The sequence below is a fragment of the Heptranchias perlo genome, chromosome 41 (assembly GCF_035084215.1).
Source record: "Heptranchias perlo isolate sHepPer1 chromosome 41, sHepPer1.hap1, whole genome shotgun sequence".
Classification (NCBI taxonomy): domain Eukaryota; kingdom Metazoa; phylum Chordata; class Chondrichthyes; order Hexanchiformes; family Hexanchidae; genus Heptranchias; species Heptranchias perlo.
Genome location: NC_090365.1, coordinates 8,082,738 through 8,226,916, shown reverse-complemented (window position 1 = coordinate 8,226,916; position 144,179 = coordinate 8,082,738). Strand labels below are relative to the sequence as shown.

General features: G+C 45.4%; 2 protein-coding genes across 2 annotated transcripts in view; one reads left to right on the top strand and one right to left on the bottom strand.

Annotated features, from left to right (window-relative positions):
- rsph4a (radial spoke head component 4A) overlaps positions 1 to 16,542 on the top strand; it is a 19,862-nt gene extending 3,320 nt beyond the window's left edge. Inside the window, exons 2-6 of the mRNA XM_067974762.1 lie at positions 4,309 to 4,543; positions 6,083 to 6,841; positions 12,740 to 12,881; positions 14,605 to 14,722; positions 16,115 to 16,542. Coding sequence (XP_067830863.1) covers positions 4,309 to 4,543; positions 6,083 to 6,841; positions 12,740 to 12,881; positions 14,605 to 14,722; positions 16,115 to 16,355 — 1,495 coding nt within the window. The 3' untranslated portion in view covers positions 16,356 to 16,542. The remainder of the gene's footprint in view (positions 1 to 4,308; positions 4,544 to 6,082; positions 6,842 to 12,739; positions 12,882 to 14,604; positions 14,723 to 16,114) is intronic.
- Positions 16,543 to 63,796: 47,254 nt separating this feature from the next.
- On the bottom strand, positions 63,797 to 137,903 carry LOC137306010 (hepatocyte nuclear factor 3-beta-like). Its single transcript, XM_067975021.1, has 2 exons — positions 137,398 to 137,903; positions 63,797 to 68,707 (listed from the first exon to the last, which is right to left on the bottom strand). The coding sequence occupies exons 1-2, from the start codon at positions 137,467 to 137,469 to the stop codon at positions 67,529 to 67,531; spliced, it is 1,251 nt and encodes a 416-aa protein (XP_067831122.1). The 5' UTR covers positions 137,470 to 137,903; the 3' UTR covers positions 63,797 to 67,528.
- Between the last annotated feature and the right edge of the window lie 6,276 nt (positions 137,904 to 144,179).

Below are 144,179 nucleotides of genomic sequence, written 5' to 3'. Positions count from 1 at the left end.
CCCTTTCCACCCTCTCTGTCCCACCGGTACAGTTGTTAACTCACTGAAAGGTTAAGCTGAGCTTTCTGGCTCACATGCCTCCTCCAACTTGTTGACTTTGGTCAAGAACCTCCACTCGTTTGCTGAAATTCCAGTCTCCGTTTCATCAGCTTCCTTCAGGCCACTCTCTGTGCTCCCAACCCCCAGTCCTCTCACAGTGCATCAGATAAATCACCACGCCCGTATCCTCCCTTGCCCCTTGGTGCAGCGAGAATCCTTCAGAACCACAGTTTTTTTAATGTCCGTCACAAGTCTAACCAGCAGCTACCACCTTTTACTCTCTGATGGGTCTAGTTTTAGTTCTTTGTCTATTGACATTCTTGACCTCTCTAATGGAAATCCTATCTTCATTGTTAAAGCTGCTCCTAAGAAGCTTCATTTTCTTTTTTTTATGCTCTGCACTTCTTTTCCCTTCAACAGCTCTTAACTATAAATTCCAAGTCCATCCAAGACTTGAATCCTGCTCCCATATTTGGGGAGGCTTTGTTAACATCTATCTTGCGTTCCTGGAGAAGATATAAGAAAAAGCTTCCCACGTGATGGTTACAGAGAGTCTACTGTGCAGAAACAGGCCATTCTGCCCAACTGGTCTATCGCGGCGTTTATGCTCCACACGAGCCTCCTCCCACTCCTCTTCTTCTCACCCTATCAGCATATCCTTCTATTCCTTTCTCCCTCATGAAGCTTACCTAGCTTTCCCTGAAATGCAACTACTCCTTGTGGTAGCAAGTACCACATCCTCACCACTCTTTGGGTAAAGAGTTTCTCCTGAATTCCCTATTGGATTTATTAGTGACTATCTTATATTTATGACTTCTCGTTTTGGACCTAGATAGGTGGTCCCTCTTTAGCCTCCAACCTTTCTCACATAACCTTTCTCACATAACCTTTCCTGTCTTTGTTAGTTTTTTTGATATTACTATGGTCAGTGTTCCCCTGGACTTTCATCTTTTGTTCCTCCTATAATCCATGTATGCCATCCTACATGGACTTCCTACTAAGACTCATTGCACTGTTTCCTACCAAAGTCATTCTTTCCTTGGATCTCAAAAACTGGAAATCTTAACCTGCCTCAGTCTCCCTACAACATTGTTAAGCCCAGGATTGGTGTCGCCTAGTCACCACTTGATTTAACTCATCTCTTTTACTCTTTTCAACTTTGGTGTCGTGCACTGATTCCTGCCTTATGGACCTTAACCTTTCACCTCAGATAGAAAGTCCCAAGTTGATGTGCACTGAGTTAGTTCCACTTGGTCTTAAGATTCCTAATGGAGGTGCTAAATGGGCAGTGTTCCTTCTCCCATCAGCTCTTTAATGTCGCCTGATGGAAACTACATACGTGTTGACGCATTACGTGCGCACTGACTCATAGAAATACATAGAAGTTACAACGTGGAGATAGGCCATTTGGCCCAACTAGTCCGTGTGGGTGTTTACCCTCCATGCGAGCAGATAGTTCCAATCCCCTTGTTCCCATATCCCTTCAGCCCCGTTTCCTTCATCCCACCCATCAAATCTAATCTTGAATGTTGACACAGTTTCTGCCTCAACCCGGAAGTGAGTCTCACAGCCTCACAACTGTGTGTGAAGTGGTGTCTCCTGTCCTCGGTTCTAAATCTCTTGCACTTAATCTTGTGTCTGTGGCCCCTTATTCGTGATCAGGATGGACTGTGATTCCCTCTGCGGTCAAACGCCCTGCTGACCCACTCACTGTGAAGGCTCAAGTAAGGAATGGCCGCTTGGGTGAAGGACTGAAGGGCAGCCAGTGCCTGTGGAATTGTACCTCGGCAAGAGGCAGCGCCTTCATGAGAAGAAGGAATTAAGCTGGTGAGACAAAAGGGTGCAAGAAAATGGGAGGAAGACAAATCTGTAAAAGGTTGAAGTTGAGCAGGAGGTATCCTGTAGGAGGTTTGACTAATTGATTAGAGTTCTTTGAGGAAGTAACAAGCAATGTGAATAAAAGGGATCCTGTGGATGTGGTGTACTTAGATTTCCAGAAGGCATTTGACAAAGTGCCACATCAAAGGCTACTACACAAAATAAGCTCATGGTGTAGGGGGTAACATATCAGCATGGATAAAGGATTGGAGTCATGCCTAGCACAAAGGAAGATGGTAGTGGTTGTTGGAGGCCAATCCCTCATGGCAGTGTCCTCGGCCCAACCATCTTCAGCTGCTTCATCAATGACCTTCCATCCATCATAAGGTCAGAAATGGGGATGTTCGCTGATGATTGCACAGTGTTCAGTTCCATTCGCAACCCCTCAGATAATGAAGCAGTCCATGCCCGCATGCAGCAAGATCTGGACAATATCCAGGCTTGGGCTGATAAGTGGCAAGTAACATTTGCGCCAGACTAGTGCCAGGCAATAACCATCTCCAACAAGAGAGAAACTAACCACCTCCCCTTGACATTCAGTGGCATTACTAACATCGAATCCCCCACCATCAACGTCCTGGGGGTCACCATTGACCAGACACTTAACTGGACCAGCCACATAAATACCGTGGCTACAAGAGCAGGTCAGAGGCTGGGTATTCTGCGGCGAGTGACTCACCTCCTGACTCCCCAAAGCCTTTCCACCATCTACAAGGCACAAGTCAGGAGTGTGATGGAATACTCTCCACTTGCCTGGATGAGTGCAGCTCCAACAACACACAAGAAGCTCGACACCATTCAGGACAAAGCAGCCCGCTTGATTGGCACCCCATCCACCACCCTAAACATTCACTCCCTTCACCACTAGCGCACAGTTGCTGCAGTGTGTACCATCCACAGGATGCACTGCAGCAACTCGCCAAGGCTTCTTTGACAACACCTTCCAAACCCACAACCTCTACCACCTAGAAGGACAAGGGCAGCATGCACATGGGAACAACAACACCTGCACGTTCCCCTCCAAGTCACACACCATCCCGACTTGGAAATATATCGTCGTTCCTTCATCGTCGCTGGGTCAAAATCCTGGAACTCCCTACCTAACAGCACTGTGGGAGAACCTTCACCACACGGACTACAACGGTTCAAGAAGGCGGCTCACCACCACCTTCTCGAGGGCAATTTTGGATGGGCAATAAATGCTGGCCTTGCCAGCGTCACCCACTTCCCATGAATGAATAAAAAAAAAGGATTGGTTAGTTAACTGGAAGCAGAGAGTAGGCATAAATGGGTCATTTTCAGGTTGGCAAGATGTAACGCGTAGAGTGCCACAGGGATCAGTGCTGGGGCCTCAACTATTTACAATCTATATCAATGACTTGGAAGGGACCGAATGTATGGTTGCTAATTTTGCTGATGACACAAAGGTAGGTAGGAAAGTAAGTTGTGAAGAGGACGTAAGGAGTCTGCAAAGGGATATAGATAGGTTAAGTAAGTGGGCCAAAATTTGGCAGATGGAGTATAATGTGGGAAAGTGTGAACTTGTCCACTTTGGCAGGAGGAATAAAAAAGCAGTATATTATTTAAATGAGAGAGATTGCAGAACTCTGAGGTACAGAGGGATCTGGGTGTCCTAGTACATGAATCACAAAAAGTTAGTATGCAGGTACAGCAAGTAAGTAATTAGGAAGGCAAATGGAATGTTATCATTTATTGCAAGGGGAATGGAATATAAAAGTAGAGATGTTTTGCTACAGTTGTACAGGGCATTGGTGAGACCACATCTAGAATATTGTGTGTAGTTTTGGTCTCCTTATTTAAGAAAGGACATAATTGCTTTGGAGGCGGTTCAGGGAAGGTTCACTCGACTGATTCCTGGGATGAGGGGGTTATCTTATCTTATGAGGAAAGGTTGGGTCTGTATACATTGGAGTTTAGAAGAATGAGAGGTGATCTTATTGAAACATATAAGATCCTGAGGGGACTTGAAGGGGTAGATGCTGAGAGGGTGTTTCCCCTTGTGGGAGAGACTAGAACTAGGGGACACAGTTTAAAAATAAGACGGAGATGAGGAGAATTTTTTTCTCTGAGGATCGTGAGTCTGTTGAACTCCCTTCCCCAGAGAGCGGTGGAGGCAGGGTCATTGAATATTTTTAAGGCTGAGTTAGATAGATTCCTGATTAACAAGGGAGTCAAAGGTTATAGTAGGTAGACGGGAAAGTAGGGTTGAGGTCGCAATCAGATCAGCCACGATCTTATCAAATGGCAGAGCAAGCTCGAGGGGCCAAATAGCCTACTCCTGCTCTTAATTCGCATGTTCGTATGTTTGTAGGTGACACTAAAACAGATCAACGTAATGTCTTTTCAGCCTCTTCGTTATTTCCCCTTTAGCTACGATCATCTGTCACAGGTGATGACCAAACTGCTGGACGAGCGGCCCAACAATGCTGTGGACATCATTGAAGATATCAGCAAAGAGGTGAAGAGGTCACTGTTCTCCAAGAAGATGGACACGCTGCGTGATGACTATGAGAGTTCAATGGCATTCAGTCTGGCTGAGATCCAGAAAGCTCTCTTTACAAAGGCAATCGAGGAAGAAGAGGGGGTGGAACATGAGGAGGAAGCGGTAAATACTGTTTTCATGAGGTTTAGTGGCCCGCTGATATACAGTCCTCAGTGACATTGAGGTTGGAGATTAGCAAATGATATTTTGGACTTTATTGCAAGGGAGTTGGAGTACAAGAGTAAGGAAATCTTGCTACAATTGTACAGGGCTTTGGTGAGACCTCACATGGAATACTGCGTATAGTTTTGGTCTCCTTATCTAAGGAAGGATATACTTGCCTTAGAGGCACTGCAGCGAAGGTTCACTAGATTGATTCCTGGGATGAGAGGGTTGTCCTACGAGGAGAGATTGAGTAGAATGGACCTATATTCTCTGGAGTTTAGATGAATGAGAGGTGATCTTATTGACACATACAAAATTCTGAGAGGACTGGACTGGGTAGATGCAGAGAGGTTGTTTCCCCTGTCTAGAGAGTTTAGAGCTAGAGGGCATAGTCTCAGGATAAGGGGTCGGCCATTTAAGACAGAGATGAGGAGGAATTTCTTCACTCAGATGTTTGTGAATCTTTGGAATTCTCTACCCCAGAGGGCTGTGGATGCTGAGTCGTTGAGTATATTCAAGGCTGAGATTGATAGATTTTTGGAATCTAAGAGAATTAATGGATATGGGGATCGGGTGGGAAAGTGGAGTTGAGGTCGAAGATCAGCCATGATCTTATGGTAGAGCAGGTTCGAGGGGCCGTATGGCCTACTCCTGCTCCTATTTCTCATGGTCTTATGTTCTTATTCCTGGCAACATTCTGCCCACAAACTAATTTCATTCACTTAACATCAGGAAACCTCATTCCCTGGCCTGTCCTCGCCTATAGGGCTGTGTTGGATGCTTGCATTGTGGTATTGCATCGAATTGGGTAGATATCAGATGTAGAGTATTGTAGGACGGAGAAGTACAGAGGGCTGGATGGGTGGCGTGGTGTCTTGGAGGCTTAGAGTCGGGCACTAACTCCCGTGCTGTCTCATCTGTTTGAGGCACTGAGTAGATTAATTATTGGTCCGTACTGAATCAACTGATCACAGTCGGGTGACCGTGTGAGGACTGAAATGGCCCTCAGCAACCCTGACCACTGTTGATTGCTATCCCAGTGACCTCTGCTGGGAAATGCATGCGTAGGTAGAATCGGACTTGGCCACTGAAGTAATTTGCGTCAACAGTGGATTGCTTTGCCATCTTAGCAGCAACTGCCCTATGTAATTCATCCTGAAATGTAGTTCTTTTGATGGGCGGTATGGAAGTACCTTCCCCCATACTCAAATAGGCTGCCAACATCTGCTGACTAGGCTCGTACATTAAAAGCAGATTATCTGGTCCGTTTATCAGATTGATGTTTGTGGGAGCTTGCTGTGCACAATTTGGCTGCCGTGTTTCCTACATTACAATAGTGATTACATTTCAAAAGTACTTCATTGGCTGTAAAGCGCTTGGGGCGTCCTGAGGTGGTGAAAGGGCTATGTAAATGTAAGTTCTTTCTTTTGGTACATGCTTCCAGTATCATTCCCATTTACTCCCTTCGTCCTCTCACTACTCTGTTTTCTCTGGCAGGTGGAGACGCCTCTCCCGAACGTGATGGAGCTGGCCTTTTACTTTGAGCAGGCGGGAGTTGGCCTGAGCCACGAGGAGATGTACCGCATCTTTCTGGCACTGAAGCAACTGGTGGATTCCCAGCCGCTGCAGAAATGCCGGTTCTGGGGGAAGGTCTTAGGAACCGGTGAGAATTACATCGTAGCTGAGGTGGATTATCGGGAAGGAGAGGAGGATATAGAGGAATTAGGGGAAGAGGAGGAGGTAGAGGCAAAGGAAGAGGATAAAGAGGAGGCCAGACAAGGTGAAGAGGAAGAAGGCGAGGAGTTAGAAGACAAGCCTCCAGCATCAACATACAAACCCCCGCCAGTCATCCCAAAAGAGACAAATCGCTCTGGCACCAACAGATATACCTATTTTGTTTGCAATGAACCAGCCAAGGCGTGGACAAAACTGCCCCCAGTTACACCAGCACAGATCACAGTAGCCAGGAAGATCAAGAAATTCTTTACCGGCAACTTGGAAGCCCCCGTCATCAGTTACCCACCATTTCCTGGTAATGAGATGAATTATCTGAGGGCACAGATTGCCCGGATATCTGCTGGCACACAGATCAGCCCGCTCGGATTCTATCAGTTTGGAGATGAGGAAGAGGAGGAGGAGGAAGGGTCAGTGAGGGACAATTACGAGGAGAATGTAGAATTTGAAGGGATTCCCGTACCGGAGATGGTGGAAACTCTGGCCAATTGGGTCCATCACACACAACACATCCTCCCACAGGTATGACATTCACACTTGGCTCTTCATTTAACATTTTTCATTCTATTTTCTTCCAGTCTTCATCCCTCACCTACGTGACTCTCACAGGAGTCCCCTGGGGCCATCTCCCTCTCAAACAGATATTCCGCTTTGGATATTGTTGGGGAAGATGGTTTATCAGGGGAATGCAGCAAGACCTAAGACCGTGGCACCACAAGTGACTCAGCTGCACAGGAGGGGAGGAAAAAGAATGGGAGAGCAATAATGATAGGGGATTCCATCGTAAGGGGAACAGATAGGCGTTTCTGTGGCCGCAGATGTGACTCCAGGATGGGATGTTGCCTCCCTGGTGCTAGGGTCAAGGACGTCACGGAGCGGCTGCAGGACATTCTGAAGGGGGAGGGTGAACAGCCAGAGGTCGTGGTCCATATCGGTGCCAACGACATCGGTAAAAAAAGGGACGAGGTCCTGCAAGCAGAATATAGGGAGTTAGGAAATAAATTAAAAAGCAGGACCTCTAAGGTAGTAATCTCAGGATTACTCCCAGTGCCACGTGCTAGCGAGAGCAGAAATAGGAGAATAGACCAGATGAATGCATGGCTTGAGAGAGATGGTGTAGGAGGGAGGAGTTTAAATTCCTGAGGCATTGGGACCGATTCTGGGAAAGGCGGGACCTGTACAAGCTGGACGGGTTGCACCCAAGCAGAACTGGGACCAATATCCTCGCGGGGGCATTTGCTAGTTCTGTTGGGGAGGGTTTAAACTAGTATGGCAGGGGGATGGGAACCAAAGGGCAGGTACAGATAGGACAAATTCAGACCAGGAAACGGGAAGTAGAAAAGCAGTTAGTGACGTAGTTAGCGACTCAGAAAGGCAAAAGAAGCAAAGGTTAAATAGTGATCAGCACAGGGATTTGACGGGGTTAAAGGGAATATACTTCAATGCAAGGAGTATTACAAACAAAGCAGATAAGCTAAGGGCACAGATAGACACATGGCAGCATGATATCATTGATATAACGGAAACCTGGCTTAAAGAGGGGGATAATTGGCAGCTCAATATCCCTGGATATAGAGTTTTTAGGCAGGATAGAGCGGGTGATAAAAAAGAAGGGATGATATGCTAAATGGATCATCAATCGAGGCCATATGGGTTGAACTAAGAAATAAAAAAGGGGCAGTCACACTACTAGGAGTGTACTATAGACCCCCGAATAGCAAAAGGGAGATAGAAGAACAAATATGTAGGCAAATTTCTGAATGCAAAAATAAGAGGGCAATAATGTTAGGGCAGTTGAAGTCCCCTACTATCAACTGGGATTCAAACAGTGTGAGGGGCACAGAGGGTGCAAAATTCTTGATCGGTGTCCAGGAGAACTTTTTTAGCCAGTATGTGACAAGCCCAACAAGAGGGGATGCAATTCTAGATTTAGTCCTGGGAAATGAAGATGGGCAAGTGGGTGAAGTGACTGTGGGTGACCATATTGGGGATAGTGACCACAATTCAGTTAGTTTTAGCACTATTATGGAAAAGGACAGAATTAAATCAGGAGTAAACTTTTTAAATTGGGGGAAGGCAAATTTTACAGAACTAATAGGTGATTTGGCAGAAGTGGACTGGACACAATTACTTGAGGACAAATCAGTGGCAAGCCAGTAGGAGGCACTAACAAGTGAAATGCTATGGGTACAATGCAGACACGTCCCCTCAAAGAAAAAGGGTGGCACTGCCAAATTTAGAGCCCCCTGGTTGTCCAGAAGTATACGGGGCAAGATAAAGCAGAAAAAGAAAGCTTATGACTGTCACAGAAAACTAAATACAGTAGAAAGCCTAGAGGAGTATAGAAAGTACAGGGATGACGTAAAAAAGGAAATAAGGAAAGCAAAGTGAGGACATGAAAGAAATATTAGCTAGTAAGATTAAAGAAAACCCAAAGATGTTTTATCAGTACATTAAGAACAAGAGGATTGATAAGGAAAAGGTGGGACCTATCAGGGACGATAAGGGTATCTTGAGTGTAGAAGCAGAGGATGTGGGTAGGGTTTTAAATGAATATTTTGCCTTCGTATTCACAAAGGAAAGGGATGATCCGGACGTAGTAGTTAAAGAGGAGAGGTGTGAAATATTGGATAAGGTAAACATAACGAGAGAGGAAGTACTAGAGGGTCTGGAATCCTTGAAAGTTGATAAGTCACCAGGGCCGGATGGATTGTTTCCTAGGCTATTGAAGGAAGTCAGGGAGGAAATAGCGGATGCTCTGAGGATCATTTTCCAATCCTCACTAGATACAGGGGGAGGTACCATTGTTTAAAAAGGGTACGAGGGAAAGGCTGAACAATTCTAGGCCGGTCAGTCTTACCTCGGTGGTGGGCAAACTATTAGAATCAATACTGAGAGATAGGATAAACTGTCACTTGGAAAGGCATGGTTTAATCAGGGATAGTCAGCATGGATTTGTTCAGAGAAGGTCATGCCTTACAAATCTGATTAAATTCTTTGAGGAAGTGACAAGGAGGATTGATGAGGGTGGTGCAGTGGATGTTGTCTACATGGATTTTAGTAAGGCATTTGACAAGGTCCCACATGGCAGACTGGTCAGAAAGGTAAAAGCCCATGGGATTCAGGGAAATGTGGCGAATTGGATCCAAAATTGGCTCAGTGACAGGAAACAAAGGGTAAAAGTCGATGGATGTCTTTGCGAATGGAAATCTGTTTCCAGTGATGTGCGACAGGGCTCATTGTTGGGTCCCTTGCTGTTTGTGGTAGATATTAATGAATGGGACTTGAATGTAGGGGGTATGATTGGCAAATTTGCAGACAACACAAAAATTGGCCGCGTAGTTGATAGTGAAGAGGATAGCTGTCAATGAAGAAGATATCAATGGGTTGGTCGAGTGGGCAGAAAAGTGGCAAGTGGAGTTCAACCCAGAGAAGTGTGAGGTAATGCACTTAGGGAGGGCAAACAGTAAAAGGGAATACACAGTAAACTGAATATATTGAGAGGGGTCGAGGAAGTGAGAGACCTTGGAGTGCATGTGCACAGGTCCCTGAAGGTGGCAGTACAGCTAGATAAGGTTGTGAAGAAGGCATACGGAATGCTGTCCGTTATTAGCCGAGGTATAGAATACAAAAGCAGGGATGTAATGATGGAACTGTATAAAATGCTGGTAAGGCCACAGCTGGAGTATTGTGCGCAGTTCTGGTCACCACATTACAGGAAGGATGTAATTGCTCAGGAGAGAGTGCAGAGAAGATTTACAAGAATGTTGCCAGGGTTTGAAAATTGCAGCTACGAGGAGAGATTGGATAGGCTGGGGTTGTTTTCTTTGGAGCAGAGGAGGCTGAGGGGTGACTTGATTCAGGTGTACAAAGTTATGAGGGGCCCAGATAGAGTAGACAGGAAGTACCTGTTTCCCCTAGCGTAGAGTTCAAGAACTAGAGGACATAGATTTAAGCTGATTGGCAGAAGGATTAGAGGGGACACGAGGAAAATCTTTTTTACCCAGAGGGCGGTGGGTGTGTGGAACTCGCTGGCCGAATTGGTGGTAGAGGCAGGGACCCTCAACTCTTTTAAAAAGTACCTGGACCTGCACCTAAAGTGCTGTAAGCTGCAGAGCTACGGACCGGGTGCTGGAAGGTGGGATTAGAATGGGCACCTGGTTGTTCTTCGAGCCGGTGCGGACATGATGGGCCGAATGGCCCCCTTCTGTGCTGTTTCCTTTCTATGGTTCTGTGGTTCCAGTATCCCTGGATGAGAGGGCGGGCAGTGACTGGGCTGTTAGGACAGAGTGTTCCGAGTTAATGATACATGCCCAAAAATTGGGAGCCTGCTGTGAATTGGGCATAATGGGCAGCCTGGCACTTTCGGTGATTGCCAGAGAGCTGCGGTTTGGCACTTTCGGTGATTGAGAGAAAGATTGTGGGCCTGAAATTGCTGGGAACTTGCATTTAATGGCGTGCGCCATTATTAATACCTAAAAGTCCCAGTAAATAATGGGGTAAACAAGTCACGCCACGAGTTGCGTTGTGCAGTTTTAGCTGGAACATTTGCGCCAATAGCCTCGCCTGAGCCAATTAAAGTTTGTCCTCGTCACTCAGCCTACCGTTGCAGTCAATGACGATCGCCAATATGCTGGAGTTACACGGCAGCCACTTAAGACTGGAATATAATGGAGTGGGTGACGGGGAAAGAGCGGGGGAGTGGGACTAACTGGATTGCTCTTACAAAGAGCCGGCACAGGCTTGATGGACTGAATGGCCTCTTTTTGTGCTGTAATGATTCTATGATTCTATTGATTGTGACCTATGACCCTCACCTGACTCTCAGCCCCGGAGGCCAACAAAAGGAGCAATTAAAGCTGCAGAGCCTCACCCCTGCAGTCTGGAAATTGTTCTCTGGAAATTTTTTTAAAATTTCGCTCAGTTTTGGTGGTCTTCTTGTGCCAGTTGCCTGCGATGCCCAAACCGAGGACCCTGCATGTGAACGCAGAGCATGGGGGTAGAGCTTTCATCAGGGACGCCTTCGTTCTTGGCCAACGTCCCGGACTTACTCAGCAGGGCGGGACACGGAGCTGGATGGATCCCGGGGGACTAGGCGGGCCCTCCAAAGCCGTGGCCGCTGACACTATTCGGCAACGGCAATTGCGTGACCTCCCCGGAGAGCAGCCAGTGGCTCAGGTGTCTGGACAATGCTAACCGTCCGAGGTGGATCACAGAAAGTTAACGTGCAGGTGCAGCAAGCAATTAGGAAGGCAAATGGTATGTTAGTCTTTATTGCAAGGGGGTTGGAGTATAAGAGTAAGGAGGTTTTGTTGCAATTATATACGGCTCTGGTGAGACCACATCTGGAGTACTGTGTACAGTTTTGGTCTCCTTATCTAAGGAAGAACCTACTTGCCTTTAGAGGGGGTGCAACAAAGGTTCAATAGATTGATTCCTGGGATGAGAGGGTTGTCCTATGAGGAGAGGTTGAGTAGAATGGGCCTATAGGCTCTGGAGCTTAGAAGAATGAGAGGTGATCTCATTGAAAAGTATAAAATTCTTAGAGGGCTTGACAGGGTAGATGCTGAGAGGCTGATCCCCTGGCTGGAGAGTCTAGAACTAGGGGGCATAGTCTCAGGATAAGGGATCGGCCATTTAGGACTGAGATGAGGAAAAATTCCTTCATTCAGAGGGTCGTGAATCTTTGGAATTCTCTACCCCAGAGGGCTGTGGATGCTCAGTCGTTGAGTATATTCAAGACTGAGATCGATAGATGTTTGGACACTAAGGGGAATCAAGGGATATGGGGAAAGTGGAGTTGAGGTAGAAGATCAGCCATGATCTTATTGAATGGAGGAGCAGGCTAGAGGGGCCGTATGGCCTATTCCTGCTCCTATTTCTTATGTTCTTAAGTCGTGAACAATTTCTCTGTGGGGATGATCCCCGAGGTGGCGCGAATACAAAGAAGTGGCCTACTCCTGATCCTGTGTTCCTAATAAACAATTGAACTTCTATTTAGTGCAGTAACCAACAACAACTTGCATTTATACAGGGCCTTTAATATAGTAAAAGGGTCTCAAGGCGTTTCACAAAATTTGACACCGAGCCACATAAGGAGATATTAGGACATGTGACCAAAAGCTTGGTCAAAAAGGTAGGTTTGAAGGAGCGTCTTAAAGGAGGATAGAGAGGCGGAGAGGTCTAAGGAGGGAACTCCAGAGCTTAGGGCCTTCTAAGGCTGAAGGCACGGCCGCCAGTGGTGGGGGCGAAGGAAATCGGGGACGCGCAGGAGTCCAAGTTGTTGTTGTTGTGACCTAGTAAAAGCATCGCTGCACGCGTTGCAGTGTGACTTCACACCCGGCCCCTTCCCCGCTACGCAAATTGATTCCTATTCTAGCGGTTTAGCCTCTTAATTGAAATTGCTTTCTCTGACTGCAGGGCCGCTCTGTTTGGTTCAATGTCGTTCAGAAAAAGGAGGAGGATTTTGAGGAGGAGGAAGAGGAAGAGGAGAAAGAGGCACCAGACGAGCCTGAGCCAGAGGTCGGGCCACCTCTCCTAACTCCCTTGTCTGAGGATGTAGGTAATAGAGACATTATCAGAATAAGTCCCAAACTGAATGCAGCAGGACAGTATTTCAGTTTATTTTTCATGTAATTTTCCTTTTTTTTTGCTGAATTTCTTCCCTTCTCTCCTGAAGGCTCTGACTAATGAGAACAGAAGATTTTTTAGGAGCAGGAAAAGACCATTAGGCCTATCAAATCTGTCCCATTTGCACAGAACCAGTCCCTATGAACCTTCTCACCATATCCCCCAGCCCCACCTACCCAACTTCTCACCATATCCCCCAGCCCCACCTACCCAACTTCTCACCATATCCCCCAGCCCCACCTACCCAACTTCTCACCATATTCCCCAGCCCCACCTACCCAACTTCTCACCATATCCCCCAGCCCCACCTACCCAACTTCTCACCATATTCCCCAGCCCCACCTACCCAACTTCTCACCATATTCCCCAGCCCAACCTACCCAACTTCTCACCATATCCCCCAACCCCACCTACCGAACTTCTCACCATATTCCCCAGCCCCACCTACCCAAGTTCTCACCATATTCCCCAGCCCCACCTACCCAACTTCTCACCATATTCCCCAGCCCAACCTACCGAACTTCTCACCATATTCCCCAGCCTCACCTACCCAACTTCTCACCATATTCCCCCAGCCCCACCTACCCAACTTCTCACCATATTCCCCCAACCACACCTACCCAACTTCTCACCATATTCCCCAGCCCCACCTACCCAACTTCTCACCATATTCCCCAGCCCAACCTACCCAACTTCTCACCATATCCCCCAACCCCACCTACCGAACTTCTCACCATATTCCCCAGCCCCACCTACCGAACTTCTCACCATATTCCCCAGCCCCACCTACCCAACTTCTCACCATATTCCCCCAACCCCACCTACCCAACTTCTCACCATATTCCCCAGCCCCACCTACCGAACTTCTCACCATATTCCCCCAGCCCCACCTACCCAACTTCTCACCATATTCCCCAGCCCCACCTACCGAACTTCTCACCATATTCCCCCAGCCCCACCTACCCAACTTCTCACCATATCCCTCAGCCCCACCTACCCAACTTCTCACCATATCCCCCAGCCCCACCTACCGAACTTCTCACCATATCCCTCAGCCCCACCTACCCAACTTCTCACCATATTCCCCAGCCCCACCTACCGAACTTCTCACCATATTCCCCCAGCCCCACCTACCCAACTTCTCACCATATCCCCCAGCCGAACCTACCGAACTTCTCACCATATTCCCCAGCCACACCTACCCAACTTCTCACCATATTCCCCCAGCCCCACCTACCCAACTTCTCACCATATTCCCCCAACCACACCTACCCAACTTCTCACCATATTCCCCAGCCCCACCTACCCAACTTCTCACCATATTCCCCCAGCCCCACCTACCCAACTTCTCACCATATTCCCCCAACCCCACCTACCCAACTTCTCACCATATTCCCCCAGCCCCACCTACCGAACTTCTCACCATATTCCCCCAGCCCCACCTACCCAACTTCTCACCAACTCCCCAATCCCACCTACCCAACTCCTTGCACATCTACTGGTCCCATCCTCTAAGTCCCATGAAGCGAACCCCAAGAGAAACAGGGATGGGGAGAAACATGGAAGAAAGAACTCTGCAGTGTTCCTTCCTGTGATGATGTTGTATGTAAATGAAATGCTTATGATGCATCACTACTTGTCTTTAATTGTTTCAGAGGTCAGTAATGTCCCTCCCTGGGCGGTGAAGCCTTCATCCCATCTGATCCCGCAGTACGCCATTGCTGTGATGCGGTCCAACCTCTGGCCAGGAGCTTGCACCTTTGTAATCGGAAAGTGAGTATCCATTGCCTTGGGCGGTTTCCACTGGCTTTGGACATGTTGGACAGGCCGCTCAGCATTTACCTTCCTCCTTCAGCCAGTGTTGGCACTGGCCAGTGACAGCTCTCCTGTGTTGGGCGAAGCAACTGGTATTCCCGTGGTGCCTCCCCACGGTGGCATGGCTGAGATAGGGAACTCAGAGTGCTGACGAATGCCCTTAAATCTCAGCGAGGCCACAGGATGACACCTGTGGTAAACAGAAACGCAGGGACAACCTTCAAAGCTTGAAGTCAAGGTACCTTGCTGTAGATTAACAAATTGAAGTTAACTTACTTGAACAAGTGAAATACTCATTAGGAAAAGGGAACGCGATAATTATATGAGATTTAATTACCCCGAATAAAAAAGAATGTCACAATACACCAGGTGCTAGAAAAGATCTGGACCAGCCGATCACAGGACTAACCACACCCCCACCCACTCAATCACAGGACTAACCACACCCCCACCTGATTACAGAGCTATGTCCCCCCACTTGATCACAGGACTAACCACACCCCCACCCACTCGATCACAAGGCTAACCACACCCCCACCCACTCGATCACAGGGCTAACCACACCCCCACCCACTCGATCACAGGGCTAACCACACCCCCACCCACTCGATCACAGGACTAACCACACCCCCACCCACTCGATCACAAGGCTAACCACACCCCCCCCCCCCCCCCAACTCAATCACAGGGCTAACCACACCCCCACCCACTCGATCACAGGGCTAACCACACCCCCACCCACTCGATCACAGGGCTAACCACACCCCCACCCACTCGATCACAGGGCTAACTATACCCCCCCACTCAATCACAGGGCTAACTACACCCCCCCCCAACTCAATCACAGGGCTAACCACACCCCCACCTGATCACAGGGCTGCCCCACTCATTCACAGGGCTAATTACACTCCCCCCCCCACCCCCCGATCACTGGGCTGCTCCCCCCACCCCCCGATCACTAGGCTGTTCCCCCCACCCCCCGATCACTGGGCTGCTCCCCCCACCCCCCGATCACTGGGCTGCTCCCCCCACCCCCCGATCACTGGGCTGCTCCCCCCACCCCCCGATCACTGGGCTGCTCCCCCCACCCCCCGATCACTGGGCTGCTCCCCCCACCCCCCCGATCACTGGGCTGCTCCCCCCACCCCCCGATCACTGGGCTGCTCCCCCCACCCCCCGATCACTGGGCTGCTCCCCCCACCCCCCGATCACTGGGCTGTCCCCCACCCCACCCCCGATCACTGGGCTGTCCCCCGCCCCCCTGATCACTGGGCTCCCCCCACACCCCCCCAGGCATGGTTCCGTCGCAGGTGTACATTTTTTTGCAGAAAATGTCTTTCTGTTCAACAGGAAATTTGAGAACATTTATTTGGGCTGGGGTCACAAATACAGCCCCGAAAACTACAGCCCTCCCTCAGCCCCGATGGTGCAGGCGGAGTTTGCCAGCGGTCCAGAGACCACCGAGGTCGATGATCCGACTGTGGAAGAGGAGCAGGCGCTGCGGGCAGCGATGGAGGAGCGGCTGGCGGCAGCAGAGGAGGCCGAGGAAGAGGAGGAAGAAGAAGAGGAGGAGGATGAAGAAGACAACTGAACTAGGCCACAATCTTCAGAGATAAATATTTGAAATCTTTTCTTTCTGTTTTTTAAAAATTAAGATGAAATCTATTGGTGTGGAATATTTGCAGTTTACAGACAGACACTGCAGCTGCAACCCCTACCCACACTTCAAAGAATATTAAATCTGTAAATGCTTTGATTTCTAGATTATAGATGCATAGTGGATAATAAAGATTCTTACTGCATCAGGAAAATCCAAGCATTTACTTTGACTGGGATAAAATGCCATCACCCAGACCGATAAACGGACAAACACTGGAGAAGCCGGGCGATGGACAGAGAAGATGGGATGGAAAGCACATGGTGTGAGGAAGCAGTTTGTGAGGGACAGAAGGCGCAAAGTGTGAGGGAGAGGGGGAGCGGAGAGTGAGGGAGAGGGGGGAGCGGAGAGTGAGGGAGAGGGGGGAGCGGAGAGAGAGGGAGAGCGGAGAGTGAGGGAGAGGGGGAGCGGAGAGTGAGGGAGAGGGGGAGCGGAGAGTGAGGGAGAGGGGGGAGCGGAGAGAGAGGGAGAGCGGAGAGTGAGGGAGAGGGGGAGCGGAGAGTGAGGGAGAGGGGGGGAGCGGAGAGTGAGGGAGAGGGGGGAGCGGAGAGTGAGGGAGAGGGGGGAGCGGAGAGTGAGGGAGAGGGGGAGCGGAGAGTGAAGGAGAGGGAGAGCGGAGAGGGGGAGCGGAGAGTGAGGGAGAGGGGGAGCGGAGAGTGAGGGAGAGGGGGAGCGGAGAGTGAGGGAGAGGGGGTGCGGAGTATGAGGGAGAGGGGGAGCGGAGAGTGAGGGAGAGGGGGAGCAGAGAGGGAGCGGAGAGTGAGGGAGAGGGGGGGATGTGTTGTGTTGCAAGGGAGAGAGGGAGTGGAGTATGAGGGGAAGAGGGAGCGGAGAGTGAGGGAGAGAGTGGAAGTCTTGTAAAGGAGAGTACAAAGAGTAGAGAGTGGGAGAAAGCCTGGACTGCGATGGAAAGGGTTAGAGACCATGGAGTAAGAGGAAGAGAGCACAGAGTGCGATGGAGAAATGCGAGTTGCATGGGGAGCATTAGGCCAGCAGTGCAGGTTGCTGCTTTTTTGCTAATTTTCTCTCTTCCCCTCCTTTCCTGAAAGCGCTGTTGCTTGCTATGCGGTTTGGGTGCAACAGATGCTGGTCAGCTTCCAGTACCTCATCCATGTGGTCTTCTTCACATGTGAGCCTAGACAGTGAGTGGTGGGCTGTTCTACCATGAGAGGCATAACAGCCACACCTCACATGCGCATTTTCCAGTCGGATAGTGGTTGATTGGGACTTGGGGGTTCAGAGAGGAAAACCTCCTGATTGCACTGCGCAGAGTGGCCACAGCAACAGTCTAGTTAGGAACTCTTCATGTAATATGGGGAGTCAGGAGCCATGATCTGGGATACCTCCTAATGCATCAGGACACTGCAAGATATTCTAAGGGGTCTTTGAGTAGGAAGGTCCCTGCAGCAAACAAAGTATGCTCTTTCAATTCTTCGAATCAATTAAAATCCTGGGACTGGAGCGTGAATAAATGACGTTGGGGGTAATTTTGTCTTTGTGTAAAACAGTGATAGTGAATCGTCAGTCCGTTAACCGACTTGTTCTGCACTGTCGCACAAAATTACCCCCATGAGCTGCAGCACTTTAATCAGTCAGGTTGGCAGCTTAAGATAGTGACACCAGGGGGCGCCCAATCACCGTGTAACAGCACAGATTGGTTACCGGCAGGTGTCACTGTGTCACTACAAAGTGCAAAGACACCAGGACTCGTGCTGAAGGGTCCTGTACATTCTGTGAAAGAAGCTACAGTGTAAACTTGTGCACAGAAACTAATTGGAAATGTTCCCATGGATATTGATACGGTGTCTGTTGCCATAGGAATCATTCCAGGGACACCTTCTCCCCAAACACAAGTACTGCTTTTTAACATTGGTCTTCAGTCAGAATAAGAAACACTCTCTTCATAAAACCGCATCCCGCCCAGCTCTTCTGAGCATGAGATTGGCCTCAGCTCTCTTGCTATCAGATATTCTGCTCACACTCATTATCCGGGCTCCCACATAAAAAATGGGCGCTTGGTCAAGGCACTGGAGAATGAGTGACTTCAGGACAGGAGAGGGAAAGTCTAAAGGGAAGAGGCAGTCGCCTGTATTACCGCCTGTGACCAACACTCCCTGTATTACCGCCTGTGTCCAACACTCCCTGTATTACCGCCCAGTGTCCAACACTCCCTGTATTACCACCCAGTGTCCAACACTCCCTGTATTACCGCCTGTGTCCAACATTCCCAGTATTACCGCCTGTGTCCAACATTCCCAGTATTACCGCCTGTGACCAACACTCCCTGTATTACCGCCTGTGTCCAACACTCCCTGTATTACCGCCTGTGACCAACACTCCCTGTATTACCGCCCAGTGTCCAACACTCCCTGTATTACCACCCAGTGTCCAACACTCCCTGTATTACCGCCCAGTGTCCAACACTCCCTGTATTACCGCCCAGTGTCCAACACTCCCTGTATTACCACCCAGTGTCCAACACTCCCTGTATTACCGCCCAGTGTCCAACACTCCCTGTATTACTGCCCAGTGACCAACACTCCCTGTATTACCGCCCAGTGTCCAACACTCCCTGTATTACCACCCAGTGTCCAACACTCCCTGTATTACTACCCAGTGTCCAACATTCCCAGTATTACCACCCAGTGTCCAACACTCCCTGTATTACTACCCAGTGTCCAACATTCCCAGTATTACCGCCCAGTGTCCAACACTCCCTGTATTACCACCCAGTGTCCAACACTCCCTGTATTACTGCCCAGTGTCCAATACTCCCTGTATTACCACCCAGTGTCCAACACTCCCTGTATTACCGCCCAGTGTCCAACACTCCCTGTATTACCGCCCAGTGTCCAACACTCCCTGTATTACCACCCAGTGTCCAACATTCCCAGTATTACCACCCAGTGTCCAACACTCCCTGTATTACTACCCAGTGTCCAACATTCCCAGTATTACCGCCCAGTGTCCAACACTCCCTGTATTACCACCCAGTGTCCAACACTCCCTGTATTACTGCCCAGTGTCCAATACTCCCTGTATTACCACCCAGTGTCCAACACTCCCTGTATTACCGCCCAGTGTCCAACACTCCCTGTATTACCGCCCAGTGTCCAACACTCCCTGTATTACCACCCAGTGTCCAACACTCCCTGTATTACCACCCAGTGTCCAACACTCCCTGTATTACCACCCAGTGTCCAACATTCCCAGTATTACCACCCAGTGTCCAATACTCCCTGTATTACCACCCAGTGTCCAACACTCCCTGTATTACCACCCAGTGTCCAACACTCCCTGCATTACCACCCAGTGTCCAACACTCCCTGCATTACCACCCAGTGTCCAACACTCCCTGTATTACCACCCAGTGTCCAACACTCCCAGTATTACCGCCCAGTGTCCAACACTCCCTGTATTACTGCCCAGTGTCCAACACTCCCTGTATTACCACCCAGTGTCCAACACTCCCTGTATTACCGCCCAGTGTCCAACACTCCCTGTATTACTGCCCAGTGTCCAACACTCCCTGTATTACCGCCCAGTGTCCAACACTCCCAGTACTACCGCCCAGTGTCCAACACTCCCTGTATTACTGCCCAGTGTCCAACACTCCCTGTATTACCGCCTGTGTCCAACATTCCCAGTATTACCACCCAGTGTCCAACACTCCCTGTATTACCGCCCAGTGTCCAACACTCCCTGTATTACCGCCTGTGTCCAACATTCCCAGTATTACCACCCAGTGTCCAACACTCCCTGTATTACTGCCCAGTGTCCAATACTCCCTGCATTACCACCCAGTGTCCAACACTCCCTGTATTACCACCCAGTGTCCAACACTCCCTGTATTACTGCCCAGTGTCCAATACTCCCTGCATTACCACCCAGTGTCCAACACTCCCTGTATTACCACCCAATGTCCAACACTCCCTGTATTACTGCCCAGTGTCCAATACTCCCTGCATTACCACCCAGTGTCCAACACTCCCTGTATTACCACCCAATGTCCAATACTCCCTGTATTACCACCCAGTATCCAATACTCCCTGTATTACCACCCAGTGTCCAACACTCCCTGTATTACTACCCAGTGTCCAACATTCCCAGTATTACTGCCCAGTGTCCAACACTCCCTGTATTACTGCCCAGTGTCCAACACTCCCCGTATTACCACCCAGTGTCCAACACTCCCTGTATTACTACCCAGTGTCCAACATTCCCAGTATTACCGCCCAGTGTCCAACATTCCCAGTATTACCACCCAGTGTCCAACACTCCCTGTATTACCGCCCAGTGTCCAACACTCCCTGTATTACCGCCCAGTGTCCAACACTCCCTGTATTACCGCCCAGTGTCCAACACTCCCTGTATTACCGCCCAGTGTCCAACACTCCCTGTATTACCACCCAGTGTCCAACATTCCCAGTATTACCGCCCAGTGTCCAACACTCCCTGTATTACTACCCAGTGTCCAACATTCCCAGTATTACCGCCCAGTGTCCAACACTCCCTGTATTACTACCCAGTGTCCAACACTCCCTGCATTACTGCCCAGTGTCCAACACTCCCTGTATTACCGCCCAGTGTCCAACATTCCCAGTATTACCGCCCAGTGTCCAACACTCCCTGTATTACCGCCCAGTGTCCAACATTCCCAGTATTACCGCCCAGTGTCCAACATTCCCAGTATTACCACCCAGTGTCCAACACTCCCTGTATTACCACCCAGCGTCCAACACTCCCTGCATTACTGCCCAGTGTCCAACACTCCCTGCATTACTGCCCAGTGTCCAACACTCCCTGTATTACCGCCCAGTGTCCAACATTCCCAGTATTACCGCCCAGTGTCCAACACTCCCTGTATTACCGCCCAGTGTCCAACATTCCCAGTATTACCGCCCAGTGTCCAACATTCCCAGTATTACCACCCAGTGTCCAACACTCCCTGTATTACCGCCCAGTGTCCAACATTCCCAGTATTACCACCCAGTGTCCAACACTCCCTGTATTACCACCCAGTGTCCAACACTCCCTGCATTACTGCCCAGTGTCCAACACTCCCTGTATTACCGCCCAGTGTCCAACACTCCCTGTATTACCGCCCAGTGTCCAACACTCCCTGCATTACTGCCCAGTGTCCAACACTCCCTGTATTACCGCCCAGTGTCCAACACTCCCTGCATTACTGCCCAGTGTCCAACACTCCCTGTATTACCGCCCAGTGTCCAACACTCCCTGCATTACTGCCCAGTGTCCAACACTCCCTGTATTACCGCCCAGTGTCCAACACTCACTGCATTACCGACCACCGTCCAACACTTCCTGTATTACTGTCCGGTGTCCAAGATTCCCAGTATTACCACCCAGTGTCCAACATTCCCTGTATTACCACCCAGTGTCCAACATACCCAGTATTACCGCCCATTGTCCAACACTTCCTGCGATGGACGTCAGTGTATAACGCTCCTTGCCCTGCTGGTCAGTGTGCGACACTCCCTGTGTAACAGTCACTGCCCTGCTGGTCAGTGTGTGATACTCCCTGTACAACATTCCTTGCCCTGCTGGTCAGTGTGTGATGCTTCCTGTGCGACACACCCCGAATAACACTGCTTGCCCTGCTGGTCAGTGTCCAACACTCCCTGCGATGGAGGTCAGTGTATAACACTCCTTGCCCTGCTGGTCAGTGCGTGACACTCCCTGTGTTGTTGGCCAATGTGTGACACTCCAGACGGGGGAAATACTGATAATTCACATTAGATACATTGCTGTAAACGCTATGAATTTGAACACCAGGCTCAGAGAGAACTCAGCAAGTTCACGGGACCTCGTGTTACCTGAGGGTAAAAGCAAAAACCAGACACGCTGCAAATAGACAGGAGATCCGTCAGCCCGGGTCAGACCAGTGCTGACGAAGAGTCTGCAGCTGAACTGTTAACCTGTCTTTTCCCTTTCTGATGCTGAAGGGGGCTGCTGTGTACTTGCACCATTTCCCGCTTGTCCTGTAATTATAATCGTCGCTCAATCTGGGGGCTTGTCCGCGTATTTTTTTTTAAAGTTCCATAAAATAAATAAGAGTGTTTCTGTAGATAATTCTGTGCTGAGTGTACTCGCTGGGGCCGGGAGGCTGGGAGTCCTGCAGGAAGTCTTATGAATGGGCACATTGAGTATGGCCTGTGGCCTCAGTTGAGGTGCACAGTGCTGTGTGTTGATTATTTAAACCGTGGAGGAAGTCTGACTGGCCCGAGATGAATTTAGTCACTGAAATGTAACATTTTCTCTTGTTTTTTTTAATCCTTCCCCATTCCACACACACACACACACAGACAGACTATTTTGTGAACATCTTTATTTGTTAACTGTAGCGATCTGTCTCGGACTCCCAGAGAAAGACACAGAGACGGTGAGCTGGAGCAATTCCGTAACACAGGCTCTATCTGTTCCCCATCAGGATGCACACAACATGTGCGGGATTTTAGTCAGCCAGAAAGTTGTTTAAACTTGAATCTTCCCTTGGCCACTGTACTCACACAGTTGGTTTAACCCGTATATACAGTCCCTGTGTTCATGGATCTTTTTAACCCGTATATGCAAGCCAGTGCCCCTGTGTGTGGTAGTGTGTAAGCTCAGTGCCCGTGTGTGTGGAAGTGTGGAAGCTCAGTGCTCTTGGGTGCGGTAGTTTATAAGCACAGTGCGTTGTGTGCAGTAGTGTATAAGCACAAGGCCCCTGTGTGCGGTTGTGTGTAAGCACAGTGCTGTTGTGTGCAGTAGTGTGTAAGCACAGTGCCCTTGTGTGTGGTTGTGCGTAAGCACGGTGCCCTTGTGTGCAGTAGTATGTAAACACAGTGCCGTTGTATGCAGTAGTGTGTAAGCACCGTGTCCTTGTGTTTGGTAATGTATAAGCACAGTGCCCTTGTGTGTGGTAGTGTGTAAGCACAGTGCCCTTGTGTGCAGTAGTATGTAAGCAAAGTGCTGTTGTGTGCAGTAATGTGTAAGCACAGTGCCGTTGTGTGCAGTAGTGTGTAAGCACAGTGTCCTTGTGTGTGGTTGTGTGTAAGCACAGTGCCCTTGTGTGTGGTTGTGTGTAAGCACAGTGCCCTTGTGTGTGGTAGTGTGTAAACACAGTGCCCTTGTGTGCAGTAGTGTGTAAGCACAGTGCCCTTGTGTGTGGTTGTGTGTAAGCACAGTGCCCTTGTGTGTGGTAGTGTGTAAGCACAGTGCCCTTGTGTGTGGTTGTGTGTAAGCACAGTGCCCTTGTGTGTGGTAGTGTGTAAGCACAGTGCCCTTGTGTGTGGTAGTGTGTAAGCACAGTGCCCTTGTGTGTGGTAGTGTGTGCAGGCTGATCTTGCCTGTACAGTCTGTAACTACTTTGTACTATGCATGTACAGTCTGTGCTTGCCCTGTACTGTGCCTGGACAGCCTGTACCTACTCCGTACTGCCCCTGTAGGGTCTGTGCCTGCCTGTACTGTGCCTGTACCGTCTGTACCTACGCTGTACTGTGCCTATAGGGTCTGCCCCTGTAGGGTCTGTGCCTGCCTGTACTGTGCCTGTACCGTCTGTACCTACACTGTACTGTGCCTATAGGGTCTGCCCCTGTAGGGTCTGTGCCTGCCTGTACTGTGCCTGTACCGTCTGTACCTACGCTGTACTGTGCCTATAGGGTCTGCCCCTGTAGGGTCTGTGCCTGCCTGTACTGTGCCTGTACCGTCTGTACCTACACTGTACTGTGCCTATAGGGTCTGCCCCTGTAGGGTCTGTGCCTGCCTGTACTGTGCCTGTACAGTCTGTACCTGCTCTGTACTGCACCAGTAGGGTCTGTGCCTGCCCCGTACTGTGCCTGTAGGGTCTGTATCCACACTGATGTTTGTGGTCCTGGTCTGCACTGGTTTCAGGATGTGCCTGAACCCCAGTGCTGAGCTTAATCCTTTCCTTTGTTGCGCGCTGTTTGATGATTCATCCCTTTCTGACAGTTCTGGACACTCCCTCCTGTTGGCGAGCCCTCATTTTCATGTTGGAATCTGAAGCCTTTATTTCTGTTTGTTTAATTGTGACAGTTCCAGGATTTAGAACCGGACATTTTTACACAATGAGAAGTTTCTGAAGTTCTCAAGTCATTAAACAGTAAGAAGATTGCACTTAAGTGCCCTTTGATACTGTTCCATTGTGTTACTGTGTGAGATGGTTTACAGAAAGGAACCTAATCTCCTCTCTCGTTCCCTCTACTTACTCCCAGTTCATTTGACTCTGGCTGTTCCTTTGCTTTCACTCATTTTCTGCAGTCCTTCTTTGCCCTTCCTGCTGTGGGGGTGGTGAGACGGGCTGTTGGGTAGTGACCGGGGTTCCTGACTCCCTGGTAGCAATGAGTACAGACTGGCGCCAGGGTGGATGGCACAGAGCCAACTGGTAGCAGGACGCTGACTGTCTCGTGGGCATTGGTTATCAGGGAATGAATTCTTGTGTAAATGCTGCACTGGGCCTTATCTCAATATCACTGCATGTCCTTGGCCCACACCTGTTACTGCACCTCACCCTCCATCAATCATTAACTAAAACTTCCTGCTGGGAAAGTGAGAGCAAATGAGAATATCTCCAACACACCAAACCATTCACTAAAACACACAGACCCATTCGCTAATACACAGACCCATTCACTAAAACACACACAGACCCATTCGCTAATACACAGACCCATTCGCTAAAACACACACAGACCCATTCACTAATACACACACAGACCCATTCACTAATACACACACAGACCCATTCGCTAATACACAGACCCATTCACCAATACACGGAACCATTCACCAATACACAGACCCATTCGCTAAAACACACCGACCCATTCACTAAAACACACACAGACACATTCGCTAATACACAGACCCATTCACCAATACACGGACCTATTCACCAATACATAGATCCATTCACTAAAATATATAGACCTTAGCACTGGTTCAGCCACAACTGGAGTGTTGTGTCCAGTTCTGGGCACCGCACTTTAGGAAGGATGTGAAGGCCTTAGAGATTGACTAGAATGATTCCAGGGATGAGGGACTTAAATTATGTGGATAGACTGGAGAAGCTGGGATTGTTCTCCTTGGAGCAGAGAAGATTGAGAGGAGATTTGATAGAGGTGTTCAAAATCATGAAGGGTCTAGACAGAGTAGATAGAGAGAAACTGTTCCCATTGGCGGAAGGGTCAAGAACCAGAGGGCATAGATTTAAGGTGATTGGCAAAAGAACCAAAGGTGACATGAGGAAAAACTTTTACACAGCGAGTGGTTATGATCTGGAATGCACTGCCTGAGGGGGTGGTGGAGGCAGATTCAATCATGGTCTTCAAAAGGGAACTGGATAAGTACTTGAAAGGAAAAAATATGCAGGGCTACAGGGCCAGGGCGGGGGGAGTGGGACTAGCTGGATTGCTCGTGCATAGAGCCAGCGAGGACCCGATGGGCCGAATGGCTTCCTTCCGTGCTGTAATCTTTCTATGATTCTAGTCAATAATACACAGACCCATTCATTAAAATACGCAGTCGCATTCACTAATACACAGACCCATTCACAGGGCTTGACTCAGTCAGTTGACTGTCAGCTAACGTGACTGGATGTCTCATGACTGTTTCTGTGACACTTTACAAGAATGTCTGCTGCAGGAGAACCTTGCAGAGGCAGCCAAAGAAGGCACCAGCGCATGGCACAGAGTCAGAGATGGATGTGCCACAATATTACCTGCGTACCTTGCTGGACGAAATGGAAATTAGGAGGGACATTGTTGGGAAACCTACCAAAGATGCCACTGAGTGCCAACTCTCTCACCCCAGGACTGTCGCCAAGTGCCAACTCTCTCACCCCAGGACTGCAGACCAGTGATAGAAAAAATTCAATGACCTGACCAGGGCAGGCAAGGTTACACACGCTTGCTTTCCTTCTCTTGGCATCAGCGCACTCTTCACCCTTTAAAAGTAACCGCTTTATAGCTAACCCTTCACTATAAATTCTGGTTAAGGGGGCATTAGCTTGGGTTCTTACAGTATGGCAATCCATCTCCCTCAACAGCACTTACTTACATGCATCACTCTAAACCCCCTTCCTCCACTTTAACAGGGTGATACCACCTCATCTTTTGCTTGGCACATACTCCTCAATTGCCCTCATGCTCCCCTCATTTACTCTACTTGCAGGAGGGAATGACGCACAATGTCCGTGAGTGGCAGGCCACTGGGGGGCATCCCCAGCCTGAAACACGTCATGCCCAACGAGGGAGAGGTAATATTGCTCATGGGAAGGGACTCTGCTCTAGCCGTGGGAGATGACAAGGTCAGGGGGAGAATTGGCAGCATCAGGTTAGTTGACTGTACACCTCCTGCACCATTGCCCTGGTATCTCTGTCAGAAAAACCAGACAGCCCCAAGCTTCAACTCACTTCTCCATCCCGTAATCCCAAGTGGGTGTTGCTCACCCATTCTTAGCTTTGGCCCTCCTTTCCTGCAGATCCACCATAGCAACAGGGGGGGTACAGGAAGAGGAAGATGATGAGGAGGAGGCGGAGCAGAGATACAACTACCTGTCAGGAGCCAGCCTTGGCTCAGTGATAGCATTGGGCAGTAAGTACGGTATCCAGAAGGCATGACTTTAAGAGCATCACCAACAAACGAAGGGAGATGTAGGTGAAATATTTTTCTTGCACGGAGGGTTGTCAGAACATGGATTACCTGACCAGAAACTGCGGGGGAAACAGAGTCCGTAATAGCCTTTAAAAGGGAAGTGGATAAATATTTTTAAAAGAAAAATGCAAAAGGGTTTTGGGGAAAGAGCAGTGGAATGGGACAGAGTGGAGAGCTCTTGCAGAGAGAGAGTACAGGCCCGATGGGCCGAACGACCTTCTGTGCTGTACAGTTCTGCAAATGAGAAAACTGCAAACAGGGACAATGGACTCACTGCAGACACCGCCACGATCTAACTCTGATAGACATTTAGACAGATGCCACAAAATTAGCAAACAATGCCTGAATATTAGCAAACAAGCACAACACGTGCACTAGCATGGGACATTGCAATGGTTTCAACCTTTAAAGTTCTGGAAACCTAAACGAAGGAGAGTTAAAGATCTGAAGCCGTAAGGCAGTGTGGGTTAGGGTCTAGAACCCTATTTCAGCAGGGGTTAGGGTCTAGAACCCTATTTCAGCAGGGGTTAGGGTCTAGAACCCTATTTCAGCAGGGGTTAGGGTCTAGAACCCTATTTCAGCAGGGGTTAGGGTCTAGAACTCTATTTCAGTGGGAGTTAGGCTCTAAAACTCTTTCAGTGGGAGTTAGGGTCTAGAACTCTATTTCAGTGGGAGTTAGGGTCTAGAACTCTATTTCAGTGGGAGTTAGGGTCTAGAACTCTAATACAGCAGGGGTTAGGGTCTAGAACTCTATTTCAGCGGGAGTTAGGGTCTAGAACTCTAATACAGTGGGGGTTAGGGTCTGGAACTCTATTTCAGCGGGAGTTAGGGTCTAGAACTCTTTCAGTGGGAGATAGGGTCTAGAACTCTATTTCAGCGGGAGTTAGGGTCTAGAACTCTTTCAGGAGGAGTTAGGGTCTAGAACTCTATTTCAGTGGGAGTTAAGGTCTAGAACTCTTTCAGGAGGAGTTAGGGTCTAGAACTCTAATACAGTGGGGGTTAGGGTCTAGAACTCTATTTCAGCAGGAGTTAGGGTCTAGAACTCTAATACAGTGGGGGTTAGGGTCTAGAACTCTATTTCAGCAGGAGTTAGGGTCTAGAACTCTACTTCAGTGGGAGTTAGGGTCTAGAACTCTAATACAGCGGGGGTTAGGGTCTAGAACTCTATTTCAGCAGGAGTTAGGGTCTAGAACTCTTTCAGGAGGAGTTAGGGTCTAGAACTCTTTCAGGAGGAGTTAGGGTCGAGAACTCTAATACAGCGGGAGTTAGGGTCTAGAACTCTATTTCAGCAGGAGTTAGGGTCTAGAACTCTATTTCAGTGGGAGTTAGGGTCTAGAACTCTTTCAGGAGGAGTTAGGGTCGAGAACTCTAATACAGCGGGAGTTAGGCTCTAAAACTCTTTCAGTGGGAGTTAGGGTCTCGAACTCTATTTCAGTGGCGGTTAGCCTCTAAAATTGTTTCAGTGGGAGTTAGGGTCTAGAATCCTATGTCAGCATGGGTTACTTTAATATCCCACCCAGTCTAATCCCACTCTCCTGCTTGTTCCCTATACAATTTAATATTCCTCATTTTTAAGTAATTAATTCCCTTTTAAAAGAATTGATGGGCTCTGTATCAACAACAGTTTGTGGCTGAGAATTCGACATCCAAACCGTTCTCTGCGTAAAGAAATTTTTCTAACCTCACCTGTACTTCTTTTTGTGATTCTTTTAAATTCTTGCTGACCAGTGGGAACAATCTGCCTCCATTGGAACGAGCATTTGAGATAATTAAAACCTATCTCTTTGATCAAGCTTTTCATCACCTGTCCTATTATCTCCTTACGTGGCTCAGTGTCAAATTTTGCCTGATAACACTCCTGTGAAGCACCTTGGGACTTTTTACGATGTTAAAGGCGCTATATAAATGCAAGTTGTTGTTGTTGTTGATTCTGGGACCTGGGGGCACAGAGTTTTGAGGGAAGGCTCACAGAACTGAACTGGTCCTCGTCACAGAAGAGGAGGTTGAGATGGGGAGGCGGATCCGACTCTGTAAAATGCCAAGAGGAAAGGACGGTGGAGATGCAAGCTGGGTGTTTAACCAGGAGAAGGAGAACAGAACAGAAGGTCACAGGTCAACGCTCGAGCAAGACACTCAGATTGGTGAGTACGTGTCAGAAAAAGCCATTAATATGATGTCAACTAATTGCCTCATAAAACAAGGTGAGTGAGTGTCTGCTTAGGAATGGGGCTGGAACCTGCGGGTTAAGCCTGGGTGAACAGAATAAAAATACAACAGGCCCAACCAATTTGTTGGCATCAGGCAGTCTCGATTGCAACGATGCATTTAACGGAGACTAAATCTAAATAAATGGTGCCACTATCGGGGTTTGGACAGGGTCCCGTTGCCTCAATGCTGAATGACACCCTGCGACCGGTAGCAGAAGCACTGCGAGCAGCAGCTTGAGGGTTAAGCACGCCCGCTGTGGCAGGTAGCTGCAGGGGGCGCTTGAGAGGGCAGTTTGATTCAGCAGGTTGTTTGCTCACGGACAGCTGGGTCCCTCAATCACTGAACAACAAGGCGTGGCCGGGCACCTGCCTCTCTGCCGTCTAATTGTGTTGCCACGGATTCCACAGCTCCGCTGCTTGTCACAAGTCCCATTCTCTTTGTTCAGAGCTGTCACACTCTCTGTGTCGGTGTGGGTGCAAGGTGTACGCAGTAATGTATTTGCGTACATGTTTGTGTGTGTTCCCCATTTTGTACACTCGAAGTACACTACAACAACAAGTTGCATTTTAACGTTCCTCGCAGGAGCGTTATCAGATTTTAAAAAATTGACATCGAGCCAAAGAAGGAGACAACAGGACAGGTGACCAACCACCCAAAGTAGGTTTTAAGGAGCATCTTAAAGGAGGAGAGAGAGGTAGTGAGGCGGAGGGAATTCCGGAGCTTAGGGCCTAGACAGCTGAAGGCACGGCCGCCAATGGTGGAGTGAAGAAAATCAGTGGTGCGCAAGAGGCCAGAATTGGAGGAACGCAGAGATCTCGGAGGGTTGTAGGGCTGGAGGAGGTTACAGAGATAGGGAGGGATTTGAAAACAAGGATCAGAATTTTAAAATCAAGACATTGGTGGACCGGGAGTCAATGTAGGTCAGCGAGCACAGGGGTGATGGGTGAACGGGACTTGGTGCGAGTTAGGATACGGGCGGCAGAGTTTTGGATGAGCTCAAGTTTATGAAGGATGGAAGGTGGGAGGCCGGCCAGGAGAGCGTTGGAATAGTCGAGTCTGGAGGTATCAAAAGCATGCATGAGGGTTTCACATACCTGATGTGGATTGCGGGAGGTTCAGATTGAATCTGAATTGATTCTGGAGCAAGCTGAGGCATTAAAAGAAAGACCAAAGCAGTCCTCTCATGGACCGTACACAAGCCAGGGTCACCATGTTAAATACTCATGGTACCCAGTGTGTCCTGCTGCATGAATTCTATACCTGTGCCGACTCTATTATGGTAGTATCATAGTATCATAGAATGATAAAGCACAGAATGAGACCATTCGGCCCATCGTACCTGTGCCAGCTCTTTGGTAGAGCTATCCAATTTGTCTCACTCCCCTGCTCTTTCCCCATGGCCCTGCAAACTTTCCCCCCTCAACTATTTATCCAATTCCCTTTTGAAAGTTATTATTGAATCTGCTTCCACCGCCCTTTCAGGCAGCGCATTCCAGATCATAACAACTTGCTGCGTAAAAATGTTTCCTCATGTCGTCTCGGGTTCTTTTATTAATCACCTTAAATCTGTGTCTTCTAGTTACCGATTAATAGGGTGAATAAACTTCACGTCCCTGTGCCCCTAAAACTTGGTATGTAAGACTGCAATCCAGAGGGGTGCCCTTGGTGGGGGTAGACAGTCAGCCTGCAACATTGTTAATGATCAGTTATTAACTGCTTTCATAAGATGCTGGACCAATATCTGGATAGGAACTGGACTGGAGGCGATTCGGATTAAGTGAAGACAGACACAGTCGAATAGTCAACAGGACACAGTCCATCAGCTGTGGAAGGGAAGAGGAAAGGGATTAGGATGCCATTCCTGCATTTTTATCCTATTGCCTAGAGTGAGCAAGGAGAAACTTCTCGCTTTACGTCCACTGCCTGGGAAGACTCATGGGATCGTAGAAACGGCTGCACAGAATGAGACCATTCGGCCCATCGTCCCTGTGCTGCTGCTGGCCCTTCAACTGGAGCTGCCTACTCTAATCCCCGTCTCCCCGCCCTTTCCCCGTATCTGTTTACATTCTTCCTTTTCAAATACTTATCCAATTCCCTTTTAAATTATGTGACAGTCTCTGCCTCAATAGCATCTTGTAGTAAAGCATTCCATCTTCTAATTCTCTCCTTTGTACGAAAAAATGTCTCCGCACTTCCTTTTTTGTCCCTCTACGCCTTGATCTCGTTACCAATTCAATAAGCAGTGGAAACAATCTTTCACTATTTATCCTCCCATCTGCTTCCTATTACTAAACCCAGCACTCAAGAATGCCAATAGTTGTTACCATGTGTTATTGTATAGAGTGGTAAGAATGTGGAGGTCACATGGAGTGAGGCGAATAGCTTGAATGCATTTAAGGGGAAGCTGGATAAGTACACGAAGGAGAAAGGAATAGAGGGGTTTAGCGAAGGGTGAGATGCAGTAAATAGAGGGGGAGGGGGCTCGTGAGGAATATAAATACCAACATGAACTGGTGGGGCCGAATGGCCTGTTTCTGTAAGTTCGATGTAACCTTTCCTCTTTAAAAGCTTTAGATGCGGAACGTTAGCAAAACACCTTCTGAAAGTTCGTCTGAATGGCAGTCGCTGCTTCCGCTCTGTCCACCGGTTCAGACTCAATCCTCAGCACTTGTGCTCTTTAGAACAATGCCCGTCTGTCACCGCAGGGGCACGAGCTGAAATACGGCCCGGAGACGACCCAATAAAGCAATCGCCAATGTAGGAGAACAATGGGCACCTGTCAGCCCAGCATCAGGCTCTGAAATACGGCCAGTGGCCTCCACTGCAAACAGTCAGCAGTGCACACTCCAGTACAGGAGAACAATCGCAATCTTCACCCCCGAGAGCAGCTTCCAGTCTACAGTGCGAGAGCATCATGAATGTACTTCCAACATGCAGCCTCAGAGGGGGGCCACCAGCCCCTGGTAACGTGTTTTAAATATGGTCTATAGACTGTAAATGTTTGACCAAATTGGGTCCCATTTCCCCCCTTCTTTTGATGCTGTTCTAAAATGTGATTGGTATTCAGTGTTTTTGGGGTGGACACCGTTTTACCTTTAAAATCAAAATCGCAAGGGTCACAAAGGTAAGGCCAGGTGAGGGTGGCCATTCGGCCCATCTAGCTCATCCTTGTCCTAGCAATGCTGTGCGTAAGGGGCACCCATGCATTCCTGGTGTAATGGGACACCCGTGCATCCTTGGTGTAATGGGACACCCATGCATCCTTGGTGTAATGGGACACCCGTGCATCCCTGGTGTAATGGGACACCTGTGCATCCCTGTTGTGACGGGACACCTGTGAATCCCTGGTGTCCCGTCTTTATGAAGGGGAAGTCATGTCTGACAAATTTGCTTGAGTTCTTTGAGGATATAACGTACAGGGTGGATAAAGGGGAACCAGTGGACATAGTGTATTTAGACTTCCAGAAGGCATTCGACAAGGTGCCACATAAAAGATTATTACTTAAGATAAAAAATCACGGGATTGGGGGTAACATTCTGGCATGGGTGGAGGATTGGTTATCGAACAGGAAGCAGAGAGTTGGGATAAATGGTTCATTTTCGGACTGGCAACCAGTGACCAGTGGTGTTCCACAGGGGTCGGTGCTGGGTCCCCAACTCTTTACAATCTATATTAACGATTTGGAGGAGGGGACCGAGTGCAACATATCAAAATTTGCAGATGATACAAAGATGGGAGGGAAAGTAGAGAGTGAGGAGGACATAAAAAACCTGCAGGGGGATATAGACAAGCTGGGTGAGTGGGCGGAGATTTGGCAGATGCAATATAATATTGGAAAATGTGAGGTTATGCACTTTGGCAGGAAAAATCAGAGAGCAAGTTATTTTCTTAATGGCGAGAGACTGGAAAGTACTGCAGTACAAAGGGATCTGGGGGTCCTAGTGCAAGAAAATCAAAAAGTTGGTATGCAGGTGCAGCAGGTGATCAAGAAAGCCAACGGAATGTTGGCTTTTATTGCTAGGGGGATAGAATATAAAAACAGGGAAGTATTGCTGCAGTTATATAGGGTATTGGTGAGACCGCACCTGGAATACTGCATACAGTTTTGGTCTCCATACTTAAGAAAAGACATACTTGCTCTCGAGGCAGTACAAAGAAGGTTCACTCGGTTAATCCCGGGGATGAGGGGGCGGACATATGAGGAGAGGTTGAGTAGATTGGGACTCTACTCATTGGAGTTCAGAAGAATGAGAGGCGATCTTATTGAAACATATAAGATTGTGAAGGGGCTTGATCGGGTGGATGCAGTAAGGATGTTCCCAAAGGTGGGTGAAACTAGAACTCGGGGGCATAATCTTAGAATAAGGGGCTGCTCTTTCAAAACCGAGATGAGGAGAAACTTCTTCACTCAGAGGGTGGTAGGTCTGTGGAATTTGCTGCCCCAGGAAGCTGTGGAAGCTACATCATTAGATAAATTTAAAACAGAAATAGACAGTTTTCTCGAAGTAAAGGGAATTAGGGGTTATGGGGAGCGGGCAGGAAATTGGACATGAAGCTGAGTTCGGATCGGTCAATGCCCTGTGGGTGGCGGAGAGGGCCCAGGGGCTGTGTGGCCGGGTCCTGCTCCTACTTCTTGTGTTCTTTAGATTTGTGGTTGGGATCAGATCAGCCATGATCTTATTGAATGGCGGAGCAGGCTCGAGGGGCCGATTGGCCTACTCCTGCTCCAATTTCTTATGTTCTTATGTTCTTATGTAATGGGACACCTGTGCATCCCTGGTATAATGGGACACCTGTGCATCCCTGGTATAATGGGACACCTGTGAATCCCTGTTGTGACAGGATACCTGTGCATCCCTGGTGTAACGGGACACCCGTGAATTCCTGGTGTAATGGGACACCTGTGAATTCCTGGTGTAACGGGACACCTGTTCATCCCTGGTGTAACGGGACACCTGTGAATCCCTGGTGTAACGGGACACCTGTGAATCCCTGGTGTAACGGGACACCTGTGAATTCCTGGTGTAACGGGACACCTGTGAATCCCTGGTGTAACGGGACACCTGTGAATTCCTGGTGTAACGGGACACCTGAGCATCCCTGCTGTAACGGGACACCTGTGAATCCCTGGTGTAACGGGACACCTGTGAATTCCTGGTGTAATGGGACACCTGTGAATCCCTGGTGTAACGGGACACCTGTGAATCCCTGGTGTAATGGGACACCTGTGAATCCCTGGTGTAACGGGACACCTGTGAATTCCTGGTGTAATGGGACACCTGTGAATCCCTGGTGTAACGGGACACCTGTGAATCCCTGGTGTAACGGGACACCCGTGAATTCCTGGTGTAATGGGACACCTGTGAATCCCTGGTGTAACGGGACACCCGTGAATTCCTGGTGTAATGGGACACCTGTGAATCCCTGGTGTAATGGGACACCTGTGAATTCCTGGTGTAATGGGACACCTGTGAATCCCTGGTGTAATGGGACACCTGTGAATCCCTGGTGTAACGGGACACCTGTGAATCCCTGGTGTAACGGGACACCCGTGAATTCCTGGTGTAATGGGACACCTGTGAATTCCTGGTGTAATGGGACACCTGTGAATCCCTGGTGTAACGGGACACCTGTGCACCCCTGGTGTAATGAGATATCTGTGCACCCCTGGTGTAATGAGATATCTGTGCACCCCTGGTTTAATGGGACCCCTGGCGTAACCAAAAAAGGCTGTTTCAGCATTGCAACGATTGTAGAGTGCTCTATTACATAACTGAAACTGGCCTAACAGGAAACCGTAAATTTAAAAAGATTTTCCTGAATATTCTTGAGTGTTCGGGTCACTCCCTGCCTCCAGGCTGAGGAGGGGCATCACAGCAACTAATCCTGATGCTTGCTGGAATAATTAAATGATGCTGACCCTGGGAAGTGGGCGATGGTCAGGGGTGCCACCAAGGGGCAAATGGAAGTCGTGCCCCTCCGGGTATTTGCTTGTGTTGCAACAGACGGGAGATTAACCTTCTCGGACCTCAATCCGTGGAGACTAAGGATCAGTCACGTGACGCTTTTCTGCACTGCTTCCAGGGGTTGGGTGGAATTGAATGCAAGTTGATGGTGCGGCCTGACCAGAGGACCAGACAGCTTCAGTACGATGGCCTCAGACAGACTCTGCCGAATGACAATATGGCTTAGCATCCCGTTTCCATTGTCCATTGCTGTTGTGCAGTGACTGGACATGGTCAATCTTGAGTCCACCATCACTCCTGGATTTCTTTCAGCCTCTCCTCACCATTCAGTGAGTATGTTCCCCGTATGTTTCTCTTTCCACTACGTAAGTCCTTATATTTATATTTATTGAATTTCACCTACCACTCTTTTCCCACTGCAATTATGATAACTATAATATTTAATAATAATATAAAAAGGAAAGACTGATCAGGCTGGGGCTCTTTCCTCTAGAAAAGAGAAGACCTAATAGAGGTCTTTAAAATTATAAATGGGTTTGATAGCGTAGATGTAGAGAAGATGTTTCCATTTGTGGGGATGGAGACCAAAACCAGGAGCCATAAATATAAGATAGTCACTAATAAATCCAATAATGAATTCAGGAGAAACTTCTTTACCCAGAGAGTGGTGAGAATGTGGAACTCGCTCCCACAAGGAGTGGTTGAGGTGAATAGCATCGATGCCTTTAAGGGGAAGCTAGATAAACACATGAGGGAGAAAGGAATAGAAAGCACCAGCATTGACCAGTTGGGCCAAATGGCCTGTTCGTGTGCTGTGAATTCTATGTATGTAAATATTGTGTGGGTTCCGTCTGTAACTCCTTGGCTGCTTCATCACGCTCAACTTCACCCCCCTGACGCCCCCTCCCTCCCCTCCAGCCCGAGTTTAGTATCATCTGCAAATCTGACCAACTTACATTGTGTTCCTGAATCCAGGTCATTTATGTAGATCAGAAACTGTAGGAGCCCTAGCACTGATCTCTGGGCATGTCTCCCCACCCCACATCACTGCTCTAACTAGTAACTGATGATACCTCTCTCAGCCAATTCCTTATCCATCTCTTAGGTTTTACCCAGGCTGCCCACTGCCTTAAGCTTGTGAAGCAGCCTTTCATGTGGAACTTTGTTGAAAGCTTTCTGGAAGTGTAGGTACAATGGGATGGATTTTCCTCTTCACCGACTGGGTGGTAATCTGATGGGGCGGGGCAAGTCCCAGGCCCTTTGCAGAACCTGCCTGATAATGGATTGAAAATGGAGCGTGTCCTGTAAAGGACGGGCAACCCGCTTCTCCAGATTAGCGCCCAGCCAGTGACCCCCAACTCATAGGAATCTCCAAATCCAATTGGGATGTCACTTCCTCAAAAGTCAAGGAGATTGGTTAGGCAGATCTTGCCCAAGGAGTTGCAGAAGGACCCAGACAATATTTGCAGATGGCAATTTAATCGGTTATTTTCCCACAGGTACTTGTTTCTAATGACCACTTCCATCACTTTTCCAGTTACTGATGTAATGCTAACTAACGGTGCTGTCGTTACCCGGGCTTGTTTTATTGCCTTTCTTTAAAATAGGCACCTTGTTGGCTTAGAATTATAGAATGATACATGCCGGCATGAAGCCGACCCAGTGGGACCTCCATTGTGTTCATTGATTCTCTCATGGTGACTGCCAACATGGCATCGATGTTTCCCATAATAAGGTTTGGCATACTTGAGTAAAAGCATCCATTTCTGAGGGCTTATTGGCTTTGAACTCTGAACCCATCTAGGACATCGTGTCAAGGCCATTGTTCTTCAAGAGATGATCCTCAGTCTGTGCCCCTTGTTACCGATTCACCAACAAATGGAAACAACTTTTCATTATTTACCTCTTGAAACCTTTCTCATTTTACTAGTTCCCCCCTTAATCTTCTCTGTTCCAATGATAAAGGCATTTTTCTCATTCTTGGGATGATTCTAGTGAATCTTCACTGCCCTTTCGTTTTTGTTCATTCCATCTTCAACCATTCTGGGGCTAAAAGGGTTAAATTATGAGGACGGGTTGCATAGACTTGGCTTGTGTTCCCTTGAGTATAGGAGATTAAGGGGAGATTAAGGGGTGATCTAATTGAGGTGTTTAAGATGATTAAAGGATTTGATAGGGTAGATAGAGAGAAACTATTTCCTTTATGAAGGGGGTCCAGAACAAGGGGGCGTAACCTTAAAATTAGAGCTAGGCCGTTCAGGGGTGATATCAGGAAGTACATCATCACACAAAGGGGAGTGGAAATCTGGAACTCTCTCCCCCAAAAAGTTGTTGAGGCCGGGGGTCAATTGAAAATTTCAAAACTGAGATTTTTGTTTGGCAAGGTTATTAAGGGTTACGGAACCAAGGCGGGTAAATTAAGTTAAGATACAGATCAGACATGATCTAATTGAATGGCGGAACAGGCTCGAGGGGCTGAATGGCCTCTTCCTGTTCCTATGTTCCTATTCCCAGGTCAGGTACAACACAGCCACATGTAGAGTAAAGTTCCCTCTACTCTGTCCCAACAACAGGCCTGAACTGAAACCTCAGATGAGCTCCCGCTATTGCACTAGTGGCATTTCCTATTTCCCACACCAACCATCCTGCGGCCTTTCTGAGTGAGAACCCCAGTGAGCATTGAATTGGGGACAGTTCTGTCTTGTAGGCCCCCGCTCCACTGGGAACCCTTACTGCCAGCGGAGAGAGGAGAGGTTCATCCCATCAGTCTGGGCTGGATTCAGACCCAGGTCCCAGAAGTGAAAGGCCAATTTCTGACCCACTGCACCAACCACTTTGCCCTGGCACAGTTCAGGGAGAATAAACTGTACAGGTTTAGTGGAGCTGTCAGGACTCAGTTGAGCCCCCTCACTCAGCCTGCAGCCAAACTGCACACCGTCCAGGAAATGAATAATCAATCTGTACCGAGAAACAGTCTCACCTTCCACTTAATCATTAACCTCAGGCACCCTACTAAAAAAAAACCCGCTCATTTCAATAAGCAAAGCTGGTGTCTGTCGCTAAATAAAATATGAAAACGATATTCTTTATAGTCTGGTGATGTGGAGACGTCGGTGATGGACTGGGGTTGACAAATGTAAACAATCTTACAACACCAAGTTATAGTCCAACAATTTTATTTGAAAATCACAAGCTATTATAGTCTGGTGAGCAGGGTGTAGATGAATTTAAATCATCGTACGGACTCTGACCTTCCATTTATATCTTAAAGCACCACAAGGCTCTTATAGTCTGCTTGTTCTGCGATCCACAGTGAGAGTAGGAGCTTTTGATAATATTGGGATTCCCGCCTCCCTTATTTCTATGATTTTTGTTTGGCTTTATTTTTCACTGTGTTTTATGAGCCTCTGATAGAATGAGTTCGTATACTTAAAACATACTGCTGTCAAGCCCCGTTTTTTGCAGGTTTTCTCTCCTCCTCACTGGGGTACGGGTTCCACATGTGTTGTGTCTCACTGGGGTACAGGTTCCACATGTGTTGGGTCTCACTGAGGTACGGATTCCACATGTGTTGGGTCTCACTGAGGTACGGATTCCACATGTGTTGGGTCTCACTGAGGTACAGGTTCCACAGGAGCTGGGTCTCGCTGGGGTACAGGTTCCACAGGAGCTGGGTCTCGCTGGGGTACAGGTTCCACAGGAGCTGGGTCTCGCTGGGGTACAGGTTCCACAGGAGCTGGGTCTCGCTGGGGTACAGGTTCCACAGGAGCTGGGTCTCACTGGGGTACAGGTTCCACAGGGGCTGGGTCTCGCTGGGGTACGGGTTCCACAGGGGCTGGATCTCACTGGGGTACGGGTTCCACAGGGGCTGGTCTTGCTGGGGTACGGGTTCCACAGGGGCTGGATCTCACTGGGGTACGGGTTCCACAGGGGCTGGGTCTCACTGGGGTACGGGTTCCACAGGGGCTGGTCTTGCTGGGGTACGGGTTCCACAGGGGCTGGGTCTCGCTGGGGTACAGGTTCCACAGGGGCTGGGTCTCGCTGGGGTACGGGTTCCACAGGGGCTGGGTCTCGCTGGGGTACGGGTTCCACAGGGGCTGGGTCTCGCTGGGGTACAGGTTCCACAGGGGCTGGTCTTGCTGGGGTACGGGTTCCACATATGTTGGATCTCACTGGGGTACAGGTTCCACAGGGGCTGGGTCTCGCTGGGGTACGGGTTTCCATGGCGTACGGGTTCTGGGTACTATCATAACCCAAAGGTGCAGGAACTCGATAAAATTAAAACATATACAAAGCCTTGGGCTGCCTCCCTCCATATTGGAAGCCTGGTTCCTACCACTCCAGCAGACTCAGTGCAGAAAGACTGATGTCTAGTAAAGTGACTGCACTTCCAGAAACTTCTGATAACACCGGCCCTCCACAACTAAAGGGCAGGCGCATAAAGGAGAAGTAAAAAAATCGGTTTCAAAACCTGCAGATGTCAGCGTGTTAGTGAGAGCTTTGCAAGAGTGACAGATTGGGTAGGGTAAATCGAATTAGTCCTTTAAAGGGTTAACATCAAGAGGGTCTCTGAACTCTCACTTGCTCCTGTCATCTTGCAGTTGGATAGTGTGTGAGGGAGTCTAAATGCCACACTCCCTCAGAGAACATTCGAAGGAAACATTAGGCGCATGTGTGTGTGTGTGTGTGTGTGTGTGTGCGGAGAATTTCTACTCATTAAGGAATTCGTTTAGGATTGAGATCATGGTTGCATTTCATAGAATCGTACAGCACGAAGGGAGGCCATTCGACCCATCGAGTCTGTGCCGGCTCTTTGAAAGAGCTATCCAATTAGTCCCACTCCCCTGCTCTTTCCCCAGAGCCCTGCAAATTTTCCCCTTTCAAGTATTTATCCCACTCCCTTTTGAAAGTTACTATTGAATCTGCTTCCTCCACCCTTTCAGGCAGTGGATTCCAGATCATAACAACTCGCTGCATAAAAAAAAGTCTCCTCATCTCCCCCCGGCTCTTTTGCCAACTATCTTAAATCTGTGTCCTCTGGTTGTCAACCCTCCTGCCAATGGAAACAGTTTCTCCCCATCTACTCTATCAAAACCCCTCATAATTTTGAACACCTCTATTAAATCTCCTCTTAACCTTCTCTGCTCTAAGGAGAACAATCCCAGCTTCTCCAGTCTCTCCACACAACTGAAGTCCCTCATCCCCGGTACCATTCTAGTAAACCTCCTCTGCACCCTCTCCAAGGCCTTGACATCCTTCCTAAAGTGTGGTGCCCAGAATTGGACACAATACTCCAGCTGAGGCCTAAACAGTGATTTGTAAAGGTTTAGCATAACTTCCTTGCTTTTGTACTCTATGCCTCTATTTATAACACCAAGGATCCGGTATGCTTTTTTAACAGCTTTATCAATTTGTCCTGCCACCTTCAAATTTAAGGGAAGGCTTGACCTGTACAGGAGGAGGCTATTCAGCCTCTCGAGCATTCAATTAGATCATGGCTGATCTGTATCTTAACTCCATCGACCCGCCTTGGTTCCGTAACCCATAATACCCTTGCCTAACAAAAATTGAGGTAGAAGGAAAGAGAGGAACATGGGGGCAAAGGTAGGAAGAGGTATTTCGAAAGGGAGGAGACTCGTGTGGAGTTTAAACACCGGCATAGACCAGTTAGGAACATTGGAACATAGGAACAGGAGTAGGCCATTCAGCCCCTCGTGCCTGCTCCGCCATTTGATAAGATCATGGCTGATCTGTGATCTAACTCCATATACCGAATGGGCTGTTCCTGTGCTGTAGATTCTATGTGACGGACTTTGCTGGAAGTATTTACCAATAAATAAAACTCCAGGCCATCATTCCACTGGTGGTAACCACAAATTAAAGTAAAGAGGAGATTATGGTGGCTCTGTCATCTCCTCAACCGGGGATAATTTGCTCCTTCTCTCTTGGTAATCAATTGAAGAGGGAGAGATAAGGGGAGTGGGCCTAGAGCAATGAAAGCATTTGTGATGTTGTGTGATGTGGCAGAATCTGCTTGGCACCATTGGGTCTTAAGACGATGGGTTCGAACCCCACTTCAGGACTTGACCCCGTAATCTCGGCTGATACTCCAGGGCAATGCTGAGGGAGTGCTGCACTGTCAGAGGTGCCGTCTTTCGGATGGGGACGTTAAACTGAGGTCACGTCTTCCTGTTCCGGGTTTCCCTCCATTACGACAGTGGCTGCACTTCATTGGTTGCAAAGCGTTTTGTGACATCCTGAGGCCGTGAAAGGTGCTATATAAATGCAAGCCCTGTCTTTTCTTTTCCTTTCTTCAGGTGGATGTTAAAGTTCCAAGAACAGGGAGTTCTCCCCGGTGTCCTGGTGCCAACATTCTTCCCTCAACCAACACCGCCAAAAAACAGATCGACTGGCCACTCGTCTCATTGCTGCTTGTGGGATCTTGCTGTGTGTGCAACGTGGCTGCTGCGTTTGCCTACGGAACAACAATCACTGCGCTTGGAAGTCATTGAGTGTATGTGAAGCTCTTTTAGACATTTCTGCGAGGCAGGATAAGGTGCATTCATAAATGCCAATCTGTCTGTCTGCTGATAAAACAGTACCGGTCCTGCTGCCCAGATTAGCACTGTGACTCTCTGATTCACAGTTAAAACCTCCTGTGCGTCCACTTCTACCCACTGCTCCCCCTCCCAAAGGAAATCTATTTGCTAACTGTTTGCAAGGAAAGTGGCGAGGGGAGAGACAGAGCCATCTTTATTCAGAGAGGAAGGTTTGTTGGTCGAGTCTGAGACTCCCTGCGCCCTCTCACAATGGGAAGTGTGTTCCCATCCCAATCAGAAGCGGGCGGCTCAGGGAAAACATTTCCACTGTTTGCTTAACTGAAAACCCACACTGCATAAACTCGCTAATTCATGCAGCGGATGTTTTGAGGGAAAAGGGTGCAGGAAGCAGTAGCACTGAAACGACACGCTTGCTCACGAGCCACGGATTAACCCCTTGCAGGACTCGGGCTGCTATTTCCCCGCGCGGTCCACCATGGGATACTCGAGAGGCCGTCGCTAACGCCCGCAGGCTTTCGAAACCCGTGTTCGTACTTCTCCTGCGCTCCATTATTTGTAGATGATATCAGGAGTCTCTGCAAGTGCAGTCAGGCCTTTTGTGTTTGCACATGGATCACTCTGTGTTGACTCTGATACGCAGATAGCAGCCAATTTCCTAATGTCAAACGTGGCAGCTGGAAGGCTTCAAGCTTGTCTTCGTCTTCAGAGTCCCCCGCACCCCCCCAACAACACTCGCTCCACTTTGAAAATACATTTTTGTATTTTAGTGCATGAAAAATGAATGAATCCGCACTTTTGCCCTTTGAACCTTCACCTCTGCATTGGTTCGATACCGATGCAGGTGACGGCGGCTGTGAGATTTAAAACTCCAGAGGTCTCGCACACCCCCACCGGGTTGGGGAGGGGGGAACACTAGTCAGCGCTCCTGCTCTTAATAGCTAACCAGTGATCCTGGCAGGGGGCAGGATCAGGCTCATCCGTGAGGCCTCTCCAGAAAAAAAAATGAATATCTTGCAATATTCGCACATGACAAAATGGCCATTTGGGTGACCAAGGGCGGCCGGTCCCCTTGTCTCCCGGGGCCAGGGGGGGAGCAGGGGCAAGGGGAGAAAACTTGGGGGAGACGGGGGTCTGTCAACCGCGTTGCTCCACCTCCCCCGTGAGACATCAAACCTTGAATGGTACCAGGGATGAGGCACTTCAGTTACGTGGAGAGACTGGAGAATCTGGGATTGTTCTCCTTAGAGCAGAGAAGGTTAAGGGGAGAATCAGTAGAGGTTGTCCAAAATCATGAAGGGTTTGGTACTGTAAATAAGGAGAAACTGTTTCCACTGGCAGAAGGCTCAGTAACCGGAGGGCACAGATTTAAGATAATTGGTAAAAGAACCAGAGGCGACACGAAGAAAACATTTTTTTACGCAGCGAGTTGTTCTGATCTGGAATGCGCAGCCTGAAAGGGCGGCGGAAGTAGATTCAATAGTAACTTTCAAACGGGAATTTGATAAATACTTGAAAAGGCAAAATTAGCGGGGCAATGGGGAAAGAGCAGGGGAGTGGGACAAATTGGATAGGTCTTTCAAAGAGCCAGCACAGGCACGATGGGCCGAACGGCCTCCTTCTGTGCTGTGTCGTTTTCTGATTCTCTGGCAGGAAAAGCGTTCCAATGAGGATTTTCACCTGGAATCTCCACTGGGTTCTTCCAATCTCCCGTCGTAACTTCGGCAGAAGATTGGAGAAACCCCGGGGCATTTGAGGTTGGCGGCTGCTTACAGCGGGAGATTGGACAACCCCTTGTGGAGATTTTACCCCACCATATATAAGTGAATGAACTCTCGTCCTCAGCCTTTCAACAAACGGGTTAGACAGAACAGGGGGGAATTTCCGCACGGTGAGCTGCACCTCTTTTACGCCAATGGGGAAAGAATTGCTGCTGCCAGTGGTCTGGAGAGGTATTTGCACAAGAGTTTCCTGGTCAGCTCATTTGCATACCCGTTGGAGCAGTGAATGGCATAAATCCAGTGTAATCTGCTGGAGGGCATGGAAATTAGGGTGCGACCTTTAAAAAGACAGTTCACTTCAGCAGGAGAACTGCCAGGTAAGAACAGAGCCGGGCTGGGCTCGCTCACAACTCTCAGATAAATTCACTGGATGTCTCATCAATCGTTCCATGGTACTTTGCAGGAGCAGGTGGCACACACACAGACAAACACGGGACCAGGGCTTGATACACACAGACAAACATGGGACCAGGGCCTGATACACACAGACAAACACGGGACCAGGGCTTGATACACACAGACAAACATGGGACCAGGGCCTGATACACACAGACAAACACGGGACCAGGGCTTGATACACACAGACAAACATGGGACCAGGGCCTGATACACACAGACAAACATGGGACCAGGGCCTGATACACACAGACAAACATGGGACCAGGGCCTGATACACACAGACAAACATGGGACCAGGGCCTGATACACACAGACAAACATGGGACCAGGGCCTGATACACACAGACAAACATGGGACCAGGGCCTGATACACACAGACAAACATGGGACCAGGGCCTGATACACACAGACAAACATGGGACCAGGGCCTCACACACACAGGCAAACGCAGGACCAGGGCCTGGTACATGCAGACAAACACAGGACCGTGGCCTGACACATGCAGACAAACACAGGTAGGGCCTGATATACACAGACAAACACGGGACCAAGGCCTGACACATGCTGCCAAACATGGGACCAGGGCTTGACACAGGACCAGAGCCTGACACATGCTGCCAAACATGGGACCAGGGCTTGACACAGGACCAGAGCCTGACACAAGCAGCCAAACACGGGACCACGGTCTGGCACATGCAGAGAGGAAGATACAACATGTGCCAGCTTCATTGGAATCTACAGCAGGCACCCCCTAAGCGGCCAGGGACCAGTGAGTGTCTCCAGCTCTTTGGAAGCACAGACTGCAGCTCGGGTGGAAACAGAGTGGGGGAGAACAGACAACACCCTGTCCAGATCAGGGCGAGCACGATACGGGCTGCTGCCTCTCAGAGCTTTTTGGGATCTGAGAGCTGCCGTTGGACCCGCCATCAGTGGGGCCCAGTGGCAGTGCACCCACTGTCTCTCAGGGCAGTAGACACACGCCCCGCCTCTGGCCTCCCCCGCCCCCCCCCCCCACAACAGAGTACCAGCCAGCGGAACGTGGGCGGTGAGACCAGGCTGCGCAGGAGCAAGCTCCAGAGATGCAGCCGGCAGCGTCTCCCTGCCAGGAGCCAGCTGTCATGAGAGGAGGGGCCACCTCAACCCCATGAACCTTTGGTAGAACCTGAGCAGCTGACCAACCTCTCATGATCCTAGCCCTCGAGCTGCACCTGGGAGAAGGACCGGAATACGTGATAGAAAGGTATGTGTAGCCACCCGGGGGGAACATGATATTGGGAAAGAATAGGCTGGCTTGTGCTCACTTGCGACTTCATCGTATTAAAATAGAATGTGACCTGCTGGTGTGCTTTGTTATTCTTGGAGTTTGCAGTTATACAGGAAGAGAGAATTGGTGTTGACTCATTCAATCAGGTGATTATTATTGACAGAGTCAGAGAGGCAAAGAGAGATTTTTGTTTTGTCATGTTGTAGGATGGATACTGGTTTAAAGGCTTGCTCCTTTATTTGAAAAGGAGGGTGTCAATGCTCGACTGGGTTAAACAGAAGGGAAGACTTCAGAGATGAGATGGACTCCGATTGCCCCCTTTGCTGTAAATGCCTTTTCTCCACCCTGTTGCTGCTCCTTCTCCTCCATGATAGTGGCACACAAAGGTACACTCAAAGGGAATGGCCATACCTACTCCTGAGAGACCCTCTCTGTGGGTGGGGGCTGAAAATCTCTTGGTGGTCTTACACCGTCCGAAGCAAGTCCAGGTTTGTATAAGCAGAATGGGGAAACAAACATTGCAACAAGTTGTTAGAGGTGTCGTTCTTGGCTCGGTGGGCAGTGCCCTCGCTTCTCAATCAGAAGATCATGGGTTCAATCCGCGCATCCTCTTGATTGACACTTCATTGCAGTACCGAGGGTGATGCTGACTTTCAGTTGAGATGTTAAACTGAGGCCCTGTCTGCCTTCTCAGATGCACGTAAAAGATCCCATTGCACTATGTGAAGAAGAGCAGAGGAGTTCTCCTGGTGTTCCTCCCTCAACGAACATCATCAAAACAGATGACAGATAGGAATTGCCGAGTGGAGCACAGGATGGGATCCGACTCCCAGTGTTAGGGATAGCATACAACAACAACTTGCATTTATACAACACCTTTAACGTAGTAAAACATCCCAAGGTGCTTCATTGGAGCGATTATCAAACAAAATTTGACACCGAGCCACATATTAGGACAGGTGACCGAAAGCTCGGTCAAAGAGGTAGGTTTTAAGGAGTGTCTTAAAGGAGGAGAGCGAGGCGGAGAGGTTTAGTGAGGGAATTCCAGAGTTTAGGGCCTAGGCAGCTGAAGGCACGGCCCGCCAATGGTGGAGCGATTAAAATTGGGGGATGCGCAAGAGGCCAGAGTTGGAGGAGCGCAGAGATCTCGCAGGGTTGTAGGGCTGGAGGAGGTTACAGAGATAGGGAGGGGCGAGGCCATGGAGGGATTAGCAAACAAGGAGAATTTTAAAATCGAGGCGATGCCAGACCGGAAGCCAATTCAGGTCAGATCCATCATTCCACCATTGGTGGCCGTGCCTTCAACTGCCTAGGCCCTAAGTTCTGGAATTCCCTCCCTAAACCTCTCCGCCTCTCCTCCTTTAAGATGCTCCTTAAAACCTATCTCTTTGACCAAGTTTTTGGTCACCTGTCCTAATATCTCTTTATGTGGCTCGGTGTCAAATTTTGTTTGATAATCGCTCCTGTGAAGCGCCTTGGGGCGTTTTACTATGTTAAAGGCGCTATATAAATGCAAGTTATTGTTGTTGTACAGAGGCTGCTCCTTGTAAGGAACCCGTGTCAGGTCTCTGAACCAGATCTTCAGCGACCAGGCAACTTCCAAGTGACACCCTCGGTGTAGGTGAAGTGACGTCCCATTAACCTTCTGTGCCCCAGGATCCTCCCAAGGGACTTCAGAAAATCAGCGTGTGTGCAGTTCACGAGGTACTTCGCAAAGTTCAGACTCCTCTCCTACCGCCTGTCAACATACAACAAATTCAACACTTGCATGAAGTGGCTTGTATTCCCATGAGTTTTGAAGATTGAGGGGTGATCTGATTGAGGTGTTTAAAATGTTAAAAGGATTTGATAGGGCAGATACGGAGAGACTACTTCCTCTGGTGGGGGGAATCAAGAACGAGGGGGACACAATCTTAAAATTAGAGCCAGGCCGTTCAGGGGCAAAATCAGGAAGTTCTTCTTTCATACAAAGGGTCGTAGAAATCTTGAATTCTCTTCCCCAAAAGGCTATGGATGCTGGGGGTCAATTGGAACTTTTCAAGACTGAGATCGATAGATTTTTGTTGGGTGAGGGTATCTGGGGATATGGAGCAAAGGCTGGCAGATGGAATCAAGGTGCAGATCAGCCATGATCTAATTGAATGGCGGAGCAGGTCCGAGGGGCTGAATGGCCTCCTCCTGTTCCTAAGTTTTGGCTGCAGGCATAGACCCGGTTTCTTCTGTCCTGTAATGTTCCTCGAGTACAACTTCTTACTAATTGTTTTCATGTCACCGCTCATGATGCAGGCAATGTCCTCCCTTATAGCGACACCCGTGTGGGATCTGACCAACCGGAAGAAAGTTAAAGGCCCTTTTCTGAAAGGGGGCATTCATGCACATATTTCGAAGAGAGCAATGATTTCCCCCGTCCGTGCGAGGGGGAGGCGGGGGGGGGGGGGGGTGGGGGAGACAGAACGCAAGGGTGGGTCTTGGCAGAAACGGGATGCCCGCGCCACCGCGTGGCTGATGGAACCTCTGCAGAACCTTCCATACTCGCAAGAAGGGGCTTACAATGATGCACATTCACAAGGCAGAAATATAACTGGAAAGAGTTGGCAGAGTAGCAGTAGGTTGCGTCCCGCACAGTATTGCCATTCAATGAGGCATGGCGGCAAAGAGGAGTTGCACACCAGCCAATGCCCAAAGCAGCACAGGCACAATGAGCACTCAGCAACAAATTCTCTGGCCCTTTTTTGCCGAAAGAAAGACAGAATGAAATACGTTCTCTCTGAGGTATTTTTTTTTTGGATCAGACCAAGTGCAAAATCTAATCTAGAAGATGATTGAGAAAAGTCCAGTAAAACTTGATCTCAAACGCTGGCGAGAAGCCCCAGCGAAATCTCACCTGGAACTGGAAAAGCTAATAAATTGTAATCTAGAACAAGAGACATCTAGAATAGGGTAGGTGGAGACCGGCTGTGGAATAAGAAGAGCCAGTCTGGTGGGAGAAATCCCATCAAGTCTTTTCTAGAACAGGAAAGCACTGCCCTCAAATCAGACCTAGAACCTAATTGAGAAAATCCTAATCTAGAGCAGGAATAAGATCCGAGGAAAGCCTGATGAGGAGTTGGTGAGCCGGTGATGATGGGGGAGGTAATGAGGAGGGCGGGGGGGTGACCTAGTTACATTGATTAATCTTGCGTTCAATCCTTGTTTGATACCACGTCGAGTGTGATGTCATAGATTCGGGTAGGGTGGTTTTGAAGTGACCCATTGTTCAGTGAGAGTCTCTGTGATGTGACTCATGCCTGGTGATTGGCAGCGTGCCAGCGTAGCTTGGCTAATAAAACCCCATGCCCTCTCACTGTGTGTGACACATCTGTACACAGCAAGGCCACAGGCGCGTAATAAAATCGTTTAAAGGAGCAATGTCTAAACCCTCTGACTTGTCTGTTGCTTTGTTTTTAATTTGTTTCTTGTTCCTAAATTACTAGTATTTAAAAGGGATTTCCAAAGGCCCCCCCACCTACCAATGATGAAGGGGACGGTAGCATAGTGGTTATGTTACTGGGCTAGTTAATCCAGAGAACAGGAAATCAAATCCCAACATGCCCAGAATTTGAATTCAGTTTTTTTTAAAATCTGGAAATAAAAACCTGGTCTCAGTAAAAGTGACCATGAAACTGTTGGGTTGTCGTAAAAACCCAACCGATTCACTAATGTCCATTAGGGAAGGAAAATTGCCGTCCTTACCCGGTCTGGCTTATATGTGACTCCAGTCCCACACCAACTGCCGTCTGAAGTGGCCTAGCAAACCACTCAGTTGCATCAAACTGCTATCAGTGGTTCAAGAAGGCGGCTCACCACCACCTTCTCAGGGCAACTAGGGATGGGCAATAAATGCCGGCCTTTCCAGCGACGCCCACATTCCCAGAATGAAAAAAAAACTCCTCCAGACCAGGAAGGACTAAAGTCAGTGTGCATTGAGTCCTCCCTCACTCTTTCTGTGAGAACTGACCACAGCTGGAGTTAGGGGCAGTAGAATTAGGCTCATTGCTCCCGGCCCTTGGCCCCTGATCCCTGACCTCTGGTGCTTGGCCTGTGCGCAGGTAACTTGTGTCCTGGCTTCTGCAGATACGACTTTATCATCTGTAGAGAGGGGGAGAGAGACCAGCCAAGGATGAAAGTCCTTCTGACTTCCCTCCCTCTCTGTGAAGAGGGATCTGAACTCTGCCTGTGCCTCTCCATGACTGTTGAGCCACATCACATGTAGAACCAGGGGTCAAAGCAACATCTCATTAGTTTCCATTTCTCACTGGTGCCCACGATATTTAACTCCCTGCGCCATTTCTTGTTTGGGTCTTCCTGTATCCATGTTCTGCAGCCTCTCTCTTTCCCCTGCACATCTACAATTGTCTCCAATAACCCAGCCTGCCCCACCGCTGCTCTCAGGCTGAAACACTGTGATGTTTGGGGCTCTCATCAATTGTTAGTGGTCATAAGTAACTTGGGAGTGTTTTATGGGACAGTATAGAGGGGGCTTTTCTCAGTATCTAACACGTGCTGTACCTCCCCTGGGAGTGTTTGATGGGACAGTATAGAGGGAGCTTTACTTTGTATCTAACCCGTGCTGTACCTGCCCTGGGAGCGTTTGATGGGACAGTGTAGAGGGAGCTTTACTTTGTATCTAACCCGTGCTGTACCTGCCCTGGGAGAGTTTGATGGGACAGTGTAGAGGGAGCTTTACTCTGAATCTAACCCATGCTGTACCTGCCCTGGGAGTGTTTGATGGGACAGTATAGAGGGAGCTTTACTTTGTATCTAACCCGTGCTGTACCTGCCCTGTGAGTGTTTGATGGGACAGTATAGAGGGAGCTTTACTCTGTATCTAACCCATGCTGTACCTGCCCTGGGAGTGTTTGATGGTGAGAGTGTAGAGGGAGCTTTACTCTGTAATTAACCTATGCTGTACCTGCCCTGAGAGTGTTTGATGGTGAGAGTGTACCTCTGTGTCTCTGAACCATGCAGACCGAGAGTGTCCCAGCTCTCCTCTCTCAGCTGCCCTCTATTAGCTGATCTCAAGTCCTGGGTTTTCTGCTCTCGTTCACTGTACTGCAACTTGCGATGCAAAGTGCCTGTATGCAGACTGGAATCGGACTGGAATCTTGAGTCCCACATGCACGGTGAGTCCCCACACCGGGTTTGATAGGAGATGCAGGTCCCAATAAATCCCCTTTCAATGAAACAATAAAACCAGAGACAAAAATCTCGATTATGAGGGTCAGAGTGAACCTTCCCTGATTCTGTGCTTTTTGGATTATTTTCTGCCTGTAAAGTTTTGGTTTATTTCAGCCTTAATTGCAAACTGGTTCCAAATTCCAAATTATTTTTAAAATGAGTTTATGTAAATGGCTATAAAGTGTATCCCTTAGGAATATCGCAGAGAGTTCGATTCTATCCGGTTGCTCCCAGGAATCGTTTAACTGCACTATTTTTGGAAAATTACAGCAAGGAGATGAAATGATTTCTGTTGAAGTGCGGCAATTTTTCTGAGATAAACATCCGAGTTTTCTCAATTCAAATCAAACGGGGCTATTTTTAAACCAGTAACTGAGAGCCGGTCAGACTGAGCATAACAAACTCCTCTGGTTAAATAAGCAGAAGTCATGAATGAGTGAAAGAGGTGATTGTAGGGAGCACATAGAGGATTAAAGTTTACTCTAGGCCCTCCCTACTCCTGCTATTTACCTTAAGGCATCCTCACAGCCTGAGGTTGCTGAACACGCCACTGATATTTCACATTGACCCCCTGTTTAATTTGAATTTCATTCCATTTCCCCCCCGCCCTATACTTTTCTGGACCAGCTAACGATTATCCGCCTTGGTGGAGAGGCAGGCAGCTCTTCACGGTCAATTTGGCTCCGAGGTGGCACAGCCGGTGATGGGCGATCAGAACCGTGTTGACCATCTTTGGCAGACTCCGTAATCTGATACCCGAGCCCGGCAAGTCCTTGATCGCTGACCCCCCCAGCCGGGGAGCTGGAGTGGTAAACATGTCCCACTCAATAACAGCTTGCATTTATCTAGCGCCTTTAACCTAGTAAAACATCCCAAGGCACTTCACAGGAGCGATTACCAAACAAAGTTTGACCCCGAGCCACATAAGGAGATATTAGGACAGGTGACCGAAAGCTTGGCCAAAGAGATAGGTTTTAAGGAGCGTCTTAAAGGAGGAGAGAGAGAGGCGGAGATGTTTCGGGAGGGAATTCCTGAGCTTATGGCCTTGGCAGCTGAAGGCACGGCCGCCAATGGTGGAGCGAAGGAAATCGGGGGATGCGCAAGAGGCCAGAATTGGAGGAGCGCAGAGATCTCGGATTGTTGCAGGGGTGGACATAATCCTGTAACGGGTAGAGTGTTCCATCTGGGAAGCTGCTCTGTTTTGAGAAGCTGCACGGTTTTAGCTGGTTTAACTCCTGTGCACACTTGGGATACGGATCGGGATAAGCCCCCATGGTCTTTGGTCTCCCTGAGCCATCCAATTGACCCTCCCTGGATGTCCAATGGACCCCTGCAGTCTTCGATAAGCCCCACTAATTCCAAAAGACCATGTGGTCTCTGATAACCATCCAATCTCCGATAGGGTGTCAGCCTCGGCTCAGTGGGCAGCACTCTCGCCTCTTGTAGTCGATAGATTATGGGTTCAAGCCCCACTCCAGAGACTTGAGTGCACATTCTAAGCTGACAGTTCCAGTGCAGTACTGAGGGAGTCCTGCGCTGTCGGAGGTGCTGCCTTTCGGATGAGACGTTAAACTGAAGCCCCGTCTGCCCTTCCAGGTGCATGTAAAAGATCCCATGGCATTATTTGAAGAACAGGGGAGTTCTCCCCTGTGTCCTGGCCAATAATTATCCCGCAACCAACAGATTATCTGATCATTTATCTCATTTCTCTTTGTGGGATCTTGCTGTGCGCAAATTGGCTGCCGCGTTTCCCACATTACAACAGTGGCTATACTTCAAAAGTACTTCATTGGTTATGAAGCACTTTGGGATGTCCTGAGATTATGAAAGGTGTTATGTCAATGCAACTTCTTCTGCTAGATCACTGCAGTCTCCTATAGACTCCTGTTGTTCTGCTAAACCCTCGGGCTCCAATTGACCTATTGGTCTTCGATTGTATTCTGTGCTCTCTGATGAACCCCCTGCTTTCCAGCAGATATTTGGTAGACCACCCCTGCACTCCTGCTCATTGTGGTGTCAGGCAACACTGGGACATGCAAGTCCAGTGAGTACATATCCACAAACAGTAGTCCTATGTTGAGAAATGGCCTGCCTGTAAACCATGCTTACCCTGCTCACTCATCCTATAGCCACAAGTCTGACTCCCTCAGCTAACACCGAGGGTTTATCAGAACAACAGGAGTCTATAGGAGACTGCAGTGATCTAGCAGAAGAACTTGCATTTATATAGCACCTTTCATGATCTCAGGACCTCCCAAAGCACTTCACAGCCAATGAAGTACTTTTGAAGTGCAGTCACTGTTGTAATGTAGGAAAAGCGGCAGACAATTTGCGCACAGCAAGATCCCACAAACAGTAATGTGAGAATGACCAGATAATCTGTTTTAGTGATGTTGGTTGAGGGATAAATATTGGCCAGGACACAGCAGAGAACTCCCCTGCTCTTCTTCGTAACAGTGCCATGGGATCTTTTACATCCACCTGGGAGGGGGCAGACAGGGCCTCGGTTTAACGTCTCTTCAGAAAGACGGCTCCTCCAACAGTGCAGCACTCCCTCAGTGCTGGGAGCTTTGGCCTTAAATTTTGCGCTTAAGTCACTGGAGTGGGACTTGAACTCGTGACCTTTCTGACACCAGAAGGCAGGAGTGCTACCCACTGAGTCACGACTGACACTCCCAACTTCTGTACTCAGAACTCAATCTCATTCACAAACAAGGAAATTCTGTTTCAAACCTGAAGGTATCACTCGTTTTTTTTTTGCGAGATACTGGGATGGAAAAAACACCCACGGGCCTGAGAAAGATGGAGGGACGAGTCGTCAGAGAATTCGCCTCTCGGACTCGCGGAGGGAAGGAAAGAAGCTGAATTCCTGGAGAATTAGGGAGGACATTTCAACAGCTGCCATGCGTGGTTCTTTTGGTTTATGATTCCTTAGAACAGAGTCTGGGTTGAGCTGGGGAGCCTGTGATGCACAGTGCAGCTTTCTTGCTGGAGGAATGTTAATGCTTGGGGCAGGACACAGGCTGCATTCAGCCCCTGCCTGCTGGCAGCGTCCAGGTCTGGCTGCTTCTCTGCCACACCGAATGCAGGTTTGGAACGGCCTGTGGAAATGCCTTGAGGGACAGAGGGCGGGGATAAATCTCCCGACTCAGACGGTGGCCTGTCGGTGTCTGCAGCTGGCCACGGCCACATCTGGATGCCAGGTGAACAGCTGCCCCACCAAAACTTCTCGTTCCCCCCAAATACCAGACTCAAGCACAACAGGATGGCTGACAGGAGTCTCTCCAGTGCGAAGCACCACGCAGTCAGTCAAGATATTCAGTAAAAATAAACTGAGAATTCCGTCAGGGTCAAGAGAACGATTTTGCTCGGTCAATGTATCAAATGAGTTCAAATCTTCAGAAAAAGAAGTATCCATCGTTCTGTGAGACGAAAGGACTTTCGTGACAACACAGGTCCTGAAAGAAAACCCACTCCCTCTCACTAACTCCAGCACTGTCTCAGACCCCCTCTCACGAACCCCAAAACTGTCTCAGACCCCCTCTCACCAACCCCAAAACTGTCTCAGACCCCCTCTCACCAACCCCAAAACTGTCTCAGACCCCCTCTCACTAATCCCAGCCCTGTCTCAGACCCCCTCTCACTATCTGCAGAACTGTCTCAGACCCCCTCTCACTAACCACAGCACTATCTCAGACCCCCTCTCACTAACCACAGCACTGTTTCAGAAACCCTCTCAACAACCCCAGTGCTGTCTTAGACCCTCTCTCACTAACCCCAGCACTGTCTCAGGCCCCCTCTCACTCAGCACAGCACAATCTGAGACCCCCTCTCACCAACCCCAGCACTGTCTCAGACCCCCTCTCACTAACCCCAGCACTGTCTCAGGCCCCCTCTCACCAACCCCAACACTGATACAGACCCCGTCTCACTAACCCCAAAACTGTCTCAGACCCCCTCTCACTCACCCCCGCACTGTCTCAGACCCCCTCTCACTAACCCCAAAGTTATCTCAGACCCCCTCTCACTAACCCCAACACTGACACAGACCCCGTCTCACCAACCCCAGCACTATCTCAGACCCCCTCTCACTAACCCCAAAACTGTCTCAGACCCCCTCTCACTAACCACAGCACGATCGAAGACCCCCTCTCACTAACTCCAGGACTGTCTCAGGCCCCCTCTCACCAACCCCAACACTGATACAGACCCCGTCTCACTAACCACAGCACGATCGAAGACCCCCTCTCACGAGCCCCAACACTGTCTCAGACCCCATCTGACTAACCCCAGCCCTGTCTCAGACCCCCTCTCATGAACCCCAGGACTGTCTCAGACCCCCCTCTCACTAACCACAGCACGATCCAAGACCCCCTCTCGCAAACCCCAACACTGTCTTAGACCCCCTCTCATGAACCCCAGCACGATCGAAGACCCCCTCTCATGAACCCCAGGACTGTCTCAGACCCCCCTCTCACTAACCACAGCACTGTCTCAGACCCCGTCTCACGAACCCCAGCACTGTCTCAGACCCCCTCTCACCAGCCCCAACACTGTCTCAGACACCGTCTCACGAACCCCAGCACTGTCTCAGACCCCCTCTCACCAACCCCAACACTGATACAGACCCCGTCTCATGAACCCCAAAACTGTCTCAGACCCCTTCTCACTAACCCTGGCACTGTCTCAGACCCCCTCTCACTAACACCAGGACTGTCTCAGACCCCCTCTCACTAACCCCCGCACTGTCTCAGACCCCCTCTCACTAACCCCAGGACTGTCTCAGGCCCCCTCTCACTCAGCACAGCACAATCTGAGACCCCCTCTCACTAATCCCAGCACTGTCTCAGACCCCCTCTCACTAACTCCAAAACTGTCTCAGACCCCCTCTCACTAAACCCAGCACTGTCTCAGACCCCCTCTCACTAACTCCAAAACTGTCTCAGACCCCCTCTCACTAAACCCAGCACTGTCTTAGACCCTCTCTCACTAACCCCAGCACTGCCTCAGACCCCCTCTCAGTAATCCCAACACTGTCTCAGACCCCCTCTCACTAACCCTGGCACTGTCTCAGACCCCCCCTCACTAACCCCAGCACTGTCTCAGACCCCCTCTCACTAACCCCAGATTTAGCTCAGACCCCCCCTCACTATCCGCAGCACTGTCTCACACCCCCTCTCACTAAACCCAGCACTGTCTCAGACCCCCTCTCACTAACCCCAGCACTGTCTCAGACCCCCCCTCACTAACCCCAGCACTGTCTCAGACCCCCTCTCACCAACCCCAATACTGACACAGACGCTGTCTTACGAACCCCAGCACTGTCTCAGACCCCCTCTCACTAACCCCAGCACTGTCTCAGACCCCCTCTCACTAACCCCAGCACTGTCTCAGACCCCCTCTCACGAACCCCAAAACTGTCTCAGACCCCCTCTCACTAACCCCAGGACTGTCTCAGACCCCCTCTCACCAGCCCCAACACTGTCTCAGACCCCCTCTCACTAACCCCAGCACTGTCTCACACCCCCTCTCACTAACCCCAGCACTTTCAGACCCCCTCTCACTAACCCCAGCACTCTCAGAGACCCTTCCCCCTCACTATCCCTAGCACTATCTCTGACCCCCCTCACTATCCCTAGCACTATCTCTGACCCCCCTCACTATCCCTAGCACTGATTCAGACCCCCCTCACTAACTGTCTCAGAAACCACCCCCCCACAACTGACTTCTCAGTCACCCCAACAGTCCCTTCTTCATGTGTGAACCTAGACAAGTGGGAGGACTGACGGCTGAGTGTTCACCAGATATGTGCTGATTTTTATATTTGATGGGACAGTGTAGAGGGAGCTTTACTCTGTATCTAACCCGTGCTGTACCTGCCCTGGGAGTGTTTGATGGGGCAGTGTAGAGGGAGCTTTACTCTGTATCTAACCCGTGCTGTACCTGCCCTGGGAGTGTTTGCTGGGGCAGTGTAGAGGGAGCTTTACTCTGTATCTAACCCATGTTGCACCTGCCCTGGGAGTGTTTGCTGGGGCAGTGTAAAGGGAATTTTACCCTGTATCTAATCCGTGTTCTCGGAGTGCTGGATGCTGACTTGGTGTCTGAATTGCAAAGGTTGCTTGATGTCTCCCATCTTAATGAGTAGAAAGTTGTCAAGAAAATCAAAGCAAGTACAGTCGAATTTCTCAAACCTCATAACTCAAATTGCCCCCAAGCTCTGTTCAATTGATCACTTGGGCGCCCATATTCCCATTTCATTCTGGTGTCAGTGAGAGTGCAGCGATGTTAGACCATAATTCTCACAATCTCGGATGGTTTTTCCTGTCTGTCCTGTTCTCTCTTCTGTGCGTACATGGGATTACTGAAACACGCATTTATGGACACAAGGTAAGCAGGCTCCACCCGGTTTGTACGTACCTTTGGATAAATAATTCGCAAACACAAAACAAAGAGTTTTCCTCATAGGCTGGGCCTATCTAACCGATCACAGCCCTACATCCCGGAGTGCGGTTTCTGCAGCAATCTATTCTGTTGCCACAATACATTCATGGAGAAAGCTTTCATTGGAAGGCAAACAGGAGGCTGAATTCCAGGGTGGGGCAGGTGCGGTCCATGGGTCTTATATGCAAATCAGTCAGAAGCAAAGCTTTCGTGGTTGTCAAACTCATCTAAATCTGACTCAACGCTTCCAGTAAAAGAGCCTCCTTCGGGGAATTTCTGTTAATTAAGAAACAGGGAAAACTGGGCAAAAACACATCAGGACTTTCGTTAGACAGTGTGGGGTCTAAATTTAACACTGTCGTGTCTGTTTTCTATGTGCCTAAAACAATGCAACGATAACCGATTTAGCAGGGTAAAGGCCCACTCCCAATCTCCAGGGAAGTTTGGGGCCACTGCTAAATTGGTCGGTGGTACAGAGCCTGCCTCAGCTCGGTTTCCAGCAGAACAGCCAACTCTGTACCACCAGAACAGCCAGGCTCTGTACCACTAGACAGCTCAGATTCCAGCAGAACAGAGCCGAGTCCAATGGTACAGAGCCTAACTGTGCTGGAATCTGTGCCGAGTCTGGTGGTATGGAGTTGGCTCTGCTGCAATCTGAGCTCAGTCTGGTGTTAGAGACTGCCTTACCATCTTCCCCCTATCTTCCCGTCCCTTCCTTATTCTGGGGTGAGGGGGTGGGGGGTGCAGAATGGGAAGAGGTAATTAGAGTGGGAGGAGGCTTGTGTGGAGTTTAAACACTGGCATAGGCCAAGTGGGCCAAATGGCCTGTTTCTGTGCTGTAGATTTTATGTAATGTAATTTTCCCTCCTTCCTCCCCTCCTCATCCTTCCTTCCCTCCCCTTCCCTCCCCTCCCCCTCCGTCCTTCCCTCCCCTCCCCCTCCTTCTTTCCCTCCCCCCCTCCTTTCTTCCTTCCCTCCACCTCCCCTCCTTCCTTCCCTCCCCTCCTTCCTTCCCTCCCCCTCCTTCCTTCCCTCCCCTCCTTCCTTCTCTCCCCTTCCCTCCTTTCTTCCCTCCCCTCCCTTCCTTCCTTCCCTCCCCCTCCTTCCTTCCCTCCCCTCCTTCCTTCTCTCCCCTTCCCTCCTTTCTTCCCTCCCCTCCCCTCCTTCCTTCCCTCCCCCTCCTTCCTTCCTTCCCCTCCTTCCTTCTCTCCCCTTCCCTCCTTTCTTCCCTCCCCTCCCCTCCTTTCTTCCTTCCCTCCCCTCTTTCCTTCCCTCCCCTCCCCTCCTTTCTTCCTCCCTTTCCCTCTTTCCTTCCCTCCCCCCCGCCTTTCTTCCCTCCCCTCCCCCTTCTTTCTTCCTTCCCTCCCCTCCCTCCTTCCTTCCTCCCCTCTCTCCCCTTCCCTCCTTCCTTCCCTCCCCCTCCTTCCTTCCCTCCCCTCCTTCCTTCCCTCCCCTCCCCCTCCTTCCTCCCCTCCCCTCCTTCCTTCCCTCCCCTCCTTCCTTCCCTCCCCCCTCCTTCCTTCCCTCCCCTCCCCTCCTTTCTCCCCTCCCCTCCTTTCTTCCCTCCCCTCCCCTCCTTTCTTCCCTCCCCTCCCCCTTCTTTCTTCCTTCCCTCCCCTCCTTCCTTCCCTCCCCTCCCCTCCTTCCTTCCCTCCCCCTCCTTCCTTCCCTCCCCTCCCCTCCTTTCTTCCCTCCTCTCCCCCTCCTTCCTTCCCTCCCCCTCCTTCCTTCCCTCCCCTCCTTTCTCCCCTCCCCTCCCCTCCTTTCTTCCTTCCCTCCCCTCCCCCTCCTTTCCAAACCTCCTCTTGCCTCCTTCCTTTGCACCTCCTCCACATGGGCCAGTGAGTCTAACCCCACTCCCTTCATTTTGATTTTCTTTTTCAAGCAACTATCTAATTTCCTCTTATAAGAATTTGTGGCCTTTGCTTCAACAATGCTTTGCTGCAGATTGTTCCACCAGCCTCTGAGCAAAGAATTTCCTTTCTAACCTCACTTGTAAAGCTTTTCTTGTGATTTTTTTTCAAAATATACCTCGTAATTGTCTCACTGACCAATGGAAATAATTTCTCATTATTTACCTTATCTTAATCCTTCCTAATCTTTGGGATTGCTATCATGTCTCCCTTAACCTTCTCCGCTCCAGTGAAAGGCCTTAACTTAAGTCTCTCTTTATATAACTGTAGCTCCTCATCCCTGATACTGTTGATTCCAGCACCATGGCTGCCGTGTGCCTTATCTACAAGATGCACTGCAGCAACTCGCCAAGGCTTCTTTGGCAGCACCTCCCAAACCCACGACCTCCACCACCTGGAAGGACAAGGGCAGCAGGTGCATGGGAACAACACCACCTCCCAAGCTCCCTTCCAAGTCACACACCATCCCGACTTGGACATATGTCGTCCGTTCCTTCATCGTCGCTGGGCCAAAATCCTGGAACTCCCCACCTAACAGCACTGTGGGAGAACCTTCACCGCACGGACTGCAGCGGTTCAAGAAGAAGGCCCATCTCCACCTCCTCAAGGGTCAACTAGGGATGGGCAATAAATAGTTAGTGACGCCCACATTAGAATCATAGAATCATAGAAAGGTTACAGCATGGAAGGAGGCCATTCAGCCTGCACCAGCTCTATTCAAGAACAATCCAGCTAGTCCCACTCCCCCGCCCTTCCCCCTGTAGCCCTGCAAATTTTTTCCTTTCAAGTACTTATCCAGTTCCCCTTTGAAGGCCATGATTGAATCTGCCTCCACCACCCCCTCGGGCAGTGCATTCCAGATCCTAACCACTCGCTGTGTGAAAATTTTTTTGCTCATGTCGCCTTTGGTTCTTTTGCCAATCACCATAAATCTATGTCCTCTGGTTCTTGACCCTTCTGCCAATGGGAACATAGAAACATAGAAAATAGGAGCAGGAGTAGGCCATTCGGCCCTTCGAGCCTGCTCCGCCATTCAATATGATCATGGCTGATCCTCTATCTCAATACCATATTCCCGCTCTCTCCCCATACTCCTTGATGCCTTTTGTGTCTAGAAATCTATCTATCTCCTTCTTAAATATATTCAGTGACTTGGCCTCCACAGCCTTCTGTGGTAGAGAATTCCAGAGGTTCACCACCCTCTGAGTGAAGAAATTTCTGCTTATCTCAGGTCTTAAATGTCCTACCCTGTATCCTGAGACTGTGACCCCCCTCGTTCTGGACCCCCCCAGCCAGGGAAAAAATCCTCCCTGCATCCAGTCTGTACAGTTTCTCTCTATCTACTCTGTCTAGACCCTTCATGATTTTGAATACCTCTATCAAATCTCCTCGTAACCGTCTCTGTTCCAAGGAGATCAACCCCAGCTTCTCCAGTCTATCCACGTAACTAAAGTCCCTCATCCCTGGAATCAGTCTAGTAAATCTCTTCTGCACCCTCTCTAAGGCCTTCACATCTTTCCTGAAGTGCAGTGCCCACAACTGGACACAATACTCCAGTTGTGGCCGAACCAGTGTTTCATAAAGGTTCACATTCCCATAATGAATAGCAAAAAAACTAATTCCAGTGAGTCCACTGCAGCTTTTCCATTGCTTTTATAGTCTTCCTACAACGTGATGCCCAAATCTATACCCAATACTCCAACACCGGCCTAACGTTTTGTACAAATTGAACATTACCTCCTTCCTTTTGAGTTTTTATAGGACGCTTCTGGACAGATGGGCTAAGATGGGCTCAATGGTCTTCCTCATGTGCAATTAACTTGTGATTAAGTCGCTGGAGTGGGACTTGAACCCATGACCTTCTCACTCAGAAGTGTGTGTTACCACTGAGCCAAGGTTGACACTTGCGGCATTGGCCGCCTTCCTCTTGATTGAATGCGCCATTATCTTTGTGGAGCCTTATCAAATACTTGGTGAAAATCCATATAAACCGCATCCATTGCATTTCCTTCCTCTCCCCTTTGTTACTTCTTCAAAGTCTATAAAACTGGTCAAGTGGGTGCCGATTAGAAATCTGTGCTTAAAGGCCCTGAAGCTCATGTTTCTTCAAGTGCCTTTGTAATTTAATCCCATAATTATAGACTCCTGGAATGAGCCTTTGGCTCAGTGGTAGCATTCTCAACGCTGAGTCAGAAGGGTGGGGTTCGAGCCCCACTCCAGACAGCCCTGCCGAGCAGAGACCAGTGTTGGCTCTGAATCCTGGGTTGGCGTCCAAGGTGGGGGATGACGTGAGTCCGATGGGTGTGGATGGCCCTCCCCCACCGTAAAGGGAAGCCTTGATTGCAGCCCTCCTAGGGAAAGGCACTCCGAAGATACAAACCATGAGCAAGGCAACTGGAAATCCACCTCAGCTACTCTTCCCTAGTGAGGTGGCTGACGAATCTCATGTTTGGGACTTGAGTTAGGAACCTGCCCTGGGGGCAGAACACAATGAATAGATGAATTATAGACTCTAGGAGATTGCCAGCAATTGAAATGAGCTGCCTGTGGCCTAGAGCTTCCTGGCTTATCACAGTCTCCTTACTGCTGTGCGGGGACTTGGTGAGGAGGCCGGAATGCAGATAGAAGGAATAAATATCAAGAATTTCTTATCTTAATTTTCCCGTGCGCATTATGTAAACGCGTTTGGCATTTTGCTACACATAGTGAGAAAAGAATTCTTCCCCTCCCCCCCCGACAACCCCATCCCCCTCACCCCATCCCATTTTCTCCTTGTGCAATATATTTTTGGGTCTCGGGCCAGTATGAAGTTGGAGATTTTCTCTGGGTTAGTGTTTCAATGCAAGCTTTAGGTTCAACTCAACCAGCACAGGAACCTGGGCCGTCTCTGAAACACCGACTGAGGTGTTTTGAAGGAGACACAAGCCAAAGACTCAGCTCACCGATCAGTTTCTTTGCCAATGTTCATTTGTTGAAGATAAAACGACACCTTTAAAAGGTTTCTCTTTGGGAGGCTGTAGTTGCATTACTTCACTGCGAGTTCAGGAGAGTCTGAAGGGAGGGTCAGCATTGCTTAACTGCAATACTTATGACCTTATCTGTCTGCTGCCCCATTCCTGAGGCAGAGCAGAGTGTCGAACACATCAAAGTTAACCAGTTTTAAAAAAAATTTAATTGAGAAACCCCTGTGAAGGCCCAGATCAGGGATAAGGGAGTTCAGTTATAGAGGCAGAGAGTACAAAAGCAAAGAAGTTATGTTAAACCTTTATAAATGACTGGTTAGGCCTCAGCTGGAGTATTGTGTCCAATTCTGCGTCCCGCACTTTAGGAAGGATGTCAAGGCCTTAGAGAGGGTGCAGAGGAGGTTTACTAGAATGGTTCCAGGGACTTCAGTTATGCGGAGAGACTGGAGAAGCTGGGGTTGTTCTCCTTAGAGCAGAGAAGGTTAAGGGGAGATTTGATAGCGGCGTTCAAAATTATGAGGGGTTTTGATAGAGTAAATAAGGAGAAACTGTTTTCACTGGCAGGAGGGTCGGTAACCAGAAGACACAGATTTAAGATAATTGGCAAAAGAGCCAGAGGGGAGATGAGGAGATTTCTTTTCCTGAGTTGTGATGATCTGGAATGCGCTGCCTGAAAGGGCGGTGGAAGCAGATTCAACAGTAACTTTTAAAAAAGGAATTGCATAAAAACTTGAAAAGGAAAAATTTGCAGGGCTACGGGGAAAGAGCAGGGGAGTGGGGCTAATTAGGTAGCTCTTTCAAAGAGCCCGGCACAGGGACAATGGGCCGAATGGCCTCTCTCTGTGCTGATCCTATGATCAAAGTACAGGGAAAACGCACAGCTGAAAAAGGTAGGGCAGAAGGTGAGGGCGACAGGAAGCATCAGTGACGGATCGCCAGTGAAGCTGACAGCGCCTACCCCACCCGCTTAAATTGAGAACGGGACACAGGTGGTGAAGCAGAGAGAACGGGTGGGGAAGGTCACAGGGCATATCCGAGAGGTGACGTAAACGCAGGTTTTACAAGGGCCACAGTCGATGGAACAATGGACGTCTCTTTTTGGTTGACTCACTGAGAATGATCCTGACATTTAACTTTTGCATATTCACTGTGATATGTGTCCAATATCCTGGAAACGGTTTAATTATTAACGTGCGGATCTGATCAACAAGCAGATCATATTTCAATCAATCAAAAAAAATAGCACCAAGCCTGCAATACTGAGCAAATGAGGCTTAAGTAATCTCTCTGGCCAACTGTGTCTCTAGTTCTCTGTCTCATTGTCTCTCCATCCGACTGTCTCACTGTTTCTCCATCCGACTGTCTCTCTATCCGACTGTCTCACTGTCTCTCTATTCGACTGTCTCACTGTCTCTCTATTCGACTGTCTCACTGTCTCTCTATTTGACTGTCTCACTGTCTCTCTATTCGACTGTCTCACTATTCGACTGTCTCTCTATCCGACTGTCTCACTGATTCTCCATCTGACTGTCTCACTGTCTCTCCATCCGACTGTCTCTCTATCCGACTGTCTCTCTGTCTCTCTATCCGACTGTCTCTCTATCCGACTGTCTCACTGTCTCTCTATCCGACTGTCTCACTGTCTCTCTATCCGACTGTCTCTCTATCCGACTGTCTCTCTATCTGACTGTCTCTCTATCCGACTGGCTCACTGTTGCTCTATCCGACTGTCTCACTGTCTCTCTATCCGACTGTCTCACTGTCTCTCTATCCGACTGTCTCTCTATCCGACTGTCTCTCTATCTGACTGTCTCTCTATCCGACTGGCTCACTGTTGCTCTATCCGACTGTCTCACTGTCTCTCCGTCTGACCGTCTGACTGTACAATGTGTTAAGGATTCACAATTTTGTGGCTGAAAGCCACTTCTTATTGAGATGTGGGACAGGAAGGGACAAGTGAAAAGAAAACAAGCAAACAAGACAATCACTACTGAAAATAATTCCATTTATTTCTTAATACAATTCCCATCACAAATTTAACTTGGAATCGGATGCATCACTTGTGAGGTCTGATTGAGACCAGTCTCTCGCCCAGTGTGCCGATGCTCTTTTGCAGCCTCACTTACTTGAAAGTGCACCAGTGGGAAGCACAAAACACACCGGGGAACGAAGCAAACTTTCACTTCATCTGGTCAACCCCACTGACCAAACCCATCACAACCCGTGTGAGCACAGGCTGGGGCTCTCTGTGGAGCCCACACGCGACCTTTACAGGTGAACACCGGATCTAAACCAGTACCTGCCGCACCACATTACAATCTGAACTGGCAATGGCCGCCTGCTTACTGCACTGGTTACAGGGCCTGCGGTTACAGGGCCCCGTTACAGTGCCTGTGGTTCCCGGGCCCCGTTGCAGGGCCTGCGGTTCCCGGGCCCAGATGCAGGGCCTGCGGTTCCCGGGCCCAGATGCAGGGCCTGCGGTTCCCGGGCCCAGTTGCAGGGCCTGCGGTTCCCGGGCCCAGATGCAGGGCCTGCGGTTCCCGGGCCCAGTTGCAGGGCCTGCGGTTCCCGGGCCCAGATGCAGGGCCTGCGGTTCCCGGGCCCAGTTGCAGGGCCTGCGGTTCCCGGGCCCAGATGCAGGGCCTGCGGTTCCCGGGCCCAGATGCAGGGCCTGCGGTTCCCGGGCCCAGTTGCAGGGCCTGCGGTCCACGGGCCCAGTTACAGTGCCTGCGGTCCACGGGCCCAGTTGCAGGGCCTGCGGTCCACGGGCCCAGTTACAGGGCCTGCGGTCCACGGGCCCAGTTACAGTGCCGATACTGAGCCTGGTTGCAGTGAGGGTGCTGTGATACTGATCAGGTTTTCATAGTGATCTGCCTCCCTCCCTCTCAACATCTAATTAAATAAAACATTGTACCAACTACGCTAAGATACATTAAAGATACTACTGAGGAAAATCATTGCTAACACTCGTCTTAAATACAGAAATCAATCTCAGTGACCCAGCTGCATTCAGTAAAGGCGGTTTAAGATTTACAATATGCTTAATAAAAAATAAATCCAACCTGTTGTACACATTTGAGAGATTCTATCCACATTCACCTCATAAACCAACTACTAAAAGAAATGGAAATTCGTCCATCACAAGCTTCACACCACAAACTGCGACAACTCAAAAGGGAGATGCTACGCTTTGCAGGTCTGTTTAAACTGCAATGAATGTGATGAGGTTTCTCCCCAGGCTTTATCTCCTCCACTCCTGAAGACGTTATCTCATGGTTGGGATACGATTCCAGGGAGGCTGACTGTTGCTGGGACACAGTTCCAGGGAGCTGACTGTTGCTGGGACACGGTTCCAGGGAGGCTGGGATACAGTTCCAAGGATGCTGGCTGTTGCTAGGACACAGTTCCAGGGAGACTGGGATACAGTTCCAGGGATGCTGACTGTTGCTGAGATACCGTTCCAGGGATGCTGACTGTTGCTGGGACACAGTTCCAGGGAGGCTGGGATATAGTTCCAGGGATGCTGACTGTTGCTGAGATACCGTTCCAGGGATGCTGACTGTTGCTGGGATACCGGCTGTTGATGGGACACAGTTCGTGTGATTCTGGGTATCACAGCCGTCACATGTTGATGAGCTATTGAGTCACATGCAATGGTGGAAACATTATAGTTGGCCCCAAACCAGTCCTTGCTTGATGTTCACAAATATGCACCATCAGGAGTTGGGGCCCTGGCTGAATTATCCCCTTCCTATCCCAAGGTTTCGGAGGCCAATAGCAGGATCCTAATTAATAAAATATTCCCACAACCAGGGTTTAAAAAACCTGGCTGAATGTGATTTACCAGAAAATAGACATGCAGGCCCTGCTGTAAGAAAGCACACTCTGTAAGGAGGCACTGGGCCTAGGTGACCATTTCCCCCCCCAAACTATTGCAGGGAACAGACTGACCTCTGTTTAAGGGGTGGTCTCCACATCTTCTTGAAATGATTGAAAGATGCCCTCAATAGCTGGAAGAGCAGGAGAGACGTAGCCTGGAGCCGAAACGGTACACTTCAGTGCTCTCACCAATTATTCCCCCCTACGCCCACCCTCCATAAACAGTTCAAATAGGCATGCTGCTCCAGCCTGGATGGGCCCATTAACCCCCAGCATAGCCCCTGGCCCCAGAGGAAGTCTTTCCCACCCCCTGCCAGAAAGGGTCTCCGTTCCTTCAGCTCTGCACCCCCTTAATCCTTCCCGAATTGCATAGTGTGTCCAATTTCCTGTTGGCAAAATGCCAATCTCTAAGATTAAATCATGGTCAGCTCTCACCCAGTGGGACTGGCCCAGGAGGGGGGAGGGGGGTGTATAGAACAGTCACTGGCAGATTCCAGTCTGTTCCTAACTCAATTCACTTAATCCGAGAGTGTCTATGAGTTGTGCCTAACCCAGCTTTCGCTGCGGAGATCAGTTATAAACGTTTAACTGTGGGGGTTTTCTCCCCCGAGTTTGAAATCCGACCTACATCAGTCAATAAACGGGATCCTGTGGTGGGAATCCTGTCTCAGGAGATCCTGTCTGAGTCTCCAATATACTTAAGGCTCCTATCTCAGGGATCCTGTCTCAGGGATCCTATCTCAGGAGATCCTGTCTGAGTCTCCAATATACTTAAGGCTCCTATCTCAGGGATCCTGTCTCAGGGATCCTATCTCAGGAGATCCTGTCTGAGTCTCCAATATACTTAAGGCTCCTATCTCAGGGATCCTGTCTCAGGGATCCTATCTCAGGAGATCCTGTCTGAGTCTCCAATATACTTAAGCTCCTATCTCAGGGATCCTGTCTCAGGGATCCTATCTCAGGAGATCCTGTCTGAGTCTCCAATATACTTAAGGCTCCTATCTCAGGGATCCTGTCTCAGGAGATCCTGTCTGAGTCTCCAATATACTTAAGCTCCTATCTCAGGGATCCTGTCTCAGGATCCTGTCTCAGGAGATCCTGTCTGAGTCTCCAATATACTTAAGGCTCCTATCTCAGGGATCCTGTCTCAGGAGATCCTGTCTGAGTCTCCAATATACTTAAGCTCCTATCTCAGGGATCCTGTCTCAGGATCCTGTCTCAGGAGATCCTGTCTGAGTCTCCAATATACTTAAGGCTCCTATCTCAGGGATCCTGTCTCAGGAGATCCTGTCTGAGTCTCCAATATACTTAAGCTCCTATCTCAGGGATCCTGTCTCAGGATCCTGTCTCAGGAGATCCTGTCTGAGTCTCCAATATACTTAAGGCTCCTATCTCAGGGATCCTGTCTCAGGAGATCCTGTCTGAGTCTCCAATATACTTAAGCTCCTATCTCAGGGATCCTGTCTCAGGGATCCTATCTCAGGAGATCCTGTCTGAGTCTCCAATATACTTAAGGCTCCTATCTCAGGGATCCTATCTCAGGGGAGCCTGTCTCAGGAGATCCTGCGTCAGGGTGCCTGTCTGATAGATGCTGTCTCACAGATGCTCTATCGGGGATCCAGTCTTTGGGATCCTGTCTCTTTTAAAAAAAAAGTTGTAAACAAAACAATTTAAAAAAAGCATCACCAATTGGGGTGAAAGAGTCTGAATGAAGGAATGGGTCAGTGAGACCGGGCTGAACACAAACAGAAAGAGGCTGCCGAGAATCTGCTGGAGGCCAGAATGCTTCGCACCTCTTGTCCCGAGCTCTTGTCTGCGGGTTTGTGATCTGGGGGCTGTTGCCATTACGAGGTGTTGAGAACAGACCTGTTGTACATCACCTGATAATAGGAGCTGGAGTCATTCATGGCTCCTGGCGCTTCGAATCCTCCCTTTCCCAGCAATGAGTTGTACGTGTTGTTGTAGTGAAGAGGCTGATCATAGAGTTTCAGATCCACCTTATGGGACTGTTCCGAAGACATCAGATTAGTGATTGAGAAAGGATGGTTGAAGCTGTAGTGAGGATCCATCTTCAGCTCGTTTTGGAGGTCGGGCAGATGCTGAACAGAAGGTGGGAGAAGGTGATGGACCATCGTTTGGTGCAAGGGGGCCGGCGATACTCCAGAAGCCGAAGAGTTGTCGTCCAGTCTACGGCACCCGATCTCCGTCAGGGTCCTCGGCTCTTCAGACCCCGGCGAGGTGTCGGACTGGCTGGACTCAGCATCCTCGGAGCTGGGGCTGGAGATCTTCCCGTCTGCGCCGCTCTCCAATCCCTTGGCGCCTGGCTCCAGGACCGGCCGAGACGACAGCTTCTCCTTCTGGCACTTGAAACGTTTCTGGCGTCGCAGGTAGCAGCCGTTCTCAAACATGTTGCCCGAGTCTGGGTGCAGGGCCCAGTATGAGCCTTTCCCGGGTTTATCCGGTGACCGAGGCACCTTCACAAAGCAGTCGTTAAACGAGAGGGAGTGGCGGATGGAATTCTGCCAGCGCTGTTGGTTCTCCCGATAGTAAGGAAAGAGGTCCATGATCCATTGGTAAATCTCATTCAGAGTCAACATCTTACTGGGGGCCTGTTGGATCGCCATGGTGATGAGGGAGATGTAGGAGTAGGGGGGCTTGGCATGACTGAAATTGCGCCGGTACTGCTTTGAGTCTTTGGCCCTGTTCAACGTCGGCGAATAAGCCAGCGGCCCCAGCGACTGGTTCATGGTCTGATACGGAGACAGGGAGTTGATGGGGGCCGTCTGACCTCCAGTCGGGCCAACGCAGGGGCTGATGGAGGTTTGCATCGACGAGACTCCGTTGGTTAGCGGGCTGACAGTGCCTGGCAGGGCTGAGAGGGGGGCGCTGAGGTTGGTGTAGGACATGTTGAGAGAGGCAGGCGACAGATTCCCAACAGAGCCCATGGAATTCATGGTCATGTAACTGTTGATCGTGTTCATGGTCCCCAGACTGGGATTCATGCTGCTCACCGCTGGATACATCTTTGGGAAGATACAGAAATTCCATGTAAAGATAAGATAAACATAAGCAAGAAATAATATACTCGGCAGGCTCAGTGTGACAATATTTACAAGAGTAAAATTTCATGTATTTCTACAGCTCTACTTTCACAACCTCAGGACGTCCCAAAGCTTTTTACAGCCAATGAATCATTTTTGAAGTGTAGTCACTGTTGTAATGTAGGAAACGTGGCAGCCAATTTGCGCACAGCAAGATCCCACCAACAGCAATGTGAGAATGATCAGATAACCTGTTTTAGTGATGTTGATTGAGGGATAAATGTTGGCCAGGACACCGGGGAGAACTCCCCTGCTCTTCTTCAAGATAGTACCATGGGATCTTTTATGTTCACCCGAGGCTTCAGTTCAACATCTCATCTGAAAGACGGCACTTCTGACAGTGCAGCACTCCCTCAGTACTGCACTGGCAGTGTCAGCCTGGATTGTGCACTCAAGTCTCTGGAGTGGGACTTGAACGCATGACCTTCTGACTCAAAGGCGAGAGTGCGACCCACTGAGCCACGGCTCACATGAGAGGGTTATAGTGTATGTCACGGGTTAATACTGCAGATGTAATCAGATAGACAGCTGCATGTTGCAGTATGTTACATGCATCAGTCATGCACACGTGTTGAAGGATAAACATTCATTACGTGTGCGAGTGCTATGTGTATGTTGATGGATAGTCAGTATTATATGTGTTGATGCTACATATATGTTGATAGATGCATGCATGTTGAGTGATAATTACATACATGTACTGTATATATGTTTAAAGACGCACACGTGTGCTGCAGTGAATATTACATGCGCTGGTGCTGCACATATCCTATTTAAAGTAACAAAGTTTTCCATTGACTTGATTGGGCCATTTAAAGCACAGCTCACCTCACCTGATATCCTGCACAGATTCAGGTACCACAACAAAGGGGAAACCAAATTCCCTTTGAGATTTGTTAATCCTTAGTGACAGCAACAACTCTGTTCCCATAGAAAGGAAGATACAAATCCACATACAATAATTCTTTGACTTTCTATTGTATCCTGGCACCAACAATACCTGCCTGGAGTCTGCCCGCCACACTGCAGCTCAAGCTATCATCACAACATCACACCAATACAAACAGAGACACTGCCACACCAATTTAAACACGAACGCAGTGATGGATACACGCACAGTGACACACTGATAGAAACACGCACAGTGACACACTGATAGAAACACGCACAGTGACACACTGATAGAAACACGCACAGTGACACACTGATAGAAACACGCACAGTGACTCACTTATATAAACACACACAGTGACACACTGATAGAAACACACACAGTGACACACTGATTTAAACACGCACAGTGACACACTTATATAAACACGCACAGTGACACACTGATTTAAACACGCACAGTGACACACTTATATAAACACGCACAGTGACACACTTATATAAACACGCACAGTGACACACTTATATAAACACACACAGTGACACACTGATAGAAACACACACAGTGACACACTGATTTAAACACGCACAGTGACACACTTATATAAACACGCACAGTGACACACTGATTTAAACACGCACAGTGACACACTTATATAAACACGCACAGTGACACACTGATATAAACACGCACAGTGACACACTGATATAAACACGCACAGTGACACACTGATATAAACACGCACAGTGACACACTGATATAAACACGCACAGTGACACACTGAAGAGTTTGATTGTATCCTGGCACCAACAGTACCTGCCTGGAGTCTGCCCGCCACACTGCAGCTCAAGCTATCATCACAACATCACACCAATACAAACAGAGACAATGCCACACCAATTTAAACACGAACGCAGTCATGTATACACGCACAGTGACACACTGATAGAAACACGCACAGTGACACACTGATATAAACACGCACAGTGACACACTGATATAAACACGCACAGTGACACACTGATATAAACACGCACAGTGACACACTGATAGAAACACGCACAGTGACACACTGATAGAAACACGCACAGTGACACACTGATAGAAACACGCACAGTGACACACTGATAGAAACACGCACAGTGACACACTGATAGAAACAGGCACAGTGACACTCTGATATAAACACGCACAGTGACACACTGATATAAACACGCACAGTGACACACTGATATAAACACACACAGTGACACACTGATATAAACACGCACAGTGACACTCTGATATAAACACGCACAGTGACACACTGATATAAACACGCACAGTGACACTCTGATATAAACACACACAGTGACACACTGATATAAACACACACAGTGACACTCTGATATAAACACACACAGTGACACACTGATATAAACACGCACAGTGACACACTGATATAAACACACACAGTGACACACTGATATAAACACACACAGTGGCACACTGATAGAAACAAGCAGTGACACACTGATCGAAACACACACAGTGACACACTGATATAAGCACACACAGTGGCACACTGATAGAAACACACACAGCGACACACTGATGGAAACAAACATGAAACACTGATATAAACACACACAGTGACACACTGATATAAACACACACAGTGGCACACTGATATAAACAAGCACAGTGACACACTGATAGAAACACACACACTGACACACTGATAGAAACAAACACAGTGACACACTGATATAAACAAGCACAGTGACACACTGATAGAAACACACACACTGACACACTGATAGAAACAAACACAGTGACACACTGATATAAACAAACACAGTGACACATTGATATAAACACACACAGTGACACCCTGATAGAAACACACACAGTGACACACTGATAGAAAAACACACAGTGACACACTGATATAACACCTCCCCTTGACAGTCTAACCACCTCCCCTTGACATTCAACGGCATTACCATCGCCGAATCCCCCAATATCAACATCCTGGGGGTCACCATTGACCAGAAACTGAACTGGACCAGCCACATAAATACTGTGGCTACGAGAGCAGGTCAGAGGCTGGGTATTCTGCGGCGAATGACTCACCTCCTGACTCCACAAAGCCTTTCCACCATCTACAAGGCACAAGTCAGGAGTGTGATGGAATACTCTCCACTTGCTTGGATGAGTCCAGCTCCAACAACACTCAAGAAGCTCGACACCATCCAGGACAAAGCAGTCCGCTTGATTGGCACCCCATCCACCACCCTAAACATTCACTCCCTTCACCACCGGCGCACAGTTGCTGCAGTGTGTACCATCCACAGGATGCACTGCAGCAACTCGCCAAGGCTTCTTCGACAGCACCTCCCAAACCCGCGACCTCTACCACCTAGAAGGACAAGGGCAGCAGGCACATGGGAACAACACCACCTGCACGTTCCCCTCCAAGTCACACACCATCCCGACTTGGAAATATATCGCCGTTCCTTCATCGTCACTGGGTCAAAATCCTGGAACTCCCTTCCTAACAGCACTGTGGGAGAACCGTCACCACACGGACTGCAGCGGTTCAAGAAGGCGGCTCACCACCACCTTCTCAAGGGGCAATTAGGGATGGGCAATAAATGCCAGCCTCGCCAGCGACGCCCACACCCCATGAACGAATCAAAAAAAACACACTGTGACACACTGATAGAAACACACACAGTGACACAATGATATAAACACACACAGTGACACACTGATATAAACACACAGAGACACACTGATATAAACAAGCACAGTGACACACTGATAAAAACGCACACAGTGACACACTGATAGAAACACACACAGTGACACAGTGATATAAACACGCACAGTGACACACTGATATAAACACGCACAGTGACACACTGATATAAACACACACAGCGACACACTGATAAAAACGCACACAGTGACACACTGATAGAAACACACACAGTGACACACTGATATAAACACACACAGTGACATACTGGTATAAACACGCACAGTGACACACTGATATAAACACACACATTGACACACTGATGGAAAAACACAGTGACACACTGACAGAAACACACACAGTGACACACTGATATAAACACACACAGTAACACACTGATATAAACACGCACAGTGACATACTGATATCAAGACACACAGTGACACACTGATATAAAGACACACAGTGACACACTGACAGAAACACACACAGTGACACACTGATACAAACACACAAAGAGACACACTGACAGAAACACACACAGTGACACACTGATATGAACACACACAGTGACACACTGATATGAACACACACAGTGACACACTGGCAGAAACACACACAGTGACACACTTATACAAACACGCACAGTGACACACTGATATGAACACACACAGTGACACACTGATATGAACACACACAGTGACACACTGACTGAAACACACACAGTGACACACTGATATGAACACACACAGTGACACACTGATATTAACAAACACAGCAAGACACTGGTATAAAAACACACAGCGACACACTGATATAAACAAGCACAGTGACACACTGATATAAACATACACAGCGACACACTGATAGAAACACACACGGAGACACGTGATATAAACACACAAAGAGGCACAATGATGTAAACACACACAGCGACACACTGACAGAAAAACACGCAGTGACACACTGATATGAACACGCAAAGTGACGGACTGTCAGAAATACGCATAGTGACACACTGATATAAACACACACAGTGACACACTGATATAAACACACACAGTGACACACTGATAGAAACGCACACAGTGACACACTGATATAAACACACACAGTGACACACTGATAGAAACGCACACAGTGACAAACTGATAGAAACGCACAGTGACAAACTGATATAAACACACACAGTGACACACTGATATAAAGAAACACAGTGACACACTGATATAAACAGGCACAGTGACACACTGATATAAAGACACACAGCGACACACTGATAGAAACACACACAGTGACACACTGATATAAAGACACACAGTGACACACTGGTATAAACACATACAGCGACACACTGATAGAAACACACACAGTGACACACTGATAGAAAAACACACAGTGACACGATGACATAAACACACACAGCGACACACTGGTACAAACAACCACAGCAACACACTGACAGAAACACACACAGTGAAACACTGATAGAAACACACACAGTGACACACTGATATAAACACACACAGTGACACACTGATATAAAGACACACAGTGACACACTGATAGAAAAACACACAGTGACACACTGATAGAAACACACACAGTGAAACACTGATAGAAACACACACAGTGACACACTGATATAAACAAACACAGTGACACACTGATATAAACATACACCGTGACACACTGATATAGACACACACAGTGACACACTGATGTCAGCACGCACACTAACACACTGATGTAAACAAGCAAAGTGACACACTGATAGAAACACACACAGTGACACACTGACAGAAACACGCACAGTGACACACTGATATGAACACATACAGTGACACACTGATATAAACACACACAGCAAGACTCTGGTGTAAACACAAACAGCGACACACTGATAGAAACACACACAGTGACACACTGATATAAACACACACAGTGACACACTGATATAAACACACACAGTGACACACTGATAGAAACACACACAGTGACACACTGACAGAAACACACACAGTGACACACTGATATAAACACGCACAGTGACACATTGATATAAACACACACAGTGACACACTGATATAAACACACACTGTGACAAACTGATATAAACACACAGAGACACACTGATATAAACAAGCACAGTGACACACTGATATAAACACACACAGTGACACACTGATAGAAAAACACACAGTGACACGATGACATAAACACACACAGCGACACACTGGTACAAACAACCACAGCAACACACTGACAGAAACACACACAGTGAAACACTGATAGAAACACACACAGTGACGCACTGATATAAACACACACAGTGACACACTGATATAAAGACACACAGTGACACACTGATAGAAAAACACACAGTGACACACTGATAGAAACACACACAGTGAAGCACTGATAGAAACACACACAGTGACACACTGATATAAACACACACAGTGACACACTGATATAAACACACAGTGACACACTGGCAGAAACATACACCGTGACACACTGATATAGACACACACAGTGACACACTGATGTCAGCACGCACACTAACACACTGATGTAAACAAGCAAAGTGACACACTGACGGAAACACACACAGTGACACACTGATATGAACACATACAGTGACACACTGATATAAACACACACAGCAAGACTCTGGTGTAAACACACACAGCGACACACTGATAGAAACACACACAGTGACACACTGATATAAACACACAGTGACACACTGATAGAAACACACACAGTGACACACTGACAGAAACACACACAGTGACACACTGATATAAACACGCACAGTGACACATTGATATAAACACACACAGTGACACACTGATAGAAACACACACAGTGACACACTGATATAAACACACACTGTGACAAACTGATATAAACACACAGAGACACACTGATATAAACAAGCACAGTGACACACTGATATAAACGCACACAGTGACACACTGATATAAACACGCACAGTGACACACTGATATAAACACACAGAGACACACTGATATAAACAAGCACAGTGACACACTGATATAAACGCACACAGTGACACACTGATATAAACACGCACAGAGACACACTGATATAAACGCACACAGTGACACACTGATATAAACGCACACAGTGACACACTGATATAAACGCACACAGTGACACACTGATATAAACACGCACAGTGACGCACTGAAATAAATGCACAGTGACACAATGATATAAACACACACAGTGACACACTGATAGAAACACACACAGTGACACACTGATATAAACACACACTGCGACAAACTGACATAAACACACAGAGACACACTGATATAAACACACACAGCGACACACTGATAGAAACACACACAGTGACACACTGATATAAACACACACAGTGACACACTGATATAAACACACACAGTGACACACTGATATAAAGACACACAGTGACACACTGATAGAAAAACACACAGTGACACACTGATATAAACACACAGTGACACACTGGCAGAAACATACACCGTGACACACTGATATAGACACACACAGTGACACACTGATGTCAGCACGCACACTAACACACTGATGTAAACAAGCAAAGTGACACACTGATGGAAACACACACAGTGACACTCTGACAGAAACACGCACAGTGACACACTGATATGAACACATACAGTGACACACTGATATAAACACGCACAGTGACACACTGATATAAACACACAGAGACACACTGATATAAACAAGCACTGTGACGCACTGAAATAAACGCACAGTGACACACTGATAGAAACACACACAGTGACACACTGATAGAAACACACACAGTGACACACTGATAGAAACACACACAGTGACACACTGATATAAACACACACAGTGACACACTGATATAAACACACACAGTGACACACTGATATAAACTCACACAGCGACACACTGATATAAACACACACAGTGACACACTGATATAAACACACACAGTGACACACTGATAGAAACAGACACAGTGACACACTGATATAAACACACACATTGACACACTGATGGAAAAACACAGTAACACACTGACAGAAACACACACAGCGACACACTGATATAAACACACACAGTGACACACTGATATAAACACGCACAGTGACACACTGATATCAAGACACATAGTGACACACTGATATCAACACACAGAGACACACTGATATAAACACGCACAGTGACATATTGATATCAAGACACATAGTGACACACTGATATCAACACACAGAGACACACTGATATAAACGCACACAGTGACACACTGATATAAACGCACACAGTGACACACTGATATAAACACGCACAGTGACGCACTGAAATAAATGCACAGTGACACAATGATATAAACACACACAGTGACACACTGATAGAAACACACACAGTGACACACTGATATAAACACACACTGCGACAAACTGACATAAACACACAGAGACACACTGATATAAACACACACAGCGACACACTGATAGAAACACACACAGTGACACACTGATATAAACACACACAGTGACACACTGATATAAACACACACAGTGACACACTGATATAAAGACACACAGTGACACACTGATAGAAAAACACACAGTGACACACTGATATAAACACACAGTGACACACTGGCAGAAACATACACCGTGACACACTGATATAGACACACACAGTGACACACTGATGTCAGCACGCACACTAACACACTGATGTAAACAAGCAAAGTGACACACTGATGGAAACACACACAGTGACACTCTGACAGAAACACGCACAGTGACACACTGATATGAACACATACAGTGACACACTGATATAAACACGCACAGTGACACACTGATATAAACACACAGAGACACACTGATATAAACAAGCACTGTGACGCACTGAAATAAACGCACAGTGACACACTGATAGAAACACACACAGTGACACACTGATAGAAACACACACAGTGACACACTGATAGAAACACACACAGTGACACACTGATATAAACACACACAGTGACACACTGATATAAACACACACAGTGACACACTGATATAAACACACACAGCGACACACTGATATAAACACACACAGTGACACACTGATATAAACACACACAGTGACACACTGATAGAAACAGACACAGTGACACACTGATATAAACACACACATTGACACACTGATGGAAAAACACAGTAACACACTGACAGAAACACACACAGCGACACACTGATATAAACACACACAGTGACACACTGATATAAACACGCACAGTGACACACTGATATCAAGACACATAGTGACACACTGATATCAACACACAGAGACACACTGATATAAACACGCACAGTGACATATTGATATCAAGACACATAGTGACACACTGATATCAACACACAGAGACACACTGATATAAAGACACACAGTGACACACTGATATAAACACGCACAGTGACACACTGATATCAAGACACATAGTGACACACTGATATCAACACACAGAGACACACTGATATAAAGACACACAGTGACACACTGACAGAAACACACACAGTGACACACTGATACAAACACACAAAGAGACACACTGACAGAAACACACACAGTGACACACTGATATGAACACACACAGTGACACACTGGCAGAAACACGCACAGTGACACACTGACAGAAACACACACAGTGACACACTGATATGAACACACATGGTGACACACTGATGTTAACAAACACAGCAAGACACTGGTATAAAAACACACAGCGACACACTGATATAAACACACAAAGAGACACACTGATATAAACACAAACAGTGACAACCTGACAGAAAAACACACATTAACACACTGATATAAACACGCAAAGTGACGGACTGTCAGAAATACGCACAGTGACACACTGATATAATCACGCCCAGTGACACACTGAAATAAACAAACACAGTGACACACTGATATAAACACGCACAGTGACACACTGATAGAAACACACACAGTGACAAACTGATAGAAACACACACAGTGACACACTGATATAAAGACACATAGTGACACCCTGTTATAAACACACACAGTTACACACTGATAGAAACACAAACAGTGACACACTGATATAAAGACACACAGTGACACACTGACATAAATACACATTGCGACACACTGATATAAACACATACAGCGACACACTGATATAAACGAGCACAGTGACACACTGATAGAAAAACACACAGTGACACGATGACATAAACACACACAGCGACACACTGGTACAAACAACCACAGCAACACACTGATAGAAACACACACAGTGAAACACTGATAGAAACACACACAGTGTCACACTGATGTAAACACACACAGTGACACACTGATATAAAGACACACAGTGACACACTGATGTAAACACACACAGTGACACACTGATATAAGCACACAGTGACACACTGGCAGAAACATACACAGTGACACACTGATATAGACACACACAATGAAACACTGATAGAAACACACACAGTGACACACTGATAGAAACACACACAGTGACACACTGATATAAACACGCCCAGTGACACACTGATAGAAACACACACAGTGACGCACTGATAGAAACACACACAGTGACACACTGATATAAACACGCCCAGTGACACACTGATAGAAACACACACAGTGACGCACTGATAGAAACACACACAGTGACACACTGATAGAAACACGCACAGTGACACACTGATAGAAACACACACAGTGACACACTGATAGAAACACACACAGTGACACACTGATAGAAACACACACAGTGACGCACTGATAGAAACACACACAGTGACACACTGATAGAAACACACACAGTGACGCACTGATAGAAACACACACAGTGACACACTGATAGAAACACACACAGTGACACACTGATAGAAACACGCACAGTGACACACTGATATAACACCTCCCCTTGACAGTCTAACCACCTCCCCTTGACATTCAACGGCATTACGATCGCCGAATCCCCCCACCATCAACATCCTGGGGGTCACCATTGACCAGAAACTGAACTGGACCAGCCACATAAATACTGTGGCTACGAGAGCAGGTCAGAGGCTGGGTATTCTGCGGCGAATGACTCACCTCCTGACTCCACAAAGCCTTTCCACCATCTACAAGGCACAGGTCAGGAGTGTGATGGAATACTCTCCACTTGCCTGGATGAGTCCAGCTCCAACAACACTCAAGAAGCTCGACACCATCCAGGACAAAGCAGTCCGCTTGATTGGCACCCCATCCACCACCCTAAACATTCACTCCCTTCACCACCGGCGCACAGTTGCTGCAGTGTGTACCATCCACAGGATGCACTGCAGCAACTCGCCAAGGCTTCTTCGACAGCACCTCCCAAACCCGCGACCTCTACCACCTAGAAGGACAAGAGCAGCAGGGACATGGGAACAGCACCACCTGCACGTTCCCCTCCAAGTCACACACCATCCCGACTTGGAAATATATCGCCGTTCCTTCATCGTCACTGGGTCAAAATCCTGGAACTCCCTTCCTAACAGCACTGTGGGAGAACCTTCACCACACGGACTGCAGCGGTTCAAGAAGGCGGCTCACCACCACCTTCTCAGGGGCAATTAGGGATGGGCAATAAATGATGGCCTCACCAGCGACGCCCACATCCCATGAACGAATCAAAAAAAACACACTGTGACACACTGATAGAAACACACACAGTGACATACTGATATAAACACGCACAGTGACACACTGATATGAACACACACATTGACACACTGATGGAAAAACACAGATACACACACTGACAGAAACACGCACAGTGACACACTGATATAAAGAAACACAGTGACACACTGATATAAACAGGCACAGTGACACACTGATATAAAGACACACAGCGACACACTGATAGAAACACACACAGTGACACACTGATATAAAGACACACAGTGACACACTGACATAAACACACATTGCGACACACTGGTATAAACACATACAGCGACACACTGATAGAAACACACACAGTGACACACTGATAGAAAAACACACAGTGACACGATGACATAAACACACACAGCGACACACTGGTACAAACAACCACAGCAACACACTGATAGAAACACACACAGTGAAACACTGATAGAAACACACACAGTGACACACTGATATAAACGAGCACAGTGACACACTGATAGAAAAACACACAGTGACACGATGACATAAACACACACAGCGACACACTGGTACAAACAACCACAGAAACACAATGATAGAAACACTGATAGAAACACACACAGTGACACACTGATAGAAACACACACAGTGACACACTGATATAAAGACACACAGTGACACACTGATAGAAAAACACACAGTGACACACTGATAGAAACACACACAGTGAAACACTGATAGAAACACACACAGTGACACACTGATATAAACACACACAGTGACACACTGATATAAAGACACACAGTGACACACTGATAGAAAAACACACAGTGACACACTGATATAAACACACACAGTGACACACTGATATAAAGACACACAGTGACACACTGATATAAACACACACAGTGACACACTGATGTCAGCACGCACACTGACACACTGATGTAAACAAGCAAAGTGACACACTGATAGAAACACACACAGTGACACACTGACAGAAACACGCACAGTGACACACTGATATGAACACATACAGTGACACACTGATATAAACACACACAGCAAGACTCTGGTGTAAACACACACAGCGACACACTGATAGAAACACACACAGTGACACACTGATATAAACACACACAGTGACACACTGATATAAACACACACAGTGACACACTGATAGAAACACACACAGTGACACATTGATATAAACACACACAGTGACACACTGACAGAAACACACACAGCGACACACTGATAAAAACGCACACAGTGACACACTGATATAAACACACACAGTGACACACTGATATAAACACACACAGCGACACACTGATATAAACACACACTGCGACAAACTGATATAAACACACAGAGACACACTGATATAAACAATCACAGTGACACACTGATATAAACACACACAGCGACACACTGATATAAACACACACAGTGACACACTGATATAAACACACACTACGACAAACTGATATAAACACACAGAGACACACTGATATAAACAAGCACAGTGACACACTGATATAAACACACACAGCGACACACTGATATAAACACACACAGCGACACACTGATAAAAACGCACACAGTGACACACTGATATAAACACACACAGTGACACACTGATATAAACACACACAGTGACACACTGATATAAACACACACAGCGACACACTGATAGAAACACACACAGCGACACACTGATAAAAACGCACACAGTGACACACTGATATAAACACACACAGTGACACACTGATATAAACAAACACAGCGACACACTGATAAAAACGCACACAGTGACACACTGATATAAACACACACAGCGACACACTGATAAAAACGCACACAGTGACACACTGATATAAACACACACAGTGACACACTGATATAAACACACACAGCGACACACTGATAAAAACGCACACAGTGACACACTGATATAAACACACACAGTGACACACTGATATAAACACACACAGCGACACACTGATAAAAACGCACACAGTGACACACTGATATAAACACGCACAGTGACACTCTGATAAAAACGCACACAGTGACACACTGATATAAACACACACATTGACACACTGATGGAAAAACAGTGACACACTGACAGAAACACACACAGCGACACACTGATATAAACACGCACAGTGACACACTGATATAAACACGCACAGTGACATACTGATATCAAGACACATAGTGACACACTGATATAAAGACACACAGTGACACACTGACATAAACACACACTGCGACAAACTGATATAAACACACAAAGAGACACACTGATATCAACACACAGAGACACACTGACAGAAACACACACAGTGACACACTTATACAAACACGCACAGTGACACACTGACAGAAACACACACAGTGACACACTGATATGAACACACACAGTAACACACTGATATTAACAAACACAGCAAGACACTGGTATAAAAACACACAGCGACACACTGATATAAACACACACGGAGACACGTGATATAAACACACACAGAGACACACTGATAGAAACACACACAGTGACACATTGATATCAACACACACAGTGACACACTGACAGAAACACACACAGTGACACACGGATATAAACACACACTGCGACAAACTGATATAAACACACAGAGACACACTGATATAAACAAGCACAGTGACACACTGATAAAAACGCACACAGTGACACACTGATAGAAACACATACAGTGACACACTGATATAAACACACACATTGACACACTGATGGAAAAACACAGTGACACATTGACAGAAACACACACAGCGACGCACTGATAAAAACGCACACAGTGACACACTGATATAAACGCACACAGTGACACACTGATATAAACACGCACAGTGACACACTGATATAAACACACACATTGACACACTGATGGAAAAACACAGTGACACACTGACAGAAACACACACAGCGACACACTGATATAAACACGCACAGTGACACACTGACAGAAAAACACACAGTGACACACTGATAAAAACGCACACAGTGACACACTGATATAAACACACACTGCGAGAAACTGATATAAACACACAAAGAGACACACTGATATCAACACACAGAGACACACTGACAGAAACACACACAGTGACACACTGGCAGAAACACACACAGTGACACACTTATACAAACACGCACAGTGACACACTGACAGAAACACACACAGTGACACACTGATATGAACAAACACAGCAAGACACTGGTATAAAAACACACAGCGACACACTGATATAAACACACACGGAGACACGTGATATAAACACACACAGAGACACACTGATAGAAACACACACAGTGACACATTGATATAAACACACACAGTGACACACTGATATAAACACACACTGCGACAAACTGATATAAACACACAGAGACACACTGATATAAACAAGCACAGTGACACACTGATAAAAACGCACACAGTGACACACTGATAGAAACACACACAGTGACACACTGATATAAACACACACAGCGACACACTGATAAAAACGCACACAGTGACACACTGATAGAAACACACACAGTAACACACTGATATTAACAAACACAGCAAGACACTGGTATAAAAACACACAGCGACACACTGATATAAACACACACGGAGACACGTGATATAAACACACACAGAGACACACTGATAGAAACACACACAGTGACACATTGATATCAACACACACAGTGACACACTGACAGAAACACACACAGTGACACACGGATATAAACACACACTGCGACAAACTGATATAAACACACAGAGACACACTGATATAAACAAGCACAGTGACACACTGATAAAAACGCACACAGTGACACACTGATAGAAACACATACAGTGACACACTGATATAAACACACACATTGACACACTGATGGAAAAACACAGTGACACATTGACAGAAACACACACAGCGACGCACTGATAAAAACGCACACAGTGACACACTGATATAAACGCACACAGTGACACACTGATATAAACACGCACAGTGACACACTGATATAAACACACACATTGACACACTGATGGAAAAACACAGTGACACACTGACAGAAACACACACAGCGACACACTGATATAAACACGCACAGTGACACACTGACAGAAAAACACACAGTGACACACTGATAAAAACGCACACAGTGACACACTGATATAAACGCACACAGTGACACACTGATATAAACACACACTGCGAGAAACTGATATAAACACACAAAGAGACACACTGATATCAACACACAGAGACACACTGACAGAAACACACACAGTGACACACTGGCAGAAACACACACAGTGACACACTTATACAAACACGCACAGTGACACACTGACAGAAACACACACAGTGACACACTGATATGAACAAACACAGCAAGACACTGGTATAAAAACACACAGCGACACACTGATATAAACACACACGGAGACACGTGATATAAACACACACAGAGACACACTGATAGAAACACACACAGTGACACATTGATATAAACACACACAGTGACACACTGATATAAACACACACTGCGACAAACTGATATAAACACACAGAGACACACTGATATAAACAAGCACAGTGACACACTGATAAAAACGCACACAGTGACACACTGATAGAAACACACACAGTGACACACTGATATAAACACACACAGCGACACACTGATAAAAACGCACACAGTGACACACTGATAGAAACACACACAGTGACACACTGATATAAACACACACATTGACACACTGATGGAAAAACACAGTGACACACTGACAGAAACACACACAGCGACACACTGATAAAAACGCACACAGTGACACACTGATATAAACGCACACAGTGACACACTGATATAAACACGCACAGTGACACACTGATATAAACACACACATTGACACACTGATGGAAAAACACAGTGACACACTGACAGAAACACACACAGCGACACACTGATATAAACACGCACAGTGACACACTGACAGAAAAACACACAGTGACACACTGATAAAAACGCACACAGTGACACACTGATATAAACGCACACAGTGACACACTGATATAAACAAGCCCAGTGACACACTGATATAAACACAAACAGTGACACACTGATATAAAGAAACACAGTGACACACTGATATAAACAGGCACAGTGACACACTGATAGAAACACAAACAGTGACACACTGATATAAAGACACACAGTGACACACTGACATAAATACACATTGCGACACACTGGTATAAACACATACAGCGACACACTGATAGAAACACACACAGTGACACACTGATAGAAACGCACACAGTGACACACTGATAGAAAAACACACAGTGACACGATGACATAAACACACACAGCGACACACTGGTACAAACAACCACAGCAACACACTGATAGAAACACACACAGTCAAACACTGATAGAAACACACACAGTGACACACTGATGTAAACACACACAGTGACACACTGATATAAAGACACACAGTGACACACTGATATAAACACACAGTGACACACTGATATAAACACACAGTGACACACTGGCAGAAACATACACAGTGACACACTGGTACAATCAACCACAGCGACACACGGATATAAACACACACATTGACACACTGATAGAAACACACACAATGAAACACTGATATAAACACACACAATGACACACTGATATAAACACGCCCAGTGACACACTGATATAAACACACACAATGAAACACTGATAGAAACACACATAGTGACACAATGATATAAACACACACAGTGACACACTGACAGAAACACACACAGTGACACACTGATATAAACACACACTGCGACAAACTGATATAAACACACAGAGACACACTGATATAAACACACACAGCGACACACTGATATAAACACACACTGCGACAAACTGATATAAACACACAGAGACACACTGATATAAACAAGCACAGTGACACACTGATATAAACACACACAGCGACACACTGATAAAAACGCACACAGTGACACACTGATATAAACACGCACAGTGAAACACTGATAGAAACACGCACAGTGACGTACTGATATCAAGACACATCGTGACACACTGATATAAAGACACACAGTGACACACTGACATTAAACACACAAAGAGTCACACTGACAGAAACACACACAGTGACACACTGATACAAACACACAAAGAGACACACTGAAAGAAAAACACACAGTGACACCCTGACATAGACACACACAGTGAAACACTGATATAAACACACACAGTGATACACTGATATAAACAAGAACAGTGACACACTGATATAAAGACACACAGTGATACACTGATATAAACAAGAACAGTGACACACTGATATAAAGACACACAGTGACACACTGAAAGAAAAACACACAGTGATACCCTGACATAGACACACACAGTGAAACACTGATATAAACACGCACAGTGACGTACTGATATCAAGACACATCGTGACACACTGATATAAAGACACACAGTGACACACTGAAAGAAAAACACACAGTGACACCCTGACATAGACACACACAGTGAAACACTGATATAAACACACACAGTGATACACTGATATAAACAAGAACAGTGACACACTGATATAAAGACACACAGTGATACACTGATATAAACAAGAACAGTGACACACTGATATAAAGACACACAGTGACACACTGAAAGAAAAACACACAGTGATACCCTGACATAGACACACACAGTGAAACACTGATATAAGCACGCACAGTGACACACTGACAGAAACACACAGTGACACACTGATATAAAGACACACAGTGACACACTGAAAGAAAAACACACAGTGACACCCTGACATAGACACACACAGTGACACACTGATATAAACACACACTGCGACACACTGATATAAACACACACAGCGACACACTGATAGAAACACACAGTGACACACTGATATAAACAAGAACAGTGACACACTGATAGAAACACACACAGTGACACACTGATATAAACACACACAGCGACACACTGATATAAACAAGCACAGTGACACACTGATAGAAACACACACAGTGACACACTGATATAAACACACACAGCGACACACTGATATAAACACACACAGTGATACACTGATATAAACAAGAACAGTGACACACTGATATAAAGACACACAGTGACACACTGATATAAACACACACAGTGACACACTGATAGAAACACACACAGTGACACACTGATATAAACACACACAGTGATACACTGATATAAACAAGAACAGTGACACACTGATAGAAACACACACAGTGACACACTGATATAAACACACACAGTGATACACTGATATAAACAAGAACAGTGACACACTGATATAAAGACACACAGTGACACACTGATATAAACACACACAGTGACACACTGATATAAACAAGCACAGTGACACACTGATAGAAACACACACAGTGACACACTGAAAGAAAAACACACAGTGACACCCTGACATAGACACACACAGTGAAACACTGATATAAGCACGCACAGTGACACACTGATATAAACAAGAACAGTGACAAACTGATATAAAGACACACAGTGACACACTGAAAGAAAAACACACAGTGACACCCTGACATAGACACACACAGTGACACACTGATATAAACACACACCGCGACACACTGATATAAACACACACAGCGACACACTGATATAAACACACAGTGACACACTGATATAAACACACACCGCGACACACTGATATAAACACACACAGCGACACACTGATATAAACAAGCACAGTGACACACTGATAGAAACACACACAGTGACACACTGATATAAACACACACAGCGACACACTGATATAAACAAGCACAGTGACACACTGATAGAAACACACACAGTGACACACTGATATAAACACACACAGCGACACACTGATATAAACACACACAGTGATACACTGATATAAACAAGAACAGTGACACACTGATATAAAGACACACAGTGACACACTGATATAAACACACACAGTGACACACTGATATAAACAAGCACAGTGACACACTGATAGAAACACACACAGTGACACACTGATATAAACAAACACAGTGATACACTGATATAAACAAGAACAGTGACACACTGATAGAAACACACACAGTGACACACTGATATAAACACACACAGTGATACACTGATATAAACAAGAACAGTGACACACTGATATAAAGACACACAGTGACACACTGATAGAAACACACACAGTGACACACTGATATAAACACACACATTGACACACTGATGGAAAAACACAGTGACACACTGACAGAAACACACACAGCGACACACTGATAAAAACGCACACAGTGACACACTGATATAAACGCACACAGTGACACACTGATATAAACACGCACAGTGACACACTGATATAAACACACACATTGACACACTGATGGAAAAACACAGTGACACACTGACAGAAACACACACAGCGACACACTGATATAAACACGCACAGTGACACACTGACAGAAAAACACACAGTGACACACTGATAAAAACGCACACAGTGACACACTGATATAAACGCACACAGTGACACACTGATATAAACAAGCCCAGTGACACACTGATATAAACACAAACAGTGACACACTGATATAAAGAAACACAGTGACACACTGATATAAACAGGCACAGTGACACACTGATAGAAACAAAAACAGTGACACACTGATATAAAGACACACAGTGACACACTGACATAAATACACATTGCGACACACTGGTATAAACACATACAGCGACACACTGATAGAAACACACACAGTGACACACTGATAGAAACGCACACAGTGACACACTGATAGAAAAACACACAGTGACACGATGACATAAACACACACAGCGACACACTGGTACAAACAACCACAGCAACACACTGATAGAAACACACACAGTCAAACACTGATAGAAACACACACAGTGACACACTGATGTAAACACACACAGTGACACACTGATATAAAGACACACAGTGACACACTGATATAAACACACAGTGACACACTGATATAAACACACAGTGACACACTGGCAGAAACATACACAGTGACACACTGGTACAATCAACCACAGCGACACACGGATATAAACACACACATTGACACACTGATAGAAACACACACAATGAAACACTGATATAAACACACACAATGACACACTGATATAAACACGCCCAGTGACACACTGATATAAACACACACAATGAAACACTGATAGAAACACACACAGTGACACACTGATAGAAACACACACAGTGACACACTGATAGAAACACACACAGTGACACACTGATATAAACACGTACAGTGACGCACTGATATAAACACACACATTGACACACTGATAGAAACACACACAATGACACACTGATATAAACACGCCCAGTGACACAATGATATAAACACACACAATGAAACACTGATAGAAACACACATAGTGACACAATGATATAAACACACACAGTGACACACTGACAGAAACACACACAGTGACACACTGATATAAACACACACTGCGACAAACTGATATAAACACACAGAGACACACTGATATAAACACACACAGCGACACACTGATATAAACACACACTGCGACAAACTGATATAAACACACAGAGACACACTGATATAAACACACACAGCGACACACTGATAAAAACGCACACAGTGACACACTGATATAAACACGCACAGTAACACACTGATATAAACACGCACAGTGACGTACTGATATCAAGACACATCGTGACACACTGATATAAAGACACACAGTGACACACTGACATTAAACACACAAAGAGTCACACTGACAGAAACACACACAGTGACACACTGATACAAACACACAAAGAGACACACTGAAAGAAAAACACACAGTGACACCCTGACATAGACACACACAGTGAAACACTGATATAAACACACACAGTGATACACTGATATAAACAAGAACAGTGACACACTGATATAAAGACACACAGTGATACACTGATATAAACAAGAACAGTGACACACTGATATAAAGACACACAGTGACACACTGAAAGAAAAACACACAGTGATACCCTGACATAGACACACACAGTGAAACACTGATATAAACACGCACAGTGACGTACTGATATCAAGACACATCGTGACACACTGATATAAAGACACACAGTGACACACTGAAAGAAAAACACACAGTGACACCCTGACATAGACACACACAGTGAAACACTGATATAAACACACACAGTGATACACTGATATAAACAAGAACAGTGACACACTGATATAAAGACACACAGTGATACACTGATATAAACAAGAACAGTGACACACTGATATAAAGACACACAGTGACACACTGAAAGAAAAACACACAGTGATACCCTGACATAGACACACACAGTGAAACACTGATATAAGCACGCACAGTGACACACTGACAGAAACACACAGTGACACACTGATATAAAGACACACAGTGACACACTGAAAGAAAAACACACAGTGACACCCTGACATAGACACACACAGTGACACACTGATATAAACACACACTGCGACACACTGATATAAACACACACAGCGACACACTGATAGAAACACACAGTGACACACTGATATAAACAAGAACAGTGACACACTGATAGAAACACACACAGTGACACACTGATATAAACACACACAGCGACACACTGATATAAACAAGCACAGTGACACACTGATAGAAACACACACAGTGACACACTGATATAAACACACACAGCGACACACTGATATAAACACACACAGTGATACACTGATATAAACAAGAACAGTGACACACTGATATAAAGACACACAGTGACACACTGATATAAACACACATAGTGACACACTGATATAAACAAGCACAGTGACACACTGATAGAAACACACACAGTGACACACTGATATAAACACACACAGTGATACACTGATATAAACAAGAACAGTGACACACTGATAGAAACACACACAGTGACACACTGATATAAACACACACAGTGATACACTGATATAAACAAGAACAGTGACACACTGATATAAAGACACACAGTGACACACTGATATAAACACACACAGTGACACACTGATATAAACAAGCACAGTGACACACTGATATAAAGACACACAGTGACACACTGAAAGAAAAACACACAGTGACACCCTGACATAGACACACACAGTGAAACACTGATATAAGCACGCACAGTGACACACTGATATAAACAAGAACAGTGACAAACTGATATAAAGACACACAGTGACACACTGAAAGAAAAACACACAGTGACACACTGACATAGACACACACAGTGACACACTGATATAAACACACATAGTGACACACTGATATAAACACACATAGTGACACACTGATATAAACACACAAAGTGACACACTGATATAAACACACATAGTGACACACTGATATAAACACAAACAGTGACACACTTATATAAACACACAAAGTGAGAAACTGATAGAAACACACACATTGACACACTGATGTAAACAAGCGCAGTGACACACTGATATAAAGACACACAGTGACACACTGATATAAACACACACAGTGACACACTGATATAAACACACAAATTGAGACACTGATAGAAACACACACAGTGACACACTGATAGAAACACACACAGTGACACACTGATATAAACACACACAGTGATACACTGATATAAACAAGAACAGTGACACACTGATATAAAGACACACAGTGACACACTGATATAAACACACACAGTGACACACTGATATAAACAAGCACAGTGACACACTGATAGAAACACACACAGTGACACACTGATATAAACACACACAGTGATACACTGATATAAACAAGAACAGTGACACACTGATAGAAACACACACAGTGACACACTGATATAAACACACACAGTGATACACTGATATAAACAAGAACAGTGACACACTGATATAAAGACACACAGTGACACACTGATATAAACACACACAGTGACACACTGATATAAACAAGCACAGTGACACACTGATATAAAGACACACAGTGACACACTGATATAAACACACACAGTGACACCCTGACATAGACACACACAGTGAAACACTGATATAAGCACGCACAGTGACACACTGACAGAAACACACACAGTGACACACTGATATAAAGACACACAGTGACACACTGAAAGAAAAACACACAGTGACACCCTGACATAGACACACACAGTGAAACACTCATATAAACACACACAGTGATACACTGATATAAACAAGAACAGTGACACACTGATATAAAGACACACAGTGATACACTGATATAAACAAGAACAGTGACACACTGATATAAAGACACACAGTGACACACTGAGAGAAAAACACACAGTGACACCCTGACATAGACACACACAGTGAAACACTGATATAAGCACGCACAGTGACACACTGACAGAAACACACACAGTGACACACTGATATAAACACACACAGTGACACACTGAAAGAAAAACACACAGTGACACCCTGACATAGACACACACAGTGACACACTGATATAAACACACAGTGACACACTGATATAAACAAGAACAGTGACACACTGATATAAAGACACACAGTGACACACTGATATAAACACACACAGCGACACACTGATATAAACACACAGTGACACACTGATATAAACAAGAACAGTGACACACTGATATAAAGACACACAGTGACACACTGATATAAACACACACAGTGACACACTGATATAAACAAGCACAGTGACACACTGATATAAAGACACACAGTGACACACTGAAAGAAAAACACACAGTGACACCCTGACATAGACACACACAGTGACACACTGATATAAACACACAGTGACACACTGATATAAAGACACACAGTGACACACTGAAAGAAAAACACACAGTGACACCCTGACATAGACACACACAGTGACACACTGATATAAACACACAGTGACACACTGATATAAAGACACACAGTGACACACTGAAAGAAAAACACACAGTGACACCCTGACATAGACACACACAGTGACACACTGATATAAACACACAGTGACACACTGATATAAACAAGAACAGTGACACACTGATATAAAGACACACAGTGACACACTGATATAAACACACACAGCGACACACTGATATAAACACACAGTGACACACTGATATAAACAAGAACAGTGACACACTGATATAAAGACACACAGTGACACACTGATATAAAGACACACAGTGACACACTGATATAAAAACACACAGTGACACACTGATATAAACAAGCACAGTGACACACTGATATAAAGACACACACTGACACACTGAAAGAAAAACACACAGTGACACCCTGACATAGACACACACAGTGAAACACTGATATAAGCACGCACAGTGACACACTGACAGAAACACACACAGTGACACACTGATATAAAGACACACAGTGACACACTGAAAGAAAAACACACAGTGACACCCTGACATAGACACACACAATGAAACACTCATATAAACACACACAGTGATACACTGATATAAACAAGAACAGTGACACACTGATATAAAGACACACAGTGATACACTGATATAAACAAGAACAGTGACACACTGATATAAAGACACACAGTGACACAATGAAAGAAAAACACACAGTGACACCCTGACATAGACACACACAGTGAAACACTGATATAAGCACGCACAGTGACACACTGACAGAAACACACACAGTGACACACTGATATAAAGACACACAGTGACACACTGAAAGAAAAACACACAGTGACACCCTGACATAGACACACACAGTGACACACTGATATAAACACACACCGCGACACACTGATATAAACACACACAGCGACACACTGATAGAAACACACAGTGACACACTGATATAAACAAGAACAGTGACACACTGATAGAAACACACACAGTGACACACTGATATAAACACACACAGCGACACACTGATATAAACAAGCACAGTGACACACTGATAGAAACACACACAGTGACACACTGATATAAACACACACAGCGACACACTGATATAAACACACACAGTGATACACTGATATAAACAAGAACAGTGACACACTGATATAAAGACAGACAGTGACACACTGATATAAACACACACAGTGACACACTGATATAAACAAACACAGCGATACACTGATATAAACAAGAACAGTGACACACTGATAGAAACACACACAGTGACACACTGATATAAACACACACAGTGATACACTGATATAAACATGCACAGTGACACACTGATAGAAACACACACAGTGACACACTGATATAAACACACACAGCGACACACTGATATAAACACACACAGTGATACACTGATATAAACAAGAACAGTGACACACTGATATAAAGACACACAGTGACACACTGATATAAACACACACAGTGACACACTGATATAAACAAGCACAGTGACACACTGATATAAAGACACACAGTGACACACTGAAAGAAAAACACAGTGACACCCTGACATAGACACACACAGTGAAACACTGATATAAGCACGCACAGTGACACACTGACAGAAACACACACAGTGACACACTGATATAAACAAGAACAGTGACACACTGATATAAAGACACACAGTGATACACTGATATAAACAAGAACAGTGACACACTGATATAAAGACACACAGTGACACACTGAAAGAAAAACACACAGTGACACCCTGACATAGACACACACAGTGAAACACTGATATAAGCACGCACAGTGACAAACTGACAGAAACACACACAGTGACACACTGAAAGAAAAACACACAGTGACACCCTGACATAGACACACACAGTGACACACTGATATAAACACACACCGCGACACACTGATATAAACACACACAGCGACACACTGATAGAAACACACAGTGACACACTGATATAAACAAGAACAGTGACACACTGATCGAAACACACACAGTGACACACTGATATAAACACACACAGCGACACACTGATATAAACAAGCACAGTGACACACTGATAGAAACACACACAGTGACACACTGATATAAACACACACAGTGACACACTGATATAAACAAGCACAGTGACACACTGATATAAAGACACACAGTGACACACTGAAAGAAAAACACACAGTGACACCCTGACATAGACACACACAGTGAAACACTGATATAAAGACACACAGTGACACACTGAAAGAAAAACACACAGTGACACCCTGACATAGACACACACAGTGAAACACTGATATAAGCACGCACAGTGACACACTGACAGAAACACACACAGTGACACACTGATATAAAGACACACAGTGACACACTGAAAGAAAAATACACAGTGACACCCTGACATAGACACACACAGTGAAACACTGATATAAGCACGCACAGTGACACACTGACAGAAACACACACAGTGACACACTGATATAAATACACACAGTGACACACTGATAGAAACACACACAGTGACACACTGATATAAACACGCACAGTGACACACTGACAGAAATACAGATAGTGACACATTGATAGAAACACACACAGCAACACACTGATGTAACACACAGTGAGACACTTACATCAAGAGACACAGTGACAAACTGATATAAACACACACAGTGACACACTGATATAAACAAGCACAGTGACACACTGATAGAAACACACACAGTGACACACTGATATAAACACACACAGCGACACACTGATAGAAACAAACACAGCGACACACTGATATAAACAAGAACAGTGACACACTGATATAAAGACACACAGTGACACACTGATATAAACACACACAGTGACACACTGATAGAAACACACACAGTGACACACTGATATAAACACACACAGTGACACACTGATATAAACAAGAACAGTGACACACTGATCGAAACACACACAGTGACACACTGATATAAACACACACAGCGACACACTGATATAAACAAGCACAGTGACACACTGATAGAAACACACACAGTGACACACTGATATAAACACACACAGTGATACACTGATATAAACAAGAACAGTGACCCACTGATATAAAGACACACAGTGACACACTGATATAAACACACACAGTGACACACTGATATAAACAAGCACAGTGACACACTGATAGAAACACACACAGTGACACACTGATATAAACACACACAGCGACACACTGATATAAACAAGCACAGTGACACACTGATAGAAACACACACAGTGACACACTGATATAAACACACACAGTGATACACTGATATAAACAAGAACAGTGACCCACTGATATAAAGACACACAGTGACACACTGATATAAACACACACAGTGACACACTGATATAAACAAGCACAGTGACACACTGATAGAAACACACACAGTGACACACTGATATAAACACACATAGTGATACACTGATATAAACAAGAACAGTGACACACTGATATAAAGACACACAGTGACACACTGATATAAACACACACAGTGACACACTGATATAAACAAGCACAGTGACACACTGATATAAAGACACACAGTGACACACTGAAAGAAAAACACACAGTGACACCCTGACATAGACACACACAGTGAAACACTGATATAAGCACGCACAGTGACACACTGACAGAAACACACACAGTGACACACTGATATAAAGACACACAGTGACACACTGAAAGAAAAATACACAGTGACACCCTGACATAGACACACACAGTGAAACACTGATATAAGCACGCACAGTGACACACTGACAGAAACACACACAGTGACACACTGATATAAATACACACAGTGACACACTGATAGAAACACACACAGTGACACACTGATATAAACACGCACAGTGACACACTGACAGAAATACAGATAGTGACACATTGATAGAAACACACACAGCAACACACTGATGTAACACACAGTGAGACACTTACATCAAGAGACACAGTGACAAACTGATATAAACACACACAGTGACACACTGATATAAACAAGCACAGTGACACACTGATAGAAACACACACAGTGACACACTGATATAAACACACACAGCGACACACTGATAGAAACAAACACAGCGACACACTGATATAAACAAGAACAGTGACACACTGATATAAAGACACACAGTGACACACTGATATAAACACACACAGTGACACACTGATAGAAACACACACAGTGACACACTGATATAAACACACACAGTGATACACTGATATAAACAAGAACAGTGACACACTGATATAAAGACACACAGTGACACACTGATATAAACACACACAGTGACACACTGATATAAACAAGCACAGTGACACACTGATAGAAACACACACAGTGACACACTGATATAAACACACACAGCGACACACTGATATAAACACACACAGTGATACACTGATATAAACAAGAACAGTGACACACTGATATAAAGACACACAGTGACACACTGATATAAACACACACAGTGACACACTGATATAAACAAGCACAGTGACACACTGATAGAAACACACACAGTGACACACTGATATAAACAAACACAGTGATACACTGATATAAACAAGAACAGTGACACACTGATAGAAACACACACAGTGACACACTGATATAAACACACACAGTGATACACTGATATAAACAAGAACAGTGTCACACTGATATAAAGACACACAGTGACACACTGATATAAACACACACAGTGACACACTGATATAAACAAGCACAGTGACACACTGATATAAAGACACACAGTGACACACTGAAAGAAAAACACAGTGACACCCTGACATGGACACACACAGTGAAACACTGATATAAGCACGCACAGTGACACACTGACAGAAACACACACAGTGACACACTGATATAAAGACACACAGTGACACACTGAAAGAAAAACACACAGTGACACCCTGACATAGACACACACAGTGACACACTGATATAAAGACACACAGTGATACACTGATATAAACAAGAACAGTGACACACTGATATAAAGACACACAGTGACACACTGAAAGAAAAACACAGTGACACCCTGACATGGACACACAGAGTGAAACACTGATATAAGCACGCACAGTGACACACTGACAGAAACACACACAGTGACACACTGATATAAAGACACACAGTGACACACTGAAAGAAAAACACACAGTGACACCCTGACATAGACACACAGTGACACACTGATATAAACACACACCGCGACACACTGATATAAACACACACAGCGACACACTGATAGAAACACACACAGTGACACACTGATATAAACACACACAGCGACACACTGATATAAACACACACAGCGACACACTGATATAAACAAGCACAGTGACACACTGATAGAAACACACACAGTGACACACTGATATAAGCACGCACAGTGACACACTGACAGAAACACACACAGTGACACACTGATATAAAGACACACAGTGACACACTGAAAGAAAAACACACAGTGACACCCTGACATCGACACACACAGTGAAACACTGATATAAGCACGCACAGTGACACACTGACAGAAACACACACAGTGACACACTGATATAAATACACACAGTGACACACTGATAGAAACACACACAGTGACACACTGATATAAACACGCACAGTGACACACTGACAGAAATACAGACAGTGACACATTGATAGAAACACACACAGCAACACACTGATGTAACACACAGTGAGACACTTACATCAAGAGACACAGTGACAAACTGATATAAACACACACAGTGACACACTGATATAAACAAGCACAGTGACACACTGATAGAATCACACACAGTGACACACTGATATAAACAAGCACAGCGACACACTGATAGAAACAAACACAGCGACACACTGATAGAAACAAGAACAGTGACACACTGATATAAAGACACACAGTGACACACTGATATAAACACACACAGTGACACACTGATAGAAACACACACAGTGACACACTGATATAAACACACACAGTGATACACTGATATAAACAAGAACAGTGACACACTTATATAAAGACACAGAGTGACACACTGATATAAACACACACAGTGACACACTGATATAAACAAGCACAGTGACACACTGATAGAAACACACACAGTGACACACTGATATAAACACACACAGCGACACACTGATATAAACACACACAGTGATACACTGATATAAACAAGAACAGTGACATACTGATATAAAGACACACAGTGACACACTGATATAAACACACACAGTGACACACTGATATAAACAAGCACAGTGACACACTGATAGAAACACACACAGTGACACACTGATATAAACACACACAGTGATACACTGATATAAACAAGAACAGTGTCACACTGATATAAAGACACACAGTGACACACTGAAAGAAAAACACACAGTGACACCCTGACATAGACACACACAGTGAAACACTGATATAAAGACACACAGTGATACACTGAAAGAAAAACACACAGTGACACCCTGACATAGACACACACAGTGACACACTGATATAAAGACACACAGTGATACACTGATATAAACAAGAACAGTGACACACTGATATAAAGACACACAGTGACACACTGAAAGAAAAACACACAGTGACACCCTGACATAGACACACACAGTGAAACACTGATATAAGCACGCACAGTGACACACTGACAGAAACACACACAGTGACACACTGATATAAAGACACACAGTGACACACTGAAAGAAAAACACACAGTGACACCCTGACATAGACACACACAGTGACACACTGATATAAACACACACCGCGACACACTGATATAAACACACACAGCGACACACTGATAGAAACACACACAGTGACACACTGATATAAACACACACAGCGACACACTGATATAAACACACACAGCGACACACTGATATAAACAAGCACAGTGACACACTGATAGAAACACACACAGTGACACACTGATATAAACACACACAGTGACACACTGATATCAACAAGCACAGTGACACACTGATAGAAACACACACAGTGACACACTGATATAAACACACACAGTGATACACTGATATAAACAAGAACAGTGACACACTGATAGAAACACACACAGTGACACACTGATATAAACACACACAGTGATACACTGATATAAACAAGAACAGTGACACACTGATATAAAGACACACAGTGACACACTGATATAAACACACACAGTGACACACTGATATAAACAAGCACAGTGACACACTGATATAAAGACACACAGTGACACACTGAAAGAAAAACACACAGTGACACCCTGACATAGACACACACAGTGAAACACTGATATAAGCACGCACAGTGACACACTGACAGAAACACACACAGTGACACACTGATATAAAGACACACAGTGACACACTGAAAGAAAAACACACAGTGACACCCTGACATAGACACACACAGTGACACACTGATATAAACACACACCGCGACACACTGATATAAACACACACAGCGACACACTGATAGAAACACACAGTGACACACTGATATAAACAAGAACAGTGACACACTGATAGAAAGACACACAGTGACACACTGATATAAACACACACAGCGACACACTGATATAAACAAGCACAGTGACACACTGATAGAAACACACACAGTGACACACTGATATAAACACACACAGCGACACACTGATATAAACACACACAGTGATACACTGATATAAACAAGAACAGTGACACACTGATATAAAGACACACAGTGACACACTGATATAAACACACACAGTGACACACTGATATAAACAAGCACAGTGACACACTGATAGAAACACACACAGTGACACACTGATATAAACACACACAGTGATACACTGATATAAACAAGAACAGTGACACACTGATAGAAACACACACAGTGACACACTGATATAAACACACACAGTGATACACTGCTTTAAACAAGAACAGTGACACACTGATATAAAGACACACAGTGACACACTGATATAAACACACACAGTGACACACTGATATAAACAAGCACAGTGACACACTGATATAAAGACACACAGTGACACACTGAAAGAAAAACAGAGTGACACCCTGACATAGACACACACAGTGAAACACTGATATAAGCACGCACAGTGACACACTGACAGAAACACACACAGTGACACACTGATATAAAGACACACAGTGACACACTGAAAGAAAAACACACAGTGACACCCTGACATAGACACACACAGTGAAACACTGATATAAACACACACAGTGATACACTGATATAAACAAGAACAGTGACACACTGATATAAAGACACACAGTGATACACTGATATAAACAAGAACAGTGACACACTGATATAAAGACACACAGTGACACACTGAAAGAAAAACACACAGTGACACCCTGACATAGACACACACAGTGAAACACTGATATAAGCACGCACAGTGACACACTGACAGAAACACACACAGTGACACACTGATATAAAGACACACAGTGACACACTGAAAGAAAAACACACAGTGACACCCTGACATAGACACACACAGTGACACACTGATATAAACACACACCGCGACACACTGATATAAACACACACAGCGACACACTGATAGAAACACACAGTGACACACTGATATAAACAAGAACAGTGACACACTGATAGAAACACACACAGTGACACACTGATATAAACACACACAGCGACACACTGATATAAACAAGCACAGTGACACACTGATAGAAACACACACAGTGATACACTGATATAAACAAGAACAGTGACACACTGATATAAAGACACACAGTGACACACTGAAAGAAAAACACACAGTGACACCCTGACATAGACACACACAGTGAAACACTGATATAAGCACGCGCAGTGACACACTGACAGAAACACACACAGTGACACACTGATATAAAGACACACAGTGACACACTGAAAGAAAAACACACAGTGACACCCTGACATAGACACACACAGTGACACACTGATATAAACACACACCGCGACACACTGATATAAACACACACAGCGACACACTGATAGAAACACACACAGTGACACACTGATATAAACACACACAGCGACACACTGATATAAACACACACAGCGACACACTGATATAAACAAGCACAGTGACACACTGATAGAAACACACACAGTGACACACTGATATAAACACACACAGTGACACACTGATATCAACAAGCACAGTGACACACTGATATAAACACACACAGCGACACACTGATATAAACACACACAGCGACACACTGATATAAACAAGCACAGTGACACACTGATAGAAACACACACAGTGACACACTGATATAAACACACACAGTGACACACTGATATCAACAAGCACAGTGACACACTGATAGAAACACACACAGTGACACACTGATATAAACACACACAGTGATACACTGATATAAACAAGAACAGTGACACACTGATAGAAACACACACAGTGACACACTGATATAAACACACACAGTGATACACTGATATAAACAAGAACAGTGACACACTGATATAAAGACACACAGTGACACACTGATATAAACACACACAGTGACACACTGATATAAACAAGCACAGTGACACACTGATATAAAGACACACAGTGACACACTGAAAGAAAAACACACAGTGACACCCTGACATAGACACACACAGTGAAACACTGATATAAGCACGCACAGTGACACACTGACAGAAACACACACAGTGACACACTGATATAAAGACACACAGTGACACACTGAAAGAAAAACACACAGTGACACCCTGACATAGACACACACAGTGACACACTGATATAAACACACACCGCGACACACTGATATAAACACACACAGCGACACACTGATAGAAACACACAGTGACACACTGATATAAACAAGAACAGTGACACACTGATAGAAAGACACACAGTGACACACTGATATAAACACACACAGCGACACACTGATATAAACAAGCACAGTGACACACTGATAGAAACACACACAGTGACACACTGATATAAACACACACAGCGACACACTGATATAAACACACACAGTGATACACTGATATAAACAAGAACAGTGACACACTGATATAAAGACACACAGTGACACACTGATATAAACACACACAGTGACACACTGATATAAACAAGCACAGTGACACACTGATAGAAACACACACAGTGACACACTGATATAAACACACACAGTGATACACTGATATAAACAAGAACAGTGACACACTGATAGAAACACACACAGTGACACACTGATATAAACACACACAGTGATACACTGCTTTAAACAAGAACAGTGACACACTGATATAAAGACACACAGTGACACACTGATATAAACACACACAGTGACACACTGATATAAACAAGCACAGTGACACACTGATATAAAGACACACAGTGACACACTGAAAGAAAAACAGAGTGACACCCTGACATAGACACACACAGTGAAACACTGATATAAGCACGCACAGTGACACACTGACAGAAACACACACAGTGACACACTGATATAAAGACACACAGTGACACACTGAAAGAAAAACACACAGTGACACCCTGACATAGACACACACAGTGAAACACTGATATAAACACACACAGTGATACACTGATATAAACAAGAACAGTGACACACTGATATAAAGACACACAGTGATACACTGATATAAACAAGAACAGTGACACACTGATATAAAGACACACAGTGACACACTGAAAGAAAAACACACAGTGACACCCTGACATAGACACACACAGTGAAACACTGATATAAGCACGCACAGTGACACACTGACAGAAACACACACAGTGACACACTGATATAAAGACACACAGTGACACACTGAAAGAAAAACACACAGTGACACCCTGACATAGACACACACAGTGACACACTGATATAAACACACACCGCGACACACTGATATAAACACACACAGCGACACACTGATAGAAACACACAGTGACACACTGATATAAACAAGAACAGTGACACACTGATAGAAACACACACAGTGACACACTGATATAAACACACACAGCGACACACTGATATAAACAAGCACAGTGACACACTGATAGAAACACACACAGTGATACACTGATATAAACAAGAACAGTGACACACTGATATAAAGACACACAGTGACACACTGAAAGAAAAACACACAGTGACACCCTGACATAGACACACACAGTGAAACACTGATATAAGCACGCGCAGTGACACACTGACAGAAACACACACAGTGACACACTGATATAAAGACACACAGTGACACACTGAAAGAAAAACACACAGTGACACCCTGACATAGACACACACAGTGACACACTGATATAAACACACACCGCGACACACTGATATAAACACACACAGCGACACACTGATAGAAACACACACAGTGACACACTGATATAAACACACACAGCGACACACTGATATAAACACACACAGCGACACACTGATATAAACAAGCACAGTGACACACTGATAGAAACACACACAGTGACACACTGATATAAACACACACAGTGACACACTGATATCAACAAGCACAGTGACACACTGATAGAAACACACACAGTGACACACTGATATAAACACACACAGTGATACACTGATATAAACAAGAACAGTGACACACTGATAGAAACACACACAGTGACACACTGATATAAACACACACAGTGATACACTGATATAAACAAGAACAGTGACACACTGATATAAAGACACACAGTGACACACTGATATAAACACACACAGTGACACACTGATATAAACAAGCACAGTGACACACTGATATAAAGACACACAGTGACACACTGAAAGAAAAACACACAGTGACACCCTGACATAGACACACACAGTGAAACACTGATATAAGCACGCACCGTGACACACTGACAGAAACACACACAGTGACACACTGATATAAAGACACACAGTGACACACTGAAAGAAAAACACACAGTGACACCCTGACATAGACACACACAGTGACACACTGATATAAACACACACCGCGACACACTGATATAAACACACACAGCGACACACTGATAGAAACACACAGTGACACACTGATATAAACAAGAACAGTGACACACTGATAGAAAGACACACAGTGACACACTGATATAAACACACACAGCGACACACTGATATAAACAAGCACAGTGACACACTGATAGAAACACACACAGTGACACACTGATATAAACACACACAGCGACACACTGATATAAACACACACAGTGATACACTGATATAAACAAGAACAGTGACACACTGATATAAAGACACACAGTGACACACTGATATAAACACACACAGTGACACACTGATATAAACAAGCACAGTGACACACTGATAGAAACACACACAGTGACACACTGATATAAACACACACAGTGATACACTGATATAAACAAGAACAGTGACACACTGATAGAAACACACACAGTGACACACTGATATAAACACACACAGTGATACACTGCTTTAAACAAGAACAGTGACACACTGATATAAAGACACACAGTGACACACTGATATAAACACACACAGTGACACACTGATATAAACAAGCACAGTGACACACTGATATAAAGACACACAGTGACACACTGATATAAACACACACAGTGACACACTGATATAAACAAGCACAGTGACACACTGATAGAAACACACACAGTGACACACTGATATAAACACACACAGTGATACACTGATATAAACAAGAACAGTGACACACTGATAGAAACACACACAGTGACACACTGATATAAACACACACAGTGATACACTGCTTTAAACAAGAACAGTGACACACTGATATAAAGACACACAGTGACACACTGATATAAACACACACAGTGACACACTGATATAAACAAGCACAGTGACACACTGATATAAAGACACACAGTGACACACTGATATAAACACACACAGTGACACACTGATATAAGCAAGCACAGTGACACACTGATAGAAACACACACAGTGACACACTGATATAAACACACACAGTGATACACTGATATAAACAAGAACAGTGACACACTGATAGAAACACACACAGTGACACACTGATATAAACACACACAGTGATACACTGCTTTAAACAAGAACAGTGACACACTGATATAAAGACACACAGTGACACACTGATATAAACACACACAGTGACACACTGATATAAACAAGCACAGTGACACACTGATATAAAGACACACAGTGACACACTGAAAGAAAAACAGAGTGCCACCCTGACATAGACACACACAGTGAAACACTGATATAAGCACGCACAGTGACACACTGACAGAAACACACACAGTGACACACTGATATAAAGACACACAGTGACACACTGAAAGAAAAACACACAGTGACACCCTGACATAGACACACACAGTGAAACACTGATATAAACACACACAGTGATACACTGATATAAACAAGAACAGTGACACACTGATATAAAGACACACAGTGATACACTGATATAAACAAGAACAGTGACACACTGATATAAAGACACACAGTGACACACTGAAAGAAAAACACACAGTGACACCCTGACATAGACACACACAGTGAAACACTGATATAAGCACGCACAGTGACACACTGATAGAAACACACACAGTGACACACTGATATAAACACACACAGTGACACACTGAAAGAAAAACACACAGTGACACCCTGACATAGACACACACAGTGACACACTGATATAAACACACACCGCGACACACTGATATAAACACACACAGCGACACACTGATAGAAACACACAGTGACACACTGATATAAACAAGAACAGTGACACACTGATAGAAACACACACAGTGACACACTGATATAAACACACACAGCGACACACTGATATAAACAAGCACAGTGACACACTGATAGAAACACACACAGTGACACACTGATATAAACACACACAGCGACACACTGATATAAACAAGAACAGTGACCCACTGATATAAAGACACACAGTGACACACTGATATAAACACACACAGTGACACACTGATATAAACACACACAGTGATACACTGATATAAACAAGAACAGTGACACACTGATAGAAACACACACAGTGACACACTGATATAAACACACACAGTGATACACTGATATAAACAAGAACAGTGACACACTGATATAAAGACACACAGTGACACACTGATATAAACACACACAGTGACACACTGATATAAACAAGCACAGTGACACACTGATATAAAGACACACAGTGACACACTGAAAGAAAAACACACAGTGACACCCTGACATAGACACACACAGTGAAACACTGATATAAGCACGCACAGTGACACACTGACAGAAACACACACAGTGACACACTGATATAAAGACACACAGTGACACACTGAAAGAAAAACACACAGTGACACCCTGACATAGACACACACAGTGAAACACTGATAGAAGCACGCACAGTGACACACTGACAGAAACACACACAGTGACACACTGATATAAATACACACAGTGACACACTGATAGAAACACACACAGTGACACACTGATATAAACACGCACAGTGACACACTGACAGAAATACAGACAGTGACACATTGATAGAAACACACACAGCAACACACTGATGTAACACACAGTGAGACACTTACATCAAGAGACACAGTGACAAACTGATATAAACACACACAGTGACACACTGATATAAACAAGCACAGTGACACACTGATAGAATCACACACAGTGACACACTGATATAAACAAGCACAGTGACACACTGATGGAAACACACACAGTGACACACTGATATAAACACACACAACGACACACTGATAGAAACAAACACAGCGACACACTGATATAAACACACACAGTGACACACTGATATAAAGACACACAGTGACACACTGAAAGAAAAACACACAGTGACACACTGATATAAACACACACAGTGACACACTGATATAAGCACGCACAGTGACACACTGATATAAACACACATAGTGACACACTGATATAAACACAAAAAGTGACACACTGATATAAACACACAAAGTGACACGCTGATAGAAACACAAAAAGTGACACACTGATATAAACACAAAAAGTGACACACTGATATAAACACACATAGTGACACGCTGATAGAAACACAAAAAGTGACACACTGATATAAACACAAAAAGTGACACACTGATATAAATACACACAGCGACACACTGATATAAACACACAAAGTGACACACTGATATAAACACACACAGCGACACACTGATATAAACAAGCACAGTGACACACTGACAGAGATGCACACAGTGACACACTGATATAAACAAGCGCAGTGACACACTGATATAAACACGCACAGTGACACACAGATATAAACACACACAGCGACACACTGATATAATCAAACACAGTGACACACTGATATAACCACATACAGCGACACACTGATGGAAACAAGCGCAGTAACACACTGATACAAACACACAGAGCGACACACTGATATAAACAAGCTCAGTGACACAATTACATGAACACACACAGTGACACACTGAAAGAAAAACACACAGTGACACACTGATATAAACACACACAGTGACACACTGATATAAGCACGCACAGTGACACACTGATATAAACACACATAGTGACACACTGATATAAACACAAAAAGTGACACACTGATATAAACACACAAAGTGACACACTGATATAAACACACATAGTGACACGCTGATAGAAACACAAAAAGTGACACACTGATATAAACACAAAAAGTGACACACTGATATAAATACACACAGCGACACACTGATATAAACACACAAAGTGACACACTGATATAAACACACACAGCGACACACTGATATAAACAAGCACAGTGACACACTGACAGAGATGCACACAGTGACACACTGATATAAACAAGCGCAGTGACACACTGATATAAACACGCACAGTGACACACAGATATAAACACACACAGCGACACACTGATATAATCAAACACAGTGACACACTGATATAACCTCACACAGCGACACACTGATGGAAACAAGCGCAGTAACACACTGATACAAACACACAGAGCGACACACTGATATAAACAAGCTCAGTGACACAATTACATGAACACACACAGTGACACACTGAAAGAAAAACACACAGTGACACACTTATATAAACACACAAAGTGAGAAACTGATAGAAACACACACATTGACACACTGATATAAACACACACAGTGACACACTGATATAAACACACACAGCGACACACTGATATAAACACACACAGTGACACACTGATATAAACACACACAGTGACACACTGATATAAACAAGCGCAGTAACACACTGATACAAACACACAGAGCGACACACTGATATAAACAAACACTGCGACACACTGACAGAAACACGCTCAGTGACACAATTATATGAACACACACAGTGACACACTGACAGAAACACACACAGTGACACACAGATATAAATACACACATCGACTCACTGATACAAACAAGCACAGTGAAGCACTGACAGAAATACGCACAGTGACACACTGAAAGAACACGCCCAGTGACACACTGATATAAACACACACATTGACACACTGATAGAAACGCACACAGTGACAAACTGATATAAACAAGCACAGTGACACACTGATATAAACACACACAGCGACACACTGACAGAAACACACACAGTGACACACTGATATAAAGACACACAGTGACACACTGAAAGAAAAACACACAGCGACACACTGACAGAAACACACACCGCGACACACTGATATAAACACACACAGCGACACACTGACAGAAACACACACAGTGACACACTGACAGAGACACACACAGAGACACACTGATATAAACACACAGCGACACACTGATATAAACAAGCACAGCGACATACTGACAGAAACACACACAGTGACACACTGACAGAGACACACACAGAGACACACTGATAAAAAGACACACAGTGACACACTGAAAGAAAAACACACAGTGACACACTGACATAGACACACACAGTGACACACTGATATAAACACACATAGTGACACACTGATATAAACACACATAGTGACACACTTATATAAACACACAAAGTGAGAAACTGATAGAAACACACACATTGACACACTGATATAAACAAGCGCAGTGACACACTGATATAAAGACACACAGTGACACACTGATATAAACACACACAGTGACACACTGATATAAACACACACAGTGACACACTGATATAAACAAGCACAGTGACACACTGATAGAATCACACACAGTGACACACTGATATAAACAAGCACAGTGACACACTGATGGAAACACACATAGTGACATACTGATATAAACACACACAACGACACACTGATAGAAACAAACACAGCGACACACTGATATAAACACACACAGTGACACACTGATATAAAGACACACAGTGACACACTGAAAGAAAAACACACAGTGACACACTGATATAAACACACACAGTGACACACTGATATAAGCACGCACAGTGACACACTGATATAAACACACATAGTGACACACTGATATAAACACAAAAAGTGACACACTGATATAAACACACAAAGTGACACACTGATATAAACACACATAGTGACACGCTGATAGAAACACAAAAAGTGACACACTGATATAAACACAAAAAGTGACACACTGATATAAATACACACAGCGACACACTGATATAAACACACAAAGTGACACACTGATATAAACACACACAGCGACACACTGATATAAACAAGCACAGTGACACACTGACAGAGATGCACACAGTGACACACTGATATAAACAAGCGCAGTGACACACTGATATAAACACGCACAGTGACACACAGATATAATCAAACACAGTGACACACTGATATAACCACACACAGCGACACACTGATGGAAACAAGCGCAGTAACACACTGATACAAACACACAGAGCGACACACTGATATAAACAAGCTCAGTGACACAATTACATGAACACACACAGTGACACACTGAAAGAAAAACACACAGTGACACACTTATATAAACACACAAAGTGAGAAACTGATAGAAACACACACATTGACACACTGATATAAACACACACAGTGACACACTGATATAAACACACACAGCGACACACTGATATAAACACACACAGTGACACACTGATATAAACACACACAGTGACACACTGATATAAACAAGCACAGTGACACACTGATATAAAGACACACAGTGACACACTGAAAGAAAAACACACAGTGACACCCTGACATAGACACACACAGTGAAACACTGATATAAGCACGCACAGTGACACACTGACAGAAACACACACAGTGACACACTGATATAAAGACACACAGTGACACACTGAAAGAAAAACACACAGTGACACCCTGACATAGACACACACAGTGAAACACTGATAGAAGCACGCACAGTGACACACTGACAGAAACACACACAGTGACACACTGATATAAATACACACAGTGACACACTGATAGAAACACACACAGTGACACACTGATATAAACACGCACAGTGACACACTGACAGAAATACAGACAGTGACACATTGATAGAAACACACACAGCAACACACTGATGTAACACACAGTGAGACACTTACATCAAGAGACACAGTGACAAACTGATATAAACACACACAGTGACACACTGATATAAACAAGCACAGTGACACACTGATAGAATCACACACAGTGACACACTGATATAAACAAGCACAGTGACACACTGATGGAAACACACACAGTGACACACTGATATAAACACACACAACGACACACTGATAGAAACAAACACAGCGACACACTGATATAAACACACACAGTGACACACTGATATAAAGACACACAGTGACACACTGAAAGAAAAACACACAGTGACACACTGATATAAACACACACAGTGACACACTGATATAAGCACGCACAGTGACACACTGATATAAACACACATAGTGACACACTGATATAAACACAAAAAGTGACACACTGATATAAACACACAAAGTGACACGCTGATAGAAACACAAAAAGTGACACACTGATATAAACACAAAAAGTGACACACTGATATAAACACACATAGTGACACGCTGATAGAAACACAAAAAGTGACACACTGATATAAACACAAAAAGTGACACACTGATATAAATACACACAGCGACACACTGATATAAACACACAAAGTGACACACTGATATAAACACACACAGCGACACACTGATATAAACAAGCACAGTGACACACTGACAGAGATGCACACAGTGACACACTGATATAAACAAGCGCAGTGACACACTGATATAAACACGCACAGTGACACACAGATATAAACACACACAGCGACACACTGATATAATCAAACACAGTGACACACTGATATAACCACATACAGCGACACACTGATGGAAACAAGCGCAGTAACACACTGATACAAACACACAGAGCGACACACTGATATAAACAAGCTCAGTGACACAATTACATGAACACACACAGTGACACACTGAAAGAAAAACACACAGTGACACACTGATATAAACACACACAGTGACACACTGATATAAGCACGCACAGTGACACACTGATATAAACACACATAGTGACACACTGATATAAACACAAAAAGTGACACACTGATATAAACACACAAAGTGACACACTGATATAAACACACATAGTGACACGCTGATAGAAACACAAAAAGTGACACACTGATATAAACACAAAAAGTGACACACTGATATAAATACACACAGCGACACACTGATATAAACACACAAAGTGACACACTGATATAAACACACACAGCGACACACTGATATAAACAAGCACAGTGACACACTGATATAAACAAGCGCAGTGACACACTGATATAAACACGCACAGTGACACACAGATATAAACACACACAGCGACACACTGATATAATCAAACACAGTGACACACTGATATAACCACACACAGCGACACACTGATGGAAACAAGCGCAGTAACACACTGATACAAACACACAGAGCGACACACTGATATAAACAAGCTCAGTGACACAATTACATGAACACACACAGTGACACACTGAAAGAAAAACACACAGTGACACACTTATATAAACACACAAAGTGAGAAACTGATAGAAACACACACATTGACACACTGATATAAACACACACAGTGACACACTGATATAAACACACACAGCGACACACTGATATAAACACACACAGTGACACACTGATATAAACACACACAGTGACACACTGATATAAACAAGCGCAGTAACACACTGATACAAACACACAGAGCGACACACTGATATAAACAAACACTGCGACACACTGACAGAAACACGCTCAGTGACACAATTATATGAACACACACAGTGACACACTGACAGAAACACACACAGTGACACACAGATATAAATACACACATCGACTCACTGATACAAACAAGCACAGTGAAGCACTGACAGAAATACGCACAGTGACACACTGAAAGAACACGCCCAGTGACACACTGATATAAACACACACATTGACACACTGATAGAAACGCACACAGTGACAAACTGATATAAACAAGCACAGTGACACACTGATATAAACACACACAGCGACACACTGACAGAAACACACACAGTGACACACTGATATAAAGACACACAGTGACACACTGAAAGAAAAACACACAGCGACACACTGACAGAAACACACACCGCGACACACTGATATAAACACACACAGCGACACACTGACAGAAACACACACAGTGACACACTGACAGAGACACACACAGAGACACACTGATATAAACACACAGCGACACACTGATATAAACAAGCACAGCGACATACTGACAGAAACACACACAGTGACACACTGACAGAGACACACACAGAGACACACTGATAAAAAGACACACAGTGACACACTGAAAGAAAAACACACAGTGACACACTGACATAGACACACACAGTGACACACTGATATAAACACACATAGTGACACACTGATATAAACACACATAGTGACACACTTATATAAACACACAAAGTGAGAAACTGATAGAAACACACACATTGACACACTGATATAAACAAGCGCAGTGACACACTGATATAAAGACACACAGTGACACACTGATATAAACACACACAGTGACACACTGATATAAACACACACAGTGACACACTGATATAAACAAGCACAGTGACACACTGATAGAATCACACACAGTGACACACTGATATAAACAAGCACAGTGACACACTGATGGAAACACACATAGTGACATACTGATATAAACACACACAACGACACACTGATAGAAACAAACACAGCGACACACTGATATAAACACACACAGTGACACACTGATATAAAGACACACAGTGACACACTGAAAGAAAAACACACAGTGACACACTGATATAAACACGCACAGTGACACACTGATATAAGCACGCACAGTGACACACTGATATAAACACACATAGTGACACACTGATATAAACACAAAAAGTGACACACTGATATAAACACACAAAGTGACACACTGATATAAACACACATAGTGACACGCTGATAGAAACACAAAAAGTGACACACTGATATAAACACAAAAAGTGACACACTGATATAAATACACACAGCGACACACTGATATAAACACACAAAGTGACACACTGATATAAACACACACAGCGACACACTGATATAAACAAGCACAGTGACACACTGACAGAGATGCACACAGTGACACACTGATATAAACAAGCGCAGTGACACACTGATATAAACACGCACAGTGACACACAGATATAATCAAACACAGTGACACACTGATATAACCACACACAGCGACACACTGATGGAAACAAGCGCAGTAACACACTGATACAAACACACAGAGCGACACACTGATATAAACAAGCTCAGTGACACAATTACATGAACACACACAGTGACACACTGAAAGAAAAACACACAGTGACACACTTATATAAACACACAAAGTGAGAAACTGATAGAAACACACACATTGACACACTGATATAAACACACACAGTGACACACTGATATAAACACACACAGCGACACACTGATATAAACACACACAGTGACACACTGATATAAACACACACAGTGACACACTGATATAAACAAGCGCAGTAACACACTGATACAAACACACAGAGCGACACACTGATATAAACAAACACTGCGACACACTGACAGAAACACGCTCAGTGACACAATTATATGAACACACACAGTGACACACTGACAGAAACACACACAGTGACACACAGATATAAATACACACATCGACTCACTGATACAAACAAGCACAGTGAAGCACTGACAGAAATACGCACAGTGACACACTGAAAGAACACGCCCAGTGACACACTGATATAAACACACACATTGACACACTGATAGAAACGCACACAGTGACAAACTGATATAAACAAGCACAGTGACACACTGATATAAAGACACACAGTGACACACTGAAAGAAAAACACACAGCGACACACTGACAGAAACACACACCGCGACACACTGATATAAACACACACAGCGACACACTGACAGAAACACACACAGTGACACACTGACAGAGACACACACAGAGACACACTGATATAAACACACAGCGACACACTGATATAAACAAGCACAGCGACATACTGACAGAAACACACACAGTGACACACTGACAGAGACACACACAGAGACACACTGATAAAAAGACACACAGTGACACACTGAAAGAAAAACACACAGTGACACACTGACATAGACACACACAGTGACACACTGATATAAACACACATAGTGACACACTGATATAAACACACATAGTGACACACTGATATAAACACACACAGTGACACACTTATATAAACACACAAAGTGAGAAACTGATAGAAACACACACATTGACACACTGATATAAACAAGCGCAGTGACACACTGATATAAAGACACACAGTGACACACTGATATAAACACACACAGTGACACACTGATATAAACACACATAGTGACACACTGATATAAAGACACACAGTGACACACTGATATAAACACACACAGTGACACACTGATATAAACACACATAGTGACACACTGATATAAACACACATAGTGACACACTGATATAAACACACACAGTGACACACTTATATAAACACACAAATTGAGACACTGATAGAAACACACACAGTGACACACTGATATAACCACACACAGCGACACACTGATGGAAACACACACAGCGACACACTGACAGAAACACACACAGTGACACACTGATATAAACACACACAGTGACACACTGATTTAAACAAGCGCAGTAACACACTGATAAAAACACACAGAGCGACACACTGATATAAACAAACACTGCGACACACTGACAGAAACACGCACAGTGACACAATTATATGAACACGCACAGTGACACACTGATATAAACAAGCGCAGTGACACGCTGATATAAATACACACATCGACTCACTGATACAAACAAGCACAGTGACGCACTGACAGAAATACGCACAGTGACACACTGAAAGAACACGCCCAGTGACACACTGATATAAACACACACATTGACACACTGATAGAAACGCACACAGTGACACACTGATATAAACACACACATTGACACACTGATAGAAACGCACACAGTGACAAACTGATGGAAACACACACAGTGACACACTGATAGAAACATGCACAGTGACACACTGATATAAACACAAACAGTGACACACTTATATGAACACACAAAGTGAGAAACTGATAGAAACACACACATTGAGACACTGATATAAACAAGCGCAGTGACACACTGATATAAACACACACAGTGACACACTGGTATAAACACACACAGCGACACACTGATATAAACAAACACTGCGACACACTGACAGAAACACACACAGTGACACACTGATATAAACACACAGAGCGACACACTGATACAAACAAACACTGCGACACACTGACAGAAACACGCTCAGTGACACAATTATATGAACACACACAGTGACACACTGATATAAATACACACATTGACTCACTGATACAAACAAGCACAGTGACGCACTGACAGAAATACGCACAGTGACACACTGAAAGAACACGCCCAGTGACACACTGATATAAACACACACATTGACACAATGATAGAAACGCACACAGTGACAAACTGATATAAACACAAATAGTGACACACGGATAGAAACAAGCACAGTGACACACTGATATAAACAAGCACAGTGACACACTGAGAGAAACGCACACAGTGACACACTGATATAAACACACACATTGACACACTGATAGAAACGCACACAGTGACAAACTGATGGAAACACACACAGTGACACACTGATATAAACACACATAGTGACACACTGATAGAAACATGCACAGTGACACACTGATATAAACAAGCACAGTGACACACTGATATAAAGACACACAATGACACACTGAAAGAAAAACACACAGCGACACACTGATATAAACACACAGCGACACACTGATATAAACACAAACAGTGACACACTTATATGAACACACAAAGTGAGAAACTGATAGAAACACACACATTGAGACACTGATATAAACAAGCGCAGTGACACACTGATATAAACACACACAGTGACAAACTGGTATAAACACACACAGCGACACACTGATATAAACAAACACTGCGACACACTGACAGAAACACACACAGTGACACACTGATATAAACACACAGAGCGACACACTGATACAAACAAACACTGCGACACACTGACAGAAACACGCTCAGTGACACAATTATATGAACACACACAGTGACACACTGATATAAATACACACATTGACTCACTGATACAAACAAGCACAGTGACGCACTGACAGAAATACGCACAGTGACACACTGAAAGAACACGCCCAGTGACACACTGATATAAACACACACATTGACACAATGATAGAAACGCACACAGTGACAAACTGATATAAACACACATAGTGACACACTGATAGAAACAAGCACAGTGACACACTGATATAAACACACACAGTGACACACGGATATAAACACACACAGTGACACACTGATATAAAGATACACAGTGACACACTGACAGAAACACACACAGTGACACACTGATATAAAGACACACAGTGACACACTGAAAGAAAAACACACAGTGACACACTGACATAGACACACACAGCGATACACTGATATAAACAAGCACAGTGACACACTGATAGAAACACACACAGTGGCAGTCTGATATAAAGACACAAAGTGACACACTGATATAAACACACATCGCGACACACTGATATAAACACACACAGCGACACACTGATATAAACACACATAGTGACACACTGATATAAACAAGCACAGTGACACACTGATAGAAACACACACAGTGGCAGTCTGATATAAAGAAACACAGTGACACACTGATATAAACACACACCGCGACACACTGATCAAAACACACACAGTGACACACTTATATAAACACACACAGTGACACACTGATATAAACAAGCACAGTGACACACTGATATTAAGACACACAGTGACACACTGATAGAAACACACACAGCGACACACTGACAGAGACACACACAGCGACACACTGACAGAGACACACACAGAGACACACTGATATAAAGACACACAGTGACACACTGAAAGAAAAACACACAGTGACACACTGACAGAGACACACACAGAGACACACTGATATAAAGACACACAGTGACACACTGAAAGAAACACACACAGTGGCAGACTGATAGAAACACACACAGTGACACACTGATATAAACACACACAGTGACACACTGATATAAAGACACACAGTGACACACTGAAAGAAAAACACACAGTGACACACTGACATAGACACACACAGCGATACACTGATATAAACAAGCACAGTGACACACTGATAGAAACACACACAGTGGCAGTCTGATATAAAGACACAAAGTGACACACTGATATAAACACACATCGCGACACACTGATATAAACACACACAGCGACACACTGATATAAACACACATAGTGACACACTGATATAAACAAGCACAGTGACACACTGATAGAAACACACACAGTGGCAGTCTGATATAAAGAAACACAGTGACACACTGATATAAACACACACCGCGACACACTGATCAAAACACACACAGTGACACACTTATATAAACACACACAGTGACACACTGATATAAACAAGCACAGTGACACACTGATATTAAGACACACAGTGACACACTGATAGAAACACACACAGCGACACACTGACAGAGACACACACAGCGACACACTGACAGAGACACACACAGAGACACACTGATATAAAGACACACAGTGACACACTGAAAGAAAAACACACAGTGACACACTGACAGAGACACACACAGAGACACACTGATATAAAGACACACAGTGACACACTGAAAGAAACACACACAGTGGCAGACTGATAGAAACACACACAGTGACACACTGATATAAACACACATAGTGACACACTGATATAAACACACATAGTGACACACTGATATAAACAAGCACAGTGACACACTGATGTAAACACACAGTGACACACGAACAGTAACACACACAGCGACACACTGATATAAACACACATAGTGACACACTGATATAAACACACACAGTGACACACTGATTTAAACACGCACAGTGACACACTGATATAAACACACACAGTGACACACTGATATAAACACACACAGTGACACACTGATATAAAGACACACAGTGACACACTGAAAGAAAAACACACAGTGACACACTGACATAGACACACACAGCGATACACTGATATAAACAAGCACAGTGACACACTGATAGAAACACACACAGTGGCAGTCTGATATAAAGACACAAAGTGACACACTGATATAAACACACATCGCGACACACTGATATAAACACACACAGCGACACACTGATATAAACACACATAGTGACACACTGATATAAACAAGCACAGTGACACACTGATAGAAACACACACAGTGGCAGTCTGATATAAAGAAACACAGTGACACACTGATATAAACACACACCGCGACACACTGATCAAAACACACACAGTGACACACTTATATAAACACACACAGTGACACACTGATATAAACAAGCACAGTGACACACTGATATTAAGACACACAGTGACACACTGATAGAAACACACACAGCGACACACTGACAGAGACACACACAGCGACACACTGACAGAGACACACACAGAGACACACTGATATAAAGACACACAGTGACACACTGAAAGAAAAACACACAGTGACACACTGACAGAGACACACACAGAGACACACTGATATAAAGACACACAGTGACACACTGAAAGAAACACACACAGTGGCAGACTGATAGAAACACACACAGTGACACACTGATATAAACACACATAGTGACACACTGATATAAACACACATAGTGACACACTGATATAAACAAGCACAGTGACACACTGATGTAAACACACAGTGACACACGAACAGTAACACACACAGCGACACACTGATATAAACACACATAGTGACACACTGATATAAACACACACAGTGACACACTGATTTAAACACGCACAGTGACACACTGATATAAACACACATAGTGACACACTGATATAAACACACACAGTGACACACTGATTTAAACACGCACAGTGACACACTGATATAAACACACATAGTGACACACTGATATAAACACGCACAGTGAAACACTGATATAAACACACATAGTGACACACTGATAAAAACACTCACAGCGACACACTGATATAAACACGCACAGTGACACACTGATATAATCACACACAGTGACAGACTGATATAAACAGACACAGTGACACACTGATTTAAACACGCACAGTGACACACTGATATAAACACACACAGTGACACACTGATATAAACAAGCACAGTGACACACTGATATAAATACACACAGCAACACACTGATAGAAACACACAGAGAGACACACTGACAGAAACACACACAGTGACACACTGATAAAAACACACACTGCGACACACTGATATAAACAAACACTGCGACACACTGATATGAACACACACAGCGACACACTGACAGAAACACGCACAGTGACACACTTATATAAATACACACAGTGACACACTGACAGAAACACACACAGTGACACACTGATATAAACAAGCACAGTGACACACTGACAGAAACATACACGGTGACACACAGATATAAACACACACAGCGACACACTGATATAAACACACACAGTGACACACTGATATAAACACACACAGTGACACACTGGTATAAACAAGCACAGTGACACACTGATATAAACACACACAGCGACACACTGATATAAACACACAAAGAGACAAACTGATATAAACACACACAGTGACACACTGACAGAAACACACACATCAACACACTGATATAAACAGGCACAGTGACGCACTGACAGAAATACGCACAGTGACACACTGATAGTAACATGCCCAGTGACACACTGATATAAACACACACATTGACACACTGATAGAAATGCACACACTGACAATCTGATAGAAACACACACAGTGACACACTGATATAATCAAACAGTGACACACTGACAGAAAAACACACAGCGACACACTGAAAGAAAAGCACACAGTGACACACTGACATAGACACACACAGTGACACACCGATAGAAACAAAAACATTGACACACTTATATAAACAAACAAAGTGAGACGCTGATATAAAGACACACAGTGACACACTGATATAATCACACACAGTGACAAACTGATAGAAACACACACAGCGACACACTGACAGAAACACACACAGTGACACACTGATATAATCACACACATTGACAGACTGACATAAACACACACAGCGAAACACTGATAGAAACACACACAGCGACACACTGATATAAACACACACAGTGACACACTGATATAATCGCACACAGTGACACACTGATATAAACACACACAGTGACACACTGATATAAACACACACAGTGACACACTGATAGAAAGACACACAGTGACACACTGACAGAAACACGCACAGTGACACACTTATGTAAACACACACAGTGACACACTGACAGAAACACACACAGTGACACACTGATATAAACAAGCGCAGTGACACACTGATATAAAAACACACATCGACTCACTGATACAAACAAGCACAGTGACACACTTATGTAAACACACACAGTGACACACTGACATAAACACACACAGTGACACACTGATATGAACACGCACAGCGACACACTGATATAAACAAGCACAGTGACACACTGATAGAAACACACACAGCGACACACTGATATAAATACACACAGCGACACACTGATAGAAACACACACAGAGACACAGTGATATAAATACACACAGTGACACACTGATAGAAACACACACAGTGACACACTGATAGAAACACGCACAGTGAAACACTGATATAAACAAGCACAGTGACACACTGATAGAAACACACACAGTGAAACAATGATATAAACACACACAGCGGCACACTGATAGAAACACACACATCAACACACTGATATAAACACGCAAAGTGATGCACTGATATAAACACGCCCAGTGACACACTGATATAAAGACACACAGTGACACACTGATAGAAACACACAGAGAGACAGACTGATATAAACACACACAGTGACAAACTGATGCAAACACGCACAGTGACACACTGATAGAAAAACACACAGTGACACACTGATATAAAGACACACAGTGACACACTGGTATAAACACACACAATGACACGCTGATAGAAACTCGCACAGTGACACACTGATATAAACACACAAAGCGACACACTGATGCAAACACGCACAGTGACACACTGATAGAAAAACACACAGTGACACACTGATATAAAGACACACAGTGACACACTGGTATAAACACACACAATGACACGCTGATAGAAACTCGCACAGTGACACACTTATATAAATACACACAGTGACACACTGACAGAAACACACACAGTGACACACTGATATAAACAAGAACAGTGACACACTGACAGAAACATACACGGTGACACACAGATATAAACACACACAGTGACACACTGGTATAAACAAGCACAGTGACACACAGATATAAACACACACAGCGACACACTGATATAAACACACAAAGAGACAAACTGATATAAACACACACAGTGACACACTGACAGAAACACACACATCAACACACTGATATAAACAGGCACAGTGACGCACTGACAGAAATACGCACAGTGACACACTGATAGTAACATGCCCAGTGACACACTGATATAAACACACACATTGACACACTGATAGAAATGCACACACTGACAATCTGATAGAAACACACACAGTGACACACCGATAGAAACACACACAGTGACACACTGATATAATCAAACAGTGACACACTGACAGAAAAACACACAGCGACACACTGAAAGAAAAGCACACAGTGACACACTGACATAGACACACACAGTGACACACCGATAGAAACAAAAACATTGACACACTTATATAAACAAACAAAGTGAGACGCTGATATAAAGACACACAGTGACACACTGATATAATCACACACAGTGACAAACTGATAGAAACACACACAGCGACACACTGACAGAAACACACACAGTGGCACACTGATATAATCAAACACAGTGACACACTGATATAATCACACACATTGACAGACTGACATAAACACACACAGCGAAACACTGATAGAAACACACACAGCGACACACTGATATAAACACACACAGTGACACACTGATATAATCGCACACAGTGACACACTGATATAAACACACACAGTGACACACTGATAGAAAGACACACAGTGACACACTGACAGAAACACGCACAGTGACACACTTATGTAAACACACACAGTGACACACTGACAGAAACACACACAGTGACACACTGATATAAACAAGCGCAGTGACACACTGATATAAAAACACACATCGACTCACTGATACAAACAAGCACAGTGACACACTTATGTAAACACACACAGTGACACACTGACATAAACACACACAGTGACACACTGATATGAACACGCACAGCGACACACTGATATAAACAAGCACAGTGACACACTGATAGAAACACACACAGCGACACACTGATATAAATACACACAGCGACACACTGATAGAAACACACACAGAGACACAGTGATATAAATACACACAGTGACACACTGATAGAAACACACACAGTGACACACTGATAGAAACACGCACAGTGAAACACTGATATAAACAAGCACAGTGACACACTGATAGAAACACACACAGTGAAACAATGATATAAACACACACAGCGGCACACTGATAGAAACACACACATCAACACACTGATATAAACACGCAAAGTGACGCACTGATATAAACACGCCCAGTGACACACTGATATAAAGACACACAGTGACACACTGATAGAAACACACAGAGAGACAGACTGATAGAAACACACAGAGTGACACACTGATATAAACACACACAGTGACAAACTGATGCAAACACGCACAGTGACACACTGATAGAAAAACACACAGTGACACACTGATATAAAGACACACAGTGACACACTGGTATAAACACACACAATGACACGCTGATAGAAACTCGCACAGTGACACACTGATATAAACACACAAAGCGACACACTGATAGAAACACACACAGAGACACACTGATATAAACAAGCACAGTGACACACTGATACAAACACACAAAGTGAGACACTGATAGAAATTCACACAGTGACACACTGATATAAACAATCACAATGACACACTGATATAAATACACACAGTGACACACTGATATAAAGACACACAGTGACACACTGATATAAACAAGCACAATGACACACTGATATAAATACACACAGTGACACACTGATATAAAGACACACAGTGACACACTGATATAAACAAGCACAGCGACACACTGATAGAAAAACACACAGTGACACACTGATATAAAGACACACAGTGACACACTGGTATAAACACACACAATGACACGCTGATAGAAACTCGCACAGTGACACACTGAATAAAACACACAAAGCGACACACTGATATAAACACACACAGTGACACACTGATATAAATACACACAGCGACACACTGATAGAAACACACACAGAGACACACTGATAGAAACACACACAGAGACACACTGATAGAAACACACACAGAGACACACTGATAGAAACACACACAGAGACACACTGATAGAAACACACACAGAGACACACTGATATCAACAAGCACAGTGACACACTGATACAAACACACAAAGTGAGACACTGATAGAAATTCACACAGTGACACACTGATATAATCACACACAGTGACAGACTGCTATCAACACACACAGTGACACACTGACAGAAACACACACAGTGACACACTGATATAATCAAACACAGTGACACACTGATATAAACACACACAGCGACCCACTGATATAAACACACACAGCAAGACACTGGTATAAACACACACAGCGACACACTGATATGAACAAGCGCTGTGACACACTGATAGAAACACACACAGTGACATACTGATATAAATACACACATCGACTCACTGATACAAAAAAGCACAGTGACACACTGACAGAAACACACACAGTGACACACTGATACAAACACACACAGCGACGCAATGATAGAAAGTCACAAAGAGACAAACTGATAGAAACACACAAAGAGACAAACTGATATAAACACACACAGTGACGCACTGACAGAAATACGCACAGTGACACACTGATATAAACACGCCCAGTGACACACCGATATAAAGACACACATTGACACACTGATAGAAACGCACACAGAGACACACTGATAGAAACGCACACAGTGACAAAATGATAGAAACACACACAGTGACACACTGATATAAACACACATAGTGACACACTGATATAAACACACACAGTGACACACTGATATAAACACATACAGTGACACACTGATGTAAACACATACAGTGACACACTGATATAAACACGCCCAGTGACACACTGATATAAAGACACACATTGACACACTGATATATACACGCCCAGTGACACACTGATTTAAACACACACAGTGACACACTGAAAGAAAAACCCACAGTGACACCCTGATGTAAGCACGCACAGTGACACACTGATAGAAACACACACAGTGACACACTGATATAAACACACACAGTGACACACTGATATAAACACACTCAGCGACACACTGAAAGAAACAAACAGTGACACACTGATATAAACACTCACAGTGACACACTGAAAGAAAAACACACAGTGACACACTGATAGAAACTCGCATAGTGACACACTGATATAAAGACTCAGTGACACACTGATAGAAACACACAGTGACACGCTGATAGAAACTCGCACAGTGACACTGATATAAACACGCACAGCGACACACTGATATAAACACACAAAGCGACACACTGATATAAACACACACAGTGACACACTGATATAAACACACAAAGCGACACACTGATATAAACAAGCACAGTGACACAGTGATATAAATACACACAGCGAGACACTGATATGAACACACACAGCGACACACTGATATAAACACTCAACGAAACACTGATATAAACACACACAGTAACACACTGATGTAACACACAGTGACACACCGATATAAAGACACACAGAGACAAACTGATAGACACACACACAGCGACACACTGATATAACACACAGTGACACACTGATATAAAGACACACAGAGACAAACTGATAGAAACACACACAGCGACACACTGATATAAACACACACAGCGACACACTGATGTAACACACAGTGACACACTGACATAAAGACACACAGAGACAAACTGATAGAAATACGCACAGTGATACACTGATATAAACAAACACAGTGACACACTGATATCAATACACACAGTGACACACTGATATCAACACACACAGTGACACACTGATATAAACACACACAGCGACACACTGATGTAACACACAGTGACACACTGACATAAAGACACACAGAGACAAACTGATATAAACATGCACAGTGACACACTCATATAAACAAACACAGTGACACGCTGATATAAACACACGCAGCGACACACTGATATAAAGACACACAGTGACACACTGATATAAACACACACAGTGACACACTGATATAAACACACATAGAGACACACTGATAGAAACAATCAACGAAACACTGATATAAACACACACAGTGACACACTGATAGAAACACACAGCGACACAATGATAGAAACACACAGCAACTCACTGATATGAACACTCACAGTGGCACACTGATAAAAAGACACACAGTGACACACTGATATAAACACACACAGTGACACACTGATAGAAACACACAGCGACACACTGATAGAAACACACAGTGACACACTGATACCAACACGCACAGTGACACACTGATATAAACACGCACAGCGACACAATGGTGGAAACACACAAAGCGACACACTGATATGAACACTCACAGTGACACACTGATATAAACACACATTGACACATTGATAGAAATGCACACAGTGACAAACTGATAGAAACACACACAGTGACACACTGATATAAACACACACAGTGACGCAATGACAGAAATACGTACAGTGACACACTGATATAAACACGCCCATTGACACACTGATATCAACACACACAGTGACACACTGGTATAAACACACACAATGACACGCTGATAGAAACTCGCACAGCGACACACTGATATAAACACACAAAGCGACACACTGATATAAACACACACAGAGACACACTGATATAAACAGGCACAGTGACACACTGATACAAACACACAAAGTGAGACACTGATAGAAATTCACACAGTGACACACTGATATAAACAAGCACAATGACACACTGATATAAATACACACAGTGACACACTGATATAAAGACACACAGTGACACACTGATATAAACAAGCACAATGACACACTGATATAAATACACACAGTGACACACTGATATAAAGACACACAGTGACACACTGATATAAACAAGCACAGCGACACACTGATAGAAAAACACACAGTGACACACTGATATAAAGACACACAGTGACACAATGGTATAAACACACACAATGACACGCTGATAGAAACTCACACAGTGACACACTGATATAAACACACAAAGCGACACACTGATATAAACACACACAGTGACACACTGATATAAATACACACAGCGACACACTGATAGAAACACACACACAGACACACTGATAGAAACACACACAGAGACACACTGATATAAACAAGCACAGTGACACACTGATACAAACACACAAAGTGAGACACTGATAGAAATTCACACAGTGACACACTGATATAATCACACACAGTGACAGACTGCTATCAACACACACAGTGACACACTGACAGAAACACACACAGTGACACATTGATATAATCAAACACAGTGACACACTGATATAAACACACACAGCGACCCACTGATATAAACACACACAGCAAGACACTGGTATAAACACACACAGCGACACACTGATATGAACAAGCGCAGTGACACACTGATATAAATACACACATCGACTCACTGATACAAAAAAGCACAGTGACACACTGACAGAAACACACACAGTGACACACTGATACAAACGCACACAGCGACGCAATGATAGAAAGTCACAAAGAGACAAACTGATAGAAACACACAAAGAGACAAACTGATATAAACACACACAGTGACGCACTGACAGAAATACGCACAGTGACACACTGATATAAACACGCCCAGTGACACACTGATATAAAGACACACATTGACACACTGATAGAAACGCACACAGAGACACACTGATAGAAACGCACACAGTGACACACTGATTTAAACAAGCACAGTGACACACTGATATAAACACACACAGTGACACACTGATATAAACACATACAGTGACACACTGATGTAAACACATACAGTGACACACTGATATAAACACGCACAGTGACACACTGATATAAAGACACACATTGACACACTGATATATACATGCCCAGTGACACACTGATTTAAACACACACAGTGACACACTGATAGAAACACACACAGTGACACACTGATATAAACACACACAGTGACACACTGATAGAAACACACTCAGCGACACACTGAAAGAAACAAACAGTGACACACTGATATAAACACTCACAGTGACACACTGAAAGAAAAACACACAGTGACACACTGATAGAAACTCGCATAGTGACACACTGATATAAAGACACAGTGACACGCTGATAGAAACTCGCACAGTGACACTGATATAAACACGCACAGCGACACACTGATATAAACACACAAAGCGACACACTGATATAAACACACACAGTGACACACTGATATAAACACACAAAGCGACACACTGATATAAACAAGCACAGTGACACAGTGATATAAATACACACAGCGAGACACTGATATGAACACACACAGCGACACACTGATATAAACACTCAACGAAACACTGATATAAACACACACAGTAACACACTGATGTCACACACAGAGACACACTGATATAAAGACACACAGAGACAAACTGATAGACACACACACAGCGACACACTGATATAACACACAGTGACACACTGATATAAAGACACACAGAGACAAACTGATAGAAACACACACAGCGACACACTGATATAAACATGCACAGTGACACACTGATATCAACACACACAGTGACACACTGATATAAACACACACAGCGACACACTGATGTAACACACAGTGACACACTGACATAAAGACACACAGAGACAAACTGATAGAAATACGCACAGTGATACACTGATATAAACAAACACAGTGACACACTGATATCAACACACACAGTGACACACTGATATCAACACACACAGTGACACACTGATATCAACACACACAGTGACACACTGATATAAACACACACAGCGACACACTGATGTAACACACAGTGACACACTGACATAAAGACACACAGAGACAAACTGATATAAACATGCACAGTGACACACTGATATAAAGACACACATTGACACACTGATAGAAACGCACACAGAGACACACTGATAGAAACGCACACAGTGACACACTGATTTAAACAAGCACAGTGACACACTGATATAAACACACACAGTGACACACTGATATAAACACATACAGTGACACACTGATGTAAACACATACAGTGACACACTGATATAAACACGCACAGTGACACACTGATATAAAGACACACATTGACACACTGATATATACATGCCCAGTGACACACTGATTTAAACACACACAGTGACACACTGAAAGAAAAACCCACAGTGACACCCTGATGTAAAGACGCACAGTGACACACTGATAGAAACACACACAGTGACACACTGATATAAACACACACAGTGACACACTGATAGAAACACACTCAGCGACACACTGAAAGAAACAAACAGTGACACACTGATATAAACACTCACAGTGACACACTGAAAGAAAAACACACAGTGACACACTGATAGAAACTCGCATAGTGACACACTGATATAAAGACACAGTGACACGCTGATAGAAACTCGCACAGTGACACTGATATAAACACGCACAGCGACACACTGATATAAACACACAAAGCGACACACTGATATAAACACACACAGTGACACACTGATATAAACACACAAAGCGACACACTGATATAAACAAGCACAGTGACACAGTGATATAAATACACACAGCGAGACACTGATATGAACACACACAGCGACACACTGATATAAACACTCAACGAAACACTGATATAAACACACACAGTAACACACTGATGTCACACACAGAGACACACTGATATAAAGACACACAGAGACAAACTGATAGACACACACACAGCGACACACTGATATCACACACAGTGACACACTGATATAAAGACACACAGAGACAAACTGATAGAAACACACACAGCGACACACTGATATAAACATGCACAGTGACACACTGATATCAACACACACAGTGACACACTGATATAAACACACACAGCGACACACTGATGTAACACACAGTGACACACTGACATAAAGACACACAGAGACAAACTGATAGAAATACGCACAGTGATACACTGATATAAACAAACACAGTGACACACAGATATCAACACACACAGTGACACACTGATATCAACACACACAGTGACACACTGATATCAACACACACAGTGACACACTGATATAAACACACACAGCGACACACTGATGTAACACACAGTGACACACTGACATAAAGACACACAGAGACAAACTGATATAAACATGCACAGTGACACACTCATATAAACAAACACAGTGACACGCTGATATAAACACACACAGCGACACACTGATATAAAGACACACAGTGACACACTGATATAAACACACACAGTGACACACTGATATAAACACACATAGAGACACACTGATAGAAACAATCAACAAAACACTGATATAAACACACACAGTGACACACTGATAGAAACACACAGCGACACAATGATAGAAACACACAGCAACTCACTGATATGAACACTCACAGTGGCACACTGATAAAAAGACACACAGTGACACACTGATATAAACACACACAGTGACACACTGATAGAAACACACAGCGACACACTGATAGAAACACACAGTGACACACTGATACCAACACGCACAGTGACACACTGATATAAACACGCACAGCGACACAATGGTGGAAACACACAAAGTGGCACACTGATATGAACACTCACAGTGACACACTGATATAAACACACATTGACACATTGATAGAAATGCACACAGTGACAAACTGATAGAAACACACACAGTGACACACTGATATAAACACACACAGTGACGCAATGACAGAAATACGTACAGTGACACACTGATATAAACACGCCCATTGACACACTGATATCAACACACACAGTGACACACTGATATAAACACACACAGCGACACACTGATGTAACACACAGTGACACACTGATATAAACACACACAGTGACACACTGATATAAACACACACAGCGACACACTGATGTAACACACAGTGACACACTGATATAAACACGCACAGTGACACACTGATAGAAATGCACACAGTGACAAACTGATAGAAACACACACAGTGACACACTGATATAAACACACACAGTGACACACTGATATAAACACACACAGCGACACACTGATATAAACACACACAGAGACACACTGATATAAATACACACAGCGACACACTGATATAAACACACACAGCGACACACTGATATAAACACACACAGTGACACACTGATATAAACACACACAGCGACACACTGATATAAACACACACAGAGACACACTGATATAAATACACACAGCGACACACTGATATAAACACACACAGCGACACACTGATATAAACACACACAGTGACACACTGATATAAACACACACAGCGACACACTGATATAAACACACACAGAGACGCACTGATATAAACACACACACAGCGACACACTGATATAAAAACACACAGCAACACATTGATATAAACACACACAGTGACACACTGATATAAACACACACAGTGACACACTGATAGAAACACACAGTGACACACTGATATAAACACACACAGTGACACACTGATAGAAACACACAGTGACACACTGATATAAACACACACAGTGACACACTGATAGAAACACACAGTGACACACTGATATAAACACACACAGTGACACACTGATAGAAACACACACAGTGACACACTGATATTAGCACACAGTGACACACTGATATAAACACACACAGAGACACACTGATAGAAACACACACAGCGACACACTGATATAAACACACACAGTGACACACTGATATAAACACACAAAGCGACACACTGATATAAACAAGCACAGTGACACAGTGATATAAATACACACAGCGAGACACTGATATGAACACACACAGCGACACATTGATATAAACACTCAACGAAACACTGATATAAACACACACAGTAACACACTGATGTAACACACAGTGACACACTGATATAAAGACACACAGAGACAAACTGATAGACACACACACAGCGACACACTGATATAACACACAGTGACACACTGATATAAAGACACACAGAGACAAACTGATAGAAACACACACAGCGACACACTGATATAAACATGCACAGTGACACACTGATATCAACACACACAGTGACACACTGATATAAACACACACAGCGACACACTGATGTAACACACAGTGACACACTGACATAAAGACACACAGAGACAAACTGATAGAAATACGCACAGTGATACACTGATATAAACAAACACAGTGACACACTGATATCAACACACACAGTGACACACTGATATCAACACACACAGTGACACACTGATATAAACACACACAGCGACACACTGATGTAACACACAGTGACACACTGACATAAAGACACACAGAGACAAACTGATATAAACATGCACAGTGACACACTCATATAAACAAACACAGTGACACGCTGATATAAACACACACAGCGACACACTGATATAAAGACACACAGTGACACACTGATATAAACACACACAGTGACACACTGATATAAACACACATAGAGACACACTGATAGAAACAATCAACGAAACACTGATATAAACACACACAGTGACACACTGATAGAAACACACAGCGACACAATGATAGAAACACACAGCAACTCACTGATATGAACACTCACAGTGGCACACTGATAAAAAGACACACAGTGACACACTGATATAAACACACACAGTGACACACTGATAGAAACACACAGCGACACACTGATAGAAACACACAGTGACACACTGATACCAACACGCACAGTGACACACTGATATAAACACGCACAGCGACACAATGGTGGAAACACACAAAGCGACACACTGATATGAACACTCACAGTGACACACTGATATAAACACACATTGACACATTGATAGAAATGCACACAGTGACAAACTGATAGAAACACACACAGTGACACACTGATATAAACACACACAGTGACGCAATGACAGAAATACGTACAGTGACACACTGATATAAACACGCCCATTGACACACTGATATCAACACACACAGTGACACACTGATATAAACACACACAGCGACACACTGATGTAACACACAGTGACACACTGATATAAACACACACAGTGACACACTGATATAAACACACACAGCGACACACTGATGTAACACACAGTGACACACTGATATAAACACGCACAGTGACGCACTGATAGAAACACACACAGTGACACACTGATAGAAATGCACACAGTGACAAACTGATAGAAACACACACAGTGACACACTGATATAAACACACACAGTGACACACTGATATAAACACACACAGCGACACACTGATATAAACACACACAGAGACACACTGATATAAATACACACAGCGACACACTGATATAAACACACACAGCGACACACTGATATAAACACACACAGTGACACACTGATATAAACACACACAGCGACACACTGATATAAACACACACAGAGACGCACTGATATAAACACACACACAGCGACACACTGATATAAAAACACACAGCAACACATTGATATAAACACACACAGTGACACACTGATATAAACACACACAGTGACACACTGATAGAAACACACAGTGACACACTGATATAAACACACACAGTGACACACTGATATAAACACACACAGTGACACACTGATCGAAACACACAGTGACACACTGATATAAACACACACAGTGACACACTGATAGAAACACACACAGTGACACACTGATATTAGCACACAGTGACACACTGATATAAACACACACAGAGACACACTGATAGAAACACACACAGCGACACACTGATAGAAACACACACAGCGACACACTGATAGAAACACACACAGTGACACATTGATATAAACACACACAGTGACACACTGATAGAAACACACACAGTGACACATTGATATAAACACACACAGCGACACATTGATATAAACACACACAGAGACACACTGATAGAAACACACACAGCGACACACTGATAGAAACACACACAGCGACACACGGATAGAAACACACACAGAGACACACTGATATAAACACACACAGAGACACACTGATATAAACACACACAGCGACACACTGATATAAACACACACAGAGACGCACTGATATAAACACACACACAGCGACACACTGATATAAAAACACACAGCAACACATTGATATAAACACACACAGTGACACACTGATATAAACACACACAGTGACACACTGATAGAAACACACAGTGACACACTGATATAAACACACACAGTGACACACTGATATAAACACACACAGTGACACACTGATAGAAACACACAGTGACACACTGATATAAACACACACAGTGACACACTGATAGAAACACACACAGTGACACACTGATATTAGCACACAGTGACACACTGATATAAACACACACAGAGACACACTGATAGAAACACACACAACGACACACTGATAGAAACACACACAGCGACACACTGATAGAAACACACACAGTGACACATTGATATAAACACACACAGTGACACACTGATAGAAACACACACAGTGACACATTGATATAAACACACACAGTGACACACTGATAGAAACACACACAGCGACACATTGATATAAACACACACAGAGACACACTGATAGAAACACACACAGCGACACACTGATAGAAACACACACAGCGACACACGGATAGAAACACACACAGAGACACACTGATATAAACACACACAGAGACACACTGATATAAACACACACAGAGACACACTGATAGAAACACACACAGCGACACACGGATAGAAACACACACAGAGACACACTGATATAAACACACACAGAGACACACTGATATAAACACACACAGAGACACACTGATATAAACACACACAGAGACACACTGATATAAACACACACAGAGACACACTGATATAAACACACACAGAGACACACTGATATAAACACTCAGTGACACACTGATATAAACACACACAGAGACACACTGATATAAACACTCAGAGACACACTGATAGAAACACACTCAGAGACACACTGAACATTTCTCATCATCCAGTGAAACAGCATCAATTAACATTTATCTCCAGCCAGTGTGAACCGTTGCAAGTGAAACTATCGAGTTCAGGGTTGAAATCAGTGAAATGTCTGCAATTTTAAGATTGAAATCCTTTTGAAGCTGACACTTTGATGGAGTTTGTTCGAACTCTTTGCGGGAGTGACGGTTTGAGCTTTTTTTCAGCCACATGTTCAGTCTTCACAAGTACTGAAGATGTTGGAACTCATGAAGCTTGAAATTGAACAAGAAACAATAAGCTCCTTCTGCCGATTCAGGAACAGAAAACAAACTCCTTATTTCTCAAATTCAGAGACCAATAAAGCACCTTCTCTTGCTTCAGAGTCCTATAAAGCCTCTAAATGAAATATAAGGTTTAGTAAACCGATTGAAAGCTGCTTAAACACAGTGAGTAACTCAACACTGTGACAGGTGAGCACCGATCATCAATGCTTTATACTGACCTCGCCGGGGTCTGAATACAAACTGCTCCACTCTGGCATTTCATGTGATTCCATTTTCACTGAGCCCAACATGTCTTTTCTTTTTTTTTAAAAAAAAAACAAAACAGGAGGGAGATTGGAGTGAATAAAGTGCACCTCTGGCTCCAAACTGTATTCCAATCCCTCGCCCCAGGACTTGGTTAGACTTCACCTGGCAGAGAAACGCTGGAGTCTCGGAGACACGAAGCTCTCCCACCTCCTCAGATGCAGGACCTTCAGCAGAATTAGAGCAGGGGAGAGTCCGAGACAGTCCGATTCGAAAGGATCCAGCTCCGACTTCCAGCGCACCCACCCACCCCGAAGTCTGGCACACTGATCGCCGTAAAGTCCGAAGTTTCTCAGACTTGCCCAGATGTTGATGGGACCCAGTCCCAGGTCTCTTTTGGTTTTGGGAGGGGTGGAGGTTAGATCTCCTGTGTTTTTCTTTGGAGCTCTTTTTTTTTTCTCTCTCTCTCTCTCTGGTCTGAGACAGCCTCTGGGATACAAGTGTGTGACTGTTGGAAAGTTTACTGATTAACCCAAGTGCTGAGATGTGATGCCAGGAGACCAACCGTCCTGGTGTGGGAGGAAATTCAGGATGGGGAGTAGACAACATGTGGTGGGGGGGCCCCCCTGGTGGCCACAGTGGCGAATTGCCTCCTACATGACCTGTATCAGGGCTGCTGATCCAAAGAGTAAAGTACAAAACCTAGAGTGGAAATAAGCCCAGGGTGGGAACATTATCAATCGCTGCCAGCTGGGTACGTGCAGTCCTGTCGAGTGCATTCGACCATTTAAAGTATGAATTAAAACCATACCCTGCTCGTAGTCTGTCCCACCACCCCGCTCCCCCCACCCAAAAAAAAAATAATGAGACTCTTCGATTCTCCACGAAATGTTGAGTGTTTCACCTGCCGATGAACTGGTCGCACTAAAAGCCAGCACTCAGAATTCCCTGCCCGTCATAATCCAAGCGGTCGGTGTGTAAGTTGTGAGTGAGTGAGTGTGTGTGTGTGTGTGTGTGTCAGCGGCGAGTGTGGAAGCTGTGAGTGTGCAGACGGTTAGTGTATATGCTGAGTGTAAGTGGTGAGTGTATACACTGTGAGTGTGCAAGCCGTGAGTGTACAGATGGTTAGTGAATAAACTGAGTGTGCAAGTGGTGAGTGTATACACTGTGAGTGTGCAAGCTGTGAGTGTACAGATGGTTAGTGAATAAACTGAGTGTGCAAGTGGTGAGTGTATACACTGTGAGTGTGCGAGCTGTAAGTATGCAGTTAGTGAATAAACTGAGTGTGTAAGTGGTGAGTGTGCGAGCTGTGAGTACGTAGATGATTAGTGAATAAACTGAATAGGTGGTGAGTATACACTGTGAGTGTGCGAGCTGTGAGTATGTAGATGGTTCGTGAATAAACTGAGTGTGTAAGTGGTGAGTGTATGAGTGGTTCGTGTTTAAGTTATGCGTGTGTAAACTTGCACAGTGAGTGTCGGTAGACTATTCGACTATAGGGCAGCATCCTAACCGGGTCCAATCTCATCCTCGCACACAAGCAGTGTCCAGCATCGTTGATTGACAGTGGGAACCCTGGCTGGTTTTACCCTCACTAACCCAGGGGGCACTGAGGCAAAGAGTCACCCCTCCTGCTGCCCCTGCTGAGGTCAGCTCACCTGGGCACAGGCCAGTCCAGAGCCACAGTGGGCGACTCACTCACCGACTGAGGCAAGGAGCGGTGCACAGTTAATGTGAGCCCTCGAACATTGTGACTGTCTGTTTGGTCATTTGTGAAAAACAATATTTTTTAAAAAACGATGGGTTTTGGCTGAAAACTTTACTTATTAGCTGTGAATAATCAACGTTTTGAAAAAGTGCCTTAACTACCTGAGTGGGAATGTGCACATTGGATGCACCCTGTATCCAGGCTAGCCCCTCCAGGAGCCCCCTGCAGTATCCAGCAGCCCCCCGAAGCATTGGCCGCCCCCCAAGAAGCCCCCTTCCCACAGCCCTTTGCACCCTCCCCTCAGTAGCCCCTCGGAGTTCCCTGAAGCACACAGGCAATCTCCTCACAGTTCATTCTTCACTGGCCCGTCGACAAACACTTGGCTCTGATTCTGAGCACACCCTTGTGTTGTATCACCCCGATGGTAATGCCATCGGAAGGAAGTTGGCAGCGACACAGACCCCGGGCACCTTTGCTTTTGTTTCCAGCCTCAGTATTTATTTGTGAAGTGATTAATTGACTGGTGTCATGGAGTCCACTCTCACACAAGCTGCAGTGGGTCTGTTGGCATTCCTAATGGGCACTATTTGTTTTCAGGATAACAGAGCGGGGCAGTCAGGCGTCCCGTGTACATGACACTACGATGATGCATTTGCAGCCTTCAGCCTATAAATCCATAAGTCCCCCCCGATGCTGGTGCGGGAGCAATTGCACGGCTGAGGGAACTCTGTGTGTTCAGAGCTGTGGTCCAGAGATATTGTGGGAAAGTTAAACAAAGTGAACTCAACTGCAGGGCTCGTCCACCTTCCCCCACCCCTGACCCCTCCACCCCCAAACAAACACTAACAGCGGTTGCCGGCATTCCCCACCCTGAGGGCAAAGGTTTCTGTTCCCCCTCCCCCCCAGGGCAAAGGTTACTGATCTCTCCCCCTGCCCCAGGGCAAAGGTTACTGTTCCCCTCCCCCAGGTCAAAGGTTACTGTTCCCCCTCCTCCCCAGGGGCAAAGGTTACTGATCCCCCTCTCCCCCGGGGCAAAGGTTACTGTTCCCCTTCTCCCAGGTCAAAGGTTACTGTTCCCCCTCCTCCCCAGGGGCAAAGGTTACTGATCCCCCTCTCCCCCGGGGCAAAGGTTACTGTTCCCCTTCTCCCAGGTCAAAGGTTACTGTTCCCCCTCCTCCCTAGGGGCAAAGGTTACTGATCCCCCTCTCCCCCAGGGCAAAGGTTACTGTTCCCCCTCCCCCCAGGGCAAAGGTTACTGTTCCCCTTCTCCTCCAGGGCAAAGGTTAATGTTCCCCCTCCCCCCCCCCAGGGCAAAGGTTACTGATCCCACTTCCTCCCAGGGCAAAGGTTTCTGTTCCCCCTCCCCCCAGGTCAAAGGTTACTGATCCTCCTCTCCCCCCCCCACCCCCAGGGCAAAGGTTATTGATGCCTCTCCCCCCTAGGGCAAAGGTTACTGATCCGTCTCCCCTGGGGGGCAAAGGTTAAGACCCCCCCGCCAATATATTTTACACAACAGCATCATGCTTTTATGTAGCGCCTTTAATGTAGAAAAACATCACATGGTCTTGAGAGAGGTTTTATCAGACAAAAATGGACACAAGCTAAAGAAGGAGATATTAGGAGGGTTGAAAGAGGTGGGAGGGTCTTAAAGGAGAGTGAGGTGGAGAGGCTGAGGGGGTCATGGAGGGAATTCCAGAGCTTAGGCTCGAGAGAGCTGAAGGGAGCGTGAGTGGAGGGAACAGAGAAGGTGGAGGATGGATGCTGGCCAGGTGGGCCTTGGAATGGTCAAATCTGGATGAAGCTTTCAGTGGCAGATGGGCAGAGGTGGGCGATGTTTCGGAGGTGGAAGTAGGTGGTCTTTGCGATGGGGTCAGAAGTTCAGCTCGAGGTCGAACAGGATGTTGAGGTTGTGAACAGTCTGGTTCAACCACATGGCCCGGCATATTCCTCACTCTACCATTACCAACAAGCCAGGGGATCAACCCTGGTTCAATGAGGAGTGTAGAAGAGCATGCCAGAAGCAGCACCAGGCGTACCTAAAAATGTGGTGCCAACCTGGTGAAGCTACAACACAGGACTACATGCATGCTAAACAGCGGAAGCAACATGCTATAGACAGAGCTAAGCAATTCCACAACCAACGGATCAGATCAAAGCTCTGCAGTCCTGCCACCTCCAGTCATGAATGGTGGTGGACAATTAAACAACTAACGGGAGGAGGAGGCTCTGTAAACATCCCCATCCTCAATGATGGCGGAGTCCAGCACATGAGTGCAAAAGACAAGGCTGAAGCGTTTGCAACCATCTTCAGCCAGAAGTACCGAGTGGATAATCCATCTTGGCCTCCTCCCGATATCCCCACCATCACAGAAGCCAGTCTTCAGCCAATTCGATTCACTCCACATGATATCAAGAAACGGCTGAGTGCACTGGATACAGCAAAGGCTATGGGCCCCGACAACATCCCGGCTGTAGTGCTGAAGTCTTGTGCTCCAGAACTAGCCACGCCTCTAGCCAAACTGTTCCAGTACAGCTACAACACTGGCGTCTACCCGACAATGTGGAAAATTGCCCAGGTATGTCCTTCCACAAAAAGCAGGACAAATCCAATCCGGCCAATTACCGCCCCATCAGTCTACTCTCAATCATCAGCAAAGTGATGGAAGGTGTCGTCGACAGTGCTATCAAGCGGCACTTACTCACCAATAACCTGCTCATCGATGCTCAGTTTGGGTTCCGCCAGGACCACTCGGCTCCAGACCTCATTACAGCCTTGGTCCAAACATGGACAAAAGAGCTGAATTCCAGAGGTGAGGTGAGAGTGACTGCCCTTGACATCAAGGCAGCATTTGACCCAGTGTGGCACCAAGGAGCTCCAGTAAAATTGAAGTCAATGGGAATCAGGGGGAAAACTCTCCAGTGGCTGGAGTCATACCAAGCACAAAGGAAGATGGTAGTGGTTGTTGGAGGCCAATCATCTCAGCCCCAGGACATTGCTGCAGGAGTTCCTCAGGGCAGTGTCCTAGGCCCAACCATCTTCAGCTGCTTCATCAATGACCTTCCCTCCATCATAAGGTCAGAAATGGGGATGTTCGCTGATGACTGCACAGTGTTCAGTTCCATTCGCAACCCCTCAGATAATGAAGCAGTCCGAGCCCGCATGCAGCAAGACCTGGACAACATCCAGGCTTGGGCTGATAAGTGGCAAGTAACATTCGTGCCAGATAAGTGCCAGGCAATGACCATCTCCAACAAGAGAGAGTCTAACCACCTCCCCTTGACATTCAACAGCATTACCATCGCCGAATCCCCCACCATCAACATCCTGGGGGTCACCATTGACCAGAAACTTAACTGGACCAGCCACATAAATACTGTGGCTAAAAGAGCAGGTCAGAGGCTGGGTATTCTGTGGCGAGTGACTCACCTCCTGACTCGCCAAAGCCTTTCCACCATCTACAAGGCACAAGTCAGGAGTGTGATGGAATACTCTCCACTTGCCTGGATGAGTGCAGCTCCAACAACACTCAAGAAGCTCAACACCATCCAGGACAAAGCAGCCCACTTGATTGGTACCCCATCCACCACCCTAAACATTCACTCCCTTCACCACCGGCGCACCGTGGCTGCAGCGTGTACCATCTCCAGGATGCACAGCAGCTACTCGCCAAGGCTTCTTCGACAGCACCTCCCAAACCCGCGACCTCCACCACCTAGAAGGACAAGGGCAGCAGGCACATGGGAACAGCACCACCTGCACGTTCCCCTCCAAGTCACACACCATCCCGACTTGGAAATATATCGCCGTTCCTTCATCGTCGCTGGGTCAAAATCCTGGAACTCCCTTCCTAACAGCACTGTGGGAGAACCGTCACCACACGGACTGCAGCGGTTCAAGAAGGCGGCTCACCACCACCTTCTCAAGGGCAATTAGGGATGGGCAATAAATGCCGGCCTCGCCAGCGACGCCCACATCCCATGAACGAATAAAAAAAAAACCTGAGAACATGGTGGGGAGGATTTGCCACTCAGAGCCAATGCCACTCAGAGCCCATTGCCACTCAGAGCCAATGCCACTCAGTCCGTTGCCACTCAGAGCCAATGCCACTCAGAGCCAATGCCACTCAGAGCCCATTGCCACTCAGAGCCAATGCCACTCAGAGCCCATTGCCACTCAGAGCCAATGCCACTCAGTCCGTTGCCACTCAGAGCCAATGCCACTCAATCCATTGCCACTCAGTCCGTTGCCACTCTGCACTAATTGTCAGAGATGCATGAGGAGGGTCTATTCTCCCCCCACGCCATGGGCAGGCACCAGCCATTGGCACAATCTGCCAGTCGCCAAGTACGGCGGAAATGGACCCGCGTGGCAGGACAAACGCAAATTAAATGCTGAACAAAACCCACCAGGTCTGCGTCAGTCTTATTAATGGGACGGAAAAACCAAACACATCCTTTGGCTTTCAGTTGTGTCTGAGAATTGGTGAGTTGGAGCCCAGGGTAGACTGTGGGATTCCGTTACGTTTTCAGGACGAAAATCAGCAAAAAGGATTTGTATAAATTGGGATTTCATGAGGCGCCGAAATCTGCTCCCCTGAAAGGATTTCCTTCTCTCGCTGTCAGACCAGACGACAACACGGAAGCCAGGATCAGTCAGGATCCCTTCCACAAAAATGCAGATTCCTGCTCCAGTATCGCAAGTGGTGTCAGACTTCCTCGGCAGTAAACACACTCTGCGCGGTGCGTTGGAATTCAAAGACTTTTGTGAAACATTTATTCTCCGAGGTTATGCGGATAGAGGTGAGATGAAGAGGGGAGGGAGGAGGCTGGTGTGGAGTATAAACACCGGCATGGACCATGTTGGGATGAATGGCCCCTTTCTGTGCTGTAAATTTTATTTAATTCTGTGTAATTTATTAAAACAAAGAGGTTAGGGTGAGGTGGGCTTGAACCAAGGACCAAATAGTCCAATTGGTTTTATTTTTATTTCAGGATGAGAAAATGAAACACCTCCTCTGAACGAGGTTAGCTGCCAGTTGAGTCCAAATC

What these genes read in the sequence shown, in the direction of transcription:
- LOC137306010 (XM_067975021.1), bottom strand. Translation starts at nt 137,469, where the DNA reads ATGTTGGGCTCAGTGAAAATGGAATCACATGAAATGCCAGAGTGGAGC. An exon ending in TGTATTCAGACCCCGGCGAG is followed by an intron (nt 68,708 to 137,397) that starts GTCAGTATAAAG and finishes ATCTTCCCAAAG; the next exon opens with ATGTATCCAGCGGTGAGCAG.